The sequence below is a fragment of the Echeneis naucrates genome, chromosome 12 (assembly GCF_900963305.1).
Source record: "Echeneis naucrates chromosome 12, fEcheNa1.1, whole genome shotgun sequence".
Classification (NCBI taxonomy): Eukaryota; Metazoa; Chordata; class Actinopteri; order Carangiformes; family Echeneidae; genus Echeneis; species Echeneis naucrates.
In genome coordinates this window covers 17745523-17880341 of record NC_042522.1, presented here as the reverse complement: position 1 = coordinate 17880341, position 134819 = coordinate 17745523, and the positions used below count along the sequence as shown (strand labels likewise).

Sequence of the window (134819 nt, the reverse complement as noted above, 5' to 3'; positions counted from 1 at the left end):
AAGAGCCGGCCCTTAGTTAATTTGCTTGGAGGTTTGTTTGCCTTACTCATCCGCTTGTGCTTGTGTGTGTGTGAGGCGGCAGCAGAATGTGAACAGTATGTGAATATTGTATGAATCCTCCATTTTTTAATAGCAGCGGGTAAACAAACTGCTATTTCATTACAGAGATATTACATTTGCAGTTTCAAGTCATGAAACAAGGCGTTGGGTGGAGTCAAGTCAACCCTCCACCAATGCTACTCCCTTCTACACGCCTAATTGGTTTAAATAATTTGAACTACACATGATCTCCAAATACTTTAAGTCCAAGTTGGGGCTACAAGACTTAATCCAAGCTTTGAATCCACCCTTGGCTTCCTCCTGATTCGCCATGCAAGATGCACAATATGCAGATTGCACATGAGCTCTTGTGAAAATAAAGGCACTTGTGGTGAAGGGTCTGAAAAGTCTCCTGAAGTGGTAGACTCTGCAGCCTAATTAACATGCCATAGGTGTTAATTGGCAGCTGGCAGCAGTCAAAGCAGTAGCAGGTGAGCACCAGTGCTTGTTGAACCTAGATGCACTGAATAGCATGAGGAGTCACTGAAGGTTTATATGGCAGCGATTTGCAAATCAATGCTCACGGCTGGAGGTTAATTTGGATGTGGAGAAGTCTGACATCATGTTCCCAACCTCATCCACGAGGTTAAAGCACCATTTTCCCTTCTTCTTCTTCTTCTTCTTTTCTTTTTTTTTTTTTTACAGCATTTTAATCCGATCATTTCGCTGCAGTGATGTATTTGACTGTGTAATGATGAAAATCCCTGCAAATTACTCATACAAACTTAATTTCCATCTGTGATGTAATCCACCTGCTGACATTTTAAAGTAATAGCACTTCAATGGAAGGTGTGAAAAGCCCTCGCATTCAGTTCGCTTGTGGGAGCTTTATGAAACTGACCAGTCTGTTAGGAGAGGGAGAACGCACACACCATCAAACACAAACATGGCGTGCAGGCCCGGCCCTGAGCCAGCAAACACACCCACACGTGATTTACATCGGTCATGTCTGGTTTACTGCTCCTGACTCACTCCGGGTTACACTTCACATTATTTATGGCCATTAAAAAACAAAAAATCACATCTTAATTACAGCTGTTCCTTCACATTGATGCTGCGATGACTGTCATTATACTCAGGCGTTTATAGTCACTTCAAAATAACTGGGACTGTAAGAAGTGTTTGTCACAGTCGAGTTTTTTGACTCACTTAATTCGTCACCATGAGCTCAGGCCTGTATACATAAAAAAAAAAAAGAAAGAATAATAATTATTTACACACACAGGTTTTCTCCCTCATTTGAAAAAAAAAAAAGTTTGTGAATATGCAAATGTGTCTCCAAAGTTTGTGCAGCCTCAGTGTGTGTGTGTGTGTGTGTGTTTCTTCTGCAGAGGCTTCAGAGTTCCTCATCACATCAGTGGAAGCTACACACCAGACCACAGCTGGCTCCCAGAACCAGATCTGCCTGGTTCTGGTCCTGGTTCTGGTCCTGGCTGCAGGTTTTCCTTCCAGCAGATGAGTGTGAAAACTGCAAAAACTCTGCACAGCGGATGTCGAACTGGACATAACAGAAGCAAACTCAATCTGCTGCAGGGGACTTTTATTTATTTTCTATTTTTAGGGGGCGTTTTCTTTAATAAAAAAAAAATTAAATTAAGTTTATTAAGTTTTTTAATGGTCTGCCTGTGTCAACTGAATGGATTCTTTTTCTTCACGAAAATCTACTTTTTAATAAATTTATCTGCCAACAGCAGATGACGGCATCAGAAGTTCTTAAAAAAAAAAAAAAAAAAAAAAAAAACAACAACAACAACAAACAAATGATCGAACACATGAAAAAATAAAAACGGTCTGTTTTCTCCACTTCTGGGAAACTTGTTTCTAAACGCTGCGGAAATGAAATCGATCATTTCTGCGGGCTGGAAGCTGCAGACCTGCGGCTCTTTCTGCATGCAAAAAAAAAAAAAAAAATAAATATCAACCAACCAAACAAAAAACAACAACAACAGCAACAAAAGCAAGTGGTGCAGTTTGTTTGGAGGCAACAATGAGAGAGAGAGCAGCTTCCTTGGCTTTGGGGCAAAACTCACTCGTCTCTTTCATCAATTAGCCTCCTACCTCCCACCACGATCAGCCCCACATGGAGATTTTACCCCCCCCCCCCCCATGACTGTAACATATTTAGTTGAGTTCATGGGAAAACAAAACATCCATTTTTAAACAGATTTTTCATCAGCTTGACTGTTCGGCATTAATATTTCACTGGTGATGGTTTAGACCGGTGAGCCTGGATGGAAACAAACCCGTTCAGTCACTGTAGGTGGCGGCTTTCCCCCAATTTATCCACTTCTCAGTGTTTGTCACTGCTCCTGCACGGAAAGCTTTATTTCTGATTATTTATTTATTTATTTATTCTCTAACCCCCCCTCCCCCCTCCCTCCTCCTCCACAGGGCATTGTGAATAATTAGGGGGCAAACACACAATCCTGCTTAACGGAGCCCAGCAAAGACCTGCAGGCTCCAGGAGTCCGGATCTAATGGGCCCAAAACCAGAAACCAGCAGCAGCTGCCAGGGATCAATTATTAATACACACCGGCCACGCGTGCACGGACGGTGGCCGGGAAGGTCCCGGAACGAAATGAGGGAGGGAGCGCGTTTTTAATCACGTGACTTAAATCATTAGGCAGTAATGGAGGAAGAAGTCCACTCAGTTTAAATTGAAAATAAAAAAAAATTACAAAACAAAATCATAATGAACAAACTGTAATAAAAATAGATTAGATGACCTCTCTATGTATTATTAGATTTTTATTTCTCATTTATTAATTTACATGTATTATGATTATTTTCACACAAGCTCATATTCTCCTTCTTCTGTGAAAAAAATCCCAGTGAAGCAAAACAAAGACCATTATTTCTCCCTCACTGAGAAACTGTGCAGAAAGTGGGGAGTGTGCACTTACACAGCTTGTAGCTGACTGTGTCTGTATCTGCTGCAGAAAGTCGTTGATAAATAAAAAAAAATGGGAAATCTACAATGTGTTTGTGTGAGTAAAAATATAACTCATGAAAAAAAAAAGAAAAAGAAAAGAAAAGAAAAGCGAGAAAGAAAGTTCATTAATGTTGAAGTTGTCCTGAAAACTTAGAAAACATTGTTACTTGAACACAACACACCTTTAATTTAAAAAATAAAAAATAAAATCCATATTAACACCTCTAAAGCTCAAAAACAATTTACAATTGTGTGGGAGCGAGTCCAGGAAAAGGCATCAGGACTGGCTTGGCTCTGCTGAACTCCTAATCAGGCCAGTTTTCAGAGTTTGAACTGGAAAGGCTCCAGTCAGCAGGTTTACCTCAGCTGAACTAAAAGAGCTTGTGGCTCCAGTTTACTGTGACTGTTCCACCTCTGGAGACAGTTCAATAAACAACTTAAACAAAGCAACTTGTGCACACATTACGAAAAAGTGACACAGATGAAACTACAGACAAACAATTCAACTTTGAGTTTGTGGCGGCTTTTTTTTTTGTGCAAAATTCAAAAGGCTGATTCTTAATTTTATAAAGATGTGAAATTTGAAACAAAAAAAAAAATCCAATATTAATGTGCAGCTGCAGGAGAATAAAAGCTTATCAATTGGTTTTAAATTAGATTTAAGACTTGAAAGTTTTTTTTTCTTCTTTAATTGCATGCTGGGTAATTTGGTGAAAAAAACAAAACAAGAAAGAAAGAAAGCAACGCAAAGAGCTGAAGTTTTTTAAGTGTTTCCACCAAAGTGTGACCAGGTGTGTCTGTTTTTCAGCGATTTGTCAGACACTTGTTTCCAATTTCTGAAAAACACATAAAATGACATCACATCATCCCAAAAAAAAAAAAAAAAAAAGACTTAAAGAGGTGAATAAGAGGTTAAAATAACTTGTAAAGAACGAGTTTGTGTTTCTGCAGCAGCCTGCACAGAAAAACTGCAGATACACTTCTTTCTTTTCCGTCCTTATTTTTATTTATTTATTTTTTTAAGCTGGATTTTTTTAAAGTTCGTATTCACGGTGACAAAGCATGAAGGAAATTCCTCTCCAACCCCCCCCCTCCTGTGGGAGTCCGCTCACTGCAGCGATCTGCTGCTGCAGCGCGCAACCAGAAAACGTTCCCAAGATGTTTATCGGTGAAATGATCGCGTCCCGGCGCTCAGACCGGCTCTGCAGCCAAACTGCGTCGTTGCCGGCCACTCCACTGCAAAGATAAGGTGCGTTTGGGAAATGTTTGTTTCTGTGTTTAGTCAGATTTAATGACAACATAAACTTATCTTGAAAACCATAATGAATGGCCATTAGGACTACAAAGGTTTCCAAATGGTGCGCGTTCAAGGGAATATTTTAGTGTCATATCAAAATTACAACTCGAGTAAACCAATTTTCTCCACACAGGAATAAACACAGACTCAAGTGAACCGCAGAGATCAAGCTGAAGGGATATCACAAAGTGTTTTCCAAACTGCAGCAGACTTCTTGAGCAATTAAGAGCGTTTGGCTTTGCATGGTGAAGGAAATAGCTTTCCTTGCTGTTAAATGTCACCAGAAACGCGCCTGGGGCATAAAGTGACCACTTTGTTTTTGTTTTCTGCGTTTAAATCCTTCTCAGTGACAGCGGCTGTGAAAGCACAGGTCAAACACAAGCCCAGGCTGAACAGTGGCAAAAAAAAAAGAATAAAAGATCATAATATCTAAATATATTTACCTTACTCTATTCATTTTTCTGTTAATAATTCAATACTATAATTAATAGAATACTTTTACTAATTTTGACAAAAAAAACAACCTGAATAATATTTGAAAATGTTCTATTTTTCACAACAATAATAATAATAATAGTAATAATAAACACAGTGCTGAATGTCTTACCAAATAAAACTTACAATGCAACAGGTTGAGAGCTCAAAGAGGTCAGAGAGCACTCAGGACCTTCATCAGGAAGCTGTGGACATGTAGCTTATCCCCTGCCGGACTGGGATGAGACTGAACCACCTGCATAAATACTGACAGTATTTTTAGATCCTGGTGTTTCGGAGCCCAGGAGTTGAACTTTTGTCCATTTTCCTTTTGCGGCTCAGTGTTTTCAAATGTAGACTTGTTGGATCCAGTAGCAGAAATACTTGGATTTTACTTCAGGTTTTCACAAAGTCCCGGACGTGAGAATGATGTTTTTCAGTTTCATGTTCCCGCCCCACACCGGCATGTTCACACACCTCTTTTATGCCGCTTTTAAGTTGTAACAAACTCAAGTCACGAGTACAAAGAGCGCTGTCTGCAGGAATTCCCTCAGGTCAGAGAGAAAGCTGTGTTTTGAGGACCTTCTTAGCAGCCTTTGCCTCACTGACCTTTGACCCCGGCCGGCCCTCTTTAGTGAAAAAGCATAATCCACCTAACATGGATTTAAACAAACAGTGTAATCCACAACACCCAGCCGTTGCACACCATCTCATTCAGGTTATGAGCCCTGCTGCTGTCATGACTAGCGTCGCTCTGAGTGGTTGATTTGTTTCGCTCACTTTATTGTCCTTTGGCAGCGTGAGCGAGTTCTCGCTGTAATTTAATGTGCAGAAACATCCAATTGGAAACGGGCGAGAGAGTGATCTGCAACCAAGAGGGCGCCATGCTCCCCCCCCCCCCCCCCCACTGCCAAACAATGCCAACCACACACCTGCATTCCAGCTTGGCCGTGGAAATATGACTGACTGTGGATGGCGGTCATTTTGTTTCCCCCCCAGTGCACGGCGCTCAGTACAGCTGTGTTTGTGGCCCTTGCACTTCTTCCCCCCACCCACCATTTCAAGCCTCACTGCTCCTGACCCCCCCCTCCCCCCCCCCGCCCTTCTCTCTCTCCTCCTTCCTTAAAAAAGTTCATCAATATTTTGGTTGACCTTTGACTTGACCCGCACAATTAAACAATGGGATTTTGGGTACACTAAATGGCCTGGCTTTGCTACAGAGGGCAGACTAATGAGAGGATGTCGTCTTTAGTTTATAGTCCAGTCCAGAGAGCAGCGGAGCGGAAAAACAACCCGACGTTCCGTTGAGATGCCTCACGCTAACTTCCAAAGTGGGGGCACTTGGAATCAGACCGGGCTTTCCAATGCCATTTACCTTCACTCATTTAACCCCGCCCATCAACCTTCAACCCCTCTCTTCCACTTGTTTTATACGCAGGAAGAGGAACAAACATTCTGCAGGCTCGCTGCTGCTTTAGTTCGTGTTTGTGTGCGTGTGTTTTTTGTATGTTTAGCTGTGTTATTGATGTACTTTTCCTCTCCGTCCTGCCAGTGTTGCTTTTCCAGACTCTCTCAGCTGGAGTAACAACTGACTGCTGAGCCACTTTTTCATTCAAAAGTCTGACTCTGGCTCGTCTTCAGCGGCTGTCGCAGGTATCCAAATGCCTTCTAAACAACTTTTGGTGATGCCTTAATTGCCATTTAATGCTACTTTCTACTCCTACCTCTAGAAATATTACAGTTTTTACATTTATCTGGTAGCTGTAGTTACTGGTAAACTTTGCAATTGAAGAATTGAAATGAGGTATAAAATATTGTAATAGAATAACAAACCTTTTCGGTTCCTAACAATTTTATTTATTAAAATTTTTGGGGGCCCTGACTCTCATTTGGAAACCAGTGGATTAAATCAACATATAAAAGATTCAGTGATAATAATACACACATCATAATATAGCCATAAATGCTGTTAAGTCGTGTCTTAAAGTTTAAGGTGAGAATCCTTTAGTGTGATTTTTTTTTTTTAAGTTACACAAAAGTTTGCACAAGAAACTTAAAAAAATCCAAATTAGTAAAAATAAGATTTGACTTGAGAAAAAAACAAAACAACGCAAAAACAACCAATAAAAATTAATCAAATAAGAGAACAGCAGCTTCACATCATTTAGACTTTCTTGACGAAATAAAAAAAGGAGGTTTGATGTTATTATTCCTATTTTTAACTACATATCTTTTTTTATGAATATAAATATTTAAATGGGTTATAAAGGAAATGATTGGTGCAGCTCTGGGCTGCTCTGGTGGTTTTCAGGGATGAAGCTGAGCAGACGCAGTTTTGCACTTCAGTGATTTATTAGTGCATCAGCTGTGTGTTTATGTAGTATAATGGCACCAAATCTATCAATGCCGTGGTATTGTCACACTAAGGAAACAGAGAAGCTATTACTGCTGTATATCTGTATGCCAGAAATATTATTACGACAGCCCCCACCCACAAAAACACACACACTTCGCTCACGGACACGCACTTGGCTCCATCTCCGTCCATTGGTTCAATCTTTCGAGGAACCTCCTCCCACAGCGACAGACTCGATATCTTTCGCTCCAATAATCTCTCACAAACGCTGCGTGTGGCTTTGGTGTCCCCGAATGCTCCACGCACGAGATGGCTCACCGTCTGACCACACACACAAAAACACATACTGTACAAACACACAAACACATCCCTTCAGCTGTGTGTGTTCAGCATCTTGGCAGCTCTACGTTTGCTCTGTTGTGCGACTTTCCTCTTATTCTGTATAACATACATTTTCTCAGCTTCCTAATGTGCCTGAAGGGGGCCTGCCCTTGTTTTTTTTTTTCTTTTTATTTCACAATATAAGCTCTGAAATGTCACCGTCACGTGTTGGATGACAGCACAAAACAAAGGACTGAGACATACTGATTTGGGGAGAGGAGGAAGACCCGCTGCCTCAAAAAGCAGAGGGAGGAGCATGAGGGTGTGTTTGAGATGGAAATAGACAAAGAGACACATTAAGGGATTATGGATGTGATTTCGGTGGGCGAGCTGAGGAGGAGGAGGAGGTGGGGTGGCGCTGACTCGTGAGCCCCCCCTCGCTGGGACAATCCTCAACCGGAGCGGTTTGGAGCTCCTGCAACCAACAACAGCTCATTCTGTGAAAAAATATTCAGTATTTCTTTCTCCTGCTTAGACCACACGCTTCTGATTTTGTTATTATTTTTTTTTTTTATTTTTATCTAGAGCCAGAAAAAACTCAGCGTCCTTCCTGCACTTAAAGATTATTTCAGGCACTTCCTATAAATAAGTAGGAAAATCCACTACTTAATGTAATGACTCCAAAATTTAATGGCTGCTGTAGCTAAACTTCGTGTACTGTAAAAATAAATCAATTAAAGTCCAATAACCACACACAGAAACGGTAAACAGCCAAAGTAGCTGAGTGGAAATACAGATTTTCCAGCAATGGCTGGATCTATGAATGAATTAGTTGTGTGTGTCAGTTCACCAACCGTCCAAAAGGTCTTGAACTAGCGATGAAACATTTTGGCTCGTGTGTACTCTGAAAATTCATGCCACTCTCGTGTCAGTACGTCAAACAAGTGAGGTACAAAAACACAAGTTGCCATTTTACAGCTGGTTGTGTAATGGACTAGTTCTTGGCAGGGGCCCAGTTATTTCCTGGAGTCTCCACTAGATGTGTGGCAGCAGCTCAGGCCGAACCATAAAACGTCAAACCGTAATTTTTACACTTTGTTTTTTGTGCTGATCTCAGCGGAGGTTAATTAATGAGCTTTAAAGGTGCTGCTAGGTGGCTTTTTATTAGATTTGGACTGAAGCATACCAGCTGCCTCTTCTTGTTTCCCGTTTTTATTGCCCTAAACTGCCACTCTGTTGGTGGTAACTCCATATTTTGCGAGGTGGCATTAATCCTCCGCCGCCCAACCCTGGCGAGACAGATGTGCATCATGTGGACGGACACGCAAAAACGGGCACGATCCACTTTGCAGGAGCAGAACTGCAGCAAGATCCACCTCTAAATAATCCCTCATAAATGAAAACATGTGCAGCCGGGCCTTTGGAGGGGAAAAATGATTGAGAGCCGCAATTGAAAGAGGAAGTAAAGAAGGTCAAAAAGTGATCTTTATTTTCTTAAGCATCCCTACCTCTGCCATTAGCCAGTGGTAGTTTCTTAACCTTTTTGGTCCTGAATCAAGGGCCTGCTCAGTTGAGTTTCCCCTCCAAATGGAATTAGACTAAAATTACAGCATGAGGTCATGGCTCTCTGGCAATGAACTCAACAACTTAGAGAGAGAGAGAGAGAGAGAGAGAGAGGAAAAAAAAAAAGCAGGGGGTGTTCGCAAAGAGAGATCTCAAACGTTTGAAGAACACAGCTTGGTATAGAAATAATCATAAAAAATAAAGCAAATTATATTTTCTGAAGTATGTGAGAGCACGTCAGAGCCAGAAACCTCAAAGTGGGAGGACTGTAGCAGGAGTTTTATGGAAGTGGCCGGTTTCGGCATTCTTGTGATATTCCCAAGGAACTAAACATAGCAGGGCTGTAAAGTACGCATAAGTGCTTGTGTGCAACAAAAGACATGCACACTTAGAGCCTCACAAGTTAAAGTTTGTTCAGATAGGTACCTAAAATACGAGACGTGTTGCATTGTTTTTACAATCACGGCCGCTCGCCTTCTAATTACGCAACCTTGCCGGATGGTTGCGGTGTTGCATAAAATTGTATATTGCGAGGACGGCAGCAAGTAGAAAACACTAAAGCGGGAGTTTATTAAAAAAAAAGAAAAAGAAAATAAAAAAGCGTCACTCAAACTGGGTTAAGAGGTAAGAAGAAAACCCTGAACCTTACACTGGTTAGGCTGGTGGGAGCTTGTGTATTTTCATCGTGCTGCGTCTGGTTTCTAACATCCTCAAAGTGCAGGTTCCTTTGCTTTGCTTGTGGTTCGTCTTTGTCCACCAGCTTCACTTGTGGGACTTTTAAAACAAACGTCCTCGGGCGTCTTTTCAACCACGGCACCTTCAATCTGGAGGGGACTCTGTCCGATTTTGAGAGCCAGCGATGGCTCTGAGCTGTGTGAGAAGTCGGAGAAGAGAAGCGCTGATGGCTCACATGGTGCGTTCCCCCCCTTCAGCCGCAGAAATACACATGTTCTTCCTCAGCTGTGAGGAAGAGGATGACTCATCGGTTGTGACTGTCACAGCGTTGACCCACCGCTGCGTTTTAGCAGCATGGCAACACACCCACAACAACAACAACAGCAGCAGCAGCATACTAGCTGCACAACTGTATAACTTGTAATAAATATAGCCTACCAATATTTTATGGTGTGCTCAACAAAGCGAGTAAAAACTTTAAGTGATCTGTCTGAAAACAGCTAAGACACTTTTCAGCTGCTGCTGCATCTACTCCTTTCTTCTTTGTATCTTGTTGTTGGTTGAATGCAGGTTATTTTACTTTATTTTACTTGATTTGATTTGAATTTAAACATCCTGCAGCAAATCTTAATATGTACTTACAAACACGATTTGTTCTGACTTCATACAGTGAGATGAATGAACGAACTGCTGTGAGCTCGCTCAACACATTTTTATTTTAGTTTGTGAGGAGGGAATCGTCAGCATATTCCACCCTTCTGTTTTATAATTAGAGAATGTATTCAGGATGGAAACTTGTTTGTTTCTAATGCGTGTTGGACCAAGTTCCGGTTTGTTTCTTCTCGTAATGATGAAAACAATGTGAATTAAATTAAAACCTAGTGTTGCATTCGTTCTCAAACGATTTAACAAAATTGACTTTGTGCTGTTCCTGGTTCAAAAAGGAGCAGCTGCGAGTTCCTCTTTCCTCTGGTGGTTTAACATTCTTGAAAATTATATCAAGACTTTAGGCTAATTATTCTGTGTAAGTTCAATTAACTCAAATTTTTAAGACTTGTGTTTTGAAGTTTGAAACATCTTAAAATGATTAAGAGTGGACGAGTAGAAGAGGACGATAAAGTGCAATAGGCTCAAAAATATTTTCTAAATGATAAAATCGACACATTAAACATGTAGACTATATACAGCTTACGACAAAACGTCTGTGACTTTTTCATTGAGATATGAATTAAAAACATAAATGCATATAATATGAATACAAGCCGTTTCAAAGTTTATGGGCCAAATCTGAGTCTCCTACAAATTGAATTATAGCTGGTGAGACAGGAGATCTTAGTCAGGTGACCACAGACGTAAAGTAGTCTGGGGCTTTGCTGAGTAATAGTGATTAAAACAATAAAAAAATATGATTTTAATGTGAAGGGGGGAGCCAGGAAATGGGGGAATAATGCGAGCAGGATGTTTTGGTGTTTGTTGGAAGTCTTGGGTGCAGGACAAACAACCTCCAACAGAGATGAACCCAGAAAAAACAATTACAACATGTTGCTCTCAGCACAATAAAGCTGACACTGCAACGGACCTGCCTACGACCAATAACTGGCACCGGTTTGCCTGGAAATGACAAAACACTACTTGTTTGATTTGAGCTTTTCGCAGTTTTCCAGCCATTACATCTGAAGTAGATATGCTTTAATTAGTCTGTTTATCCTGTGTGGGCGGCAGAGTTCCTGTCAAACTGAAGCTGCTCCCATCAGGATTTTATTCTAAGTGGCCTTTGTGTTATTTGTAATTATTTCTTTATTTATAAAGATTGGATCAAACATTTTTTTTATTATTATTATTATTTAAAGTAAACTTTAACAGTTGTGGTTTCAGAAAATGATTTGTTAAGCACAGAAACGTCTTGAAGATGAAATACTATTTACTGTAAATTTAACTGAACAACATTTTGTGAGCTCAGAATGTGAAGAAATAAAAAGTAACTTTCCTGAGAGTTTCATAAATTCTATTTATGGTCCGTATTTCTCATCAATAGCCATTTAAAGTGTTCACATGGTTGTGCTTGATTCATGCCAGTGGATCATAAATTAATTTACACAGGAATTCACTCACAGAGCTTTTGCAATACATGCCTCATTCACCCACATACACACACATTCATGCTTGAAACACAACTAGTCAAGATCGCACTCATGTCAATTTTAGAGCCATCAGTGAAGCTAACCGTGCGAGGAAGCCACGCGGAAAAACATGGTTTCGAAAAACCAAAGCGTTCTTGCTGTGAGGAATCAGGCATCAGGTGAAGTCCATTTCATACCGCGTGTCATAAATATGGGTTTCTTTTTTTCAGTGAATTATTAGAACATGCTTTTCAAAAGATATCCTGCAGACTGCAACAAGAATCCATCCCGTCATGGCGACGACCCTGAAGTGTCTATAAAATGGTCAGCAAGAAAGGGAACATGCTAAATTTTGTTTATTCTGAATGAGAAGGTTTAATGAACCCTGAAAAGTGTTTTCAGGTGTCCCACAGATTGACCAAAGATGTCACGTGACTTTACACCTTACTGCTATATATATATATATGTATATATATATGCTATATATATATATATATATCGTCACTCTAAATGAATGCAGTAGTTGTTATACAGGACAATCCAATGCTTCTCAAACAGATCATATTTATTATCCATTGGCTTTCTAGTCAAAACCTAGTGCCTAAAATTACCCACAATGCAACTAGAGTGTCAGTAGTTTGGCTGGAGACTTTGGTGTGTTATACTACGAGTATCTGATGTCAGATGAGGATTTCAAATTTGGAGATTTCAGCTACAACTGATGTTGCCTCATTTTCACAGCACTCCGGAGGCTTTTTTTTTTTTTTTTTCTGAAACTTTCTCTGACCTGTAAACAGACTGATGGGTAAAATTGGTGGAGTTTTCTTGTAAAATAATGCAAGACCAACTTATGGGAAAGCGTAATCAAAGTTCATCCCCTTATTTACAGTAGGACTTTAAAATCCAGTACTAAATGTCTTGCAGTGCTTTACAGCATTATCTGCTCAGGCACCGTAAGCCCAGCGAAAACAAAATCATATATTACAGGATATATCCTCATATAATAAATCCAAACAGAGATTTGTGTAAAGGTGAATTGCTCAGGCTTGAATTCTGCAGCACAAAGACACACACACACACACACACACACAAGATGTGTCTCGATATACAGATGAAGAAGACATACTTTCCTTTAAACTTTGACCCCTTCATTGATTAACGGACAAACATACAAGTAATGGAGCTGGTGCTGCGCCACCTCTTATTAAATCACCTGCACTGCTGTGTATCATCACTGAAATGAGAGACATTCGAGCTGGAAGTGTGGGTGGTCGCAGATCAGCGTACTTCCTTCGAATGGCATAAATGGCGCTACAAAGAAGGAGGAGAGAAAAAAAAAAAAAAGAAAAAAAAAAATCACACATGCTGCGGATTATTCACAACATGATGCAGAGCAGGCCGCTCGCTTGTAGGAGGTGTCGGGAGTTTGGCATAATCTGCTGCCGTAGATGTGGACGTGTCTTAAGACATCATCAGCCTCACTCCGCTCTTTGTCTAGTCCTGCACGTACAACTTTTAATGACCTCAGCTGTGAAAACAAGAGTGTACGCATCTCCTCCTCCGTGCCCTGTCCTACGGCGGGGCCCCCAGAGGCCGGCGTTGGCGAGAAAGGGGGGGGGGGGTGGGTTTGTAGGAGTTGGGTTTTTTGGAGGGATCCAGATGCTTGGTCTGAGGGAAGCTAAATAACTTTAAGGTTCACTTGGTTAAGCGCCGTAAGACATACTTCAACACTTCCTCCGCTCTCTGCCTCTCGCTCTCGGTGGGTGTGCCTCCACTGTATGTTTGTCTAAGGCAGTGTGAGAGAGTGAAAGTTTGTGTTATTCTTCAGTGCATATCAATCCTTCTACATTTATGCAGCCGCACGGTGTCCAGCTGAAACAGAGAATATCAGGAATCAGGTGCATTATAACACCATTTTAGAGCGGGGCAAAGAAAAACAAACAAACAGTGAAGGGGCTGAATAGAAATGTTATTGTGTGTGAGTGTGAGTAGAGTAGTTAAACGCTTCCATTGCCCTCTCGCTCTCTCGCTCTCTCTTTCTCTCCCCCTCAGGCTCCATAAAATGGCAGTGGATAGCAGGCTGTCCCTGTGGAGCATCACTAGGATAAACACACACTCATGAATGGCCTGCATTGAGCCGGAGCTGGAAGGGGATGCAGGGGAATACGCGGGGTCACGCGTGGACCCCTCCTACTGGGAAGAGGTCACCAAACTGACCGCCCTCATAGCAGCTCCACACAGAAAACCAAAAGACAAGGCGGATACATTTTTCGGTAAAAATCCCTTCTTCTCCTCGGCTGCCATCATTACCTCCCTGCTACATCCCTGAAGAGGGAATTGATAGCCCCATGAATCCCCCTGCTCTGCTACCGAGAGACTGATTATTTGTTTAGACTGGGAAAGTCATTAGGTATTAACGAGAGCATATCAATCTGTCCGGCTGTTTAACTGCCGGCTCGGGCTGCTACAAACTGGGACTCAGGATACACTTTTATTGGTATATCCTGCATACAAGAGCAAACTAAAACTTCCAGTCAAACACCAACATGACCGAACTGTGATGGACTGTATTTGACATCTAAAATTTCAGGCTTATTTTGCCGATGTTTACATTGGGGGATGCTTTCTGGCTTCCTGGTTTAACTTGGATGGAAGTGCAGCTAAATCAGTCTGCTGTGATGCCCTTGAAAAATCACACTGACAATGATTTATGGGAAAAGCTTGGCGTTTGTTTTTGTTTTGTTTTGTTTTTTTTTTTTTAAACTAAGATCTAGATGAGAAAGTTTATAACCTCACATGTGTCTGCACACATGTGAGTGCTGGTGAGGTTGTGGAATAGGAGGAAGAACAATTACCCAACAATCTCTAAAAAAGCTGATTCACGAAACCTTCAGAACTTCCGGATGAAGAAATGTTTGAACTTTTGTCGACTATTTCAACCATTTTCTTAAAGATCAAGGAAACAATCAGTCACTTTTGAACAGAAGCTAATTTTTTCTAAAAAAAACAAAAAACAAAAAAACCCCCCCAAAACTTTACTATTGCACAAAAGGCTTTATTTATCAGATTCTCAGATTCAGCCACAAACGGCGGGTAAGCGAAGCTAACTCCCTTCTGACTTCATATTTACGACACACACGAGCGTCTTGACCTTTTGCTCTAAGGCTGATCGTGCCCCCTCGAAGTACTTAAACTATAGATTTAAGTAGTTTTCCGCACAACAACTGTCAATGTGGCCAATAAAACAGATTCTGTTTTATGGCTCTGTGAATGAATTGCAATGTCATTCCCAGAAAATTCTAACTTTTCACAGGAGTATAGATATCTGCATTCAAAAACGTACTGGAGCGTTTTGTTACCTATTGTTTATACTCTTAAGATAATCTCTCCTTTTTTATAAATATTATTTTGAACTGCAGGCTATCAATTTTGTCCGCCTCTGTAAGTTGTCGAACTCCCACCTACAACTGGCCCAGCCTGTTCAACAGTTGCAAAAGCAGGAGGAAGGGAAAGAAGTGCGAGGCATAAATGGGGGAGGAAATGTTCCACAACTAACAAATGACCAGCGCTCAAATGCATAGATTTATGTATTTGCTCTGTGACATCCTAGCACCATCCAACCAGCAGTGCATTTCCATCCCTCTTCCCTCGTCGGCACAGAGTAATCCTATCCCCTCTGGCGAAGGGCAGAGAAATGGAAACTCGCTGATCTGTGTAGCATATGTGCTCGTGCTGGCCCGAGACCACGTCCTGGACCCCCACCACCACCACCTCGTTCCACCTGAGTGCAGAGTGACGGGAGATGATGGAGAGATCAAGAGGAGGAGATCAGCGCGGCCAGTGAATCAATTAAGCTACTGTAAAAACAACAAGCTGTCCAGAGCGGGCAGAGAAATCCCAACTGTCTGCATCCTGCCTGCCTGCACGCACAGTTCCACACAACATCCTTGATTTAGGGTTTGTTGTTGGGATTATTTTTGTAGTTAAAGGTCTCATTCTGGTTCTTAATGAACACATGGTGGGTTTCTTTTATTTTTATGGCTTTCAGGAAATAAAACAAGAGGGTTTTACTCAGCATTTTCCCTATAAGCTGTCTTACATATTGTCAAAATCCCAACTGTTTATCTGGCCCCCAATATCTTTGCTTTCATAACAAGACCTCGCTCTGTAATACATTTTTGTTGAAAGTTTCCAAATGTATTATTCTACCGTGTTTGAGTTGGCTGTATGGGCTGTACATGAATCAGTAAAGAATAAACAGCCACCGAAGGACCGTCCGGGGCATTGTTGAAGAAACTTCCACCGCTAAAGACACAAACGCAGGCTTAGATATTGTTGTCTTAGGCTTCACATGCAGCAGACCATAAGCTCGGTTTCTGTTCATCAAAACCCAACCAAAATATTAGGAGGGAAAGATAAGAACAAGTCACAATGTTTTAGATGCCATTTATAGTTTGGATTCATTTTCTTGTTTTTCCATTTGGCCTATTTTTAGAATGTAGTCGTTTGGTTTTGTTGTTTAATTGAGAAGAATAAAAAAAATACAGTAGAGAGTTGCACACAGGGAACACCTGACTAAACTTATGCTTATAAAAAAAAAAAAAAACGAACTTACCTCAGTCTCTTTAATTTTATATATATATACACACCAGCGGCTTATAATCTGTTAAAAACCAGATAGCAGCAAAAACCAGCAAATCAGTTTTAACAGACTGAAGTCGGGTCGTGGCCAAGTTTTCAGAAATGCTGAGGCCACAGATTCAAATTCTCCTGGTGCCAACCCACTCACAAAGAAACTTTTTTGACTAGCAACCAAAACATTCTCCGATTTTAATAATTCGTTTAATTTGATCCCCATAAGATCTATTTCTGCCAGCACTGCAATCCTGGGGGGGGGCTGAAAAATTATTTAATGTGTGAATATCTTGGATTTTGCAAAATGTGGAGAAATTCACGTCATGTAAGAAATGAATAATAGCCACATGGTTTTTGCATATTCAGATAACAAATGATTTCACAAATGCACGGAATATTCCACATGTCGAAACATAAATTACACACATTCTGTCTTGAAGATATATAGAATTTGAGTCGGATGAGAAACTCCTCCGCAGATTGTTAAAGTCATACATTGTTCAAGGAGTTGATGATAAACTTGCAACAAATGTGAAAAGAAGTCAGAGTTAATGGCACAGATTTGAAGTAATAGATATTTTGCTGTTTGGAGAAGTCCGCTTGTATAATGATGGAACTGAATTACCACTATTGGAAGGTGGTAATTAGTCTTGGTGTTCGCATTTAACAGAATGTGTGTACTGAGGGTATGTGGGTGTGTAAAAGCCACTTTTCCAGCTTTGCAGAGCACAAGAGGGCAAAATGGAAGCGTAAGTGAGGCACTCTAAGCATCGGAGATAAAACATGTGAACCCTCCCGCCCCCCTCCAACCGGAGTCCTAATCCTAGATTCAACTGCAACACTGACGTGAAGCGAGTTCAGATGATGATAATTCAGTAAACTCATAAGATGGACCTCCTTAACGCTTTGGGAACTGTTGCACTTTGTGCAAATTGAGCTTTTAGCTTCCTGATCAGGTATACACTCTTATATTGCATTAAAATTCAGCTAACACAAGAGTTAGGCCCCATTTCAGCGGGTCTGCCGCCCCCCTACTGTGCCGTACGTATCCAGTTACCTGCCAGCGAAGTCGCTTCACAAGTCAACTCAGAAACGGCGGGCTTGACCACCCTTAAGCACGGAGGCCGCTGGACACCCCCTACAGCGAACTTATACTTTGATAGAGGCCACTGAAGATGTTTTGAAGGGGAACAGGAAGTGCCGACTACCTTGGGAGGAAGTATCAAATAAAACAGCATCTTTTTTTTCCCGCTTCCGTGAGATGTCGCCGGTTTGAGGTTTTCTATTCTACATTAGCGAGTTTTCACACACTCCAGACAAAAGGAGGCTTTCAGAAAAGCTCTTGCAAGGATATACAGTGTTTTTACAGTCTTTCCTCCCTGTGAGAGAGAGTGAACACTGTTGTTGCACGTTCAGCGTATGTTTTCCTTCATTATTTCACCAAACCTTCGGATGAAAAAGAAGGGAATGGAGAACAGATTGGGAAAAGGACAACCTCAGCTTCCGTCCATCTCCAGGAAATTCCTCCGTACACATAGATGTACAGTAGATGTCAGGAAGGGGCATTCAAATTATCCCATTTACTGTATTTCCTCTCACAAACTCCGTAATCTATTCCTTTCTTCCAGGCCTCACCGAGTCATGACTCAGAGGGTAGATGACATTTTAAGAACGTGTATTCCTGAGCGATTTACTCACCTCGACAATGTCGTACATAACCATGCAGTGTGTGATCAGGAAATCAAAGCTCAAATCCGTAATATGTTGCAGAGGGTCATGCTTTTGTCTTTTATGTGGCTCACATTTTGGCAAAGGCTATATCCGAGAGTTGGGAAGGCGGGAGGGGTGTGTGTGTGTGTGTGTATCCTACAATCTCTGGATCTAATTGTGGGTCAATCTGTTGCTATGGGAGAAGAACATGTCTGTCAAATGTGAAGACAGAGCTGGGCAAATGTCCAGAAAAGCCTGAGAAGGCACAGCGACGCAGGAAAGAGGTGGGGGTGTCTCGATCTCAACACTTATGCGCCCGGATTTGGCGTCTCCCCGTTCCTTTTCTGAGACCCCAGAGTCATCTGCCACAGACACTTTGTGGTCGAGTCAATGAGGCGGAGAGCTGGAGAGAGAGGAGGATGGAAGGAAAGAAATATACAAACAGAGGGAAATGTCCGGGGGAGGAGAGGGGGAAGGATATTTAGGGAAGGAAAAGTGAGGAGTGAGTGAGCCTACATGGGTGGCTTCCAGTGTTGATGGGGGTTTTTTCTGGTTGTTTTTCTTTCTCTTTTGAGTGACAAGGCTGTCGTCACTGAGAATTCAATGACATAATGCAGAGGATGCAAACTGAAATTTTAAACTTGGAGGCCAGCCCTCCGACTATCACCACACAGAGAAAATACACCAGTTTACGGGTTCGACGACATCCTACTACGTTTTACGGCGTGCAGCGCTCTCTGTTTGCTGTGCGGCGGTCTGTGTTTGGAAGTGGCTCCCACTCAGGAGGGAAGGTTTGGTTCCTGCCTTGTGTCAGCTACAGCCATTGGTGTGGATTACCTGCGGGTGTCACGATGATGAACGGGCTGCTGGGGTTCAACGAAGTGTTTATGACCGAAAGGCGTTGTTGCATGTAACTAATCAGGCCTGAAGCTGGTAGTCACAAGCAGGGCTTCTTTGGCAGAACCCCCTGAAATGTATAACACAATGATGCTTAATGATGTGTAGGAAGCAAACGGTCGGCGGCGGACGGCGCGATGACATCACACAGCTGCTGCAGACAGAAAAGTCTTTGGAGTCACCAGATTTTTAGGGGGACTTTCCGACTGGCTGAGATGCCCTGGCTACGTGCAGCCGATTTCTGTTTCTATTTATTGTTGTAACCTAAGGAGGAGATGTCTAGGTAACCTCTGTACTTTGTTTCAAGTGGACAGAATAATAAATTCGGCTGTAACAAATGGTTTGTTTCAAGCCGCCTGTTATTTTATCATCACATTCTGCACAAGCGTGATGGATAAGCCATGGGCCCCAGTTGTTTGCATGAGCGGATAGCATGCCAAAGCAAACACGTGCGAGGCTAAAAAAGTGAAAAATGCAGTGAGAGGCAGCAACATAATTCTGCAGCAGATCCCAGATCTGTGGGTTCACACTGAGGTGAGACAGGCAAGATGTAGAACAAATAAAAACACCCCTGAAAGACTTCAGCTAAATAAATTATGTGCAAGGATGCGTACGCTTGCACTTCATGAAGTGATGAAAGCTCAGCGTTTCTCCTCGGCCTGTCTGGGGAGCGATGGCCCGGAGCCAGCGTCTTTAATTCCTCTGTCAAACAGCACTCCATGTATCTCTACAGCTGTTACTGTAACTGTAAGTCTCGCCATGTGGACTCGTCGCTTTGGACGCCGTAAACTCCCCCAACACCCCAGTCGCTGCTGCTTTGTGCTGCTTTTTTATTTTTGTGTGTGTGTGTGTGTGTGTGTGTGCGACGAGGCTCTAGAAAGGAAAAAAGATGGAAAGACAGAAAGAAAGACAGAAAGAAAGAAAGAAGTGTAATGAGTGAGGAAAAAAGAAAGAGCAAAGCGATGCCATTACAAAAGGGGGAAAAGCAGCATCTATCCCGGAGCCACTCTTGTGTAGCAGGTCCTTGCAGTTCTGAGCAGCCTCTAATTAGGGTAGTATTCAGGGGTGGCATTAATTCCCAAACTTTTTAATGGGGTGGAAAGCGGAGCTCCTTTTAGAGAGAGGGGATAAGTGTAGTGACTGTTCCATACACTGAATAGCAGATGGAGACATTCTGCACCTCCCTGGGAGGTATTCACTCTTTTTACTCCTTTTTTTTTTTTTATTTCATTTCGTTCCTTTTACTCTCTCCTTTCCCAATTGCTCTCTTTTGCTTCTACTTCTCCTGTTTTACATGTATTTCACCTCCGTCACACAGATTTTCAGCCTTTCAATTTATAGAAATTTCTCAAAAAATGGTTAAACTTTTTGTCTTTTTTGTTCAGCATTTGGGAATTTACAGTACAGCAGATTGACATGTGTTGTCTCTGTAAAAATAAATACAACAAATAAAACACAAAGCACGTAGTTAAAATTAAAACTGAAGCTCAGTTGTTGTTGTTTTTTAATTTGGTAGGATATTTAACATTAAAGATTTCACCCACTGAAAGATTTTTTTTAATGAAGATTATACTAAAATGCCTATTGTTGAATTATATTTACACTTTCCTCTTGCACATCCACATAAAACAAACTATTTCTGATTGGATTATTTTATTTTGGTATGATCATCATCTCTTGATGAATTTACAAAGTTTTAAATTTCTATTCGTATCTATAGTAATAATATTTTCTTTTCAACAATTATGAGCTAAAAACTTTTATTAAAATACCTTCTGTAATTTGTGCCATAAACGATGGTCATATTGGTAATGATTGTTCTTTTCAGTGTTTATTATTGTGTAGAGCAATAAGAAAACAGACATTTTGGCAAATCTGACTGAGGACTTAATGCAGTGCACCTGGGCTTTTAAATAAATTGAGTCCTCATTGAAACATTATTAGGTAAGAAATATAATATTTTTACAGCTTTTTTTTAAAGAAAAAAATTTTACTTTAATAATCTGCATCCGTGATTTAACAATAAGGAACTTAAAAGTACACCACGGTGTGTTGTTTTATTTCGCTCATTATTTTGGAGGAGGAATAAATCTTATCTCTAAATTTTATTATACAGTAGGAGGGCATAAATTTGTGCTCGGACTTTGTTGATGGTATTTGGGACAAAAAAAAACAACAAAACAACCAAACTTTCAAAACAAGCATGCATGGAAGGACATAAAATATTTTTCCCCTTTCAAACTGAACATATTTAAAGACCCCACAACGGTTATCAATCCCATTTTCAATAGATTTAAGACACTGCTGCTGTTGTTGTCAAATATTGTCTAAAGCTTGATGAGGCCATTCTAACACTTCTTCTTCAATGAGAATATATCGGGGATGAAAACAACATTTTCATTTGGCTGCAGCTTAACTTTAAGGTGCCAGAGGTTTCAGACTTTCTTCCACATATAGATCATTCTCACAACCCCCGAATGGCCCCCAACACATTTATCCAGAGGCCAGTGTCTTTTATGGGCTGAGTGTTGTGCTTTATCCCCTCTCCTCATGACCTGTGACCCAGCAGGATAAACTGCTAACTGAGTTTCAGTCATGCTCAAGGAGGCTGCTGCCCACATGATCCGTGACATTTCGTGAAAAGCCTCCTTTTTAACATACATGCTGCTGTTGTTGCTTCCAACACATGACAGAACACGTAACGACATGATGGGAGTTTCCAACAGAGACTATTTTTTAAAAAGCAGGTTCAGAAATTGTACTTTAACATAAAAAAAAACCAAATCTCTTGGCATTTCCTACTTTATTGGAGACATTTGTTTATAAATATAAGCTTAATGATGATTTACTTAAAATATAAGGCACTATTTCAATAAGTCTATTAAATATCTTCCATTTCAGGGTGCTTTGTAAATTTTAAAAAGCAGGAGGTGTGGGATATAGACTAGTAACAATGAGAATTTTATCTGAAACATCTGAAAAGCATTTTCAACTCTGATTATTTTGACAGATTCTTCAACCAACCAACAAACGATAGATAGATAAATAGATAAGTCCGTTCGATTGCACACGGCTGTTTTTCTTTGTTTGTTGTTTCTTTGTGTATTTTTAAACTTTCCTTTAACCACGGGCTCTGTTGAAGCACGTTTTGGTCAAAAATGGCGACGTAAATACGCGCAGTCACAACCCATAATAACACAAATTCACACCGGTCACAAGAAGCATTCAGCACAACGTCTCTGCGAAGTAGAGAAAGTCACAGAGGAGAGAATTTCTCTTTTACCTGTCGCTATTGAAGACGGTATTTTTTATTTATCTCTATCTTTTTAAATTGCTTTGTGCGGTGGCAGTGTGGCTCCAAGCCCAGGGTGTGTATTCTGGATACATCTACATATCAGCATGAAGAACCATTAGCCATTAGTTAGGCTACTAATATTTATCCAATAAGCTATTAGCCGAGCAATTACCCAGAGACAATGGGTGAAAAGGGCTAAAAGCCAAATCAGCCATATACTGAGCAGTGAAAAAGAAAAAGACAGAACACACTGTCATCTGTTATGGAAATATTTCACATGGGCCTACACACACACACACACACACACACACACGTGATGAATAAAGGGGGCTGGGGGGGGGGGTCGGGGGGGTCGCAACACAATGAACACTATAAAATAACACAAAGCGAATGTGTGGAAATTCCACATTATTAATATCAAACTGCAGGAAATGCTCAGATATTCCGCCAGAAAGCATAAAACACAGTCACCACTGAGCAGAAGGCACACAGAGGAAAATCCCCACAACACTCTTATTGTGATCTGCACACGTTGTTACGACGTGAACAACTGCATTTATTAATATATTCTCCATTAAAAACTTTCAGCATTTGTAAACAAGTCCATACAGCACGGCTGACCTCCTTCCCTGCTGCTATCCTCCATGTCTTCAATGAGCCTGCGTGTGTGTCCGTGTGTGTGTGTGTGTCTCTCATTGTGTTACATCATCACGCAATAGCTGTCCTCCCTTGGCCTAGTGAACTGGCCTCGGAGCGCTGCAGCAAATTCAGCTTTCTACTACACACACGTTGCTTTGAATCAGGCAGACACGAGCAGGCTCAGGCGGGTGCACACATCCTGTCACGGAAGCAGCAGCAGCAGCAGTGAAGACTACAGACAGGAGTCATGGAAAAAATAAAAAGAAATCAGCACAGGAGGTCTGACACATCGTGCAGCAGTGCTGCTGCTGCTGCTGCTGCTCCAGCACCTGCTGCCTGCAGAGCTCTGCAGGTGAGTCCCCCCCCCCCCCCCCTTTAAATCATCTCTAAGAAAAAAAAAAAAATACAAATACAAACTGAAATGCAAGCAGTCACAGTCACTGGCTGCTTGCGTGTTACAAAATATCATGCTATTCCTCCATAAAGGTGAAAATAAAAGTTGAGTAAACACGGAAAATGAGTGGATTGGGGTGTTTTTAACCTCCAAGGACACATCACCCCTCGGCCCTGCGTGGCACACCGGGAGGGAGACACTTTTCAGAGACACACATTTCATTTTCTCTGAGGGTTGAAAACAAACAAACACACACACAAAAATAAAATAATATTAAAAAAAAAAAAAAACTGTGTCACATAAGAGCAGATAATGAAACACCGAGCGAGGGGTGATTTTTCCTCAAGAGCCGGCCAGCTGTCGACATCAGCACCGGGATAATCACCGGGCTGGAGCAGGCAAAACACCGCCCGCCTCACCCCGCTGACACCTTCCCATCCGCTCACCGTAATTACCGGGATGAGTGTGAGAGAGGTCAGATGGACACGCAGCTCCGATGTGCGCATGTTCCAAAGCGCGCAGCGCCGGCACACCAGACAGTGTGTAACATCTGAACAAACTCACAGAGTGCACAAATTACACTTTTTGTGCCTCATGACGCGGACACACACACATTCTTTCTGAAACGGAGGACACGCTTGTTTATCCCTCACTTAAAGCCATTAAGTTATTATTAGCTGATTATTACGCACAATTATTTTTCTGAAATTTTAAACCCCGGATTGGCCCATGAAGTTGAAGTTTAGTTAATGTCCCAACAAATTACTTATTATTGTTATCATCTTTCTTTGCAAAACGAAATTTATTCTTGTTGTTTAAAACAAACTGTGTAAAAATATCACACTTCAGTTACACAATACTTGCCAAAAATGTACATTGTTTTATTACTGAAATAAACACACACTGCATATTATTATAAATGTATGACTTTGCTCTCTGTCTTTTTTAATACAAAGTTCAAATCAAAACTTTTAAAAAGTGTTTTGATTTGCCAAACTAATAATAAAAAAACAAAAAAAACAAAACAAAAAAAAAAAAAAAGCCCAAAACAAAACATGGATGTGTTTGACACAAATACATTATTGGCCTATTTTAAACATGTGATCATTCATAACCTGTTTATTAAGTCAGTATCCTGAGACGCCCTAAACAGTGACTGAAACGAATCACTTCATGGAAAATACAAGGAAAAGGGTTGTGTTCCAAAGTCTGATTCACACTGAATTTAAAAAAATTACATAAATATATCTTTTTAAACAGCATGAATATAGGCACAAATAGTGTTTTCATGTCCGTCATTCAGCTGCGTGCTATCAAACAAACATACAAAAATAATCCTACCTTCAAAGAGGGGGGCGTTTTTTGATTTTGTTGCTTTCTTTCTTTCTTTCTTTTTTTTAATATAGTTTCTTGGAAAGTTTGTAGTTAAGACATTTAACAGCTGCTTGTGCCGCTGACCACTCGGCTGGCAAAGTTTTCAGCCGGGTGTAAAACAGCTCCCGGCTGGCCGGCCGCAGCTGCAGGCCCCAAAGAGGACGGTAAGACCGGGAGGAGGACCGGAGAAGTCCTGGAGGGGCTCAGCGACCCTCCTATGATACTCTCTATGGAGAAGGGAGACCGCTGCGCCGGGGAGCCGGACTTCTGCACCGGGGCTGCAGCCTGCACGCTGGCCGAGCCCAGGCTGGAGCTGAGCTGGGGGTAAAACCTACTCCGGGCTAAGTCCGTGCTGGTGGGCATCAAAGAGGGCGCAGGGATAATGGTTCCTGTGTGTGAGTGTGAATGTGAATGCCTGGAGTGCTGCTGCTGCTGCTGCTGCTGCTGAAAGCCAAAGAGCGCAGAGTGCGTGTGGTAGGACTGGAGCTGGATGCCGTATCCTCCGCAGCCGTACGGTCCGTAGCCGTACGCTGCTGCGGCGGCGGCGGCGGCGGCGGCTGCTGCTGCGGCGGCCGCGGGGATAAAAGTGTTGTGTTCCCGCAGCAGGTCCTGCGTCTGCTGCCGCTTGAAGCGTTTCCTCCGCCTCAGAAAGCTCCCGTTGTCAAACATATCTGCCGACTCCGGGTCCAAGGTCCAGTAGTTGCCCTTCCCGGGGTTCCCGGGCTCCCTCGGTATCTTGACGAAGCAGTCGTTGAGGGACAAGTTGTGCCGGATGGAGTTCTGCCAGGCCGGGAACTTCTCCCGGTAGTAAGGGAACCGGTTGCTGATGAAGTCGCAGATCTCGCTGAGGGTGAGCCTCTTCTTGGGGCTCTGCAGGATGGCCATGGTGATCAGGGCGATGTAGGAGTAAGGGGGCTTCACCAGGCTGTTCTTGCCCGTCGGTTTGTAGGTATCCCTTGAGGAGGTGGAGCCGTCCAGGCACGGAGGGGGAGAGCCGGCCAGGAGGATCCCGTCGTGCATCTGCGCCACCTCGTCCACCACGTAGGAGCGCGTCTGGTTGTCCCCGTCCTCCCCTTCTCCAACCACGTCTATGTCGGTCTCTTCCGAGAGGATGGAGGCATCCGACATCTCTGAGCTCAGAGTCATGGCTCCGACGGGCGCCTGTGAGCTGCCGACGCCAGATGAGGAAAGACGATGAGATGCGCAAAGCTGCCCTGCCCTCCCTCTTCAAAAACTCCTATGAGGAGGGGGAGAGGAGAGGAGCACGTGTCGCCGCCGGTGAAAGATGCCCCCCCCGTTTTCTCCCTATTTCCATATGTTTTCAGGTTTGGGGTTTTTGGGGGTTTTTAGTTTTTAGTTTTTTGTTTTTTTTTTGGTCTTTAAATCGCCGACTGACCACCGATACCAGGCAGAGAAACGTTCCGGGAAAACCTGCGAGAGGGCCAAACCTGAATCACGGAGGGGGTGGATCCTCCCTCAGTATTTATACCACTGCCCTGGTCACATGGGGAGGAAACGTCACCGAGACAAACATGAGAGAGAGAGAGAGAGGTGGGGGGGGAGATAAAAAAATAAAAAAAGTCTTTGAAAATTAACTGAGTGTTTATAAAAAAAAAAAAAAAAAAAAAGTTTGGTGTGGCCTACTTCCTTTTTAGTGGTGATTCTTGGTGGTCTGCAGTCCACATATGACTAATCTGAAGCTTTTATTCCACCCCAGTGTTTTGCACAAAATATAGATGAACATAAAAAAAAAAAAATCTATGGAAAAGTCTAATCACTCGGACGGAGGCGGATATACATACATAAATATAGGCATTGATTTCATTTAAATCCTCCTGCTAGCTTTTAAATTTGAACACTTGGTTTAAAAATAAAACTGTAATAATAATAATAATAATAATAATAATAATAAGCTAACACACTGTAGAGGCCACCTGTGATAATTAAAATGAATGCGCTCTGATGCAGTGCCGCGGAGTGTTGCGCCACATCCAGGCAGCTCTGTTTGCGTGATCCGGTAGTTATCTAGATTATCCGCAAGCCATTTGTAATGGAAAAGAGTCAGCTGTTAACTCGAATCAGTCACGGGTCACGCAGAGCATGCAAGCCCCAGATATAAGGCCTGCGTGCCGTGCGTCTGGAGCACGGTGCTGCTGTGTGTGGACACATTTCACGTTTAAATTGGAGTAAATATATTTTCATATCATGTGTTAAATGAGGTAAAATAAATAAACAGAGAAGAAGAAGAAGAGGAAAAAAAAAAAAAACAGGGAGTAAAAATATAAAATTTAAATTGGTTGAAACATCTGTAACCCCCAGTAATACGGTAGCTGCTCTTAAATATCTTACAGAAGATTGTAATTAAATAAGTGAAGTTTGTTTTATTCTCACGTTGATTTTATGAAACTATGTCTACATAAGTCTTTATCAACTTAAATAACAGTGACTGGTATAAACAGAGATAGTTTAAAATGTATCTTCAAATGAGTCTGTTTCACTTTATCTCAGTTTTTTGAGATAACACGATGCTAAATTTCACCTCCCAAAAAATAAATGAAATTAAATTAAAGAAGCATATTTCCCAACATCATTTACTTAAAGTTTAATAAACTTTTCAAACATTTTACTTTATCTAAAAAAATATAGTTTATCTTGAATATAGCTAATGTAAAGGCACATTAAGGCTTAAAATAAAAATATAGTATTTGTCATGACATTATTTCAAACTTTTGTGTGCATTCAGGTATTGTGGAACTTTTCAGATGTTCCCATCAGACCAGCGCCATCTACCGGTGAGCATCCATCACAATTAACAAAACACTTCTGGCTGATTAAAGACACAAGCAGCAAAAGTTTAGAGATAAATCACCTGAAAACTAATATTTTTAGTATAAAGGTCAGTAAAGAGAAACTGTTTCTGTTCAGGTCCGGTCTCAGAACTCCATTTTATACTAAAAATTCATTATATAAACGTCAGTGTGCTGATAGAAAAAATGTATTAGGAATATGCAGAATGTGATAAAATTGATAACAATTAAATCTGATAATTAACCTTCATAATAAACGGACAGACGTTTTTTTGTTTAACCTTGACACTTTTGGCAGACTCTTATGAAAACAAAAATGTATGAAAAAAATAAACATATTGATTATTGGATTTTAATTTGTTAATAAAAAAAAAAGAGAGGTTATATACGTGCCACCCAACAGTTATATATTTTATCGTGAATAAATAGATGCTGATGTTGATTGTAAACATGGAGGAAACCAAAACCTTTTAAAACTTAAATTACATTTTTTTGTCATAATAACACTAAAACAACATAATCATTCCTATGGAGTGTGTAATTATTTGTGTTGCATTTGGTCAGTGATGTACCAAAAAACCAACACAAGCGTCAAATGAAATTCAAGCCTATTTTCCTCACTTAGAGAACGTAATGTGTAAATAGTTACACTCAGTCCTCAGTCAACTTTTTTTTTTTTATATATATGTGGCTCATTTAAAACCACGAATGATGAAAAACTAAATCCAAAAATTTACCATGAGACGCCGAGTTCATCGTTTGAATTTATGCAGCGAGTTGTTCCAAATCTGGCAAAAAAGTAAATAAAATAAAAATAATCAAGCCAAAGAAGTAAAAAAGAAACAACTTCATTCTAATAATTAGGGTGAAAGCTGCGTTAGGATCTTTTTATTCCTGCAGCAGCACTGTACCATGTGTGGTAAACCACTTCTGAAGTGTTTCTGAACCCCCCTCCTGAGTGATCCGGGCTGTTTCCGTGCAATCGCTGCTTTAAACGCAACTCCTGCCCGCCACAGTCAGCCGGAGTCCGGTCTGAGGGGGGCCCAGTCCCGGTCCCAGCCCCGGTCCCAGCCCCGGTCCCAGCCCCGGTCCCAGGCCGCAGGCCACAGGAGAGAGAGAGAGAATAAAGACATATATGTTGGAGTCATTTAAATCTTCACGGTATTATATAGAAAAAGGCCGGATTCTTGCACTTAAATGGCAGAAATTCATAGAAATTAAATATGAAAAGAACCGAGTTTATGTCCCAGTCAACACGTCTCTGAGTCCTTTTAGGCGTTCAGTCCAATTAATAGACTTTTTTTTTTTTAATGGTCGCTTTTACATGAACTCTCCACCCATTTCCAGATCTTTTCCGGGATGTACTGGCTGTAGGAAATTATTTCGGCTATAATAACTGAAATTAAACTGAAAAGCAGTGGTGCGTCGCAATGTGTTAAAAAAGTTTTCACCTCCCATGTGGGCGGACTGACGCTTCATTTTCATACTGAGTAAACAAACCAAACGGTCTGTGAATGCCTCAGGTTTATTTTGTAATCTATATATATTATATTTGTAGACTGCTATTGTGTGGACTATGATGTATGTGTCGCCAAAGGCATATATATATTTTAGATAAGGCTTATTGCCTGTTTTCAATGGGTTTATTATTAAATAGCAAATCTAATATCTTTCAGGAGATTTAGCCAGATTTGCAATACCACAAAAAAAGTAAGTATTTAAACCAGAAATACCAAACTACAAAAGGAAAAAAAGTCACATTATCACTGTCGCAGATCATATGCCTTGCAAGGAGAATAATATATAATGTTATTTATTAATCTGATTAGGAGAGTAACTCCTAATCTGTCTTGTAACTGCAGTTACAAGACAGGTTGAATAAAGGACCTTGATTATATTTCCAATCCATGTACATCTGAATTCAGCCTTTACTGCTCATTTCTATAGCCCACTCTTGATCTCTAACCCGAAAATAGCCCTTTAAATTTGGGCATGCCAAAAAAAGATATAAAGGCACAAGTGCAACACGCAGACTCACATATACACGCAAACCCAACACACACACACACAGAGTAAATGGCAGTCCACCCATTTCATAACTGTATCATTTCAGTGCTTCATCCAATCACAGCAGCAAACAACTCAACTTGAACCAAATGGCAGCAGGAGAGAAGATCAAACACAGATTAACATTTCTGGCAGGAAGAGCAGTCTGCCTGGAAAATATTGAAAAATTGATTTTGTTCACTAATTTCACGATGTATGCTAGAGTCAGTAAAGGCTACCTATCACAGGGCGCAACTACCTAACAGTGTTTTTATGTCAGAATTTAAAAGCACGTTTAAGTAATCTAGATAAAAATGTATGGCACTCTGAGAAACATCTCACCAGCTGAGTTACCCTCAGGAGACAGAGGTCCCATGATGATGTGGGGGGGGTGTCTTATTTCTAAAGAAGAATGAAGGTGCCTGAAGTTGTCCACTTATTGCCGCCCACTTTTAGGCTTCATTTTGAAAAATATTCCAAAGAGGACATGGGTTTTTGTCTTTGTCATTAGCTGACCTCACACATGTCAACACAAGTAAAGATATTCTATACCTACAGTACCACACAGACCTACACTACACAACAGCCAGCGAAACTCATCCTCTCTTTATCTGTTTTTATTACTGGGGAGACGACTGCCTCCATCAGGAGACTGGAACAGACCTCGCTTTTACTTTGAAGGTCTAACACAAAAACCATCATGGCACACTGAAATGGACTGAATGCACCTTCAGCCTGACTAACACCAACCAACAAAGCCACTAACATTATGACCAATTCTGCAGCTATACAAACAGCATCATATTCCCTTATCTTTGTCTATTATAGAAACAACAAACACACTAAAGATAACAACTACTACAGTCTACAGACTACAACATGTCACACTATAAACAAACAAAATAACGAATTCGAAAATAATTTAAGAGGAAGATTGGAACAGTCTATATTTTCTAATTAATCCGGTCAGATCAGATTTATTTTTTCTCCTTACTTTGACATTTGTCCGACAGACGAGGGTTGGAGGTTATGGTCGCTTCTTCTTCTACTTCCGGAAGGTTCATGTCGCCATCTTGGCTCTTCGTTCCAGGATAATCCAATAAAAAAAACATAAATAAATAAAAAATGGACGGGGAGCAGAGCTGTGTGAAGGTCGAAGAACTTCATCGTTATCCAGTTTAGGCTCCCGGTGGCTTAACGTCCACAATCTCCAGACAAACTTTCCTGTGTTAGCTTTCCTGTTAGCTCAGGTGAGGCCTAGCATGAAGCTAACAGCCTCTGACGGTAACCACCTGTCTGCTGCCATTTTCAAACACATCACTTGAGGGCTAAATATAATTAACATAATTAATATGAAGGAGGGGGGAATTACGTACAGGGGGACTTTTATAGGGACCAAGCTGTAACCATGTTTATTTTCTGCAATAAAGTTGGAAATGTGCGTAAAGCAGACTACAGGGAAGAGTGGGAGAAGATTCTTCTTCTTCTTTGAAGGTTTAAAAGCACTACACGCCCATTATGTCGCCTCACTGCCCCCTTCTGGTTTGAGCTCTTCATGACAACCTTGAAACACGAAACAAGTCCTTCATTAAAATTAATTATATTCGAATTATTTAAAAATGCAGATTATTGTGACGTCACAGTCTTTTATTCGTCTTGTATGCACAAAACATAAATGTTCGCTGCCTTCAATGAAAACATTTTTACTTTTTACTAGTTACTAGTCACTTTACTACTAGTTTTACTTCATCACAGTTGTTTTAACCCACCAGTCTTGTGGTGTGCTACTGTGATGAAATTAAACATTATTCTAGATCCCCGAAATTAATGAACAAAAAACAAATGTGGTAACGGTCTCTATGTACAATTAAGGAAATTATCTTGCTTTGTCATTTTTTATAGATATACTGTGTTTTATGTCTATTATATATTGTCAAATGAAATTAAATTTAAATTACATTAACCCAAACCATGACAAAGTTGTTTCAAGTCTTTTACATGCAAAACAACCAACATAAACAGTTACACTTAAAAGTTAAGCTATTTTTTTAGCTCAAATTGCTACAAACACAAACATATTTTTACATAGTAAATGCATATATCCTTAAATATCAATATCAATAAGATATAAAAAGCTATAATAGTGAGCAGTAGTGACTAATTCCAGCAGCAGGCGTTGAGAAGGGACATAAGGACAGTATTCAGATTTTTTTTTAAAACATAATGTCGATAGATAAACTTTTTTTTTAACTAATATACGATTATTTAAAAAAAATGTTTAGCCTGCAACACCAAACTCGGGGCAGAAGAACCCAAACAGCCTGCCCCATTTCCGCTTTACGTCACTTCCTCCCTCCTCTCTCGCTTCCATCTTGCTCCCCGCATGTGTCTGCCGTTAGTTTACAGGTCAGTGAGGAGCTTTAAATATCTTCTCCCGTGCACTCTTTCCCCAGATCCGACGTCAAGAGGTAAACGAAAGCCCTTTTACCCCAGATGGCTGAGTTCTGCCCCGGTTTGAAGCTAATGTGACTTCCGGTCGTGCGTGTGGCCGCCCACCTCACAGCCTGCCTGTTAGCTCGGAGGCTAGCTCAAATTAGCCGACAAATTCTCGCCCCAAAAAGCTAAAACCACACCTTGTGTCGGTGCGGGCGGACGGATTGATCGAAAATTGTTAGTTTAAACTAACCCCGAGTTGCTGCAGGTGCTTTTGTGTTGTTGAGTTTGGTGTTAACGCCGTCATTTTTTGTGTGCTTGTCTTTCCACGCCTGTCCATAACAGACACATTAGTGGACTCATTAGCTTTTAGCTAGTTCAGGTAATACCGCATGTGACTGTCAACCTGACAGCTCATTATTTCATTTTTTCAGTCTTTTTATGAGCACTGAAGCCTCTGCCCTCTCTCCCTTTGTGTGTCTGTGTTTACATGTAGACTTTCCTCATTTCAGCTCATTTGTTGACACTTTCTCGATCAGTTATTGTGAGATTTAAACTACTGATAAGCATGAAGATGAAAAAAAAGGTTATGAAATTGCTTCATCGCTATATATTAATAATTAACTTTTTAATCAGATATTCCAGACTGTATTTATTGGTAATTGTTGACTAAAGTCTGTTGATGGACTGTGAGTGGTATTTGGAAAAGCAGTTTGTGTAAATATTGTCTCCCACAAAGAGAAAATAAATGTTAAAAATTAAGCATAGACACTTTTCAGGAAGGTTGACATAAATGATATGAATAGAAGTTTAAAAATGAAAATTAAATGGATCATTGACTGTCATTACACCAAAACACAAAATCTAATTCACTGTTTATGAATAATAGCAGCTGGCCAAAAATGAAATTTCCATGACTGATCTCTTAAGTTGCTGTCACAGGAAGAATGTGGTAAAGCATACAGGAGCTGAGGAAAGGACAGTACTCTGTTTTAGACCTTCCTTTTTGTTTATAGCTATGCCATTGTCATCAGCATGTCATGTTTTTGCTGCAGCAGGTGTGATTGTGTTGTCTTCATTTGTTTTGTCTGAAAGGCTGAGATCAGACAGGTGACCAGTAGGGTGTGAGACATTTGTCACCAATGCTTTTATTTCAAAATTCTTCATACTTCACATGTGCACTTGGTGTTTGTCTTAAGTAGTTAAATGTTCCATATTTTTGTCTTTGCAAAACTCATGGAGATCAGTCTCCCACCAGCATGTGAACAATTCATGTCACACCAAATGTGCGCCAGTCACTAAATGTACATGACTGAAGTTCATTAGTAAATGCCAGGCTTCATATTCTTCTGAGTTGATCATCTGTACATCATGAACGTCAAAGTGGTTTTATCCATATTAAGATGAACGAAATGAAATAGTGTACAGTGTAATTTATTAACACTGGAAGCATATTACTCTACGTAAATTGGTTTGCATAAGTTAATTTCACAATTATTTGATGTTCGACCTGTTTTTAGTGTTGATAAAGATTTCTAATATTTAATGAACAGCAGTCTGGCCATTTTAGTCTATTTTGTGTGGTATTTTTAACAGCCACAATTACCATAATCATATGTGATGTTTTCTTTTTGCAGATGAAAGAAGCAATTATGAATCAAGAAAAACTTGCTAAACTACAGGCACAAGTCCGCATTGGTGGAAAGGTAAAAAAAAAAAAGAAAACCCATACAAACAAAAAAAATAGCATTGTCAGTCCTTTGCAGAACATTTAATTAACTCTTCTATTTCTTAATACCTTAAAATCCTAAAAGCCAGAACCAGATCATGAGAATATCGATGCTGTGTATGATGAGATATTAATCTAGTGACATAAGACTGAGCTCAGGCAATGATGCTTTGCACACATTAAGCTTTTGGGTAGTTTCTTGCTTGTTTCTATGGCAACCAGCAATTTTATCACAGTTTTGCTTTATAGCAGCAGTCTGGTGTGGGCCAGAGGGTGAACTACTCTTAAGACTCCTACCAGACATAGACAACACACCTTTTGGGCCAGAAATTTACCATCTCCAACACACATTATACTGAATAATGATGATTAAGAGCCGTGGAGTTAAACAGAGACACGTTTGTATGAATGTCCCCACAGGGTAGTGCTCGCAGAAAGAAGAAGGTTGTGCACAGAACAGCAACCGCAGATGACAAAAAGCTCCAGTTCTCCTTAAAGAAACTTGGTGTCAACAACATCTCTGGTATTGAAGAGGTACGCACAAAGCTTTGTGTCAGTGTTGTCTCTCTTGTGATTAAAATGTGTTTGTTTCGGCGGTGTGACATTTTGGTCTCTTAACAGGTTAACATGTTTACAAATCAAGGAACAGTCATCCATTTCAACAATCCCAAAGTGCAGGCCTCCCTTGCAGCCAACACCTTCACCATCACCGGCCACGCCGAGACCAAGCAGCTGACCGAGATGCTGCCAGGCATCCTGAACCAGCTAGGAGCCGACAGCCTGACGAGCCTCAGGAGACTCGCCGAGGCCCTGCCCAAACAGGGTCAGTAACCTGCACTACCACAACTCAATCAACACGTTGACTTAAGTCCAAGCAAGAAGAATCCTAGATTCCCTGATACACACACTCCGGCCTGTTAGTGTGAATTTAAAAATGTGCAGCTTGTGATTGGTTCAGCTGGATTAGATCAGTCTTGCCCTCAGGAGTTTAGCTCTGGTTGTTATTTGAGTTCTTGAACTTCAAGCTTCTCACCGAGCCTTTCTTCTCCTGCAGCTGCAGATGGAAAAGCGCCGATTGCTGCAGTAGAGGAAGAAGACGACGATGTTCCAGGTGAGAGCTCAAATGTCTTATTTTACATTACAGCTGCACATTCTCAGTAGTCTGTTGTGCCACCCTAAATAAAATGTTCCATTAACAAGTAAAAATGTGCATCAAACTATCAAACTGGTCTCCATCAGCCCCCCCCCCACTCATCTTGGTTAAATAGCCGTAGTGAGTTTGCTTTTCTTTTGATTCATGAAAGGGGTCACACTGAGGGGATTCATTTCTACTTCAGACGATGGTGCAGTGCAGCGTTTTGTGTTTGATTCTCATGTTCATTGTTTATAAGATCTTTAGATTCAGTTTGCTTTTCTTTGTCAGGAAAATTAACCAAACACATCAGGTTGCCATTACAATAAATCTCTCACTTTTCCCAGGACTGCTCTGCCTGTAACCAGAGTTCTCACTGATGTAACAAACGATTACACATGTATTCAGCAATAAGAGCTGTTTAGGCCTGATGGCACAGGGGTTAACAGCCATTGCCATCGTTATGCCATCGTTATGGAGTTAAGTTTCCTCTTTGTTCTCCCTCTGAAGGAATGTGTTTACTCAAGACCTTTTGAATCGTTTCCACTTTAACCCTCGAACCTTTGATTTCTCACATTTCATGGAGTAATTGAAGCCAACGCGTTTTTTCTTTTTTGATGCCTTGCGCCATCATTTCGACTGCTGCGCTCAGCCTCATGTGCTGAGCACATTGAAGTCTATATAGGAGTGGTAAAGAAGTGAGGGTTGCATTGCACCTCCTATCACATTTCAGATAAACTCACTTTTCCTGTACCATATTCCGGCAACTCTGAGTCATCTGCACAGACAGGCTCTCTCACCAAATTCAGTCAATTTACCACTGAATCTTTTGTTGTTCCAGATCTGGTGGAGAATTTTGATGAAGCATCAAAGGATGAGGCTAACTAGAGGAAATTGGACTCCTTGAGTGTCAAGACTTGACGGGACCATGTGGGGCACAAGATGTTTCAATGTCTATTTTGAGGGGTGGGAAGTTGATTGTTAAAATACCTGAGAGGATGAATAATCTGTCAACCTTTGGCTGTGAGCGTTCTGTAATATGTGCAACACCTGAACAAAGTACTTGCATACTCTTAAGTGAATTATTTTTGAGTAATTTTCTAGAATAGTACTCCAAAGTATTAAAAAAAAAAAAAAAGGCAGGGGTAGCAGTATTTAGCTGTATGGTATTTTAGAACCATTCCACCTCTTCTTTGCCACCAGACTCCTCCAAATGCTTGTCGTGCTCAGTGGTCCAGTTAGAGTGAGAGATTATGTGTAATATGTGGTGTTTAAGGCTCCTATTGTTTCCTCCATGTTACTGAACTTTAATTCTTTGTGGCCTCACTGAAACCACCATATCTGGAAATAAACCTTTGCTACTGTCAAATGCTGGTTCAGTTTTTTGTTCAGGTGTGAGTTTCATAGCAGAAATATTGCAGCTCTTCATGGGTTGGTCCTCGCACTCAAAGTGTTCAGACTTGTCCTTGTTCAGGTGCTTTCATGACTTGAGTTAGCAAGCTAATCCCATTTTCCTGTCACTTTCTGATATCAAGTTCAGTGTGGTCCAAAACTTAGTGCACCTCCTTCATTAGAAAGTGTTATTTCATCATGTTTTTCTTCATGAAATCATTTGAGGGACACTTTTGAATTATATCTTAGCAGCTTCCCTTTCGTTGTACCATTTGAAGTTTTTGCAGTTGGGTATGAATGACATGGAATGAGCCAAATGTAGGGGTTATTTTGCTACATCATTTTCAGACACACTCCATTTTTCCACTGCTGTTGGAGTCATAAGGTGTGGTGCTCAAAAGTTTGTTTTGTCATCTACCCATGACCGAGTCTGCATTTTAAAAAGATCTTTTAATTAAATAATAGCTTCACTTCAATGAATACAAACAGTGGTTTTGACCATTTTGACTTGAAATCAGATAAATATCTGTACAGAATGATGGCTGATACTTGGGTCAATACACGTTATTTCCTTTTACACCTCCTGCTATGACTGGTATAAAACACAAACAGTCATACAGAGGCTGACAGCACCACAAAAACCTGAAATGAGGTGTTTTGTTATAAAATTAACACCACATCTGGAAATTAGCATCACAATAACATCACAAAACAAAAGAGTTACATCAATAAGAGGACTTTGTCACATTGTTATAGTGTCTAAACAGTTCAAATAAATAAACAGGGCATAAATGACAAGGATTTTCAGTCAGCTAATGGCTTGACAGCATCATGAAAGCATGAGCTTTGTCCCAAGTTTTCAATCCAACAAGTCATCTTCAGTAAAGATGAAATGCAATCAGAAATGAGCTCAGTCTGAGCATCGCCAAATTCAGCGACTTGCAATAATGCACAAATGCAGTTACTTTTAAAAACTGCTTATTACGGTTAATAAGTTAGTCATAAAAACACTTGCACTCATGGGAAAAAGGTGAGTAAGGACAGCATGGAACACAATATCAGATATTATGAGGAAGTTAACACGGTGCGTCAATACAATAAATGCCTGCAGTGTACTGCTCATTTGGCAGCAAACTCCAGGCAGGCTGCAGTGCATGCTGGGTTGTACTGCAGAATTCAAATTTACATCTTTTTAAAAAAAAAAAAAAGTCTGTCAGTGTATCCTGATAAAATTTGCTACTCCACATGGGATGGGAAAACATACCAAGATTAAAGGAGGGGTTGAATTCGAAGTTCACGCAGCACAAATCTTCACACCATCAGAACAGTGTTGACGCCATGCAATGCTGTTGGAACATCAAACAGGGTGTGCTACATGATTGTCCAGAGCCCAGCGATGCCTCAAGTATTTTACAGTTCATTCTCTGATTCCCATCAGCAACTTCAATAAGTGTGCCTCCATCACCTGTTGAACTAAACAGAGAAACACATTATTTTAGCCATTTGTGGATTTGTGGATTCTTATATTTTCTTTCTAAGGTGGATGTCTCTCCCTTGAATTACGACTTTTCTCTTCCATCTAAATGTGGTGAGATTTTGCTTCCAGGGATCATGGGGCAGCCTGGTTGATAAATTTAACCCTCTTCAGATCTAAAATATATAATTATTTTTGACATACCATTCCGATGGCCCATAGCCACAGCCATGTCCATTGCATTGAATCCAGAATCTGACTCTATAGTAGGATCAGCACCACTCTCTGCAAGCCATAATAACAGAAACACAATTACTGCGCATGTTAAAGGTGGATACAATATTTTCTACTGCTATAATGTGAAAGAAAAATAAATAGTGGAATATTTCTGGTGATACATGTTGATCTGTCCTCACCTAACAAGATTTCAACACAGCGGACGTGATTTCCATGGACAGCGTACAGCAGAGGGGCTCCTCCATTCTGGAACCAACACCATCATCACCACATCACAACAAGCCACACAGAGCAGGGCGTCAGTTGACAGCGACATTAAAAGTGATTTCTTCTGTATCATCAAACTCCATTTAAACAGGTTCAGTGGACATAAGGTAAAGGGCTCTTACCCAGTCATATTCATTGACATCAACGCCGCAGTCGATGAGCATCTTCACAATATCAGTGTATCCCTTACTGCATGCCAAGGACAGAGCACTCTCCCTCCCTTTGGCCAGGAGGTTGGGGTCAGCACCCTAAAGTGAGAAACAGCACACGGTTAGTAAACTTGGAGGACGTGTCCGACTGTAACAAAACTGATCTGAGATCTGAATCATAGAGGAAGCTTGTTTTTTCAACATACATTTTGGAGTAGAAACTCAACAACAGCGATTTGTCCGTGTGCAGCTGCCCACATTAGGGGAGTAAAACCTTCCTCATCTTGGAGATTAATCACGGTTTCTATTAGTACGACACACGAAACAACACAGAGATCCATCAATTCATCCATCATCTTTAACTGCCAGCAAGTTATCTGATTAGAATTATTGAATGTCAGTCCCAGCCCTACAAACTGTTCCTTTGAGTGTTGTTTCTGATTATTTTTCCTCTGCATGACAATGGGAATTGTATCCATTTGGGCATGACTGCCTACCTTGTTCAATCCTGCTGGCCAGAAATACCATTTCTCCTTGTGCTGCCAGCTGATGAATGGACAGAGCTGAAAGAGGATAAATTCAGGTTCTGATCAATATATTGGCTGCAAGTACTTCAACAAATAAAGTCACTGCAACTGCGGTACTTACAATGCACCAGAAGAGGTGTGGAAGAAACCTCATTGCCGCGGTGTTTGTTGGTGAGCGTGGTGGATTGTTTGATGGGGGAGAAATGTTTGGTGGTCGACGGGGTGTAAACGTGTCGTACCTGTATGCCCGGGGAGGGTGAGGTCTGGATATTACACTCAGCTGAAACAAATGGAAACTCGTTAATTCACATTTGCAACTCTCGCTGCCTAAACAGAACAAGAACAGTTCACTCCCCTGGCTGCCCTCTGGAAGGCACTACATCCATCAAGCCCAGGACTTGATTCCCACAGTCTTTACACCGCTGGTTGTTGAATGTTCTATGTTAAGCGGTCTTACACTAAAAGGTGAATTTTTACTTTGTCTGCTTCTGGTTCTCATTCTGTTTCTGATTTGTACAGCGCCAAATCACAACAGAGTTACTGCGAGGCACTTTACAACCAGAGCAGGTTAGGACCAAAAACTTTTAGGAATAATTAAGAGACCAAATATGAACATGTGGGATATTTAGTGGGTCACACGACAGGCAGGGCTCCTTACCTTTAAATAAAACCGAGGCCACCTCCAGATCAGAGTTCACCTGGTCCTGGATGTTCTTGCTGTCCTCCTCGTTGAGGGATTTGACAAATCTGGAGCAGACGTTCATGTCGAAGCGGTTGGGCAGGATGAACTTGATGCCCATGGCCACATTTTGGGTGCCGGTGTCGTCCGGACTCGCACCCACCGACTGCTCGGTCTTGATGGCTCCCAGGTCCGGCATCACGCAGATCCCCTCCATGTCCTCGGACCCCAGGGGACACTCTGCTGTCCCGTCCGAGGCCGACACGACGGCGTTGTCCATCGTCCCTGAGCGGTCACACCGAGATTCAACGGAGGCCGTGGCACACCTGAAAAATGGACGGCATGTTTCAAAATCAGAGACACGTCCAAAATGATAACAATAAACAAACAGCACCTTTTGTTTTTAAAACTTCTGGCTACAAATAGAAGTTATTCAGATCACCCGGTTAGATACCCACCGGTCAGTTAGCTATCCGTTAGCATGCTAGCTGATGTTATCGTAGCCTTCCGTTATTGACGTTGGGGCGTTGCTAAGGAAACGCGTCACACGTAAACATCAACAAAGGCTAATTGAAAAATAAAATTAACAAACAGCTCACTCGATAAGTCATCCTTGTTTTCCTTTTTCTTCCGATATCCTCACGCACTCATCTCTCGCCTTCCGGTGTTTTGACAGACGTGCGCATGCGCGACGGATGACAACCACAAAGGAGTACATCCACCATAAATGTCCGGCTTCCTTTAGTTCCGGAGTAATGACGTCATGCCTATATTAGATGTTTTATTTAATCATCGCTGAAAAAATACTTATTTGAAAAAAATTTTCCAACAGAGGAGCTGAGTGAAAGATAGGATACATAGTGATGGAATGAAATGGAGCATAACTTTACACACAAATAAATATAAAATGTTTTCTTTGTTTTAGCTTCTGGGTCAAAATGGAAAACAAAGACAAAGATGTGAAGCTGCAGTGGATTCAGTAGTGCTGATTCAAGAGAATTAAAAATAAAATATTCTCATAGCACCTGAACGAACGTATCCAGAAAATGTTTAAGGCACTCAAGCAGTGAAAACTCAACAAATGACAGACATGAACAGAGTAAATTTAGTGATATTGTGAAGCTGCATTTAAACATGCAGGAAAGTATGCTGCAATTTTTATCACTTTAATTCCCTAAGTTCCACAAAGCGATATATTTTTATACCCTGAAAAAAAAAAACTAACCCCGAGCTTTGTTGATCAGACTAAGATGGTGATACAGCGTTTCAACAGCAGATGGAAGAATTCACATGGTGAGTTTCAGAGTGTAAGAAAGTGCCAATAAACTGAACGCAGCAGGAATGTTGAATTTTTTATGATGTTACACATCATATTCTGCTGTCTAAATATGGGTAGGATATGAGGATTGAATGCTTATTAATTCAAGGCCAGGCTACTACGTGAGTTTACTTCAGAGTTAAACCTCACTATCCACACTGAATCATTCCCTCTATATTACAGATGCTTACCCTGGGTTTTTGTTAGTCTTTCTATATTCCTCTGTCTTTAAACATTCACCAGTTCAGCCTCAATACTGAGGTGACAATCAGAACTCATGATCTACTCCTTCTTCTTGGTTTTCCTTTTCTGCAGATACGACTTTACAGAAAAACTCAAATGCTAAAATTATTATAAAATATCACTGATTACTGCCTGCTTACTTGGGTAAAGGCACAAGTTTATTCAGCAACACACATCCCCAACGGTCTGAGTTATAATTAAAATAAAAAAATGTGATTAACATAATAGCTTACAAAAGTAAAGTTTTATATGTATCCAGCTGAATCAAAGTATTCAAGGATCTCTTGCCACAGATCAGCGCTGATCAAAGATGAGGTGTCTGCTGGGCATCACATTACCTGCACTTCAAATAATTTATTATAAAAAATAACTTATGCGTGCAATATTCACCAGGCACTTTGCCTGTTCTTTAATAAGACTGAAGACAATGAAGGTCACAGTTTCTGACACAGGCCGAGAGTCGATACTTTTCTCAGGCCTGTTTTTCAGAACGAATGACAGGAAACACTAAAAGCAATAACATTTGGCAAAACATTGGACCATTCATCAGTGGCAACACGGGTTTGTGAATCAGGTTGGCCCTGAGTTACAACACTGAGGGTGGGACAGTGAAGATGCATCTTCCTTTTCTTAATTCACAATAATGTTTTACTTTGCACAACCTGATATCTGGCTGGAAGTTTTTCTCCTGGAAGTTTGAGCTAGCACGCGCTTTCATTGGTATCTCTCATTTTTGGTTGTTGTTGTTCTTTTACAAGGGTGGTGCTTTAAAGGGTCCTGGTTTTATGACTTCTCAGCTCACTGAAGCTGGTTAGGCTGCTGCTTTGTTTGAATCCACAGGGTGCTGCTCTCACCATGTGCAGGACATCTGGACCACAGGCACTGAAAACAAGACGACAAGAAAACACACCAGATTCCTCACACCTTCTTCTGTATGGGTGAAAAATTATGATCTGTTTTGCTGAAAAACACACGTAGGCTGAAAGATGAGTGACGTTATGGAGAAACTCCATAAGACTGCAAGTGCACTCACTTTTTTTTTGCTGACGTTTATACTTTTGCCAACAGATGGCACCACAGTCTCATATGTCATAAGTTGCAGACCTGATTTAAGTTTGTGAGGTTTGTTTATTTCCCAAATGCCTATAATAATTTCATTTCACTGATTGAGCAACTGTCAAGCTCAAATTCAAAGTTTTTATCTTTCACATACACAGTCATACACAGTGAAACGTGCAATGAAATGTTCTGTGTCCCAACTCTAATTAAAAAACGATAAACACCAATTAAAAACAAAAAACAGACAGGAATGATTAGGAGCAATAAAAATAAATAAAACAGCCTACAATAAAAAGGGAATAACAAAAAATAGCAATAGGGAGGGTGAAAATGACATAATATAAAAAGAAATGGCAATGGAAACTGAATTAACTCAAATTTATGGCAGTTTCAAAAGCAGGACGGTATAACTGAAGCCTCTCACAGCTGACACCACTTAAGACATTTGATCTGTTGCTTATTATCAGTCAGTGGAATAAGTGTGGGAGCAGGAAGGGTGGGAAAGATGTCCTCTCACTTCCTGTTAATGTCACATGTCTGTGTGCAAGTCAGTGAACTGACTCAGTAATATCAGCTGTGCAGCATCCTCTAACAACATCAACAACATCTCCTGATCAGCAGCAGAAGTCCTGAGTGATGTTTGATTTAATGAATTATTTATGAGACCGAACTACTCCCCCCTCCCGACATTTATCATTATTTAAGCATCTAATGTCTTTCAGATTTATATAATATTTATGTAAAAGTGTTTTTGTGATGCTTGTTTTTACTGTTTTAGTGTAAATGTAGTTGAAAAGATAACACACACAGTGACTCACCGTGACTTCTACTGGGCTGTTTAAACTTTTCTCTCATCCAGTATAACCAAACAGGACATTCGAGGGTGGGCTGGTTGTTGAGCTGCATTGTGGGAAATGTAGTATTCAGCAGTTTTGTGACATCACCTATTCCACTGACATAAGTCAACAAGTCTGTGACCATTAGAAAAGGAAATATAATAAAGAAATAATAGACTTGTATTCGCTTCAATCCTAACAAACGAAATGAAATGTTTTTCTCATTCATCGCGTTATTCTGCTTTCAGGTGTGAAAGCACCTCTTTGCTGCAAAGATTTAGCAAGACGACTCTGTGACGTCACTCCGACCTTATCTCTGATTGGAGGGAATTGAAATTGACCTGCAACCACGGTGTTCGCCAGAGCCCCCCCTCACACCACCCCACCAGTTGTGTTCGGGGGGCAGTTTATCTTTTACAAACGGAGCATTAAACTGTAGGAGTCTTGCGGGGCAGCCTGGTGCGTGCAGGAAGAGGGAGGAGGGAGGGGGGCAGGGGAGGTGCGGGCTGTGCGGGCTGTGCGGGCTGCAGGGAGGAGGAACGAGGCTGCGACACCTGCAAACAGCCGACTCCCTGCAGGACTGAGGGGGCTCGGAGAGGGTTAGGGACACGACACAGCGTTTCCTGGTTGGTGCTGTTTGTCAGGCTGAAAGAAACGGAGCACCAGGAAAAGTTTTTTTTTTAAATTTATTAATTATTATTATTATTTTTGTTGTTTCTCTCCAAGACAGAAAGAAAGTCTCACCACGTCTGAGTTCACGGCCGATCGGAGCGAGTTTGGACAGACAGAGGCGACATCAGGTAATGACAATACGCTGATTATTAGAAAAAATCACCTTTAAGTAAAGATTGGTGAGGACGACAGTTTGTGGTGATCAGGTTTATTTACTTCATTGATTTATAGATGATTAAAAAAAAAAAAAAAACGACGGTGCGTTCACAGGTAAAGCGTAAAAAGCAAAGCGATATTTTGAATTTCTGTTTGATTCAAAACTCTCTCACAATCTGCTGAGCTCAGTTTACAACTTTACTTTTTAAAAATCTCGTTTGTTCTCTTTTCTGATTTGATAGTTGCATGCAGGAATTTCACTTCCCAGTGAAACCCAGCAGAGGTCATTTATTGTTCCTGAAGGAGACGTTTAGGTGCCGACTGTGTGTTAAACTAATGATCCAACGCCTGTTTTCCTATTTGTGTGTGAGCTCATCCAACAATCCCTTCAGTTGTTCACCAATTAGGGAACTTCTGTTATTGAAACAGTTTGGAAAAGGTGACTTTTCTACTGAATAATGACATGGAAAAAGGTTTTTACTCATGAAGGCACAGCAGCACTGTGGAGTGACTGAACTCTGTATTATCATCCGTCTTAGTCACACTGAGCAGCATATTCTCATGTGAAGCACTGACTGACATTTTACCTCCATGTGGAGGCTGCTGAAAGCAGAAAAAGGCACATTTTCACACAGCTTAATAAGTGTTTGCAGCCTGTCATGTGAGAGGAATTAAATCATTCCATCATGCATCAGCTGAATTAAAAAAAAAAAAAAAAACAAAGCAAACAATCACATCCAAGGAGAGCTGGATCAACTTGTTCACCTATGAGAATACTCACACTAGCGGTGCACGAGTCATAAAGCGTTCCCGTCATGTCATCGTACATTCTCTTTGTTACATGCACTCACTTTTCTCACGCTTCGCCGTGGAGTGCGTGGCCACCGGCCAGCTCAGGTTTCTTACTCACACTCAACATGTCAGAGGCTGAAGTCAAGCTGAGGACGATGACTGACATCAATTTCTCGCTGCAAACTAGAAAAACTGGACTCCAAACCGCAGAAGTAAGAGTCATCTTTTTGTTGACCCAATGCGGTGGAGCCTTGACAGTGTTTGTTGTACTGTATGACATTTGGATTTCTCTCCTTCCAAGTTCCAGCCTCACTGATATGAGCTGGATTAACGCAGCTCGACGCCCCGGCCTGTGGCGTTGACTTCTTCTGTATAACATTTCCTTTGGGCTCAATATCATACTGCGTAAGTGTGGTAGTGATATTATTGTCCCATAAACCCTCAGGACAGTATAACGTGACTGAACCACATGTTAAGACAATGAATCCTCTGGGCGTTGTTGTTGCTGTGTCACTTTATAGGCTTATTTTGATTACATGATTCATTATGACCTCAGATTCGACCCAGACAGCTTTAGTCAAACTTTATATTCATATTTATGTAAAGTAAAAGAAGTAAAGAAAAGTAAAGAAGAAAGCACTATAATCCTGGGATGAAAGAAAAAATGGTCGTTTAAGTGATTAGGAAGTAAATATGAACCCATTTCTCCAATTTTCTGCCTCTTATTTGATCGTGGATGCATGAAAACACATTTTCCCTCTCTCTGCTGGCTCCTCATGCAGAGTGTGTACCACGTACGTAAACAAACACATCACAAATTGTTTCGCCATGAGCCTCCAGACAAAGTACAGCCTGCAGAGCTGAGTCCTCCGTGCAGCTTTGAAGTCATGCACTATTCACGTCTGAGGGTGAAGTCGCAGAGGATCAGGTGTGTGCAGATGATGATACGGTTACGCTGTGCTCACTTGTTGTGTTCTGCCTGAACACTTTGCCAGAGCTGCTGGAGCTTCATCCACGCTGGTGGCTGATTTAAGCAAAGAGCGACATGTTTATCTCACATCCTTTCCTGGGAAATAACCCGTGTCAATAAGTGTCAACTATTTTCACATAATTATAATTTATCCCTTCAGCCTCTTACGTCTTTGGCTACAAGATCACCGTGAACCAAAAAGCAGTTTGAGCACATAAAAGTTTTTGTTCATTATAGTAACACGGCTGTTTCCTCTCCAGGCCTCGTTGGATGGGGAGAAAATGGAGGTGAACAGAAGAGAGGTGCCTCTGTATGTAAGTGCTGACAAATTCTGTGATTCTCTGACGTGCTGGGTTCTGTTGGGCTACTTTCAGGAGCGGTCGGGACGAGTAGTTGAACTCTGAATGCTCCTCTGGATTAGTCTGCCACATTTAGACCCGGCCCTGTTTTTGTTCTCACCAGAATTAGAGCGCTCTCGTCTTTCCCTCCAGTCGCCCCTTTTCCTCTCCCTCGGCCCTGAGTCTCTGTGGGTGACTGGTGAGCCTTGTGTCGCAGGTGAAACCGAAGCTGGGAGGGGGGAGTAGTTCGGTCTCTGGGGAGGCCGGGCCTTATATGGCCTGTTGGCCCCCCCCTGAAAGCTCGGTCCCTGGAGTGAACAGAAAAGAATATGCCCGTTTGTGTCTCGGCTTTTTAAAGCGTATACACACCTAATTGTATGAATTGAATAAACACACACTTTTCCTTTTGGATGGCGCGTTCGAGTGCAGGTGTGTTTGAGTGATTGTTTTAAAGTTGTTTCACATAGTGGGACTTTTGTTTCATGCTGCTACCTCCATCTGTCTTCTTTCTTCCCTTCAATCCTCCATATCCCCCATCTCTCTCTCTCTCTCCCCCCCTCCCTCCCTCTCTGTTTTACTCTCTCGCCCCTATTCTCCTGTCTGTGTGGAAGCCTGGGTGGGCCAGTCACTGAAGCGTTGCCAGATTTCTGGTAAGCAGAGTGTCTGCATGTTTTGCTGTGTCACCAGTTTCAGGCAGCGGGTGGGAGGCTCACTCTGAAACCTTTGCGCCTACTGGCTCACGGAGAGCCGCTCTGAAACCCCCTCGCATGTGGATCATTATGTGCTCCACCACTTACACATACGCCTCTCCATTAAGAGGAAGTGGCGTCTCCACCCCTCTAAGGTCACACAGCTCGACGGGAGCAACTCTCACTGCTGAATGAGGTCCAGATTTCAATGCGGGGCCTTGTGCAGGCAAGCCACGGCACACTGCTGTGATATAAAGGCTGTTATTGTAACACGCCCAGTAAAGTTTTATGGTGCACCTCCACACATGCAACAGTGTGCCAGACCCGGAGCAGATACAGTTAGGCCAGATCAATTGCTAAATGGCTGCATTGACTTGCAGGCAGAAAGTGTGGGAGTTCCTGTGTTGTAAGGCGGTATTTTTTTTTATGTAGGTCGGGTGCAGGACTTCATGTTAAAGTGGTTTTGTTGTCCAGGTGTGTGTGTGTGTGTGTGTGTCTTAAAGTCTTCCCCTGCCAAGACTGTGCTGATGATTTAGCTGTTCCCTGACTTTTCTTTGAGCACCACCCTCAGGCTGACATTTCAGTTTTTATTTCATGAAATATGTCAACAACCACTGGATAGGTTGATGAGACAGATTTTCAGTTTATTCATTTCTTACAATTTTCTCCATCAGCAAACTTTCCCTCTTGCACCTCCACCAGGTCAAAGTTTACACCCCTCCCAACTGACGTGTGCACATGAAATTTAGTGCACGTTGCTTTTGTCCCTAGATGAGATATCCTGATGACTTATGTGCTCCTTGTGACTTTCATCATCCACCATGTTCACTTTCTTACTGATGGGAAATGAAAATGAGGATGGCACAACATTCAATTCGGTCCCCTGCTGGAACTGAAGCGTGAATTATCTGGAACAGTATGTGCCTCAGCCGCGCAGCTGGGAGGACGCACAACGTTGTGATTCAGAGTTTAATATCCTGACAACCGCATGTCGTACGAATCAACTGCAGTGACTCTGATGACCTCAATAATGTTAACATTGCCATCAAACAGCAAATGGCATCAAAACTATATTATATTTGCATTTAGTGCTAACGAACAGACTTTGCTCCTGATACGCTCTCACTGAGAGCACGTTGTTGGCATTTCACAAGTTTAGTCTCACGGTTGGAAACATTGCTGTTTTGACTCTTTACGGCAGCTGTTATCTCAGTGCAGCACAATTTCATGTTCACTAATGGAAGGAGATTAGCAGGATCCTTGCTGTAGCATGTTTGTTCAGGTCCAGCTATCCCATTCTCGTCGAGCAAGGAGGCATCTCTGCGGTTTATGATTTGCTTTTTCCACCGTTAAGTGCAGTGCAGAACCAACAGATAACCTCATCCTGCCAGTTATTTACTGATCAGCAAGTCAAACATAATAAGAAGGAAATAATCTTTCTAACTGAAACAAATGAAATGCTCTTGTCTCGATTATGCAGGTCGGACATATCAAGATTAATCTTATCCGTATTTTTACACCCCTTTGCACAAAATCAAGAGATTTCTTGGTATTATTGTGTAACATCGAGTCTGTACTTGGAGCCCACTGTCTTTGAAGTGAGATATTTGTGACAGCGTGGATTTTACAGACAGCCTTTTCTGACATGTGGACTAATTATTAGTATCTCATTTGCACAGCAGATTAAATCAGAGGTATGTGTTTCAGCTGAGTATGAGAACAGGCCTGTTGTAACCCTTAAGACTCTCACTTCACTTCGCTCTGATGTGAATGTGCAGATGTGTCGCTGTGGTATTGTGCCACTTTTAGATAATGTCATACTGGTTTGAATGTTTGTGAAATGGGCTGAGCTGAGCGGACGTCAGTAGAAAGGTCCAAGCATGTGCTTTTTCCTCATCCCTCTCTGATCAAAGCAGAATTCACCGTGTTGTGACTGTAATAGGACTTTTTTGGTTTTTGTATTCTCGGCCTGGCTTCATTGTTCTCCAAACCATCTGAAGTGTGATTTCTGTCGGTTTCTGCTCCGTATCATATTTTTAACATTCATATTAGAAAAGGCTCGCTGACGTCAGGCTGTCTTTTCACTGTCATCCGAGCTGTTTTTGTTGTTGTAGTGGCAGCTATCTTGCTCCCCTGACGTCACCTATGTCCTGCACTCAGGAGATCACGGCACAGAGCAGTAGGAGCTGATGGCTGCTGGTTTCTTGGTGACCACAGACTGCAGATCTGGTGTTGTTTTGTTTTTTTTTTTTTGTTTTTTTTGTATTCCCCATTGATCCGATGAAAACACGCGGAGGTTGCAAAGTCTTTTCATTGGATCTGGGTTTTTGTGAAAACCGGTGTAAAACAGATACCTTCTACTTCTTCTGTCTGTTTACTGTAGTCCTACAGATGTATCAGACTCCTGATCCATATGTGACGCATGTCCTCATGTTTACGTTCCATAATTAACACATCGTGCTTGGCCTGAAAACTGCCCATATGGGAGGCAAGGTGTTGAATATTTCATTGTTACTGGATCAGGCTGTGTCATGATAAGGCGCAGCAGGAAAGGCTGTAGATCACATCAGTCTGACATCTCAGCACCGCCGATCCTTCCTCCTTTCTCTTCCCTAAGGCCCAGGACATACAGTTAGGATCGGACAAAATCATCTCTTATCAAATTTTGCTGGTTTAAAGCAATAAAACCTGAGGCTGTTGGACACGATTGGGGCACTTAAGGAGGAACTGCGGCCTCACTGGAGCAGTGAAAACAGACGAAGTGTGTTCACGTATATTCCTCCTGTCTTTCATTGACATTTAGATATAATAGCTGCGGGACAGCGAAGGAAGAAATTCTGTCACTTATAAAATTATGAGGAGTGATGTCCCGTGTTTACCTGGCCTTGTAAGAAATCAGGCTGGCTGTGCAAACCACAGACCGACATCTTATCTTCATGTTATGTGGAAAAACAATCAGCGATAGCATTAACAGTGGTAAGTGTGCACTAAGTGGCACTTAGCGCAGCCTGAGTCAGATCTCTATTATCAGTCCAACGCAACGGCTTTCTAACACACATAAAGTCAAACCTACCTCTGAACCAACCGATCTGGACTGGCCTCAAGAGTTGTTTAAAGCTTTAGAGACAATGTGAACCAAAACAGGAGACTGATATCAGTTTGAATATTCATTCAAAGTTGTCGTCTTAGAATTTGTGTTATCATAAGCCGGTTAGCTGCGATCGCACAATAAATCCTTACCACGTCACAGCCACAACCAATCTAGCACTAAAGAGAAAATATGAGACATCCTTAAAATTACCAGTGAATCAACCTTGGCTACTTTCCTGTTTACAACTTAACATCCAGTACAGCCTGAGTGAGCCGCTAGCGTGAATATAGACTCTAAATCCTGCTTCAGTATTAATAAGGTCTTTTTTTTTTTAAGCCATTCAAAGCTGAAACTGTAGCTGTCAGTTGTGTTCACGAGGATTAAGTCCCTCCAGTGCAGCCCTGCTAAATGTTACAGGAGTTAACAGAGATTCATGGAGAAGTCACAAATGTTAAGATGATACGGGTCCTAAAAATACGCTTCAACATGATGAATCCGTTTGCCTATACTCTTAACAATAAGGATAAATTAAGGATGACCCATAAATCACAAGATAAAACCCCAAAGGAGCACGAGAAAACAAAAGATAAGATATTGCACAAGCGTGGAACTTGAAGTATGTGAGCCCTCTTGAACTTGAACGATACTCTGCACTAACTCTCTTGTAAAGGTCAGCGCTCCAGGAAAACAATACAGAGGAGGTAAACAAAACCCTGTGGGTTCTATTATTTGGTCAATCTATTTTAACAGTGAGGACAAAAGAAACATCAACTTTTTCCTTTTTTTTTTTCGTCAGTGAATACAAGTAACAAGAGTCGCTCTTTCAGTGCGTTGCATTGGTTACTGGAAAAATAAAAGGTTTGGGTGTGTTAACATGAGCTTCTGCACAATCAAGTTGTTCTGCTTCTCATGAGTTTCATTTGTTTTTTATCATCATAAAAAAAAAAAAAAAAAAATCCAACCAGGCTTATGTGTTTTGTAGAGTTTACAACACATGTAATGATCGAAATGCATCCCAGATTGAAAATAAAGCTGAAGCCGTCGACTAAATGGTGCAATCATGATGAGTGAAACACAAACTCAAACCCTCATAAACAAAATGAGCAACACAACAATGTTAAATGTTACACACAAATAGACGGGTAGTCACGGGGGTCTTTGAGGTAAGAACCAACTGAGTTTGTTTGAGGTGAAGAGAAAAAGGAGGTCAATGACATAACAGAAATAATGAATCTCATCATGAAATAGACGCTCGGCAGGGTGCAGCTCTCCACCATTGTGAGAAAATAGCTGGTGTCTTTCTTCCCCCCCCCCCCGCTGCTCCATTTTGCTTCCTTCCATCCGACACAAAGAGTCCCGAGAATTTAGTCATACTGACTGAAGTATATTTAAGCCGTCAGCCGGCTGATTAAAAAAGATTCCCTGGAAAAGAAAATGCAGAAAATGAGCTTCAGCTTTCTTGTAAATGAATTTCTCTCACCTCAGGGACAAGTGGAGGCCAAATTAAAGTTACAAGGCAGCGCTCCTGAAGACGCAGAGTTTTATGTTGTCGTACGAGGTTCCAGACTTACGCATGTGACCACAGCCAAAAGAGGAGATGATGGATTTACCCTGTGCTTCACAGTTCCTGGTAGGTCTTTGTGTCAGTGTAGGACAACCCAGGTATTTACTGCCTTTAACCATCTATTATGATCCTCTCTGTCTCCCGTAGGGCACGACCTCGTGGAAGTTGTTTATGTCACGTCTTACTTTTATGCAGAGGACCACGTCAAGACATGGGAGGGTGAAGCATCTCTGGAGTACCTCAGGGACGTTGCCCAGGAAGCAGCGGAGTGTCTGAGGGCACACAGGGACCGGCTCGGCCCCGGGAGTTACCTAGAAGTCCTGAAGAGGTTTCCCGCGTGGGCGGAGGCAGCTGATGAGGAGCTCCCTGGTGGAGCCTGCTCAGACCGAGATGAGGAAGATGTGCCGCATGGAGAAATTAGAAGCGACAAAGATGCTCTCAGGCGGCTGGATGAAAAGATCACACAGGCCGTGGCCAACATGGATTATCTTCAGCAGTGGAAAAACACTGACAGTCAGCCAGGGGAAGGTAATGAAATAAGAAGTGAGAGTGTTGGTTTGTAAATGCCGACCGTCCAAAGCCTTTGTGTGCTTATAAATCATCTACAGTTCTCAGAAGAATCAAGGCTGCAGATCCACATCAGGGACTCCTCTCCGCTCTGCCCCAAAGGTTGATATTGTACGTTCTGCTGTTGACAAGGGTTCAGACCCGACATGACCTAACTCCTCCATCACATGATGTGCAGGACCAGCCAGCCAGGCTGAGGCCGGTGTGCTCCAAAGACGGACCAATTACTGCCATTATTCCTCTTCAGTTGGATTACAGTTGTCTCGCAGACACAATTGTGTCTGTTAAATCAACTCCCACAATCCTCCTCTTCACCGCGCTCCTTAGTCCAGTCTGAGGCGTTTGTCATTCATGATGTTTCAAAGCATCATTCTCAAATGTGGCACATTATTAGTGTGCATTGAACCTAGGTGTGTTTGAAATGAGACCCAAAGAGGTTCAAGATGTCACATGTCCACACTCAGTCCAGAGACAACATGGCCCGCTCAGTCCTCTGCAGTGTCTGCATGGCAGTGTGCAAATGTCCATGCAAATCATGGTGTAAATGCAAAGTGTCAAAGTAGTCCTTCAGTGCAATGCTTGTTTACTGGCCTATACAACAAAGGCATGCTTGTTTGCTGAATGTTGCATCAAAGCCAGGTTCAGCTTTCGCTCATCTCACTCACTCCAAACTGGGTCACAATTAGCGGCACCGTTTTGGTTCATCTCGGGGCAGCAGCAGCCGATTACAGCGAGTAGAGGAAATAGGAATTGAACTTTTCTGCACATTGTTTCTGAGTTTAATTATTTTCAACAGCCCTTTATACTGCGCTTCAAGTCATGCGTGACTATCTAAGTAGTAATTAACCACCATCAACATGTCAATCACTTATACCACAATGACGAACCGTGCAGCAAATGTTGCACGGCCGGTGTGGGCTGAGCCAAGCATCCAGTTTTTCCAGGTAGTAATGTACTTGACAAGCTGTGCGACCTGTGTAACGCGGAGCCGTATTTCATCTGCATGACGTGCTGCTGTCATACATTCCACACATAGACGAGAATCGAGCTCGCAGCCAAGGTTCAATAATATTCAGTATGTTCTTTTTGCCGAACTGGTTGCGTGTTTTTAAACTGCTTTGCTTAAAGTGATACTGAGTTTGGGCCATTTCATCGTAACCTGTCTCTCCCTCCAGCTGCTGACCTTCGGCCCAGAGAGCCCCTCCTTCACCTGGCGGTGCGTTTGGGTTTGATCCACCTCTCCCGTTTCTTAATTCGCGAGCTGCGAGGTCAAAGGGCGCTGACCTTGTCCAGTCAGGAGGGAGACAAGCCCGTCCAGCTGGCTCAGAGGGACGGCCAGCATGCCATGTTCAGGGTGCTGGCAGCGTAAGGCGATGATGTCATAATATCTCTTACCTGAAAAAGAAATGTTTTAATATTGAGATTGTATGAAACAGCAGGTTCACTTTCAGTTTCTCAGTCCAACAACTGCAATTGTTTTTAAAGAGAACGCCGTTACATTACGAGTGAAGCTTGTGCTGATTACTTTTGTATTAGATTGAAAAGCCGATGCTGCTGCGAACAACTCATGATCTGTGACCGTGTTAGTCATGACATGGAGATTGTTATCAGCTCACGCCTCCACACCAGGCCACGCCTGCAACATCAAACATAAACCTCCTCCTCACGAGCTGAACAGGGCCACGTTTCAGTGAATTTGCTATTGACCGTATATAAAAACGGGAAAACAATAGTTAAAATGCACTAAGCCAGCAAAGAACACCACTGAACTCGCACCTTAAAGCGTCTGTGCTTGACTGACAAGCACTGACATCTACTAGCAGTGAACGGAATTGCAATGTTTATAGATTGCACAGTAGATTTGCCTAAGATGCGATAAGAGGTCATATTTACTTGACCTTTCCACTGACAGTGATAGAGCTGTACAGATAAAGCCTGAGAGCTTGTCAGTGGCAGCATATAAATGATTTAGCAAAGAGAACATGTGATGACTGATGTAGAATTAACAGGGGAGGCCCCTTCCTGCTCTCCCAACACTGATGTCTGGTCTATCAGAGAAAGGATTGGGTTCTTTCTCCCCCTCAGTCCCCCAGGTCCTGGCCCGGCTGTGTGTAGAGTTTGGTCCGACAGCTCGGGCACGCTGAGGTTTTGTCCCGGGACAAACGCTCTGACTTTGACTGTGCGACAGGATCCCGCCGTCTCCCCTCAGGACACCATCAAGGACCTTCGAGACAGACTGGGGGACCAAAGAATCCTTAAAGCGGTAAGAGGGCTACCACCCGTTGCTGCCTCTCGTATGGAGGCGACTAATACAGATTCCAATGCATCTCTGCACACGATGAAACGCACCGTAAATGTCGAGATAAGTCCATTTACACAAGTTTTCTTTGGACCTGTGTAAACAGCTAAACTTTGACTCTCACACCCTGTAACGTACAGTCTGACATTTTGATAAGAGCTGAGTAAGTAACAGTAAAAAACACACTGCGTCTATTGAGTCTTGTAAATCAAAGGGCAAGATCTAATACTGTGCAAAGGACAGGCAGGTAAAGTTGTAAAAATATTAGTATTTGAGCTCCTGTTGATGAGAGCTCATTTCAGTTCTTGGATTCTTTCATTATAATGTAAAAAACAAAAAAAGGTTCCATCCTTTATTTGCTCTTTGCTTTGCTTTCTTTCATGTACAGTTTTTTGCCTAACTATGTTTCCGTGATGTCTGCTTTGATTGCAGATCAATATGCTCAGCGCTGATAAGGAGGCCAACAAAAAAAGCAAAGAGGAAGTCTCTCATGAAGAAGGTAAGATGAATTAAATGTAATAAAAATTGTCCAGTTTATAGTGATAGTTTATTATTTTCAGATTTTGGTTTGCTCCCCTTTTCACCATAATCGCTGCACGAGAAGGTACGATAGGAAAGACAACAACAGCAATCCTACGTCCAGGGAAGAAACTAAATCCAGTCAATACAGATAGCTGACACCGGACTCTGCAGGTGTATGTACATACGCAGTCTGTTGTTATCACGTGTCCAGTTTACCCACGATGCACCTACACCAGACACACGCCTTACCTTTGTGTGCCGCATGTCACCTGTCAGCTCTGTAACGTGAGCCGAGGAAAAGAAATGCACACAAAGCTGTACACATCTATAGTAACAGTTATTATAAGTGTGGTTGATAGATTCACATACAAATGTCATTAATCTCTATTTTGTTTTTCAGTCACACATGCATCAGCTGGAGCTGGACTGACTTTTTAAAAATATATATTTTAGAGACTGCGATTATTTGATGCATCAAAACTAATAATCAACAGATAACCCGATAATAAAAATAATTATTAGCTGCAGCCTCGAGTGTTGCCATTATACTGGTCTCTGCTTGTACCAACAGCTCATGTATTTACTGTCTGTCTGTGTGTGTGTGTGTGTGGTGGTATGTGAGCGTGGAGAGCAGTGGAAAACGAACCACTAGAGATTGACTTGAGCAAACATTTGTACGGTCAGACATCCATCAGCCTAAAGAGACTAAGAAAACACTCCCAACAGACGCCATAAAAGGCGCACACTTCTCTACACATGTTTGTTCCTCCGCTAAGATGAAAGACAAAACTCAACTTAACTGAGGGGGGGGGGGGTAGCTTTTTGTTTTTCTTTGTTCCTTTTTATTTTTTATTTTTTCCTGGTGCGACATGCTCAGGCTGGCATGAAGTTACACACAAAGGAAAAGATCCCTTCAGATTTTCATTGCCTCCACTAATGCTTTAATTTTTCTGTGTTGTGCGCACACACACACGCACTTAACCTGTGGCTGCTGTTTTTGGTAACCATAGAGATGACAGATCGCAGTATCGACTTATAAAGAGGAGCAGGAAGCGTACCTCAGTATTGACCTTAACCCTGTCCGGACTTCAGCAGCCGTCCATTAATCCTCTCGAAATAACAGCCACACAGCGGGGAGGATGTGCTCTTCCTCTGGACCTGCTGCTTTGGATGAGCAAAACATCTCATTGGCCAGTTTTTTTTTTCCTTTCTTTTTTCCATTCCTGGATAGTAGAATCACATCCAGAGGAGCTGATGATGTGCCATCCACACCGAGGAGGAGGAGTAGGAGGAGTTAGTGTGTAATGCAACAACTTCGAGTTAAATATTTTTGTTTTGCACAGGCATCAGCAAGGAACTCCGAGTGGAAGAGCAAGTGCTGGTGGACAACGTGAGTATCTTTGGAAATATACGGGCTGGTGTGTGAAATAAGAGCGCACGGTACTCTGCAAATGATTATAGATTTGCCTCTTAAAGTTCGTCGCATGCTGTGTTGTTGAATTTTCCAAAGAGCCATGTGTCCTTTGTGTTTTTTTTTTTTTTTTTTCTGGTTTACTAAAGGTTTTTGAAGAACAGCTTGTCCTGTCTTTGGATGACGATGACGAAGAGTACCCATCTGAATTACCTGGTAATTCTTTTCCCTTCTCTCACGTCTATCACTACATCAAACATCAATGTTAGCTCGACATTTCCCTTGACTAACAATGCCAGTACGAAAAATGCTATTTCTGTTTCATTTCCATTCCAATATTTTGGCAATAATACCCAGGCTCTTTGGCTTAAATGCTGAATGAGTAATCCATAAAAAACACAGCAACATATTTGTGGCTGTACTGAACAGCAGGCTGTGGGAACAATGCATAATAAGCTGGTGGAGAAGCCCTGACTGGAATCCTTTTGTGTTGTGGTGCTGGCACAATATCCAGAGCTCTGTTTTGAATCAGATCATAGGAAATCAATGCACTTACTGCTTCGCTGACACACACAGGGATGAACTTTTCTGTGGGGTCAAGGAGCAGTTTGCTTTGATTAAAAGGATGCATTATCCTACAGGAGTCAGTCTTTAGACGGGGGGCACGTTTTCCTGCTCGGCCGCCCCAGTGACTCGGTCTGAGAGCCCAGGAATCTGCCCCGTCACTGGGACAAAGACAGGAATGGGGTCAGGCTCGTCCCACTCCAGCTCTGTCCGAGCAGGGAGATGCCCCGCTCTCAGCCTGTTGCCCCTACCATCCCTGATCCTCACCCTCCGCACTCGAAGCGAGAAGGGGGGAATGTTAACAAGCTCAAATGTCAAAGGTTTACAAAAGTTGACATTTTAGGTGAACTGCACAAATTAACCTTGATTTCTCTTAAAACACACACACACACGGGCGCGCACAAAGGCTGAGCCAGCGCAAACACTCACCGGCTCGTGAAAGCCGCGAGGAGGATGCTCAAAATGTTTCAGGTGTTGCCACGGTTACTGCGAATGCTAATTTCCTCCGTGTTGTTGTGGAAGAATAAAGAGTTTGCCATAAACTCCGTGGTGCTGCTGAAAGGAGCCTGTAAAATCTGACCATAAAAAATGGAGCGTGTGTGCGGGTGCCTGAGTGAAGCACCGATGAGCGACGTCAGGGAACTGTTCCCAGCGTTTCCAGCTTAAGCACACTGCCGCCTTCTTCTGCGTCAAAGTCATCAAGCTAGCAGCGGAGCTGAATGTTTTTGTTGTGATGACGGCGCCTCCAGACTGCTGCAGTGCAAAGTTGTCATCCAGAGTTATTGCTTTTTCCAAATCTGTCAAAACGATCTTTAAGGTTTCTCTTGTTTCACTGACATAACTCAGCTGCGTCAGTTATTGTTGGACTTAGTCAGCTGGACAATTAGTCTACCAGCTGAGGGCTGGTGCTGCTTCAATCTGTCACCGTCCCTCAAATTAAATAGAGCGGAGATTTTTGTGTCTGCTTGTAGAAATGCACTCACACAGTTCGATTTGAGCAAATGAAATGAACTCAGACCGGCAGACGGAGACGAATGCAGTGAGTGCATTTAAGAAGTTTGCCTTTTCACCATATGTTTGAGCTCCATGCCAACGCTCTTTGCCGTGTGAGAGCAGCAGGGAGGAAATGCCTCTGTGATGCCCAGGATTTCCTTTACATTAGTGCAGGCTCGGCTGATCCAGACATCAAAGTCTGGGTGGAAAGTGCATCGAGTGCAGTGAAAATGGCATCTCATCAAGAGGTCATTTTCCCAATTGTTACGGCAGAAATACCCTCCAACACTTTTGTGGACGTGGAGTCGTGACAACATTGGTGTAAAGTCCATACCTACCTTTCCTTAACTGTCGCCAGCCAGCCTGTAACTGAGGCACCTTTGAGGTGATTTGCTTTATAATGCATGTGTTTCTACTTTATCACATGAAAAAAATCAACAAAGTTTTGTCTGTCAGAAAAGTCATTTTTAATACACTTTCATATTAACCACGGTGACATATTGAAATTTCTTGTCTTCTCTGATCAAAATCCAAATGTGATTCACTTCACCAGCATGTGTGATGAATGAATCAAAGGAAATCAGAGTAAATCTTGGACTTTTTTCTTTTTGCTGAAAACAGCTATAAGATGATCAGAATGATGTTTCTGCTGATTGATTAAAACATCAGTGGAAATAATGATAATAATTCAGCTAGTGAAAGAATCTCCCCGCTCAACAAATCATATCCTCCAGAAGTTGTCATTTGGTACAAACCCAAACAGAAATGTCACTAAAAGATATAAAACTTCAGGGAAAGTAAAATGCAGAACAGTCATTCCATCTGAAACGTATCATGCAGCCTTAATATAAATACAAACTGTCTCATCTTAAAAAGTAACTAAGCTAATAGTCCTCTGAGGTCAAACGTGAAGGAAGGAAGGAACAGGAAGCAGAACTCAGTCGCGGCAGTTTCGCAGACGTCTTGAGATTCGTGAAGTTAAGGCACAGATTAAAACGACACGGCCAAAAATAAAGATGATCTGTAAGTGATAATGTACATTAAAGAAACATCACACATGAAAGGCCACGTGATAGACAGCCTGAGGGTAAAGATGATAAATGGAGGATTTTATGAAAACAAACCTTTAAAGGTCAAACAAGGGAGTTGGTATGCACTCATCTCATCTCATCATACTTTCCTTTCTTCGCTCTCAGCTTTGACATTTAGGCAGCGAAAGATCAATGAATCATACGAAAATATGATCCCAAACTACCAGACTAAACCATAACAGAAGGCTCATCAGGGCTGAAAATAATATTTTTCTTTAATGTGTGTTTTTTTTTTTTTTTTGTCTGGTGTCAGACAGTGAAATCTGTTGTTGGGTAAAACTATTTGGTTCTTTATTACTCTGAAAGCTGCTCTCTTCATTCATGCAGACATTCAGGCATCTGGCTGCTACTGGGATGAATTTTAGAGCTCAAAAGTGTCTTTTCTCCGACCTCAGTCGCACTAAATCATCTTTATGATGAGCACAAAATTCTGGTATAGACATCTGCTAAAAGAACAGAGCGGCTGATATTAACTGAGGAAAAGAGAAGTACTGTTTTTATTGTACTGATGTTTTCTAATGTATGTTCATCACAGTCAATGGGCATCCCATGAAGTCCAGTGGAGCCAGGAGACATTTTACCCAGCATGCACCAGACCCCCTGCTCTTCATGATCAGCTGTGACGATCAGACGAAGGTCGGGCATCATCCGCCATCTTCCAAAAAAAACAAAAAAAACAAAAAAAAACAGTCAATGCATTTATTCTACTTTGTGTTTTTTGCCTCAGGCGGACGATGTTGACCTCAAATACGGCGTCAGCGGAGTGACGACGGGCAGCACAGGGACGGACAGCGGGTCGTGGGATGAGGTTGACTCACGAGATCTCCTGCTCGCCACCGACACCCCCCCACCGTATTCAGAAACCCTCTACCCCCACTCTGTCCTCTGCTCTCCCCCTCTCTCACCTCCCAACAAAGCCCTCGCCAGGCTGAACCGTCCCGTGACCTTTGACCCGCCCATGGACACCTGTGACCTCAGGTATTTTTTATGGCGTGGGCTTGTTGAGCTGTGCGTCTCTCTCTCTCTCTGTAACATGTCTCTCTCTCTGGTGTATCACCACAGCCCCAGTCTCGTCGCCCTGGAGATGGACAGCGAAGAGGACAACGTGGAGCCAAAGTCTCCGCGCTGTCCGCTTCCGTTGGACGTTAAGAAGAGCGAAGACAAACGGGAGGCCTTCCGCCCTTCGCCTGACCTCGCCTGCACTCGCAGTCAGTCGGCCTCCTCAGCATTTGAACCCACGGCAAAGGTAAGACGCCCACATCAGATCGTCCCACGTGAAACATTGTTTGAAGTCTTAATTTTTCTTTGGCTTTTTCCTCGCTCAGGATCTGAGTGACCAGGGCATCCGACTGCGATCCTATTCCTACTCCTCCCCCAAAATCAGTCTGCGACCGGCTCGCTTCTCCCGGGAAAATCACAGCTCAGACATCAGCCCCGGTCGGTAACACAGACAATCACAATGTTATAAATACAGTCTGACACTGACACGTAACTAACAATGCTTCCTTAAACTAACTTTGCTTTTATATTCTCTTACCTTAAACTAACTTTTAAATATAACAGCCTCTCTACTAATACAAAAGTACAGTCAACCCCCGATGAACGCACGAGGTCGGAGCAGTAGTTCAACATTTGTGAAAAGGCATCTTCTTTTTTTCTTGCTAAATAAGAAGACCGGCTCCTGCCGTGTTTTTTATTTTTCTGTCTTATGTGAAGGGACAGTACCAGGGCAGTTAGTTTTTCTTAGAATAAAGACTGGAAACAGAAGGAAGCTGCTGAAAAAGAAGTGCAGAGAGCAGATGTTGTGGTTCTGTGGATGCTTGTGTGTTAGACAATTTCTTGGCCAACAGCAGTGATTCCTGGTCCAGGAATAGTCTGGCACAGAACCCCCCCCCCTCCCCTTCAGGTAAACCAGAACTTATTGTCTCGTCTTTTGGATGGATTAAACAAATCATATTTACTGTGTTAGAGCAGGGAGCTTTAATAGTTTCCTCTCTTTATGCTAAGCTACGCTAACTGGCTGTTTCCAGCTTTAATACCCCGTTAGGAAAATAATATCCTGGTCGGTAATTATTGTGTTTTATAAACCATTTTTTGCCAGATGTGAAGGGATTTTGGGGAGTGGCGGGGGGATGGGGGGGGGGTTTACTGTACGTCGTGAAAGTCTGCAGCAGTCTGTCGTTGATGTGTGAGCCGCCCTCTGTCCACTTTGCCCTGTAGATGCCGAGCTCCACAGTGTCAGCCACAGCCGATCTCTCCTTCAGGCCCTCTCTCTGTCTAAATCTCTGTCTCTGCTCCACCCTAGTAGTAAGTACTGGACATCAGCAGCCGCCACGCCACGGCCCCCGTACAGCCTGCATGCCACTGTCAGTGTCGTCGCTTGTGTATGCATGTATGTGTGTTGGCGTGTCGGAGGAGTCGAGGTTGTTACTGGAAACAGACTCAGCTGCTGTGAATGAAAGTTTTAAAACATCTGACCCTCCTTCTTTTTTTGGGTCCACTCATTGTTTCGTTTTTTTTTTTTTTTTTTACCATGTGGGTTCGCTCTCACAGCTCTCATTAGTTTTGTTTGCAGGAAGCAGTTTTTCGCTTAAAGAGCTCAGAAAGAGATCCCAGCTGCCAACTGCACATCCAATTTATTGTAATAACCATAATAGTAATAATGATTATAACTTTATTTACATACCAACTTTAAAAACAACGTTTACAGAGTGCTTTGACTTATGAATCAGGAGCAGGACATAAGCAAACAATCAAACAAATTACTTCAAAATAAATCAGGGAGGAGAATCCATGCATGCACGCACATGTTGGGCATTTAAACACCATTATATGAAAACACAAATGATGTTTCCTTCACATGAAACATCGTCAACACAAAACACATGTGCAGTAAAAAGCTAATACTGAAGCACAGAGCCATGAAAAACAAGTGCATACGAGTCAGGATCAGTGAAATCTAAATTAACACAGTGGAAGTGTAGTGACCTTGTGTGTGTGTGTGTGTGTGTGTCTCGACACACCCGCACTGTGAGGAGACAGCAGCGGTGTGAGAAGGTGCAGAAACGATCGCTGCTTGCTTCGCAGCTTGGGGAGACCGTGTGAGGACGGCGTTACACTGTTGTTGTTGGCGTCTTGTGTGTGTTTGTTGCTGCATTTTTTTTTTTTTTGTATTGACTGTTCACATCGTCCCTGTCACTTTGCGCATCAGTTGTGTTTGCTTTTCCACCTGTTCAGACGGCGAATGGCTTCTGAAGCATATTTGATCGAAGAATCTCTGAAATGGAAAACGAAGCTTCCTAATTTTGTTGTTTTGATGTTTTTCCTTTCAGTTTTGCTCATGTTGTAATAACGTCTTCCCATTATTTTTTTTTTTTTTTTCCTCAGAGCAAAGAGCCTCCAGTATTTCAGAACAGTCACATGAGAAAAGGTATTTACACTCCACACTGGCCTTTTTTCTTCACCTGTCCTTTCGGTGTGCGTTTGTCACAACACCAAATGACTCGTGCTTTAACATTTCCACTCACTCGACCACATATGTGATCCCCAGTGGCGAGGGTGACGTGTGTGTAACCATGACGACCGGGTTGTCTCCTTTGTGATGTGTTTTGATCCCTCCATTAGCAGTGATGTACAGATATCAGTGTGACTGACTCTGGATTTTGTTGTCCTGCACAAAGTCTTTACTCTATTTCTTTTTTTTTTTTTTTTTTTTTGCATTTGTGACTTACTTACAGCGTTATCCTGCCCATGAGTGTGTTATTTCCAGATATGACCGTCATCGTGAGTGCACGCTGCCCTGCGTGACCAAAATGTGCTGTATGAATATGTAAATGATCCTTTTATTGAATGAAAAACTGTGAGGAAACCGTCTGATCTATAATAACTGGTTTTTTAAAAAAAAAAAAGAAACATCCGTTTTCCACATCCTGTTCCACTCGGTCCACTTTCCCATTAGGAATAAAACCAGTGGATAATTTTCAGCTTTATGTATGTTTACACTGCCAAACCTCAGTGGCTCCCCCTTGTGGAGAGAATTGAACTCATCGGCTTCATATATATTTAAAAAGAAAACGCGTATAAAAATCTGTAATTAGTTATCATGATTGCGTTTGCAGTAGAGTTTTAGTTGTACAATCAATCAATCAAAAGAAATCCTCTGATACCGCTGAGCGCCAAACTGCAGTGAGACGTAACACAAGAGTTTTTAGAGTTAGTGTATCGTTTTGTGAGACACATCTGGTCTAACGTTTGACGCCTTCCCAGCTCTTAAATGTCAGAATCTCCTGCTAATATCATGATAGATGGAATATTGGATTGTTGCTACATAAACAAAAGAAGTGATTCTGGTACGTCTCACAGACCTTTGAGGCTTTTCGGTGGCATTAAATCGTCCGTGTGTGTCTTTGTGTGTGTTCTTCACAGGGAGGTTAGGTTCCGTAAGCGAGCCCAGTCTGCTGATGATGAGGGCAGCATGGAGCTGGCCGAGTCCCTCCAACATCTCACACTGTCTGAGTTCCTCAAAGAGTATGTGGTGGTCGGGCTGATCCTCCTTCTGCCTGTTTAATGTAGAACAACTAACATTTAAAATCCCCAACCTCCTCCTCTCCTCTTCACCCAGTGTGCCGGTCTTTCTCATTTTTGCATGCGTCTAACAATCAGTGTACTAATTTGAATTTGCAGCACAGCGACGCAGAGGACGAAAACACATTTTGCCTAACAACGGATTATTTATTTATTTATTTATTTATATATTATTGTGATGCGAATTCCATTCCAGCTGCTTTCCTTTCCCGACATTTATTTTTCCAGAGACGACAAAAAGTAATAACATGTTTGGACGAACTGTTATTTCATGGCAGAAAGGTGCAATCTGAACTAACCACAGTCCCGCAGGTCTTGAACCAGTCGTATGCTTGTGTGCTATTACGCATATGAGAACATTCACTCTCATATGGACTCCTCTTGCCTGCACAACCCGGTCACACTTGCTTCTGTTCCCCAGTAGACTCTTTAACTTCAACGCAAATGTGAGGCGATGAGCTGCACTGACATCCGTTGAACTCTTCTGCAGAATTGAAGAGGAGGAGCTGGATAAGTACAACATCCCGACCAAGGCCGAGTCGGAGAAGTACAAAGTCATTCGCACGTTCAGTTTCCTGAAGAGCAGGATGTCCAGCACACGCAACAAGACCAAGGTAAACCTCAGCCTCACTCAGAACTACACTGGACAGCCCGGCAGATTTATTTGTTTAGATGTTTATTCAACGGTCATATTTGGTGCAAGCGTGCACTAGATGTCGAGGTCAAAGGTCAGGATCTCATGGATGCAATATCTCAGAAGTAACATTCAAGGATGGACTGTAACAGTTGTTAGCCATAACTCAAGATCTAACTGAAGGTTTGTGCCCACAGACAGCTCTGCACAGCCGGACGGCTTAACAAAACATCGAAATCAGAAATACTTTATTCCACAGGGGAAATTTGGGGAAATGAGCTGGTGTTTATTAGTGTTTTGTTGTTTTTTTTGTTTTTTTTTTACAGCTAAGTAAAGACCTGTATCTCAGGTTTAAGCTCAGGTCTGAAATGTGTGACGCCGTCTTTCTGCTCTCTGGGAGACAGAACCAGGAAATGTGTTTGGGACTGACTCAAGGTCGGAGTGACAGACCAAACATGGTGTCCGGCCTCTTTCCTTTTAATGATTAATCCCCTGTTGTTGAGTCAGCACAGAAACTGGAAGCCCCCTCCGACCTGCATCTGTTGTTTATGCCGTGCCTCATTTCCTCGTCGGCCGGCTTTCTTACGGTTTGGAAAAAAGGCGGGCATTCCTTCCACGCTCATTTATCTGCTCATATGTGGGAGAATTTACTCAGCAAATAGAAGCCTGACAGAGATCTGTGCTCCCCGGTGTGTAAGGCCTGCAGTGGCCAGAGTTCGGCGGTGCGGTTGTCAATCACACTGTTTGTTGACACCTATGTCTCTGACGTGGTTTTCAAAGGGGAAGGTGAAGGACAGAGAAGCCAAGGATAGACAGCTGAATGGACACCGGTTCGCCACGGGGGCCTGTCTGGGTCCCACCATGTGTGTGGTATGTGACAAACCAGCATCTGGGAAGGACCTACTGCATTGTCCCAGTGAGTAACACTTTAACTCCAACGAGTTAATGCGTCCTTATTCAAATAAAATCACATCCAAATGGCTCTTTTGTAGGTTGCACTGCCATCGTCCATAAGGGCTGCAAGGAATCCGTTCCTCCGTGTTTGAAGGTGAGGATTTGTCCTGAAATGGTTCGAGCTGGAGCTCGTCTTTGAATCAGTTGTTTACGGGCTCTGAGCGTTCTGTCTCGTTTGCATTGCTTAGAAACTTCAGGATAAATACGCCGTTTCCATGGTGAAGAACAGGACAGCATCCCTCCCACAGAGTGAGTTTACAACACAAGGGTCAGCGGTCACGAACTGTTTTGTTGTCGAGTCTCTTAAACATCTTGCGAATGAAATTTCCTGTTTGTAACATTTCATCGCGGCTGCTCTGGGCATGTTAGCATCAAGTGCGCTCGTGTGGGGGTCACTCAAGGTTAAAACCTTTTCCTGCAGACTTCACAGTCAGAGACAGTCCTCAGTGTGTGGCCCCCATCTCTACCTCTCTGCCAGTCGTGACCCCGAAGGAGAAGAAGGACTCTGGGATCCAGCCCTGCTCCCTCTCTGGAAACAGTGACAGGTCCTTAAGATCCCAGATTTGATCAATTAGCTGTCACCTTGGTTAAATTATTACCGAAATAATTCCACTTCATGTTTTTCTGTGTGTGCAGTCGGCTCAGTGAGAGCTCGGAGACAGAGTCCGACACTGTGAAGGTGACGAGCCCGTCAGAAGAGCTGCTGCCGACTCCAACATCCTCCACCTCCACGGACTTGTACTTCGGAGAAGGTGTGAGATGAACACTTTAGATTTAGAGTTCTGCTTGAATGGATGCAGCTTGGTTTCCAATTTCTACATTAGATTTTATGACCCCATGAATCCAAAAACTACTGTGTGATCAGCAAAACAGAAACTCCTGTAGATATAGGAAGTAGAGAAAACAAGACACAGTCTTGAGCACAACTACTAACAAAACTACATTCGTGTGTTTGGAAACGTTTCTTTTCAAAATCACGCTGTTCCTGTTTTCACACGGTTTTGTTTTTGAACAAAGCAATGTAGGGAGAAACATTTGTCCCATTACTGCTGACAAATGTTAATAACTGTTAATTTAAAAAGACACATTCAAGTGATTCTGAAATTGTTACCATGTTTGGATTTTTAAAATGGCTGAGGAAAAAAAAAAAAATGCTTTACTGGCATACTTGATTAAACATTACCAGTAAGAAACCGCAGCTATTTTTAGAAAAGCACATTTCCTACTTTTAGTCTGACCGCGATTATGATACCTTGATTGTGGTGAAAACAGTGAGTGACCATGTTTTCCTCCAGCACTTAAACACAGCATGTATACCAGGATCTGAGAAAAGAATGAAAAGTTAGTTTTTCAGGGGCGAAGAAGGAAACGTCTGATATTAACATTAGAACTATGTCAGGCCGCATATTACTCACAAATATTTTTACAGAAATAAAGCGTTTGGCAGCAATGCTGAGACAAATTTCCCTCCAGATAATGAACCCTAGAGAGAAAATGAGACGAGGGGAAGTGCTTCATGAAAATGATGAATGATTCACACTTTGTGTCGTCCCTCCTGTGCACCCACAGATTGTGTGGACGCGTATATCCAAAGCGACGTCTCTGCCGACGCTGCGGATTACGAGGCCGAGTCTTGGAGTTTGACAGTAGAGCACAAGTTCTGCAAGAAGCAGGACAAACGAGCCGTCAAGAGGCAGGATGTGATCTACGGTGAGCAGGCGTTTTCCGTCCGTCGCTGTTTCACACGTGCAGGTGATTTGTTGCTCGTCGTGATTTGAGGTCCAACCTCTGCCGCAGAGCTGATGCAGACCGAGCTCCACCACCTCCAGACATTGCACATCATGGCGGAGGTTTTCCGGCGAGGTATGAGGGAGGAAGTGCAGCTGGACACAGAGGCGGTGAAGCGGGTCTTCCCCTGTCTGGACCAGCTGCTCCTCTTCCACCACGCCTTGTTCGCCGCCATGAAGGAGCGGCGGCACGGCTCGGCCCAGCCCCAGGGACACAGGAACTACCTCATCCAGCGGATAGGAGACGTGCTGCTGCAGCAGGTTGGTCTTCTGAGACGTTCCTCTCTCTGAGGTATCACTGTTTGCAGCGGCTGTTGATGCATGCGAGCGACTGTGTTTGTGGATTTTTCTGCAGTTTTCAGATGAAAATGGCGAGAAGATGAAGCAGGTTTACGGAGAATTCTGCAGTCGCCACAACGAAGCGGTCAGCTTTTTCAAAGAGCTCCAGCAGCACAACAAGCGATTTCAGAACTTTATTAAGGTACCTGCCTCTTTTTTTTTATTTTTTAGGGAGGCTCACAGTCAACTTATTCCAAAATAAATAACTCTTTTTACTTCTTTTCAAGCAACAAGGCACGAATTCTCTGGTGCGACGAAGGGAGATCCCAGAATGCATCTTGCTGGTGACCCAAAGGATAACAAAGTACCCAGTGCTGCTGGAAAGGATCCTGCAATACACTCAAGGTAAGTCATCTGCTGCCATCTTCTGGTCAAATTGGGCATACAACAGTGTGTCAGTTGTAAATACAACACAACTGCAGTGTGGTTTGTCCTTAATTTTCCCTCAGAAGACACAGACGAGCATGCCGATCTTGCCAAATCCCTGGCTCAGATCCGGGAGGTGATCGCCGCCGTGGACTTGAGCGTGAGCGAGTACGAGCGGCGTCAGAGGTTACAGGAAGTGTGGAACAGGATGGAGAACCGCAGCTCGGCCAAGCTGAAGAACGGACATACCTTCCGCAAGCAGGACATGATGGGACCAGGACAAACGCTCAAACACCAGGGGCTGCTCCTGTGGAAGACCGCCACTGGTCGACTGAAAGGTCAGGCTGACGTGCAGTTTATTAATGTTGTATTTTTTTTTTCTGTTTTTTGTGTGTGTGGGTGGAAATGAATCACATGACACTGTTTTCCTTCCGTTATGTACTTCCTCAGATGTGATGGCGCTCCTTCTCACGGACACACTCATCTTCCTGCAGGAAAAAGACCAGAAGTACACATTCGCCGCCGTGGTACGCACACGTTCACCACGGCGGGTTGATGTCAGAGAGACAAACACAGAGCTGTAACAGTAGTCAGAGCGTTTCACTCTATTACCTGTGCACATAAAGCCAGGTATTTCATTCCGGGCCCATTATCAGCGTGTGTAACAATAATAGATTTCCTCTGCTTTAATATGCTCCAGGACCAGAAACCTCCAGTCATCGCGCTGCAGAAGTTAATAGTGCGAGAAGTGGCAAATGAAGAGAGAGGGATGTTTTTGATCAGCGCGTCGGCCGCCGGCCCGGAAATGTACGAGGTCCACACGTCGTCCAAAGAGGAGCGAAACACTTGGATGAGGCTCATTAGAGAGGCTGTGGAGAGGTTTGTGTGTGTGTGTGTGTGTGTGTGTGTGTGTGTGTGTGTCTGTGTCTGTGTCTGGATGTTTCTCTGAACTTTGTTTGCTGTTGCCTCTGTTCAGCTGTCCAGAGGAAGAGGAGGAATATATGAGTGAATCTGAGGAGGAGAAGCGAGCGGCCGAGGCCAGAATTCAGAAAATCCATAAGTTACAAGGTAAAAGCTTCCCCCTGTTTATTTATTTATAGTCATCACCCCACAGCGAATAATCCTCTCACTGTGTGAACTTGGAACTTTTGTATCAGAGAGTCTGATGAGCCAGGACCAGCAGATCTGCTCCAGTCTGGAGGAGAAGCTGCAGATTTACACAGAGCTCTTCGCCCTGAACGGGAGGACGGCTGCGTCGGCGGCCGAACCGCGGCTGCTCGTCCAGCTGCAGTCAGAGGAGCTGCCTCAGGCCGCCGTGTTGCTATCAGCGGCTCTGCAGGAGGGTGAGACCTTCGACCACACACTGACAGACAGCAAAGTGCTGTTGTGGTACAAATTATTAATATATTATTAGAAATTGGGATTGGAAACACCACCTGTCTTCCAGAAACTCAATTTAAATTTTTCTTCTTTTTTTTTTAATTTAGTAAAAAATTTTCCTCCTCACATTTAACAATTGCGGTCAGTAAGTCTGAATCCTGCTGAATAAACAGTTTAACACGCTGTGACTTAAGAAACAACGTGCCACAATAATTTGAGCAACAAATCGATTTCTCTGATGTCACTAATGGCACTCACAGCGAGTAGCTGTCGGTGTGAGTGTAGATAAACACATGGCTGCTGCTCACACCCCAAATATTAAAAACATCATCTTACATCACTGTCAAACTGGTGAGAATCATTCCCCCAGACAGATAACACCTGATAACATCATATTGAATGTGGTAGAGGTTTTCTTTCAGCAGCAATAAGTTTTAGTAGATTTTATTAAAATTCTCTTCCAAGTATTTTTTATTATGGCTTATAAATGCCACCCAGCATTTGTTTGGTCTGTGAGCTCCCCTGTCTTTAAATTTAATATTCTTCATGATGTTCTTCATGCAAATTTCAAACCCAGACACATATTTTTTTTTTTTTAAATAAGTCCAGCTGTGCACTTATTCACTCAGCAACTCTTGTGCTGTTTTTGTTTTCCAGCTGAAAACCTCAAAGCGACTCTCTCGGCCCGTCTTCCGTCCAGTCAGAGCCCGGACTCTTACACGGACTCTGTGTTTCCCGTCAGCCCTGTTACTCTCCCGTCAGATCCTTCTGAGCCCTCAGCTGAAAACCCAGAGGTCAGCGAGGGGAGCAGCACCGAGGCCCTCGCTTTTCAGTCCCCAGCTCACTCACACGAGGGTCACATTGACCTGAAGGTGCGGCGCCGAGACTCTGTGTATGAAATGTATTTAGCTTATAGCGCTCCATGCTCGACCTCAAGATGCAAATTGAAATAGAAAATTAGATGGGCTGTTTGAGTTAAATATTGATGCAGTGATGTGATGTAATGTGGTGGTGGAATTACAGTGGTGTTGCAGAGGTTGTTATAGGTCATTACAGCCTCTTCCAGCCTGCACCACGATCGTCATTTATTTCCATTTCCCCACTGATGTGTGGCTTGAGATTGCCAGCAGTTGTTTTAATAATTCAGTGCACTCCATTAGAATTACATTTCGGTCTTAATGCGATGAATCATTGATAAGATCATAATAAAGGAAGAAGTCCATTTAGCTCCCAAAGGTATTGTGCCATTAAAAATGGATATGGAGAATTATTCCAATTACCGTGCCACAGTTGTGCTACCGTTTGCAGCTTTTTGTGAACTGTGAGGTAAATGACTTCAACAAACTGCCGAGTGATAATTCAACCTCAAATCAGCTTGGTAGGAAACCAAGTGGCCTCAAGGGGGTGCAAACGTTACATTGGATGGATGCAGCTCCAAATTTTGGTTTCCAGGAGAGGTGGAGGCTCTGACCTCTCTGTGAAAGACATCACTTGTGATATTTGAGATTTGAAATTCATGCACTCAATAATTTGGATGATATTTGTGTGATTTCTAACCATTAACAGGTTGCTCAAAGTGTCCAAAGCCTGACCCAGCTGCTCTACAGTCTGCAGGTGAGTTGATGGTTCAAAGGTACGTTTCCTTTTCCCTCCTTCGCAGAGCCTCGTCTGCATTAACAAGTCAATAAGGAAACAAAGCCCGACTATGTTTTCACGACCAACAGACACACGCTATCTTAGTGGGTCACTCGGTGGAGATGCAGACATACTGCAGCTTCAGTAAACACAACCAGCATGCATGAGGCAGAGTTCTTTTGTTTCTCTCCAGACACTCCTCTTCAGGAAAAAATGCAAATATGTGTAGACAAATCCTGTGTGTGTGTTTGTGCATCTATTTGCATATGGATGTGTGTGAATGCGTGTGTGTGTGTATGTGTGTTTTGAGCTCACTGCTATTTTCATATTCAAAGTCCTGAACTTGAAAACCACAAGTCTACCACAGGGGATGGCATCATGTCTCTGTGATGTTGTTCCCTCCAGAGCACCCAGAGTCTGATCGTAATGTCCGTCACATTTTTTCATTCAAATCACAGCGTCTTACTGTCTGCGGTGAGGAAGTGGTGGTTGAGCTTGTGCATTCTCATGTGTCCTTCCTCCGTCTGCGCCAGGCTGCCGTGACCATCCAGGACAGCTGCTACGAGGTCCAGAGGCTCCTCCTCCGAGAGACGGGGCGCCCTTCTCCCCGCGCCCAGCGACCTCACCTCCCCAGCATCCGGGGCAGCACCCTGCAGGAGCAGGAGAAGCAGCGTAACCTGGAGAAGCAGAAGGAGGAGGTGGCGGCCACCCAGCGGCTCCAGGACCGCCTGCGCCAGGAGAGGGAGCGCTGGGAGAAGGAGTGCCAGGCCAGGGAGAGCCAGCACGGGGAGCAGCAGAGCCGGCTGGAAGAGAGGGAGAGGCAGTGCCACCTGGAGGTGGAGAGGCTGAGGTGTGAGCGGGAAGAGCTGGACGAGCAGCTGGAGGAGTACCAGCAGAGCCTGGAGCGGCTCAGGGAGGGCCAGAGGAGCGTGGAGAGGGAGCGTGAGCGCCTGCAGAGCCAGCAGAAGCTGTTCGAGTCCTGGAGGCACGGGCGGCAAAGGAACCTGCCCACTGTGGTCCCACACATGGTCATACCTCTAGATGGGCAACAGGTAGGGGGGGGGACAACTGCTTCTGCAATCTGTTGGATCTCAAAATAACAATCAGAAGCAATGACTGAGAGCTCAGTAATGATTCTGACTAAAGCTCTTGACCCCGACGCCGCCCTCATGCTCAGATATACTGTGTTTGTGGAGTATTTCTTGGCTCAATTCATTAATGAGCTTTTCTTAGACAGCTATCATCCTGACTTACCGACAGTTCACTCATTTACACACAGCAGCTCAATCCCATCCTGATATACGACCTGCGGTAATGAGAGCAATTTCAGCATCATTTGTCTTGGAGCTGCAGCAGCTCCACTCACCAATAAACATCCTAGTGATTGATGATAATTAAACCCTTGCAAATAAAAGCTCGGACGAAATAATTAAAATCAGAGGCACGCAGCCCAAGAAGCCAATCAATCGTGTCCAAAAGGACTTAAATCATCGGCACTTTGTTTGAAAAGCACTACAGTGAAATGTCCCCCGCAGCTGGAAGGCATGGAGCATAAAGGGTGCGCTGTTCTCTGTGCCCTTTAGGTCTCCGTGCACTTGAAATGGAAAAGCAGCGGTGGCGAAATGAATACAGCACGTTTAGCCTCCGCTGGGTGCAGATTTTGGTTGCTCAGTTCAGCAGGTGTGAGGTTTGAAAAGACCCACACAGAGCACTCGAACAGACAGACAAATGAGCAGACTTGTGTTACAATACCAACCCCCCACCACACACACACACACACACCACCCTCCTTCATTAGTTTAGACACCACCCGGGACTCCACAGGCGGGACACGATGAAGCTCTCCTGCTTTATTTATTTGGATTCGTCTGTTTCTGGACGGTGCACAGTGGCAGTCGGGGTCCTAATGTTCCCTTACTAATGTTTTAGCCAGAGGCAACAGTTCACAGGGTCAGCAACAGCTCAAATGATGTGCACACACACACACACACACGCATGGCAGCTCTCAGGTCCTTTCTAATTAGCTGTGCTCCCTCGGTTCAGAAGTGGAAAGGCCATCTAGATGTGAAAATGGGAGAGAGGGGAACGTAAGCACAAAGGATACCTTTAGCCAGGAATTAAAGGGGCCGTTCAACCAAATAAATGAGCATTTACCTCACCGTGCACCTTTAGTTTTATTTCCCGAAGGCATGGGATGTCCCTGTCTTAACCGACGATCTGGATAGAAATGGAAAGAAAAGGATTGTTGACAGTGACTAAATGGGGAAAAGGGATTTTATAAAATGGCTTTGACGATATTTGAATTATCGATTTATAGAAATTTGTGTAAAGGTCTATAAATACAGTTTTTGGTTGTTGCATCAATTTCCTTGTCTTTTATGCAAATGCCAAGCGTGTGCTGCTGAGAGGTTTTCACCGTTTTCACTCGTTTTAGAAGCACACATCTGTGAAAAATGATTTCATGTCCCCCGCTGCGTGCGGTTTTCGATGAATGTGACCGTGACATTTGTCCGCTCCCTCCCTCAGGCCCCGGCTGGGAACGGTTCCCTGTTTGTGAACGAGGCTGCGTTCGCCGGCTCCAGCATCAACAACCGCCACGTCCACCACAAGAGGAACGACCCCAGCGCGCACAACTGCCTCAACACCCTGCTGGCCAGGTCCAACAGCCGACAGCCCCCCATGACCAAGGCGAACCACGGTCCGCGGCCTGACCCCCAGGGATGGGTGGTGGGGACGGGGTACCTCTACAGCCCTGCAGGTAGGCTGGAACTCACTCTGTCAAAAGAATTTGGCTTGTATTGAAGTCTATAGGAAAATGGTCCTACTTCTCCACTTAATTTGGAACCTCGTCATTGTTTTCTTGGTCTCTAGTGTCAAGTCTTCTTCATTAATTTTTTTTTTTTAAAAACAACATTCCCATTGAGTCTGCTTGGCTCCTGTAGTTTCTGTGACGCAGCATCACAAAGTGCAACTAAGTTTTATTTCCAAGACTTGAAAAGATTTCAGATTAGAAGAAAACTACAGGACACTGTGTTTAGCGTCCTGAGCTCTAAGAGCAGCTCTCATTCTGGACAGCGATGTTCTGTTATCACACCGTCTCCTCGGTGCAGCACGATTGAGAAATCTGCTACCTGTGAGAATGTAAACAGACCTTGTGCCTGCACTTCTTTTCATTCATGGATGTGAAATGCACAGACAAACACACTGCTGTCAAGGCTGTATGGCTGGTGTGGCCTTGTCCGTCCTTCCTCTTAGTTAATCAGTGGCTGCTGGCAGTAGAAACCCCCCCCCCCCACCACCACCCGCTCCTGATCCTCCACCTTCCCACACCACCTCCACCTGCACCACCGGCGTCCCCTTTGCCTGCCAAAGGAAAATCAATGGTTTCTCTATCTATCGACCGGCAGGGCAGACACCAGCACGTGAATCACAGTTCACAGGCGGCGGCTGACTGATTGGGACATCGATCTGAAGAAAATCTTTATAAAACTCATTACAGGATGACTTGTCATCGTGCCGCGAGAATGGCGGGGCGGAGGCGGCGCGGTGGTGGTGAAAGGAGAGGAATGAAAGATGTAGATGAGTACTAATCTGTGTTTTTGCTCGAGAGGTGTCAGCCACATTCTCAGGTTTGCACGTCCTCATTCCTAATGCACGCTCAATTTGATGCGTGTAAAATTAAAGGTTATGTCTTACTTGTCACCCAGCCAAACGGTGGGGGGGCGGGGAGGTCAATTGTAACTGCACCTGATGTGTACTTGTGGTATTGTTTACCGGCTGATAAGAGCGCACACAATCTCCTCCTCACTGATCAGCTTATTAACCTTTCCTCATTATTGAGCGCACACAAGCCCCGGTGAAACCCGAGTCACTTGTTAACAAGCCTGGGGTGTATACTCCATTAGAGCCTACAGGCTCTGGCTGACATCTACCCACAATCCTCCTCTCAGTGGATCCCACGGTGGAATAATCACACGCACGGTGACTCAAATTCCCAATCTTTACATAGTTTCCTGTTAGATTTAAACCTCAGAGGAGTCGTCTTAGTGCAATCCGGATTTTAAAAGCTCCTCTGCGACCACATCGTGGCTCACGTGCTGTCTGGTATGTGGAGGAACCTGATGTCTCTTTGTTCCTGTTAAAAGAAAAGGAAATTCTTTCCAGTGCATTGATCCATTCATTGTGCTTCCAGATCAAAATATGATCTTACTCTTCATCCTCACCTGAGCATGTGAAGATTTTTTTATGCCATGCGCGCACACACACACACACACACACACTCCTACACACCCTTCTTTCACTGAATAGATTTCCATAATTCGTTCCTGCTAAGTGTAATCTCGAGGAACCAGTTTGGTGGAATTTGCACAAATGACGACTCATCGGATGAGTCGTATCGGGTTTTTGTTGCTCGCCTGTTCTGTACAAAGGATGAGAGCGCGGTGGATGTGCTGAGAGATGAAACCCGCACTGCTTACGGTATGTAGATGAACTCACACCTTGTATAATGTATCGTGTGATGATATGACAAAAGCATGTGGCTGAACATTTTCCCATTAATGACTAAATGATACTAATGAAACTGAGACACGAGGTGGAGCGAAGTGACATCAATCTTTTTTTGAATAAAATAATTGACACTCATGAATTTAGCATTAGAAATACAACACTACACGTTCAAACAAAGTTGTTTTTGTTTGTCTCAGTCAGGTTAGAAAAGATATGATTGGGCTGCTCACATACACCAGCGTTTCCAGAAAAACACAGATCTATCACGTCAAGTTCTGCTTCCAGGTTTTGGATGAAGTTGAATGAAGTCTTTTGCGGCTCCTGGCGATGCTGATAAATGTGCATCAGGTCATGTCATTTAAGTAGGTTGGATCTGAAAACTAAAAATAGTAATAAAAAAAAAAAAAAACAAGCACAGTGTGTGTAGTTAGAAAGCAAAAAGATTAACACACTTCTGTTATCTGCTTCAGGCAGCTACAGCTACATCAGCCGGCTTTACACACACACAAACATCCAAACGACCGGTGGTTGAGTGGATTGTGGATAATTGAGGCGCTGGGCTTCGAAAGGGAAAACTGATCGTTTCTTTTTTTTTTTTTTTTTTTAATTTAAATGTCTCATCACTTGTGCTGCAATTCGCTGCTTCTAATTTAACAACGTTGGATATCGGCGTCGCAGCTGAATTGACCACATTCCAGCACAAGTTGAAAGCACTTTATTGTTGTTCCTACCTTAAGCATTTCATTGTTATTGTCGGGAAAACCTGAATTTTCTGCGTACGAATGCTAGATAGACAGAAGGACACCTTCACTAGCAGCCATCTTGGAGTTTGAGATCAAGGGTGGTGAAATCCTTCAGACTTCTCTGAGTTGGTGTTGGAATTAATATGTCCCAAAATAAAACTACACCATTATTACACGCGCAGTATAGAGAGGAGGTGTCATCATTGTTCTGCAGCACTAACTGTTTGATTATCCTATTTCACTTTCTTTAATAGCATCCATTTGCTGTCTGTGTTGGAACAAAATGATGATGCCAAAATCTTACTTTATGGTTTTTATCATCTGGCTGAGCGCTGATGTCTCATCCATCAGAGGCCGGGCCTGTATGGTGGCGAACAGAGCTACTCTAACAGAGTCTTATATAATTAATCAAACACAGACACTTTCCCACAGGGACACAATGAGGCAATTTATAGTTCACGCCATCTGTTACCATGACAGCACACCTGCCCTAATGCTAGACAGCACCCAGCGCGCACACAAATGCGAGAAAAAGCAAGCAAGCAAGCAAGCACGCACGCCCGTGGACACATTATCAACCAAATACCACCCACGACAACCATTGTTTTGTAGATCTCAGTGGATTGACCCCTCGGAGGGAACTCCTGAGGCTGAAGATGTAGAAACATGCAACCCTCTTTGATTTCCAATCTCTGGTCCCTCCCCGTCCCTTCTCGTCTCGTCAGCCGCACAGAGCCCATCGAATCCCGGCCACGACGATTGATTGGGCTGACAGAGATAATGATGAAACCGTCACCTCTGCAGAATGATGGGTGTCCTGAAAATCCTGTTGTTTTCCCATTCACTCATCCGCTCCAGTGCCAGAGCGGGCAGCAGCTGGGGCTGATCTATATGCTGTTGGTGATTAGAGGAGTGAGCTAAACAATTAGACTGAGCTCATTAAACACTGGCTACATGTCCCATCCTGGTGATTATATGTCAGTGGTTAGAAAATGATGAAGTCTCTCCAGGTTTAATTTGGTCCATGCATTATCAGCGGCATTACTGCTGCGGCTCTCCTGCGTAGACTGTAACAACGCGTCTTGCTGTGTGCCCACTCAGATCATAACAGTCGTGGCTACATCGGCGAGACCTGGTCCTCGACAGCGAGCGGTGCTGATCCGTATCCGCAGCGCCCGCATCCCGCCGAACCTCAGCTAGACCTCAGTGCTCTGGTTTCCTTGGAGACTGACAGCGGAGGGGAGGAGGGCCGGGAGGAAACCATTGTGTACCTCTGAATATTGATAAATACCAGACACTAAAAGGCCAACACAGCACTTGAAGGAAGAAGACACGAAGCGTCAGAACCAGAACTGGATCGGAGGGGAACGGCTTTGTTAAAATATATTTTTATGTACAGTTGTAAAATTGTTATGTGGTCTTTTTTTTGTGCAGCGGTGAGTTACTGGAAACATCGAGAGAGAGTTGTAGAAACTTGGGTTGTTTCAGACTCAATCTCACACGTGTCATGCACCATAGTGGGAGGTTTGTGTATTCAGTGTCTCTATTTGGTTTTCTGTTTTATTTTGGGTTTGTTTTGTTTTTTTTTTTCCTTCATCTGTATGTGTGTGGTCTTTATTTTCTGGCTGGGCCCCTGAAGCCACACCTTTTCCCCTCGTCTTTTCTTCCTACTGTCTCTCTCCCCTGCTGCCTTTCTTCCTCAGGTCCCACATATCTCATCTCTCCAGCTCCATATTTATTAAATTTACCAGCGAGCGAGACAAAGTGTACATCCAATATCAGCCAAACATCAGGCTGCAATCTCTCTAGCGGGTGATTGTCTTGCCGTGGAGAAAACTGCCCCTTTTTCATTTATCAGACAGGCTGTGTTTACGCACAAGCCGAGCATAACGCCAGGCACAAAACATTAAGATTGAAAGATGAGGTGCGACAGCGTCGGTCCGAGGTTTCTCCAACTTGCTGCTCGTCACCGTTGTTTATTTCTTTTTATCTCAGACGTGTATTTCTTCTTGGGAGGAAAAAAAAAAAAAAGTACAAATGCTGGCTAGAAAAAAAGATCTTGCAGTTGTGCTGTAATGTCCCTTTTATCAGAGCGTAGCGGTTCCACCTCCAAAGTCAAAGGAAGCTAATTCAGACTATTATGTTCCAACCATTCTCATCACAAGTCTCTGATGACTCTTCCTCTTTCACCTCTGATTCGCTTTAACAACGCTACTGTAGCACCGTTAATCTTGTAATTAACATTCATAGTCCCCAGAGGATAAACCGTTATTACTGTTTCACTGATTAATCTGGCTCCACCATTCTCATTCACCAATTCTTCTCTTTGCACCACATCAAACTTTACATTTTTCCAAAAATAATACCCATGCTCATTAGCGCTAATTCTCTAGTGTTAGCATGCTAACACAATCATCACCGGCATCAGTATATTAGCACGTTGGCATTAGCATTTAGCCCGAGGTGCAGCTGTGCCTTAGTAACGAGAGCTGCTGGCGTCATCCATCCCATAAAATCCCATCTTTGCTCCATGCCTACAATTTCTAAAGGGCGAATCAAGAACAGTATCATTGTTGCCTTATTCCAGATGCTGTTCTGCTCAAATGAACTTGATTCATTCCTTCCTGTAGAATATTTAGTTATCACCGTTCACGGGCATTTTTGTGTAACCACGTCCCTGTGCCAACGCTACAGGTGTCTCCTGGTGTATTTACAGACTCGCTGTTGTAGTCTCCTGATGGGGCAATAAGGCGGTGGCAGTATTCTGAAGTGATTTTAGTACCGTGTATATATGTCTCGGCTTTTATTTATTTATTACCGTACAAAAGAGTTTTAATGTTCCACAATGCTTTGTGAAGGGTTGTGTTGTAAATAGAAATGTACCTGTGTAACCTGATGAGCAGGTGTTTTCCTTTTTTCTTGTTGTGTACTCATGTGTCATGTATTCATTCACAGCTGTATTGATAAAAAAAAAAAAAAAAAAAAAAAAAAGGTTTTATTGAAGTTGAAATTGTGCTTCTTCTTTTTTTTTTTTTTTTTTTTTTTTTTAATCTGGATGCCATCTCATGGTGGTTTGTAAATAAAGGCGGTAACCGGAAACACAGTTTTCAGCTTTTGTATGCCTGGTCTGAATGTGAAGCAGCCTCCACAGATGTGTGTGCGAGCTGCACGTTCGGCTGCCAGCAGTGACAGGTGGAGAACCAGGTGCGTGAATGTCAGTGATTTCCTGTCTGGCTCCATTTCAGACGTACAATTACTAAAACTGCATCAGTATTGAACGAAAGCGATTCGGTGCGCAGCAACAAAAGCCAATCTAATTTTTCTGGTGATAAAGGATTCCTAACAATCAAGTCCGAAGTCTTGATTCAAAGCTCAAAAAAGAAAAGAGAGAAAGAAAGAAAACAGCTCCTCATGTGGAGCTCTCAGACTTCTTCGGTTGAACTAACGTTTTTCAGATGCTCCACCTGTGCTGTGTGTGCTGCTCCTTCCCTTTTAGACTGAAGAACAGATGCTTGACATCTACACGGTCCAAGTTCAACACACAACATGTGTTTTATTATCTCACTGATGTGGAACACACAAAGACTCACTCCCTTTCTTGTAAACTACAGGCCACAGTCTTTTTGCAGTTTATTAATATAGCTGTGTTAAATGTAATTTATAGAGAAATCCACAGTGATCCATGCTTCCACATTTTCTTGAATCACCCGTTTTAATCTTAATTAAAAAAGTGCCAACTTGATTTGATTACCTTCTATATTTTTTGTTAATTCTGTCCATTTATTCTTATATATTAAATTGATATATTGACAAGGATAAAGGTAACTATGCCCTCCACATTTGCTGAAGAACTTACTTTAACCTGCATGACCATATCTTATTTATAAGACAGATCTTTTTTAGAAACAAACAAAGAAATATATCTGTGAATGAAGAAAAGAGGATAAATGTGGATTAATTTATGGTGGTTTGCTGCAATCTGAGTAAACAAGCTGACCTTCAAGTGTTTCTCAAATGTCATCCATAATTTATGAGTGCGGAATGATTGATTTTATTACACTTATGTATATTTAGAAAGTCTTTTAAGTCGAAGCAGTTTGTATGCTGTTGCAGATCGTCCAGGCCTCTCTGGTCATCAGGAGCTGCTTTAATTAACAAATGGTTTATTAAAGCATCCGAGGCCTGATCACAGCGTGACCTCTTCTAAATCGATGTTTTCTGTTTACCTCTGCTTCACTGAACTTGGGGCTTTTTTTGTAATGAAAAAAATTCATGAATTGGCGATATTCTGCTTTTATTTTTATACGTGGTCAAGCTTGGGCTCATTTTAGTTCGATTTCTGTCATCTTAGAAATGTTTTAATGCATCGCCTGTTCCTTTTTACTGTCACCTTTTCCATTGAAGAGCGTCTTGAGATGTGGTCAGACTGCTGATTGATCCTCTTCCTACCTTCAAGGAGCCCATTTTACTTGTCACGTTTGCTGTTGCACTCCTCTCCAGCCCGTCGTGGAAAAACCTAACCTAATCACCTCTGACAGACTCCACGCTTCTGTGAGCACTTAGTTTTGCCGATCCTTTAATCGCCGGCCACGTGCTTTGGTATAATGTTCCCGAGTTTCATGTGCTTGGGCAGCCTTTTGAGTTCTGGTTGAAGGAAGCTTGTCAAAGGAAGCGAACAGCTGTTGGAGGAGGGAATGTTTGTGTTTGTGTGTGACAAAAGAGAGGGGAGGAACACATTTTCCTGTAACACAAGCTTTTTGTATGCGCTCCATGGAGATGTGCCTGCGCCTTTTGTGCACGGCAGATGTTATTGCATATGCAGCCGCGCGTTCTCCGATGTAAATGCTTGTCAGATATCTATTTCCAGTCGAGCTGCCAAGTCTTTGATTTCATTTCCTGATAACATCACAAGGGCTTTTCATTTCCTGGGAACTTTCCTGAGTTGCTGATTTACACGTTTATGTGATATCTTTGTCGCAGCAAAAAGTGTTCACGTCATTAAGTATTTATTTTATTATTATTTTATTTTTTTATAACTTTCTTGACCTTATTTGCCGAAACAATGCATGCTCGAGTCTCCTTCAGCTTTAGCCGGGCAGATCCAATAATCAGAGGTTGCTCCTTTCTCATTACACAGTAAAGAAAGCCCAGCGCTGTATGAGGTCCCTGTCTGTCTCTCCTAGTTGTTTTTAATGACCCCTGTGGAAGGTAACCAATAACAGCAAAGGAAAAACCGATAAAAGGGGGGGAACATATTATCGCTGAGTCATCTGCCGGGGTGAAACACGCGTAGCTGCGGCCTCTCCCAAGGGGAAGTGTAATGATTTCTGTAGGCGTAGAGAATAAACCTGCCCGGCCCAAATATAAATAATGGCCGTTAAAGCTTATCCTGGAGAGAAATGCTTTCATGAGAATCCTGAACAATATACAGCATATATACAGGTTATTAGATTTCTCTTGGGAAGAAATATAGTGACAGGCCAGACTCAATACATACAGAGTCCTGCAGGAGAAGATCTACAATGACTGTAACAACTTAGTCTGGATTTGTTTGACTTTCAATACCTTTCTCAGCCCCCCCCGCTCCTCCATTAGTTGTGTTTACAACATTTCAGCGTAAATGTCTTTGCTGCCTTTGGGCTTTTTGTGAAGAATGTGGCCTTGTCAGTCACACATCTTTCGCTCTTTGCTTTTGACCCCTCTTTTTTTAATTGGTCTCACTCTTCACATCCCACTAAAGCCATGGCCACCTCCTGCAGCTCTGTCAAGACCAAGTGCAAGGCTGCTTAGCCCAGAATAAATGCTAATTACAGCACATAGGCAGCAGACAGCCACAAACCTGAGCTTCAAAGCGACGGCACGCAGGTCGAACAGGACCGTGTTTTACAACGCCGCCGTTGGTGGGTGTCGGAAATAGTTAACACCGGCTCTAAACATGCTTCATTATTCTTTGCTCTTTAGTCTTTGCATTTTCCAGTCGGCTCTAAAATGGTTATAACAAGCGGGGCTCTGTATTGGAATAACAACAGTTTGGCTGCTTTTCCTTTTGCATGAACATCAAGAGACACGTAAATTTAAATTAGCTCCGAAAAAGAAACCGATATTTAACCAAGCAATGGGCCACAGTAGGCTAGTCAGAACTGACTCTGTGGAAGCAAAGAATAATGCATGAGATGAAAATAGATTTAAATAAAGATTTATATCCCCTTTAATGGTCTGTGTGTTTATTTGCTTTTCAGATATTTCCATATTAAACAAAGCCAAAGTTGGATGTATGAGAGCTCGGGGAAAATACATCCATCAGTTGGTCAGCGTTATAACATGGATGCTGGTTTTATAAGTTGGAAAATGGCAAATATGTTCCTTCCTGTGACGTTAATGCAGCATTAACTAGCTTGCCAGCACTGTTCTATGAGACTGTTTTGTACATTGTCACAGTAAAGTCTCCTCCATTATCTGACAGTGTTCCAGCTGCATAGTTTATGCTAATCATTCAATCTAAATGTTAAGTATTAATTATCTGAAAGATGAGCGCAAACACTGGCAAAGCATTCATTTGTCACATCTGAGTGGAGCTTTACAACAGCAGCTAAACTCCACGTAAACACATTTATACATTTCCAGTGTACGGCCATCCAATACGTTACTGACAGAAATGATGTGATAAGAGACTTCTGAGTCTGGAAGCGTCACTGCAGATGAAGCTCAAAGAAGACGATAGGACACACGGTTTGGGTTATGAGAGAGGCTGAACACATATCTTCCTTACCTGTAAAACACAACATTCATCCTCTTTTCTCTTGAATAAGAAACACAGTACAATAACATTATTCATCAGGATGTATTAGAGAGTTAAATCAGTAGAAAAAAGGAATTCAGGTCCATCTGTAAAATCTCTTTTCTAGATTATCATGTTTACCACTTTAAATGGTGGGGTCAATTTATTCTACTTTAAATTGTGAGAATAAGAAGAAATTCGTTTGAAGATGTTCCACAAACTAAATACATCCACCTGTTTGGGGCCTTTCTTTGTATATCATTTTTCATCGTGTGTTGTGTCTGCAGAAGTGTGTTCACCGCCTGTCGTGCTGTCGGCACCGCTCCCATCTTTCTGTCATCGGTGCTATCAGTTTTTTCCTGTGATGTTGTTGGCACAACAGGATCACAGGAGAGAAGTCTATTTAATCATGTGTGTGTGTGCGGTTTGGCCTCAGACCATCAGCTGCCTGTGGCCCACAAACTTTTCAATAAAGGGAGGGAGAGAGAATGTTTTTGCTGGTTGTGGCTTCACAGATGGCGGCCATGTTTAAATGCCTCCTTTAATTGCTTGTCTTGATGGGATTTGCCCCCGGGGCAGGGCTGAGAAGTCTTCCAAGAGGAGCTGATGCAGACCAAAGGTCCACGCCTTTCTGCACATGGGTGTGATTGGTGTTCGTGAGAGCGAAGGGATGAGCCTGTGACGTTGGGCTAATCCTCCACAATGGGCCCACCCATTAGTTCGACTCCCCCATCTGCTCCTGAATAGGACCCTCACTTCTCTCCTTTGTCCTCCTAATTACAGTGGACCGTCAGGCGTCTGCGGGTTGTGCGTGTAAAAGGTATTGTGTCATGGATAATGGATAGGTGGGATGTTGTGTGCAAGTCATAGGATGAGTTAATGTGAGTTAATGTTGCCTGCTCGCTGAGTTAAAGACATACTGTCATCTCAGGCTGCTTCCTGCAGTAAAACCTGAGTCACGTGCTGAAAACTGGACGTTGAAGAACGATCAGAAGTTTAATCGGCAGATCAACAATGAGCTGCAAAGTTTCACTTTGGAGGTAATGGAGTTTAACTTCCACCAGCTTCTCTGTCTCAGCTCACCCTTTATGTAACAAGTACAAGACCAAACTTTAGCCTTGTTACCTTTTGTCTACCTTTGTTTCCGAGGTTTGACAACACAACTACACCGAAACATGAAAGTTCAATTGATGAGAAAGTTTTAATAGTTAATTCAAACCACAATCACGCCGTTTAGAGGTCGAACATTGAGTGGGAATAAATGTAATTCACATCATTATGCCTCTTTGCATAGGTTTATACGTGCACATACAACTATGATAATGTGAATGGGTGGTAAAGGTGGGCAAGTTGATGTTAATGATTTGTGAGTGCTCATGTCATCCAGAGAGCTATAGTGTCCATTAAAATTCTGCGAACTAGCAGTATAATGCTGCATCTAATGTATTTGGCTATAATTAGATTTAATGACAGTATCTAGTTGATGTGAAAGTGTCCTCTTTCAGTTTTTAAGCACTTCCAGACTATTAAATCTCAGTCTTAGTTACAACTTGGGAGATACCGTGAACTCAAGTTAAAATAAAGGTAAAATAACCGGCTCTTCTGAATGCATTTGCAATTTCTTCTGTCTCTCACTCAGAATCCTTTTCCTGCTCGATGGACGGTGAGCTCTTTAAAGTCAGTTTACTTTAATGTCACCCTGCTTCCCTTTGATAATGTCCTTCCCGTCATCCGAGATGGCGTCAGGTCAGAGACGCATAACACGCCGGGCCTCCCAGATGAACACACCGCCATTAAAACAGGTGAAAACAAGGTCAGTCCACACCTCCATCCGCCCGTGCTCAAAGTGGAGCCAAAAATTACGGCTCTCAGGGCTCGTTTGCTGTTACTCACCCGCTCAGTGGCTTTGTGATCAGCGGAGAAGGCTGGCATTAGTGATGCTTTGTACACCGGCCATTTAGGCCATAACAGATTAAACTGATTTAGGCTTAAATGGGTCATAATGTTTATACCCATTAGTGAAAAGGAGAGCTTCAGTCTTAGCTTGACACAGCTGCGAGATTTGTTGTTCATCCTATAGCTTTCTCACATTTTACACCATTTGTTTGCATGATGTGGGAGCTAACACTTATGTTCTCAAATCAAACTTCAACATGGCTGCGCCCTTTTATTCGCTGATTTGGAAAAATAAATAAAAATAAAAAAGAGATTAAGATGCGACGCCATTTCCGCTGCCCAGATAATCAAGGCTTTCTGCTGCTTTCTGCTGAGCAAGCAAAAATCACAAATTTTCATTTTGATTTACAACATTATACTGTCACCTAAGGTCAGGAAGCCAGAGTGCTTACATGTTGTTTGCATTGCAAATGAAGCGGGGGTGATGTAATGCTCGATGCTTACACAAACAGCTCTCTCCTGTGAAAAAAGGATGCAGGATCTCATCTGTTGTGGGTCAGGTGGCTTTGAAAACTGAAGTCGCCGCTAATCTTGTGTGAAAAAGCTTTTGTCGGACATGAGTCCAAACGTGCTGCAGCCCTGCAGAGCAGCACAGAGGTGCTTTGTGTGAAATGCTAACGTCAGCATGCTAATATGACGTGTTTGGATAACCAAAAGAAAAGAAAACTTTCTGAGGATCACCTCAGTAAATAAAAAAAAAAAAAAGTATTATGTCAATGAATGTTCGTCTTTATGTCCCAAACCTTCTCTCACTGTTGCTACAGCATAAAAGTCCCAAGAATAGATCCACGTTATGAGTTTTTCTATGCGACTATGGGGGCAGAATAAATGTCCATTTCTGCTTTTGAGAATGATTCAGATGTGGAGTGGAGGTCTCCGAGGAAACGTTTCACGTCTCTGCAGAAAAATCCACTTTGCTGCACCTGAAGTGCGGAAAAGTTCAAGCATTCCCTCGACCTTACATAAAAAAAATGAAAAAATTAATAATTTGACATCTTCCTCAGAATATTAATTAATTTTGAAGGTCGCTCTCGGTTTACTATTGCTGTAAAAGGAAATGGCTTGTTATTAATTACACATCATATCTGAATTTAAAACTCATTCAGATTTTATATCCAGGGTCCCACTGTGGGCACAGTTTTATATTCCAGTCTCGGGGAATTGGTCAGTCTGGCAGGTGCAATATATTGGACCCTAAGATTTCTTCCTTTTGGCGGCTCAGCTGTGGTTCAGTGTTAATAATCTGTCAGGCAGTATATTTTGGTTACAGCTGCGGTTTTACAGAGCAGTTGGTTTTGTGAGATGATATTCATTCAGCCTGATATTAGTGCTTTTGATGTGATTTCTCCTCCTGAGGAAAGTAGTGATCATCCCTTTCCAGAGTGAGAAACCTGCTCACAGTTTATTTGTTCGCACACAAACAAACGCACACAAACAGTTATATCCATAACTCTGACAGCGAGGGCAAAAGTCAAAAGGATTTGGTCTCATTAAAAGATTCTGGAGGATAGAGAGGAAGAGGGATCAGACTTTATTTGATAGCTTTGGGCTGAGAAGCGGACGACTTCAATCACAGAACAATTGCTTTAAAATAACCCCCTCTCGCTCTACGTATTAGCTTTCCCGTCCTCAGCTCGACTGCTGAGGCGCCATGTTTGTTTGCTCCCCCATGCTGCTTTTCTATAATTGATGCAGCAGAGTCGCACTGAGGCAGCTGTAATCAAAGTTATTTCTCCAGAATAAAAAAGACATTTCAAAGTTTCACAGCAACCTGAAGTGGCATTTTAAATGCATTCAGTGGAGAGCAACAGTTGGTCAGGTGGATTCTTGACTGACAACATATTGATGTTTTTGTTTTTTACCCTTTATATTATTGATTGGAATTCATTTTGCTATTCGCTTTGCTTCTCATTTGCTTCCGTGCTCTCATGGACATACCGCTGAACCCTGAGCGGCGTATGAATTTTAATTACGGAGGGCTAAAGCAGTGAAGTGCAAATTCTGTCACAATGCCCCAATTACCAAGCTGGTAGCAGTTTCAGCGGCCCAATTAGTTGCAGAGAGCGCAGCCGAGGCGAATCCTGTTTGGTTTCCTTCTTGGTAACAAGACGCTGTGTCAAAAAGGTGAAGGCGCTCACAACAGACTCTGTATTAGCATAATTAATCAGATTTAAACTCTGCAATAAAGAAACATGTTTTCCTTCACCAGCATCTGTACCTTACATTTATCTTATAAAAGTACAAGTCGGGAGGTTTAATGAACCTTAATGGTTGTGAGCTAAGACTCTTAATATGTGTGTTTACCACACGATGGAGACCCTCCCAGCGTTGACTCACATGTACGCTTAATTTGGTGACCTTTAACGAGGAAAGACTTTAACAGTCACCGCAGCCCTTTAAAATACTACAAAAGAAACTTTGATCTGCCGGTCTTTTCCTATATTAGGATGTGTTAATAATAGCACAAGACTTAATAGCAAATGGAGTTATACCTGGTCAGGGGTGGCTACTTTTTAAAGGGCCCCTTCATCCAAAAGAAAGAAGACGTGGTCAAAAACAGCTTCATTGCTGGACAGTGAGATTATCATGTGAAATGGAGAAACAAGGGGAAACAACTAAAGGCTGCTAGAAAAGCTGAGCGATGCTAGATGCTACATTATACACCAGTTAGCACTTTCATGACATCATGGCGTCATTTTTAAAATCCTCCCTAACGTCAGCTGGTCTCTGAACTCACATATAGATGCCAAATTCATAATGAAGTTCATTCTTATGTCCGTGTTTTTGCTGTTTCTGTTTGAAATGGTGATTGATGCCTACCTGTCAACCAACTTGTCATTTTCAAGGTGCTGCTCTGTTGCTGAAATGCTGATTTTTATAATGGTAGCATTAAATAAAGATAAAGACACGAAATGGCCACACATAAGTTTATGTCTGCTCTGTGATTTCTGTTATATTTACTTGTAAAACCAATCTCTGAAAGAGAAAGCCAGAAGTGACTGAATAAATAGGTGCTTTATTCAGGGTCTGAAAAAGAAATTGAAAACAGTTGTAGGGCTGCTTTCGACGTCCCCCGATGACACAATAGAAACCGTTTGCACCAATTCATTCTGAATAAACAACAGCCAAAGGGAACAACCCGTGAACGGTGTAAATCACTCACTCGCTTATAGACCGTGGCCAAAAAAATCCCTCAACACAAATAGTGGAATGGAACGGAAAAAATGTCTTGTTGTGATATGGCCAAAGAGGCCGTTTTAATGGAAAAGAATAAAGGTGAAAATGTCCCCTTTCTGAGCCATGAAATGTGTCATCATGAGTCACACGTTGGTTACAATCAGCGTGAAATGTAGTCCCTCGACGCCTTCGACATGGAGCGCGCTGTGATCCAGGGAGCCGTGCTGTACAGCATCTGCATTTCATTGTGTGAAACAGGAGGTATGGAAATCCAACAGCAGTTGTGCCTCTGAGGATGTGTGCAGTGAGCACCTGGCACACATTAAATGTTTCTGCTGTTTGTGGTTGTTTAAAAAAAAAAAAAAGAAAAAGAAAGTGTGTGCTCTGCGTCCCTGTTAATGACTGATTTTTTTATTATTTTCTGCTTTTCTTTTTCTAACGTGGGAGTATGCAGCCTGTCGGGGCTCTGAAACCAAATTTATTCATGAAGAACATAATAGTCAGACAGTAGAAACGAGCTGGGAAATGGGGAAGTGTTTCTGAATTGAGATGGGCTGCAGCCGTGTCCTTGGGGCCGCCGCGGCTCGGCAGAGGAGACGCAGATGGATGTGCTCACTATGAACCGGCTGACTGACAGCTCCCGTCTCCGGCTGCGTTTAATTCGGCTGTCTCGCACTGATAACTCAGAGTGATATCGCCGCCTTGCTGGTGGCAGAAGTAAACGCCGGGCAGCGTTTAATTGTGATTCATCCGGCGGTCGCTCATCAGTCGAAGCTTCCTACGAGAGGCGAGCTGTGAGAGAACAAGGCAGGCCGGGTGCTGATGATGGATCATGGGTAATGAGAGTCCAAGGAGTTCATGTGTCATACAAGTCATCAGGGCCTGCTTCCTCCCTTTAGTTAGTGAATCACCTCCTCTTGTGTCAAGGGAGAAAGAGAAGCGGCAGAAGAAAGGCACTCCGGTTTAATTTGTGTGAGGGAGTGCTGTCTGTGAGCCATCAGCTGCTGGAAATGTCTTTCAAGAGAGGAATCAGATCATCAGATGACTCACTGAGATACGCCATCACGTCCGAGAATGTCGTCCTCTAAGATACTTACAGGAACCTTTTTTTCCTTTTGAATTAAAAAATTAGGTGGGCCTAAAACGTTTCCCCTCAGCTCGCAGCTCCTCCACACCGGATTCTGACCTACATAGCATTCACGGACAAATTGGCGAAGGTGTCAGGATTATGGAGCCGCGGAGATGGAGGGAAACTGGGGAGGGTAAATGATGAATCAAGTCCAGAGCACACGAGGATGTGAGAGAGCGCTGCCATCGATCACTTCTGCTGTGTCACTGCGGCATATTTAATGAGGAAATCTGGACAGACAAGGGGGCTGGGACAGCAGTCCATCACCGCCGGTGGCTGTCAATCAATTTCAAATTCACGCCTTGAGAAGACGACCTTATCCAGAGCAATTTGGTGCGACACAAGCAAAAATCAAATCATCTTCCTAAAATCCTTCTTCCTGTAAAAATTACCTAAGGACCTGAGGACACAAGGAGACAGTAGACATCAGACTAGACAGCAGAAGACGCACTTTATTGCTCTCCTTATTTCCTTTGGATGCGATAACATTGTACTGATCAGTATAAACTGATGAGATCGGGGAATATGGCAGCATCACACATTATTTAGAGAGCCATGAAACAGTCATTACAATGAAATGAACCACAGCGTGGATGTTCACACAGGGCAGCACTTGTGATGGTCTCTGGACAGCTGAGCTCTATCAAACAGATGAATCTGGGTTTGGATATGCAGACGTTTGGTCTGGGTTGGTTTTGGTTCGGTTCTTTTTGGGATTTGTTGACAACCTGACAAGAAGTCGGAGGCTATTCAGCGTGTGTCACGGCGAAGTGTGCAGAGGTTTGCGTTTCTTTGCATTTAAAAGCCGTTTGATGGCCTATTTGAGCCGACATGCTGTCTGTCTCTCTGAAGATGTGAGGTGGGGACTGTGGTTTGGCCAGTTCAGACCTGTGGACAAGTGCACTGCTCTGTGGCGGTACGTTCAGGACGCCAGAAAGGGGAACTGCTCACAACAGGGCGTTTTTTTTAACAATCTTATGTGCTTCGGTTTGGTAGCGAGATCAAACACAGCAACGAAAATGAGTTTTGGGGTGAGTCATAACAAGAACAGCTCTGTTTTTACCTTCATGCATGACAGTAGATGACATACGAAAAGGGAGCGGTAAGCACACCCCCCCCCCCCCACTTCAGTTCATATTACAGGAGAAATATGAGAGTGTTGCTTGTGTGAAGGGCCGTCCGTGGCAGCTCTGACAGCCAATTTAGTCCTGCAGAAACAGGCCTGTCTCCGCAGCGGTGGGGGCCTCGAGCTGGTGTACAAACCCTTCACCCATCCTTTTCTCTCCACTGCTATCTTGTCTTGATTAGACACGAGTCAGATTCCTGCAAATAGTCACTTCATGACTAAACCTGTTGCAAACTTTATTGTAAAAAAAACCAACAACAACAAACTCTTTTATTATTGATTTATGACGAGGTAAAAGAAAAACCTCTGGATGAAACAGCAGACAGTGATAAATGGCTTCATACCTGTGTGCTCCTGCTTTTTGGGGCAGTGTGGTCTTTTTGAAAAGCAGATTCGACTCGACAGTTGGTACCACATGGGAAAACTTTTCTAGTTAAAGCACAGTTTGGCCATGTGACGATATATATATATATATATATATATATATATATATATATATATATATATATATATATATATATATATATATGTTGAAACAAAATAATCAGCGACTTGGCAGCCTCGTGAAAACTGATTCATACATTTTGGCAGATAACTCTGACACAAACTATTTTGATAAGCACGGCTCTCTCACCGCTTTCCATTCTTTTACATTTTCTAGTGGAAGGGCCAACACAAAGACATCCTCATATAAGTGTGGACGTGCTTTCAGCCGCAGTTTTTTCCTTTTCTTTTTCCCTTCTTTTGGGGAAAACCATGTTGCACCACACATTCATCAAATGACGTCAACTGTAACGTTAGTTGAGAGGAAAAAGGCCATTTTTTTTCATCAGTGGCTATTAGCATTTCTAAGATGACCTTGTACTTCTTTGTTTAGCAAGGTTGTGTATACATTAAACAATGACACATCGGATTAATTAGTGAGTTTCTAATTAATCAAAACACTCAGCAAGAACACAAAGCGGGTGCAGCGTTTTCTCCTTTAGCGTTGCCCTTCTGAAGAGGCTGCATAAGCGTATGAGGGATGAGACGGAGATACTTTGGCTTAGCCGGATACAATGACGCATTAGACGTATATGTCACTGATTTAGAGATAAATCCATTTCATTTGCTGAGCCTTGGCGACGGGATGAGATACGGTCATAAGTTTATCGCACGGCTCCGTGGAGGAGTGTTTGTGCCCACTTCAGCTGCTGTAAATCAGCAAGGAGGTTAGAGAAATCACAGCACAGCATCAGATAGCTTCCAAGTCCTTGGCTAACCTTCACTCTGTGTGTGTGTGTGTGTGTGTGTGTGTGTGTGTGTGTGTGTCTTTAGCCTCCACTCAATGTAAAACAAACAAACAAACACAAAAAAAACCACTCTGAAAATTAGTTTTTCTCTTTGGAGACATTTCACTGTCATGCTCATTCTGACCTCCAGCAAACAAGTGAATGAGGATCTGCTCGATTATTTAGCCGTTTCAAAGCCCGAACACGTGACTGCAGCTGCATACTTTTATGCAAATCACCACACACACATACACACAAGCCAGGGTTAGGCTTATCTTTCAAAAGGATGCCTTTTTTTTGTTTGTTTGTTTGAAATGAAAGATAATTCCATGCTGCACATCAGCCACAACAGCTTCAAAGCCAGCTACGATCTGAACAAACAGTCAGCGAACTTCTGGGGGATGTATTCTAATTCAAGCGTTGATTCAAGTGTAATTAAGGAGGTCAGGAGCCAGCGTACCGGAAACCCGATTTGGTTGGTTTAAGCTTTGCAGATCTGCATCTGATCGTGTAAACCCGACGCTTAAGAGGAGAGCACAGTTGTTGGGGCATCAAGCAGCAGAGCAGCTCTCAGTTTGACTTTGAGTTTGAAACAATATACCCGCCTATTGAAAAGGGCTTTCCCATCAGGCCTGCAGACAGAAGGCAGAAACTACACCGTGCCCGGTAATGTCTACCTCCTGGAGGGCTGAACGGAAAGTCAAACCAGTTGGGCCGGCACTCAGACGGTGATCCAGCCCAGGACTCTCTGCCCCGGGAAGGAATACACTTAAAATGTGTATATATATATTTATATCATGGATCTGCTGGTATTTGTTGATATCCAGCACCTGTTAGGAGCTTTAAGGAAAGCTTTTCTTGACTCTCTGCGTGTGAAAAACATGAAACCTGAAACTACTTTTCAGTAAATGCTCTGACTAATAAACTCATCACTGACTGCATATTCTCTATTTAAAAAGCTGGCAAAGACTGCGATGGCAGGTAATGTGAAGTAAAAAAGACACAGCTGAACCCAAAAGCTAGAAGTCGTTTGGTACAGGTTGGTGTTCGAGCAGCATTTTAAACAGAGGCAGCGATTCAGAAGGTTTGATCTGGGAATTCAAACGGCAAATGCCACCTTTGGCTTTTAGGCAAGACCAAAGTCTCCTGGAAACTTCCCTCTTGGTGAAATAGATTCTTTGGAAGTCAACTACTAAACAGTTTATGTTGCAAGTGAGCCAGTGCCAAACCTCCATCTGAAGCAGCAATAAAATCACATTCATTTCCATGTTTGTTCAAAATCATACACAGAACAACGCAATAAGCTTTTACTTCCATATGACAGACAGTCATCGAAATAATGAACAACTCAACAACCCTAAAAATACTAATTCAGCAGCACAGTGTGCTTTTGGTGTTGTGCTCTTGTTTTGGGGGCAACAGCCTCAGCTTTGGTCTGCCTACATGAGTAAATGAGCTAAAGCACATTAACTTGTTTATAAATTTATCATGCTGTTGTCAGTGAGTGTTGGTCCTTGTAAGGTCGCTGAAGTCCGCCTGGTGAGCTTGGACTCTCTCATTTACGAGTAAAACAAGGGAGGAAACGTTTTGAGATGCACGGCACATCTCAAGTGAAGTTTAAATGTTACATTGACATAAACTGTTCACTTCTCCCCATTAACAATATTCTCAGGTTTTCATTATCCACAGTCGAACATTGTGGAGGTTTTTACGGTTCGACACACAGTCGCTACAGCAACAGGCAGAGAGAATGTGCCTTCCTTTCCCATGTTTCAATTTACTGCAACATTTTGCCTCATAAAACTATTTGTGACTTGGAATTGAAACAGGTTCTCGTCTACCTGGGCGGGATCGAGTCTCAGCAGGAAGTGGAGCACACAATAAAAGCAGCGCCGCGCAGCACAATCAGGTCACTGTATTGTTCATCAGTTTGCATAAACAAGAATAAAGCTGTTAAAGTCCTGACTAATCAGAGAAGCACAATGGGACGCAGTGTTACGCCCTGTAATGTACAGAGAGTCTGCAGCCTCTCAGCTGCTGTACAAGGGAAGGCTGAGCAGGCCGTTAATAAGCATTCAGGCAGCGGCAGGAACAGGTTCTGTTGAATGTTCATTATCCGCTGTGAAACAAAATCAAAACAGGCTGCCGTCAGTTTGATTGCACAAAGTCATTCTGGCTCAGATGCGAGCAAATACTCCGGTTATTGTTTGGACAAATCGCAGGAATCCAAAAGCAACAAACAGCAGACGCATATTTGATTTAGCTCCTTTTGTACAACAGTAACCGACCACACGTAAGCCAAGCGAGCAGAAGACAAAAAGTTGTGAAATTGTTTTTTTTTTTTTTTTTTTGTTTGTTCTGCATTCAGGAGCTTTTCTTTAAAATAATATAAAATAATGCATTCATAAATGTTGCAGCGGTTTCCAAGAAAACCTCACAGCTGTAGCTGTTTGGGAGACAACAATCACGGCGGTGGGTCAGGCTTCTTATTGACCTCCACAGCAGAGCTCGGAGCATCTCATACGATCAGTGATGGCAGAGACGATAGATTTATCTGTTTAATTCTGCTTCTGTATTAGCTCCTGGCAACTCTATTCTGCCTTGTGGCCGGAGGTCTCAGAAAGCACATGATCCCCTTATTTTCTCCTCAAGGTTGTTCCACATGTTCCACCGGGCCTCGGAGTGGGTTCTTTTATTTATCATGGTTGTCACAGTGGTTTGCTAATAAAACAGCAGTGTGTGTGTGCAGTTCAGAGGGAGCGAACTTCAAAATGAGTGCTATGAAACTGCCTGAATTAAGCTATGTTGGAATAACGTATATAAATTCTCCCCACCGCTGCTTTTACAGCTTAAGAGACAGAAAAAAAAAAAAAAAAAAAAAAATCTGGCTTTCACGCTTTGGGTTCTTATAAGAAATTCAGTTTGCAATTACATTAAACTTTATTAGAAGTTAAACTTGGATGCGAGGTGTTGGGGCTCTCGTGTTTGCTGTATACGCCAGAAGCTGGTCGAACACGTTCATACTAAAAGTGTGTATAATATGAACCATAAGCCCCTTAATTTATGATGTAATGTTTTTTTAATGCTCTCTCAAACTGATCTAAGCTATGACTTCATTATCAGATGCTGCAGTGAGGTAATTTCCTGCAACGTGGCTTTTATTTGCTGCTGGATGATTAAAAATGTAAGTCGACAGTTTTCCAGTGAAACAGTCACACGAGTACAAGAGAGTGAAACAAATACTGCCGAGTTTGAAACGACGGGTCAGCTCCTGATGTCACCGGATCCATCCGCTCTCACGGGGTGACTCACTTAAGGCTGCCGGCAAACGAAGATACATCAGCGAGTGAATCACGCTCTGAGCCTATTCCCCGCTCTGACTTCACAAGAAGTCTCATGAAATATGGATTGATGTCGGTACTTTTCCACATCGGTGGCCACCGCCTTCAGTGGTGTCGGGGGAACTTGTAAAATCCGGGGTCAGAGGTGGAGCTGGTTATGATACGACCGCACAGAGCAGCGTAATAGACTGTCATCCAAAGGAGGCACGAGAGGAGGAGGTAGGGGTCGGCCCTCCAGGTGACCTTTCCCGGATTGGAACTCCTAAAGGGGGCGAAGGAGCCATCTGAGTCTGAGTGACCTTCAGAGCCGAGCTCCGCTTCATTCATCCGTCTTTATCTCTTTCTTTGTCTGCGGACTGCGGCTCCAGTCGGTCCAGTCAGACGAGCTGGCTGCGTCGCCGTCTTTGTTTGACGGGTGACAGCACACACAAAGATTGGGAAAATAAAGAGGTGTATGTACTTTAGTAATTTTTTTTTAATGATCTGTCAATGAAACAAAAGATTTTGGTTGCTTGAATCCTTTTGTGTTTCAGACAAAAGTAAAATTTTAAGTCATTGCTTCACCCCAGGACACTCAGTGTGTGAGTGTGTGTCACTTATTCCCGAGGCGCTGAGTTAAATGCGTCTCCACATTCATAAATCAGAAGGAAAGCTGTTTTGCTGTATTAACATGTATATATTCTGTGTCCGCGGCTACTCTTAACTAGCCGTGTGCTCCGCAGCTTTAGCTTGAAATACTCTTTAGCTTCTTGGAGCTTTCAGAGAAATCAGTTTCCAGGGGGCTTGTGATTTAAGTACCTAATCTATATTCCCATTTCAATCAGCCCTCAGTATCCATCTCCTTCCAACTGGAAGCCCACTGCGGCGTTACATTTCCAAATACAGTTGGTGTTAAATGGGGTCTCAGCCTCGTGACCTCCCGGGTCACCGCGAAGTGGTCGTACGTGCAACAGCTATTTATCGGCCTCCCCTCTCACCCCTGTTACTGTGGCTGTTTCCACCCTGCATGCTGAGACTTTGTTTATCAGGAAATGTAATTCATTTCAGGAGGCAGATGGTAGCACACAGTGTGTGTGTCAGGAGGACAGGCGGTGGGGGGCAACATATTGGGCCTGATGGATGAAGAGACACAGTGATGCTGACACGTCGGCAGACTAGTTATGTACAGTACGCAGAAGAGCAGACCAACCGCACTCTGAATATTAAGAGTTATTTCTGTGGTTATTATTATTATTTTTTTTTTATTTAGCCATTTGAGACATTTTAACCTTTGAAAAAGTTTTTAATATCAATGCTATGGAATTTTTAAAGCTCTGCTGCACAACCTGCACGCATCTAACTGGTTCGAGGAGAAATGCGATGTGATGAATGAGCTCAGGGAAAAAAAAAAAAAAAAAAAGCATCTTTTCACTAAATAAAAGAGACAAAGAACAGCGAGCACACGCTGCTCTGGGTAGCGCTGCACAAAATCCCGTCTACTCTCATCCAAAGCAGGAAGAAGCTTCTTAATAATGATAAATGTTTGTCGGGTTATCGTGCAAACTTTAAAAGGACGACACAAACCGTCCGTGCTATGAACTCACAACGTTTCTTCCGTTCCTCCTTCACATCTGCTGTGATTACCTGGCCCATTTCGACTGAGTATTTCCTGGAATTGAGCGGCTCCCGGATGTACATATGTGATATATCAGGAATTGACGCTTTGCTGTTTGTGTTTGGGTTCCTGGAACAGCTGGTGCGAAAGCGAAAAAGAACAAGTATACTCTAAAAGGCCAGAACATGGAGGATCAACAAATTGGGATTTGTGCGACGGGCTCTGCTTGTGTGATTGTTGTTCATAACAATTTAACATTTGTTCCTAGAAGTTGCATATTCTGATCATTAAACCTGAAAAGTTTTGCTTTGCCCGCGTGTGATGGCTGACCTTTAAGTCTTATTCCCTTTTCTTCTTTAATTCCTTCGGTATCTGCTCGTGTGAAATTAAAAATTGCAACTTGTCGGAGAGGTGCCGCGGTACTTTTGGCATTTCAAACCAAACCATGCGGCTCCCCCGTTAAGGGGACAGACTGAGGTTGCCTTTCAAGTCGGGATAATTACATTTTTCCCTTCACAAACGCACCAACCTCTCACGAAGCGTAAGCGATGGAAGAAGTCCCTGATGTGTCTGTTGATTGGGTTCAAATCAAACGGCCTTTCATGATGCCTCGAGCTGCATTCGGGTCGACTGCTCCTGTGTGTGCGCAATAAAAAAAAAATAAAATAAAAAAAAACCTCTACTTTGTTGACTCGAGCGAAGCGACTTTCTGTATGAATGTTTACTTTGAAGAGTCTGCTAACTTCTTATTAGGATAACTGCCTCTCTTGCTCCGTCACGCTCTGCCTGCGTACGTGCGTATAAAAGCTATATGACGTGGGCTTTGTGAATGCCTCTCTGTAATCCTCATGTCAAGAACAAGCAGAACGCATGAAAGAAAGAGAAATCTGTGCCTCCTGCCAGTGACATTAATTTGTACATGTCAAGTGTAACCTCGCTCCCAGTGATTCTTACACTAACCTTTTCCTCCTTAAACTCAGTATCCTATCCTGAAAAGTCAAACAAATAATTAGAATATTATTGGCTTTGTGTTAGAGAGTTTATATACAAACACAATTTGTATATAAGGATGGAAGCGTAGGTGTTTCTGAAGTCTAATCTAAAAATGATTTGTTTAAGAGGCCAGTTTGTGGCATATGTTATGCAGATCTATTTTCTGTGCAGGATTGTGAGATAATCCCAGCTGACGCAGGACGAGGCCACCAGACTGTCAGAGAGGCAAACAATCATTCCCAGTTAAAAGGCACCAGTTGGCCGAAGAGACATGTCACTGTGAGATAAAGTTGGCTGATCATCAGTTTTAAAATGTAGTTTGTTTACGAGATATAATGTGTTTGTTTGTGTTGTTTATCCGCTGAAAAGCAAAATCTCAAAATATCCCACCTTTGTTCTGACTCTGACAGATGCTGACTTTGGATCCGATCCAGGTTTTCACAGTCGTCACCGTATCGACACGCCGCCGTTTGGTGCTACAATACTTGTTCCGGTGTCGTCATACGTCTCGGCTGCGCGTGTGCGACCCCCCCGCGTGCCTGTAAACAGCCTCGCATCCCCTATAACACTGTATCGTAACCTTGCAGTCTCTTGGCAGCAGGTTGAGTAAGTGCTTCATTACGGGACCAGCAGCAGCCAGTCTCTCAGTGTTACACACACTGTCCACCCAGGAGTCTAAATTACCTTGGCGTATAGGAAAAGCATTTAAGTCGTCTTTAATAATGATTAATACACCTCCACCACCATACAAAATAGGCCTCCCACCACCATCATCCATCACCTATATGAAGCCCCATCCTCTATAACACTTAAATTACTTCCATTAGAGGAGCCCGTGGCACTGCGGCTGCTTGGGCGTTAGTCTGGGCCATGGTAATTGTTCTTATATCAATCAGTTGTGTGATTGGAAAATAAAACCGGAATAAACGAGGAGAAATGAGAGCGGGAGTCGGCTGCACTACAAATCCAGTAAACAATCTTAGCAGACTCTAATATCCTCCGTGTGCTGAACGGAAAGCCGATCCAACGTGGATCTGAACATCTGAAGACTGTTAATGCCGTGGACCTTTTATCACTGACAACAGAGCCGCATTACAGTTTCATGCTGATACTCTGTGCGCTTTCATTAACCCCGTTTAGGGCCTGGTGTAAAAATCTGTCTCTCATTAGAAATGTACACGCACACACACTCACCCTTATTCATCAATGATCACCAACGGATAAAAACTTTTCATTTATTTTCCTGCGAATTAGAAACTTCAAGCGGTGTTTATATGAATAAAAGGGTGAGTGGAGGAATATAACCATTTGCAGCTAATCTCACACACACACACATAAAAAGACAGATGGTTGAACAACCTCTCACTCGTCTGAGTTTTATTCAAGGCTCAGTTTGAGGCCATGATTTGCAACACCTGGTGTAAGTGTGGCTTTGTCCCTGAAAGCAGAACCTGTTTTGATGTGTTTGCGGTCAATGCTGCTAAATATTCAGCGGAAACGACCTTGAAGGCATCAAACCTTGAAATACTGTTCTGTGCTGCTGATGGGAAAGAAGCAGAATCTGATAGTTGGAGTTGGAGGAGCAGCTGCCTGATTTAGGAAAAACAAAAATGATGGCACTAAAGCTCAGAGCTTAATTTCTAACAAATGCATGTGTAAGTAAATACAAAATGGTGTAAGTAAAAAAAAAAAAGAAAAAGCTGTTGGACGCATGTCAATTTGTTTTTTATCCGTGCTTCCAGGCTTCACTCAAACATGACATCCTGTCTCTAAACTTGAAGAAGAGAGTGAAAATGATTTGTCTTAGAGTTTAACTGCGTATTTATCCAGGTTTTTTGTGAGTGAATGAAAAATTTCCAGCCCTGTTCAATCAAAGACGTCCTCTCATAAAAGCTGCTGAGGGAACCACTTTGTGCTGGTTTTACAGAGCCTGACTAAATATCACACCCAGGCTCCGAATTCCTCGACTTCATCCTGAAACGAGTTGGAGGAGGTCGATAATGATCCAGAGCGAACCCAGAACTGGAGTTTTTTTTTTTCCCCTTCTTCTTCTTCTTCTTGAGAAAAATTATGTGAAAGCCAGAAATGACTTTGATGGTGTTGTTGTTCTCCTGCTCCTCTCGTCGCTCACTCTGAGAATTCAACTGAAACACCCGAGGTGTTTGGGCGGGTTGCCACAGCCATGGGTGGTTCAACACCTCCATCAAACCACACAAACAACGGCCCCCTCCATCACCACGCTCACTTTCTTCCCATCACACCCCACACACAGTCAAACACGCAAACACAACCCAGGATGCCACAGCGCCGGGCGTAAACCAGAAAGTGTTCACTCCAGCTGACGAACAATCGGGCACAGTTGTAAAAACATGTGGACAAACGCTCCGCCGCACAAAGACACACTCTCTCACAGCTCGGTCCTCGGGAATTCCTCGGACTTGTGGGGTTTGACACCTCTTCCCTAGTTTTGCATCATTTGCTTCCTGTCCATTTGTCCAGTCCTCCCCCACGTACGCTTTTATTGATCCATTGATCTCCTTTGAATTATTGGACGTGTCCGTTTTGACCTGTGGATTTTATTTAGTTTTTTTTTTTTTTTTCATTTTGCTGTCAGTTCATTTCCAAATCACAGAAAGACAGAGACGATGCGGTCGGCCAAACTAGCCAGGCGTTTGTGCCAGGAAAGCGTTAAAAAAGGATTTTCATGTATCATTTAATGCAGCTCCCTGTAGCAGGCCTTCTGCTGCGGCCCGTGAAGGCAGCGTAGCGGTTTCCCTCTCATTACCGCGGATGTGCTGCGTGACGTCTCCCTGATGTAAACATGGGAGTGTCTTACGCTGGCGTGATGAAAACGCCAACATCTGACCACCGAAAAAGGAGTTGGTGTTTGATTTGCTGTTGCTGTGGGGACAAACATTTTTTCCGTTAGCAGCCGTGTGGTTTTTGTTTCCTCCACTCACTGTGGAAAGAAACAAAGCAAACAAACAAAAATAAAAGATTTAAGTAAATATTATCATCCAAACAAAACAACACAACATGGCCTTGTACAGATTCATGCACAGCTATGAATCTGTCATGATATTTATTATCATTTGCTGCTGCTTCTCCAGCATCTGATCCTCTGATGAGTCAGCAAAAAAACGCTGCTGAAAGGATATATTGATTTGGAAGTAAAAGAGGGGAAGCATCATTGTGTTTGAATTGCAAATGCCTGGCAACATTTTATGCCTCGATAGCCAACATATGAACAAGAGTCACAATCTACGTGCTCTCTGCTGCTGTGCATCTTGTACCTCAGTGCACATACTGAGAATTAGCTGGAGGGCAGATGTGGTTTCTAATGAGACAGTAAATTATAGGGGAACTGGTAATAAGGAAGGAGCTGACTGCACAAGCACGCATTCAGCCTCAACTCCAGCAACTCGTCTGATAATCTGCGTTGACCTATCTGCTCCGTCTGTGCTCCTTTTTTTTGTTTCAAATCTCAGTACATATCCTAAAGTAAAGTTTAAATCCCAAACTGGCGCGCTCGCTCTGATACGATCATCATCTGTGCTTCCCGTGTTTTTATACTTCCGTGCCAATCCTTGTGCCCACCTCCACAGTGAAGCAGACATATTTGAAAACACATGCCCTTTTCTTTCCATTTCCTGGAAACTGAGACATTTTCCGTCCCTGGAAAAAAAAACAAAAGCTTTTTGAAAACAGGTCAATTTGAAAACTGGTCTCACAGTTTCACACTTTGAAAACAATGACATCACGATTGCCAATTTTCTCGTACACCGTCTGATAGGTCCACCACACAGGCAACATTTAAAAGCCAATCTTCTGCCATATCTTCATGTCCGCGCTATCAGAGCACTGCGTGTTTATCGACTGAGTGTCTCAGTGCAGCGGTTCAGTCAGCAGAACAATCCTCAATCTCATTATTTAAAGCAGAGATGGCTCAAAACACAAAATAAATGACGAGGAGCTGAATTCATCACCACCGTCCTGTGCAAAGTGCTGAAGTCGTATCCTACTTCCTGTTGTGAACATTCATGTTTATGCACAGATGTATGAAAGCATAGAATGATTTATCAAATAATTTGCATTTCAAAATAAAACTCCGTAGCTCAAAATTATAATTTATACTATTTCAAGGCACTTTGTCATAAAGTTCTGTCTTGGCCTTACAAAGTAAAGTATAACAGCTCCCACAGAGAGCAGCTTTGGAGACTGAGAGCGTGCGGTCCTCTGCCTGGACCAGCTGTGTGTAATACTGATTCTTAATTGTAACAGAACTCTTGGAGACTCCGTAGGAGCCGTCAGTATGCATTTCAAGAGCATGAGTGCACTTTTTATGGATTACACGGAATACAAATTCTAAATTATGCTGGTGCCTGGCTATTAATGGCTTCGGAGGTGAGGAGGAGGATTTTAAGCTCTGTTCTGGATCTTATACTGAGCCAGTGCAGAGAAGCCAAGAAATCAGAGATGTGATCCCCCCCGTAGTTCCTGTCAGCACTCACGGTGCAGTATTTCTTTGGATCACTGAGTTATAAGGACGTAATAAAGAGTTACAGCAGTATTACTGGTGCAGAGGTAACAAATGCATGCAATTGTTTTTCAGCATTCCCTCAAGACAGCACATTTCTAATTTTCACAAGTAGAGCTGTCTTTAAAAACAAACACAAAAGAAAATGATGGGCACTCAGCATTTCATTATTTTACCGTTGTTTGTTTTTATTCGTGTGTCCTGAACTGCCATTCTATAATTTGGCTGCTGCTGTTTTGGTTTAAATATTTATTCAGCTAATAAATCAAGTCAGCAGTGGAGTCTGTTTCTCCATTTACTTCAATGCAATCTGACTTTTACAACTTGTAGACTCAATGCAGGTTTTACGGCACTGATCAGCCCTCAGAACTGAATCCATTTTCAGTTTAGCTTAATGGGAATCCAAATGAATGAACACAAATAAATATCTAAATGTTGTTTGGCAAAGAAGAATAGGGTGTTTAAGTATTTGTCTTCTGATATTTCGATATGGATGTTGAACTTTTTAAAAATGTCTCAGATTTCTCCACATTAGCGTGGACACAGCTTATGGGCTGCTGCTCTTTACAGTAAGAAAAACAACATCCACTGAGCGAGATAATCCAACACAATAAACAAAAAGCCATAACTGGACTTTCTATTTCTGTTTGCTTGCCATTTCGCTGTACCTGAACTGTTTTCATGTCACTGCACGCAAATGCGTTACGCTCTGTTTACTGTCAATCACCTGACGCCCAAAGCAAGGAACGGAATGTAATCCCTCCCAACATCTGACAAATAAACACAAGTAACGCAAAAACATATCATTAAAAAAATTGACTTATTATGAATGTCAGTTTATCATCATCATCATCATCATTATTATTTTTATTAACGTACTTTCTTTCCCGCCGTATTAGCTGCAGGGGGGAAGATGGGGAGGTCCCATGGTTGCTCTTCGCTGGGCGGGAATTCGAAATGGGAAAGACAGCAGACTGAAGGATCCGTCTCTGACCTCCCAGGCGGTGCAGGTTTATTGATGTGGGATTACTGGGGGAGAAACTCGAGGCCGTTTTTCCTCGACGTAATTTCGAGGCATCACGAACATCCCATATGGAACCAGTGTGTGCTAAGACAAACAAACCTCGGCTTTGTCTTTATCCCTCGGTATCCATGCACACTAATTCTGTCCAGAAACAAAACATTTTTTTTTCTCTCCACATGAATTAGATTTCAGAAACCTTTATCTGGCCTCAGATTGCGTGGACCTGGGAAAGTAACCTGCGTGTGTCTGCGTTAGCTGCTGTTTCACTGTTGATTGACACTTTTCATATTACTTCAGCACCAAACCTGCCTGAACTCCTCTGAGCTGAAAGTCTGTAAGTCAGAGCTCAGTCTCTGTAAGTGCTTTCAAAGGATCAGTTGGAAAATCTGTTCAGTCTCAGCTCATAATCTTGCCGAAAGCTCCATGGAAATGAGTTGAGGTCTTGTTGTTTCCTACTTTCATGTTTCTATAAATGTGGTGTGACAGAGAACAAATAAATCATCTCCCAGTACACGGACGTCCAGCTACTTCAACATTTTCTCAGAGGAACCACCTGAGCTCATTAAAAAGGGAAATAAGAATGAGATTTGAAGACTGAAACATAAACATTTACATTGTCCGGCAGCAAATAAATGCTAGACATTTAATAATGTTCGGAAGCAAAACTCCATCAGCACAAATTATACTTTATTAAAACAAAGAGCTTTCCCTCCCTCGGGCCAATTACTTCCAGAGCTGGCGAGGAGTTTCCGAGTGTTTAATCGCTGCATTTGGTGCAATTTATTTTCAGCTGATACTGATCATAACTCATGTTCCACATAGCGTTTAAGTAAAATGTTATTTACACAGCAAATAACTCCAGCGGCTTCGGGGCATTTATTTCTTAAAATGTGTATGTTGCAGATCTCCACATATTCTCTTTATGGTGGTGCAGCTCGATGGGAGCTTATAGGTAAATAAAATGAATGCAAGGATAACAATCACTGTGGTGTTAATATGGACGGACTGTGAAACACAAAGTAGATCATGTGAATTGTTTTAAAAGTGACCATCAATCAAAACCACAGAAGCATGCTGGAACCTCTAGTCCAATTCAAATACACCTAAAACTGTTTGCACACATCACATTAGTGATTTCCATTACAGCAGTCCAAAATCCAGCTCTCCTCAGGAGCTGACCTGACCTCACAGCCACGCCCACCTCACCTGGACTCCTCCCCTCACCTGCTGCACACAGCTGATCCTGATCACCAATCAGGTCAGTATATAAGCCTCTCCTGTGCCCCTCACCAGTTCTTTGCCAGATTGTCCTGAGTCCTCATGTGAGGCTTTCCAGCACTGATTCCCCCGCCGACCTCTGACCTGGAAAACCAGCATACTGATCCTGACCTCGCCTGTTCTCTGCTCCCAGTCAGCGCCTGCTCCAGGTCTGGCACTTTTTATTGTTCCATTTGTTGTGATTAAGTCTTCCTGACATGCTCAAGTGTACCTGTCCCTGAGGCATGAAGGTGAGCTTTCCTTCTGGTGGCTGAATAAAACATATTAGGAAGCGATCAATATCCCAAAACATGGCCCCTGGGTTTTACTGGGGTCTCTTGTTTGGCTCTCTTGCGAGCACTCAGGACTGGATTGGGCAGTTTGCCGTTGTTTACTGTTGTACCACGTGACCCTGGTTCAGATTTGTGTGCTGTTGGTGGATCGAGGCGCTCCTCCTCTGCAAGTGCGAGTGGACAGAGGTTCAATTTCATGCTGGTGAAAATTAAATCTTCGGAGCAGAACGGCTCCCAACCACAGAGAGATGAGCTGAGGCAGGAAAGGCCGCAGTGCCAGCTGCAATAAAATCCGCACCCCACAAAAAAGCACTCAGTGTGATATAAGGAGCTGCTCACCAGTGTGACCGCTTCATTTTCCATAATTAACTACACGGGAGCCATCTGTGTATTGAATTTTATACAGCACTTGTAAATTTTAGAGTCTGTTTAGTGCTTAAAGTGCAGATTTTCTTTTTTTTTTTTCCAACTGGCTGGCTATCTTTGCTCGTTCCGACTATTTTAAGATGGCGGGGTCCTTTTACTCACACAGTCAAATTTAGAGGGTGCTCAGTACAATAATGAGCTCATCAGCGCGCACAGAGACAAGCGGTTATTGGCGAGGGTGAGGAAAGTGTATCTCGTTCACAGGCGGTCTGGGGAACACACTAATAACCAGAGCGTGTAGTCTCCAGGCTCCAGCCACCATTTTATTTACAACAACAATTTCTACTCCCCTGCGAGAGCAGTTTTACTGAGAGCACCAAAGCACTATTTCATTTTTAATGGATACCTTTGGGGTCAGGAGTGAGTAGTCTTCACATAATCTTTCTTTGGCATGCTTGTATTGTTTATAGATTTTTCTTCCCCTCTTCCTGTTCTGAGGCAGTGATGGAGATCATCTTCATATATATACACACACAGCATCTGGTTAGTGCCTTCCAACTATTGATGGAGCGAGAGCATAATGGCTGAATCACTGAATCAATGCTGACTCCGAAAGTGTGCAAATGAGGCGCTGAGATGGTTAAAGAAAAAATAATAAAACATAAAATACACAAACCATTAAACAGCTGGTCCAAAAGATGGAGTGCATGATCAGTTTTTGTTGGCTGCAGCTTTTCATTTCCAAAGGCAGGAAGTAGATCCTTAATAGAGTAAAAATCAAATTGCCTGTGTTTGCACGAGCTCAAAACAGCAGGTCTGCAACTGAAAACAGGCGCCATATTTACCTCCAGGCCCACCAGCGGTGTAATGTATTGTAAAATATGGCCACATGAAAAATTTATCTGCAGCTGATTTCCAAATACTCACTTATCTTTGCTTCCATGAGCGCCGTATCCAGCATGAACACACGACCAGTGGCTTCTTCAGAACTCATGGTAGGATTAAAAATAAATCGATTACAGTATAGTAAAACTGTAAATCCACAAATGCATTAGTAAGCAAAAAATAAATAAATAAAAAGGAAATAACTCTTGCACAAACCTGGCCTGGTCAGAGGGTTCAGTTGAGCAGCTATGTTGCCATCATGCCTCTGTGTTTGCATTTCAGTCTGTGTTTGAAGTCAGTAATGTGCTTTTGGTGGAGGCCCAAAGTCTTGATGGTAATTACCTTGCTCTCTCTGACTCTCATAATTTCATCCCTCCGGGGGGCCATTAGAGAAGCCTCTACATCTAATTCTGCTGAATTAAAGAAAGTATATTAAAAAAAGGGGGGAAAAAAAGAGAAAGGTTGGGGAAATATGCTGGAAGCTCATACTTAATGTCAAGAGAGGAAAGAAATGAAATATTTGCTTTTGATTGTTCCAGAGGAAGACAAAGTATGGGTGCACATTTTAATGTATTTGCTAATTTCAGTTTTATACTAAAAGTGGGGAAAATGCCTTTAAATTAGATATTTGTGCCTTTTTAGTGCTAACCCTACTGCCAGAAATTGGTTAGCATAGCATTGCTCGGTGTGAAGTCACCTTTAAGAACAGTTGTGCAACACTGATTGCAAAAGTTTTTCTAAAGGTATTTTTAACTATTGTCATGTGTTGTTGTTGTCTGTATGCATCAACAGAGCTGTGTGGCATCATACAACGACAATAAAGCCTGAAAGACTTTGTGAATTAGTGAGGGTTGGAGGTGTTTGGCGGGTTGTTTCTTTTGTTTTTCAGGCAGTGAAGCATGCGGCGGCTGGTTTGGTGACGTTTTATGTTTGAATGGACTGAGTGCAGTGTTTAAGGTGTGCACATCAGCTTGTCTGGGTGTAGAATTTCTCCTGCATCAGCTTCATGCTAGTTACACTTTCAACAGCTAAGAAAGCTTTAAATGCATCGGCGGCAGTGCAACAAATCACTCATTATGTACAGTCATCAAAAATGTCGTCATGTACCAGTAAAATAATTTAACCCTCCTCCTTCTTAGAGGAGGGTTTCCTTAGAGGTAAGATATTTAAGTGGCCAATTTATCAAAATAAGCCTTTCAAATAGGAACTTGATCAGTTGGCTGTGATCAGGGTGGGGACGCGTTACCTCACAGGTTCGCTTTGAAGTCGCTGCATCAAACAGCAGCGACTTCAGTCTGAGAAAAAAGGAGGTAGATTTCAATTAAGGAGTGAAATGTGAAGATGCTCTGGAGGCTTTGAAGACATTTAAAGTTTTCAGTATGTGTCAAAACAAAACACACATAACTTCCTCTTGTTGGCAGACAGTAACTGCTGTTGATGCGTTAAAACTGAGCTGTTTCTCAGCGTTTGCAGTAAACTACCACAAAGTGATAGTGAAGTGTGCGTGCTGCACAGAGGGAAGAGGGACAGAAATGGATGAGAACGCTCACTCTCCATTTCGGCAGCACCGAGAGTCAGCGGGAAAGTTTGCTGTCTAAACGCAGAGCCATTTGATATATCTGCATGGAGCATTCATCACCCCAGACAGAGTTATTATCCATGGCAGAGCAGAAGGCAGAAAAAAATGCAAATACATAACTATATTACAATGTGTCCAAAACTTTCCTCTTCTGACGCTGTGTGAGTCATCAGCAGAGAAAGCTCCCTGAGTCTGCTGAATATTATTTCAATTCAGTCTGACTGCTCCCAGGTCAGCTCGGACCCGTGCTAAGCGGTGATATAACCCGGGCTGTGTGAAATATCACAGCTCGTGTTGAGACTCGACATCTCGACGACGTTCTTGGCTCATGACACGGGGGGAAATTTTGACACCGTCAACATGAAGAACAATTCTGACGCTCGGTCAGAACGCTCGGAGGTGTCTGTGTTGGTGCGTCTAATTCTCTCTTCAGCTTGGCTGCATGGTGTTTGGATGGTGATCTGAACCATCCTGCTATCACTGCCAGCGCTGCACCTGAACGTCTGCCCTCAGAGAAACACTTTCTTTAAAAAGTCAGCTTTGTATGTACTGACATGGGATTTAAAATATTCACTATGCAAATTCATAGAGCCAGCAATGATGGGCCCTTTTAATCAAGGTTGCTACCAAATGTTGATAATTTCTCAGACTAAGCAGCAAATCTCCATATGAATCTCTCCTTTAGCTCTTTCTAAACATTTCACTGTGAGTGTTTTTGCATGTGTGTTCACAGTTTCATTCCCTGCTGATTTTAAGTCGACACCCTGGCATGACAGACATCCTCCAGCTTGTGTTACCTGCAGCCAAGATAACCAAATCTACAGAGCAGCTTGTAGGACTTTGGCACTTCCCTTCCACGAAATTATGGATTTATGGATTCATTCTCAGCATTATATCTCAAGCTAGCAGTCATTCCGGTTGCACAGCCGAGCTAAAGCACCAAAGTGCAATACCTCTCAATCCTAGTCTCTGAGGAAGACTGTATCTCCTTCAAAATGGTTTCTACATTTTTTAAAATGAAATGTTCCTGAAATCCATGCACGTATTGTCCACAGGTTTCTGAGGAGAGGTTTTGAAGCTCGGAGGGGGCTGCTATTTTTGTCTGAGCCTGTCTCCACCAAACTCTGTCCAAAAAACAAACAAAGAAAAAAGAAAAACCAACAACAGGAGGGTTGCACGTCAGTTTGCACAACTTTACAAACTACATAAGGAAATGAGCTATTGAGAGCAGGCTATAAATGTTAATTTTTGCTGTAAAGTTGAACATTTTAAACATGGAGTCTACAGGCACTGACTCTTTTTGAGCCAGACTCAAGCAGCCATTTGCAGAACTGCAGTTCTTGGCACTTCCGCGTTGGCTTCATTTTTTTTTGGCCTCGGAGGTTGCGGCTTGCTGAAAACATGATCTCCTGCAGTTTAAATGTTGCCACGGCAACCCCCATCCCAAATTATGGATGCGGGTACTGCTATTGAGATGCTGTAACAGTTCTTATCGACACATTTTTACAAACGATTCCATCGACTCAGCCGCTGTATCTATGCACCGATTTATATAATCACACGCAGATTAACTCAGTCTATGATGATGAACCGTTTCTGCGTTTCACGGTGGATTCAAGTATATGAAGATCTGTTTATGGTCATTTTCAGACAGTAGCTGTGCACAAAGCAAACCACATTGCAAAAAGCACATGATTATGATGCCATGTGTGGTGTAAGTGGTTCATCACGATGCAGCGAAGTCTAACGCTGAACCGTTTGTTCCCACAAATTCACTGATCCCATAAAAGATAATCATATTTAAAAAATGAAAGAGCTTGTTCTTCTGTGCGAGAAACAAAATCTCCCTACGTTGATGATAGGAAAGTTGACATTACATTCACTTAAAAAAAAAAAAAAAAAAAAAAAAGAGGATGTCTCAGTGCAAATGAGGCTTTATGAACTTTCAGGGTGCTAATACACATGAAATGAAGAACAGCGATTTGAGCGTTGTGCCTGTGAGCTTGGGAATAGCTGCAGGGGCTCATTTAGTCTGAAATGAACAACCCCTACAGGGATTGTCTACTGGACATCAATGGAGGCTCTAATGGGCTCTCCGGGTTGCTCTTCAGTGACAGCTCTGACTGGTCTGACAGCAGTATTCTCAGACGACCTAATTAGTCTGACCATTAAGCCCAACGGATGATTGAGGGAGGGGAAAAAAAAAAAACTGCACCGCAACAAATACTTTGCGTGCAACAGAGTGAGGAAAGCTTGCTTGACTGTTCTTACAGGATCAAGATATTTGGATTTTATTCAGTTTTAATGAATTATCTATTCCTTGTTTTGTCACAGTGCCGGCATTTTTTTTTTTATTTTTTTTTTTTTTGTTATGCATGAAATTCTTCAAATAACCTTTCATAATCCTTGCCTTTGGGTGGAAGTAACAAGTAAATGTGTGTGTTGGGAGGCAGGGGTTGGTGAATTCCTTTGAGGCGAGCGAGGAGGGGAGTTCAGGAAAAGGAAAAGAAAAGATGTAATCCCTGAAACACGCGAGTGCATGACATAAACAAACACAGAGGGAGGATTTCAAAGGGGACGGCTGCTCGCCGGGAACCCTCTCATGTGCCAATGGGAGATAAAGAAGCAAATGCGGTGCAGGGAGGTATGAAGACATACCCTCTGCCCACACACACACACACACACACAGCCAATGCAAAGAGCCTTTCTCTTTCTTGTTATCAGGCAAAGATTCTGTTGTTTGTTTACCAGCGTTTCCCCCGTCACCAACACCACAGACGATATCTTCACTGATGCCAGGCCAGGAATGAAGTCATGTAACGGGGGAATTTCCCCCACACTTTGCTGATAAGCTCGACGGAGCTTGTCTTGTCTTGCGTTTGGAGAACATCTGGTGAATTCTTAGAACATAATGCAAGCTGTGAGCGAACAGGGCCGCCAGTGTGTGCCGCACATACCTGTGTACATGTAAGCACCAAAATACAGGTGTTGGACCTCATGTCATCATGGGGGCGCCGTGATGTTATGAATTATGCAATCGCATACTTTCTTTGTGACCGTAGCAAGGGAAAAGTCAATAAGCAGCATATGACCTGGAGTGATCAAAGACTGGATATCGAAAGCTTCTCAGAGGAAGGTTCGGATTATTTGCTCAAGATTGTGTTTGCCATCAAAAATTGCACACAATCATCAACATCTGTTAATCTAACGCCTGCATGGTGTGCAATTTAAAGAAAAACGCCACACATATTTAGATCAGGGTGGAGGTTCCTGAAGTAAAACTAACCCCCCCGCCTCCCTTTTTTTTTTTTTTTTTAAAAGGTCAAATCCGTCAAGACAGAAGAAGAAAATCTTTAAATCACCACCTTAACAACCTCAATTATGCAGTCGAAACTAGTGACGATTCAAGGTTGCTGTTGTCGTAGTAACACAACACACAAACACACACGCACATAAATTTTCCAAATGTGCAGCAGCCAGAAACGGTGACTCTGAGATTTCTGAAAGATGGGAAATTAGACATTTCCATGAAAAACTGACTCCTGTCTGTGATTGTTAATAGAAGAAGTGAAAGTGAACAAAGTTTAAATTCAGTAGCCGTGTACATCTCCCCAAAGTGCATCACATCCTGTGCAGAAGAGCTGCTGCTCACTGTCGTCTTTGATATATTGAAACCTTGTGTATTTTAAATTTGGATAGAGGACAGATTTTTGTCAGTACAGTCTCATCTCCCTGTGGACTGCTGCTACTTTAATTTTGTTCCATATGCATGTTGATGTGATGGAAAACCTTTCTTTGTGTGTGTGTGTGTGTGTGGGGGGGGGGACGCCGACGCTTGTCCCGAGACAGTCGACTGGGGGGGAAAAATCCAGTGTTTGTACAGTGGAGTGATGAGCGATTCAGTTCATGGAGGGAAAACTTCGACTGCTGTTGTTGTCACGACTTTTTATGTATCTGTAAAGCAGACTCAGTGCAGCGGTGCTGTCTGATTTCATCCCGAGACCTCCTGCTGTTGATTTCCAGACCCTTTCCAGCTCTCCATTATTTACCACGTTGCTGCTCATTGGAGAGAAAGTGAAAGCTGAAGAATTAAACTACTGCCAGTTTGGTCGAGCTTTGAGAACTTTTCGGGTTTTATCTTGTTGCTGCAGTATTCCTGCACCCAAAATGGAGACTTCCCAAACCCTGTTTGACTCGTTTCAGCTGGAAAACTCAGTTTATTTTATAGTCAATATTTTAAATGTGACACTCCAACTTCCTTTTGCTGTTACACATTTTTTGGTGTTTTCTGCAGCCAACCAACGTCGCAGAAGACGATCTGCTTTCAGTTTACGCTGGCAGGAGTGTGCTCAGTGTTTTTCATGATGTGATTGTTTGGCCTTTAATTACAACATGTACCATTGGTTATTAGAACATTAATCTGTTCTTTCCTCCTCAACAAGGACTTTGGAAAAAGACTTTACTTGCGTGACCACAAACTGTAGCTACTCACTGGGAAAAGGAGCTTTTGAAAAGCCTTGAGTGTAATTTCTAGGTGCGGTGCTGTAAGATGCTGCAGTAAACATCTTTAAGTCTGCAGGGATCGCAATAAAACCAGCAGATAAGCTCCCTGTCAGAGTATAAAATACAAATAGAGCAAATGTGAAATAACTATTATATGCTGTTTCCTTTTTAAATCATCTTGGTATTTTAAAAATATCTTTCCAATTTTGTGTGTCACCCTCATAAATGAAGAGCACAAGTGAAAACTTGTGAGATCAAACGCATCAAGTGGGGAGAGATTAAAAGGCGCCAAGGTTTTAGGTTTTGCAGTAATCTTTTTCCAGGATGGTTCAAAGAGAGAAAAGCAAATGTAATAATCATGTTCACGAAGAGGAAACTTCTCACGTTGCCAACCAATTACTACCCAAACATGGTGGACAAAAGAGAAGCTGACACTTGCTTTTGTGCGCAAATTAAAGGTGTGATGCCGCTGACGTTAAGTCCTTCTAATCCTTATTTTGTCGGTTTTGCCAGTTTTCAGATCGTTTGTCTCCTTCCACCGGTTGGTCCTGCGGTCTTGGGTTGGGTTGGGTTGGGTTGAGGTTGGGGGGGGGGGTGCAGGCACCGATGGTAGACTTCACTTCAAGCTTTCTTTCTCCTTTGTGGTGATTTCAGCTTTGAGAAGAATCTCATTCTGTCTTCCAAAAACAAAAACAGTCATTTATCTTTCTCCTCTGTCAGCTCATTCTCTTCTGCAGTCGCCTGACCTCTTTTTCCTCCACTTCCTCCACTCATCAAACCTAGACACTATTTATTATTACGCGATCAATTCTAATCTATTTACTTAACTATCTTATTCTCCAGGAGGATCTGCAGGAAAAACCAAGTAAAAGAAAGCCTATAAAAAAAGCACACAAAGAAACACCACCCAGGATCAGTCCATCCGACAAATCGATGTTTATTTCGTGAAGATACGTGGAGCTAATTTATTTTAGAAATGCACATCACATTTTTTTTTTTGGGGGGGGGGGGGGGGTGTAGTTGCCCAAAGCTATTTAGTCAAGTGTTAACCACGGAGGGAAAAAAAAGACAAAATAGAAGAGCTGGCTAATAAGAATAACCGAAAGAATCACTACACAATTATCATCAGATCATTAATCTTCATATCTGCAGTTTTGTGGGAGGGCTGATGATATAATTGATATTACGGAGAAGCAGGCGCTGCAGAATGGCCTAGGCCTCTTCTGGAAACCGCAAGATAAAGATTGAATTATCATGTCACTTTAATTGAAGTAGAAGGAAACTAATGTGGCAAATGGATATTGTGGCAAGAAGCCTGTCGTCTTGCAAACGGTAATTATCAAAAGACTAATAGAAGGTGAGTGTGTGTGTGTTCGGGAAGATTTACATTTACAAGCTTCTCTGTGATTTCATTTTAGCCTGACCAGCATTCGTGAAGGTTGTATTTTGTGTTACGTAGTGACACAACAGACTCTAAAGGCCGAGTGAGGAAGTGACCAACAAGCACAGAGCGAATGTATCAGTGAAACTAAATACCCCGGGGCAGAGGAGACAATGAGCCACAGGTGCAACACGTTACAGCGGGGTCGGGTGATCGGGGAGACAAAAGGCGAGTACCAAAATAAAGCAGGAAACACAAGGGAGGAAGACAAAGGGACTAATCTGATGAGATGTGGTTGTCTGAAAGGAAATATTTGCATATATCTGGAGCGTGTCACGGATGTCCGAGAGGAGCTGGATCCTATCATGAGTTCATTATGTAAATAAACCAGCCACCTTGTATCAACTATGACTGGAAATGTAGAATATAGTGGTTGTGAGCATGGTGGGTTGACCTTTGTTTTCAAAAAACGTTCATTATACAACAATATAATTCTTTTATTCGCATTTAATGTGATTTCATATAAACTAACTTTTTCCTTGAGACCAAGCCTGATTTCAAAGCCTTTTGGGCATGCTCTCCTTTTTTCCGTCCATCTATCACGTCTCTCTTTCCAGAAACAGAACTGCTCTTTGGATATTTTTAGGCCCCAAGTGGGTGACATACAGTTTGTTGCTGCTTCTCGTTTCTTATGTTTCTTTTTGGATTCTGTTCTTTTGTGATTACTTTTTCAGGGGCAAAGAAAAACCATCAGTATCAAGTGAAATCTGACTTTTTTTCTTTTTTTTTTTTTTTTTTTGGGCTTTTATTCTGCTGTGCACGTTAGCTCCCGCATCGCAATCCATATCTTCTCTGAAAAATGGTATGCTGGTGACACTCGGCTCTCCCCCCACCCCGCTTTTCCTTTTCAAAACCTCCCTTATGATGGACGTGTCGTGCTCCGCCGGTCTGCATCTCCAGCTCGATGTCTGCCCTCCAACTCCAGCTCCGTCTTGTCAAGACAGAGCAGCGATTCCTCTGCAGACACCCGAGCCCTCTGCTCTTCATCACCTCTCACATCACCACAATGCCTCCTGTCAAAACTAACCAGTGTCGGGCCTTGACAACTGTCGTGGAGAAATAAGTTACACTCGCCCAGATTCTGGCAGCATAAACGAAATATAAAAAAATCAATAAAAAGAGGCAGGATTGAATTTTTCCAAGTCGTCAGAGTGAAGACTTTCAAAGCTATTTTGAAAGCTGTATGAAGCTGTTTTCATTCAATTTTACTGAAAAAGATAAATAGATCTGTAAAATATTCACAAAAAGCACTGCAAAGAAAGTAAAAGATGTTCGTCATCAGAAGTTTTACAGGTGAGACATAGACAGACCTTTCATGGTGCTATTAAATGAAGTTATTGGTTTATGTGAACTGATTTAATCGTTCATTTCTGACACGGATCTTGCAGACTCTATACTGAGCTCATCAGTAAAATTGAAAAACACTTTTGGACATTTTCTCTGTATTGCTTGGTGATGCATTGTGGGATACTGTGAGTCGGACGTCACGATTCTCATTGTACCTTTTTAAAACGGCACATCCAAACAAGGTTGACTAATATTGAAATACCAGACGCATTTTCCTTCACACAGACATTTCTTTGCTTTTTTTCTATAGTCTTTTGTTTCCAGAGAGTCTGGCAGGCATTGTTTGTCTCATTTCAAGGATGTTTGCATCAGCTGTTGATGTGGTAATCGGCTCAGCTGTTTGAGATTCGCCTCAGGTGTTGGGACTCGGTTCTGCCGTCTGATTGGTCGTCGCAGCGTGCAGCTTTAGTTTAAAGATGTGTTGATTCGCAGTCGCAGGCCTGATGCCTGATCAAAGTGCACGACCTGAACGCTGTAGCTTTAATAAGGACAGCGTTGACAGCGTGCTGCATATATTCATACACATAAAGGCAGAGGTGCGAGTTTCAGCAGCTGTGAGTTATGAGGATGTTTGGTTATACTGCTTTGCTTGCTAAAAGGCTCCTGTCTAAATATGATTTGTGGTCCAGTTTTTATAAGACGTGATATCCTTGAAGATCAGGATGTGTTACTAAAATTTCAGTCGTTTCATATCATATAAATCATGCAGGTATCTCCTTAATATCCGGCCATATTGAGGTGTGTTAAATGTAACGACAGTTCCTGGGCCCTCGCTCGAAGTCTGTGCGGCTGTGTGTCCTCGCATGTTGTCAAGAACACACTTTTCTATATATCCATGTTCCATCAGTCCTTGAACACTGACCCAATGTCCTGCATGTGAATTGCCGTTTCTCTGGGCTCTGACAGCTGAAGCAGGGAGGGGGGGGAGAGGGGCAGGACCTCGCTTCCCACCCGCCTGCTCGGGCGGACAGCTGCTTCTTACCCTCTCGTCCTGCTTTCCAACAGTGGAGCCTTGTGACCTCTTCTCCTGGAAGTTGACACACGTGTAAGCGCCTTATCGCCCAGGTCTGCGGGCCCCCCCCCCCCCTCCACTGTCTGCCCCCTCCACCACCACCACCACCTTCATTCACTCCATCTCCAGGAGGATCAGGCTGTTTGGCTGTCGCTCATTTGCACCTCTCTTTTGTTTATGTTTCCCATCGTCTCCACTTTCTGCAGGAATGGTGGCCGCTCATAAACTTCCCCGCTGCGGAGTGAGAACTTTGCCGTATAGTAAATATCTCGCCACATTCCCACGTTCACAGATGTGAGTCATCTTTCACCGCTTTTATATCAAATCCTAAAATTTCCCTCTTATAAAAAAAAAAAGACCACGGCTCATAAACTGTGACTGCTGATCTGTCGCACTTTCTCTCCTTTAAAATGAATGAAGAAACAGCTTGTGGCTGCCGTCATTTAGACATCAGTGAGTGCAGTCTTCAAAGATCCTGTGAGAGCTCTTTTGTTTTGGGTGGCTGTGATGTTCTAACCTCATATTTAGGAATGCAGTCTGTGTATTTTTGTTGTGAAGGGAAATTATTTCGTGGGTGTAAATAAGCACCTTGGACATGGTTGAACTTGCACTCAGAGGCATGACTCCACGTCAAGTCCAGTTGAGGAATGTGGAGGAATGCTAACACGGCAGCCACTTCAACCGAGCCGGGCTTCCCACATCAAGACATGAAGAATGGGCCGATCCTGACAGCTTGTCATTGGAGGAGGAGGCTGCAGGAGGATCCGTCTCACTGCTCGCAATGTGACTGATCTTGGAGGTCAGGGGTCAGCGACGTAAAGGCAATGAGAGGAATAAAAGATGCATCAAAGCAGCAGCTGTGGGGGAGTGTGGTGATTCATCATTGGGCATAAACACACCGCTGAGAGAGGATCAGGGTGAAGGAGAAGGGAAATATCAATCAGGCATAATAGACAGAAATGAATCCCGTCACACTCAAGGTGTTTTTTCAATTATGGCAAATGATCAGTTGGTCTGCATTGAGGTCACCTTCATTCATATGTAATCGTAGTTATTAATGGCAACCACCAGCACAAAAATGAAAGGATGCATACAGTCTTCGTGCAAATTAGTTTGTGGGATGTTGCAACCATGGATGCCAAATATATTTTCTATGCATGAGGATGTTGGTTCAGACTGAAATATCTCAGTAACTGCTGGATGGATTGCAGGTTTAGTGTGCCGTAGTTATTTTTCTTTCTTATTTTAAGAACTTGCAGTGGAAATGTGCTTCCACTATATATTGTCTATATATTGGTCAATTTACTACTTTGTTTGTTTGGTTAGATTTCTGTTGCAACATGAATATCCCCATCTGAAGGGCCAATAAAGGATTATCTTATCTGATATGATCACTCAACTTTTCATCGAGCACCAGAAACAGAGATCACTCTCCCAGCTGCCTCGGTTAATAACCACACGCTACCGGTCACCTCACATTATCTGTCCTGCAGTGCTACTTATCAAATATCAACATTTTCATTGTGGTGCATATTATCAGGCTGAATTGAGAAGTAAAGCCACCAGATCAACATCAAGCCCAGAAAGCAGACTTTTGGTTTTGATTTTGAAAACCTTTAGGTTGCGTTCTCTTTGGAAACAATGAGTCACATGTGGTCCCTCCCTAATCGGGTCTTATCAGGCTCAGTTACAAGTGTGAAAAGCAGCGTGACTAACAAATTGCTGACTTTCTCATCTTTGTCAGCTGCGGTTTTGCTGTAAAAGTCTGCGTGTTAGCGATACAAGCGTACTTGCCTTCCTTTTGTGTTCAGCAGCTAATCAGCCGAGCACGACTGAGTGCAGACGACTTGACACCGTGAGTGTATGACGCTGGTTGTGTGTCAGTCTGGATGCAATATGTTTTTGATACGGAGCTGAAATGGTTGTTTGGATGCAGATTGTTAGACATGCAGAGGATGGCACGGCTGCTAATCTAACCTGAAAATACACACGCAGCTCTTCAGTTGGTTTTGCTGCTCCTGAAAAACAGTTGTTGAACGATTACATCACAAAATATTGTAGCGATTGCAGAGTTTAGTTTTTTGTTTTGTCTCTGGCCTTGTTTTCCACTTCAACAGGATCAAAAACCTGTAATCCTGCTCCTCTCTCGCTTTACAAAGACACAACATACAGCATCATTTCCTTTCCCTTTGCCCACACATACAGCGGAGTGTGAAGGAAATGATTTGAATCAGCACTCGGAGCACAGAAGCGCTTGTACGGCTTTAAAACCATGATCTCCTTCTATGTAAAATACAAATCCCTCCCCAGAGGTCATGTGTCTGTCACGGGTGTGAGAGCATGTCACTTTGAATGCTTTAAAATGAAGATCCCTCATGTATTTGTGTGTAAATGGCTGCTGCTGCTGCGTGTGTGTGAGCATTTGGTGATTTGGCTGGTGCCAAAACCAACTGGTTGATCCGGCTTTTTCAGATCTCTTTCAGAGGAAGAATCTTCTTTGTGAATGCTGGTTTCATCATTTCCCACACTTTGTTTTGCTCAGTGTTTTTCTTTGGTAAGATGCAAATATTCTTTCTCACCAAAGAGTGACGATGCTGTCTTTGGTGCTCAAAATTTCTGCATCACTTCTGCATCAAAAAAAAGAAAGAACGAACTGTGCGTGTGATTTTCAGGATGATTTATTGTGGTGTTATTTTTGCTGCATGCCCGCTCCTCCATTTGTCGTTTTCACCCTTCCACCTTCTGTCTCTCTTACCCTGGATGACCTTACCTGTAAACGCTTACCCCCGAGGGTCAAACCGAAAAGGTCACCTATTTCCTTGCAATACTCAAAATGCAAATTTCAAGGCAAGTATCCGGATCTTGCAGTCTGCAGGCATACTATTAAATAACCCTTTTTTTTTTTCCCAGTAGGAGTGTTGCTGGGGAAAAGATGATAATTGCTTTAATTTCCAAGAGAAGAGCTTCTCGCATACCAAAGCTAAGAGTTAATGAAGCAGATAATGTTCACACAACTGTTTTATTAAAAAAAAAAAAAAAAAAAACGGGGGTGGGGGGGAAGATAGTTTTTGTCTATTTAATTCAAGTAGAGCAGAATGTCTTTCCTTTCACTCACGTTCACGTCCTGGTTTTACTTGAGCTTGGATTTCAGGTGTGAAGTATGTAGTTGTGTGTTTATGGAGCTTCCTGTAGAGCAGATTGGGGGTAATTACACATCTAAAGCCCGTCATAACAACATGCTCTTTGTCCCACTGACAGGGTGCCTAAGAAAAGGGAGGGAGGGAGGGGGGGGGGGTCAGGGAGTGCATTTGGGTGACCACAGTCCAAAGATCAGCTTTAGATTATTGCCGCTGCCTTCAGGAAATGCGTGCATACAAAGAATGCAGATGATGCACAGATGTGACACATGTGGGAGTGCGTCATGTTCACACACCACACGATGGTGACATTAATTTGTTTTTTTTTTCATTAAAATGGCCTTCCATTGGGAAATAAACAAAGTAGAACCAACTTGGCTGAATTCACAGAACTTCTCAATAATTCATTCGGGCCCAGAGGTCGTCAGCAGTGGGCGTTCATAAAAGCAAATGTCAGATGAGGGTGTGTAATCAAAACAGGAAAGTGAAAACCAGGAGATGTTTGCCGTCAGAATGAGTGAAGGTCAGACTGATAGTTTAGAAGGCCACGTTACCACACTGCACTTCAGTGTCTTGTTTTCTTTTTCCTCTGAGCCAAACAAAATGTGGCGCAGTCAAACCGCAGCCTGCGTCCTGACCTCAAGCGGGCGCCACTTACTCGTGGCAGGACACGCCTCCAAGGAATCATGGCATTTGTTAAATATCCCATGATGCTCATCAGGGGGTTCAACCCATATGAACCAGGACAGGGAAGTTCAGCACTCCAAATTAAAACGAGTTTATTTGTGTTATCTGTTTGGTCACTGTTACTGTGACAGTGATGATACTGTCAACAGTGGAAACTCTTCGTCGCCGAGTCTGCGTCAGGAGTAATGAAGCTTCTCACCTTGTTTCCGGCCGTCTCCAGCATGTTTTCCAGCGTGTTTTCGTGCTCCGGCCTAATCCACCTCGGGCCGAGTTCCAGATCTCCAGTGTTTCCCTTCTCGCATCAACAAGACCACCACCGGAGTCTGGACCCCCGCTGCTCACCTGCACAGCCTCGCCCCCCCCCCCACAGATGATAATCTCACATAGGCTTTAAGTAGAAATGGTTTGAAACCAAAGCCACTATAAAAGAGCCGGGTGTGGGTGGGGGGTGACTCCACTGGTTGTAAAAAGAATTCAGATTGTACTGAAGTCTATTGGAAAATGTTCCAACTTCTCACATGATATATTACCTCAGGAAAGGTTTTCCTAACTTTACGAGCTTGGGCTCTAGTTTAAAGTCGTTTTCAATAAAACATGATAGTTTATTTTTAAAATTGATGGTCCCATTTAGAGTAAGATGAACCCTCAATCCCCCTCAGCTGTTTTTAATGGTTTCAAGAAAACCACAAAGACAACAGCTAAAAACAACCCCGGCTCTCTCATTCATCACTTTTTCTGTCTCGCTTTGCATCAGACAACAAAAGATTATTCATTCGTCATTACTTGGCATCATATGATGGAAAAGTAAATGTAGATGATTCCACAACAGAAGATGTTGTGTAGCAGGTAATCAGCATCTGATCCTGATCGGTGACATCAGACAGGAGGGCAGAGATCTGCTGCTCTTTGTGACGAGTCTGACATTTTAAAAGCTGACTTGATCTGAACCTCCTAAACGGTAAACCGACGTAGCTCCGGAGCACCACCAGCCTCCACATCGTCTCCCAGCAGCGAGGGAAGCTTTTTCCCCTCGTGTCCTCGCAGGCTTTAACCTCCGACACCGAGCACGATGTATGAGCAAGCTCTCCTGGTCGGCGTGTTTTTCATCCCTCGGCTTTAGATTCATCTGCACACCAACACGTTTCTTTCATTTATCTCCGCCTGGGAAATGCACATCACATAAATATGAGTGGCCCCGCAGAAGGCAGTCTAGAGAAAGTGTGGAGGCAAAGATGACAGAGATTATGTTAAAAAAAAACAACAACAGAAAAAAAACTAACCACACTCTCCGAGGAAAGTATTTAGTTTGCAGATTAAGACCGTGAGAGTGCAGAGAGTCTTCTTTGGGTTACTTTACATGTTTTCACTTCAATTGAAGAATTGCATGCTCCTCTGTGGCTTGAGAAACCTCCACCGCATGTGGCCTTGTGAAACGCTTTGAAATCCCACTGGATGAAATGAAAAATGTGCTCGGCAGTCATGTTTAAAACAAGACATCTTTTTCTAACTTCTTAAAAGATCAACTTTTGGATGGTTTTCACTCAACGGTGGTGATGTCCGCTGTTCCATGCTCTTTGAAAGTGGATGGCTGAAGGACATGTGTATAGAATAAATGTGTTTAATGTCGGTCCGTCTGATTGTAACTGTCAGAATGTATTTGGAGAAAAGGGACATGAGTTGTAGTTCAAATAGAAAAAGAAATCTTAAGAAACTTGATCTGTGAGGTGTGCGTGGCCGGGGGTGGGGCGGGGTGGGGGGGGGCATAAAGTTGAGCACAGTTTGTTTAATGATTGCAGGCATCCAGTTTCACCAGCCAACCAGCTGGCCGCGCCGGGCGCAGGTTGTTATGACAAGAAACAGTGCAGTGTTACGTCAGCTATCCCAACTCCGTACCACGCCGGCGCCTCTAATGGAAACAAAACGATGCCATTATGAGCCGCTGCCAACAAACAGTTTTGCGAGGCGTCAGGGTTTTGGGGTCAGTGGGTGAACAGGCGTCAGAGGAGAGAGAGAGAGAGAATGATGGTCATTACCTCTTTCCCACCAGCACTTCTGGGCAGGTGGCTGTCACAATAAGATCTGCTGAGTGAAGTGCTTGTGTGAGATTAATAGTTGCGATAAGGCTGTAATGAGAGACGGAGGAGAAAGAGTAGAGCTGGGAGAGAAGAGATGCTCTGTGAGAGAAGAGGGAAGACTTTGAGAGGGGAAACCCACCTGGCCGCCTGCCAGCGGGATGTCAGCGGTCTCTAGATGAGCAGCTATACGTTACCTCAGCCTATTAAAATATTACGCTCACTGACTGATGCTGACAGCCTGACCAGAGCGTGGCGACTGTGTGGGCAAACGTGTCTGTCTTCATTTAGTCCCCCCTATCGTCCTTCGAGAGAGGCAATTGTGGGATTTCTCGAGATGGATGCGCGTGAGTAACACTCTTAAGATCAGAAGAACTAACACAAAGGCACAAGGAGCGTGTTTGTGGCAATCAATTTTCCCGGCCTGTCATCCTACTTAATCACCGCGGTTCCTATTGCTGCTGGGAGCCGAAGTCACAATGAACTCCAATGACACATGACCGTCCTCTCCTATAATGAACCCAAGGGAAGCCCTCCCATACACCTCCACCATCGCCGCCCCCGCCTACACTTACACTCCCCCCCCCGCTGCTCTCATGCCACCCATTTGAACTTGAAAGCTCCATCGGCCAGATCAGTGAATAATTACAGTCAGCCAAGCAGGCAGCGGGGTAATTGAATGTTCAGCAAGTGGAGATACGGTGATGGACAGATTCCCATTAACCAAATCCACCTCATTGCAGTTCTCCTGGGGGCAAGTTGTGTTCAAACAGATTCTAATCCACCTACAGAGCCGTCTGACTAAAGTAAACCAACGGACAGACGGTGTCATTCAGGAGTAACTTTACACAGAGAGCCGCCCGAAGGTGTGCACGATCCATCAGCCTTCGTTCTTTTGTGCCTCATCGTTGACCTTGGCGAGGTGCAGGCAGGTGTCAGGAGCTGGTGAATCTCCGCTGCGGCAGCGTTTGTGCTTGCGTGTGCGTTCCTGTACAGGGAGATGCAAAGGCAGGCAGCTCCCTCCATTAAACACAAACGCCGTCCTGAAAGCTTTGAAAGTGCGGCTGCATGACGAGTTCCACTTGTTTGAACTCCTGACCTTGTCCCCAGCGTACCCATTCCAGCTGAGTGACCCCGCTCAAGGCTCAGTGCTTCAAGGGAAACGCACGCAGCATAGATGGTCCTGTCATATCAGCTGTGAAGGGCATCTCAATTACGAGATTAAATTCTGGGGCTTGTCATGTACAATGGCTGTATTATATAAGCCAGACAGAAAGTTGATTAATTTGAGATGTGACCAACGGAGAAGAAAAAGCCAGACTTCATTAAAGGGCAAGTGAGGTGGACTAATTCATGTAAACTCATGAAACCTTAAAAATAAAAGACAAAATAAATTAAAAGTGATGCAGAAGTTGGGTGCACGCCAAATGGCAAGACGGATCAGCATCCTGTATGCCTCGTGTGCCAATTTGAGCGTCTGCTTGGCGCTTTCTTAAAGCGTGCAGACGGCCCGCAGAGCTCGTCTGAAACTGCATTCTGTTGTGCGACAGTAAGTTGATATAGTCTCTCCTGTTTCCCTTTGGGACCCACGAGGTGCGACAGCATTAATTTCTCAAGGTGACACAACAGAAAAAGAAGTTGATTAGATTAGATGTGCATGCGTCACTCCTTCAACACTCATCCAATGCTGGAAAGGAGCTGAAACACAAATTTTACAACACAACTTACCGAGGTGGGTTACTTTTATTGTAAGAGATCGGTGGGAAGGTTTATGCCTCCGTCTGCTTCTCGTATCCTTTGGGAGTCCCTAATGTTTATTTCATCATCTCTTGTATTACAGAAGTATCAGCTCGCCTGCGCTTAGAGACTCACTTTGCAACACGTTTCGTTGAGTGAACGGTGAATTTATTATACTCAAATGTATACAGACATATGAGTCATGCAGCACATCAGTGCGGCCTCAAAATGTTCAGCTCAGGTGTTCAGAAATTCACGTCGACGTGTCTAAAATGAGAAAAATTCGATTTTTATGTTTTAGTTTTATTTTAACAAAACTAGTCTTTCTTTTAAATCAACCCAACTAGATTTCTGCCATTGTTGGTGTGAAATGTGAAAGCATGCGGTGGAGTCCATAAGAATAAGCACGGCTAAATGCAAGACATTATTTTTGGCACAAGTGGTGGAAAAACGCCTGCAGCGACTCTTTGATCAGTGGCCTTGGCTGAATGGCGAGATGCTTTTTTTTTTTTTTTTTTTTTTTCATGGTAATTCAAGCTGTGAATCAGGTGGATCAGAGTGAGAAAGGGCTCCACACCAAAGACACAAATGAAACCTAAATTCCACACATAGTTTAGTCATGTGAGCATGACTCACCACACCGGGTGCGCACGTTTTAAAGGCTGCAGTTAAATCCCTGAGCGCTGGTCCAAGTGTTTGAAAAGCTTGCATGACTTGTAGACAAAAAAAAAGAGGGAATACCAGAAAAGTGTCTTTAATTCAGGATTATGTGCATCACACCAGCTTAAATCGTAAGGTGGCGGTCCAAAGAACAACCATGACGGACTTGCAGCACATTAAATTCTTTGCTTCTCTGCACGGATATTGTGACAAAGCCCACTCTGTTCTAGCTCTACTCGTGTAAATGTTTGGCACGGCTCAGATCAAACTCTCAAAAACAAATACAGAAACACCACCATTGTGTATACTTAGATTCCTGTGAACACAAATACCCAAACCAATAGTATCAGAATATACACAGAAACAACTTGGAGTGTCATTTTCTTGGGAAAGCCGAGGAAGGTGTTTGCACTTCATGTGCTCTGTTGGCTGGAAGGGTCTGGTGTGGACTAGTCTGGTCTGTCAGGGGTCCGGTCTGGTCTCTGGGGGGTTTGTTCTCTGGAAGGGTCCCGTCACCGGTCTAGGAGCTGGGGGGCAGTCGCCGTTCCTTGCTATAGTCCAGTCCATTACTCGTCACCAATTAACTTATTCCCACACCGGGAATCGAACTGTACCCTTCTTATTGGGGGGCGACATTGCTAACCACTGTGTCACCGTGCCGCTCAAGGCAACACAGCACAAAACTGGTAGATCAGCCACCTCCATCTTTCAATGACTGAGACTTTGAATATTATGTGAAAATACACAGTAAGACTTACTCTTTCCACACAGTTTGTTTATTACATGAATAGCATATATAATAATACAATACAATAATTCTGACCTTACAGTTAACCTAATAAATATTATTACACCACAAAATCTTTTTTTTTTTTTTTTTTCAGTGTGCTCTCCTACTATTGCTGCCAACATTTCTTTTCTCTGAATTGAACTGTGAGTTCAACTTAAAAATGTTTTTAACAGAAAGTGATGTCGCTTTAAAAGTTTAGCCATCAGCAGGAACACCATTCTTATTCCTCATTCCAAATCCTGAACTTGAGTATCAGCTAATTCGAAAACTACTGACCAGATAACTTCCATCTAAAATACATTTCTTGTAACTGCTGTATCCAACTGGTCTGATGGCACTGCTGCATTTCATTTCATCTTTTGGATATAAGTATAATAAGTCCAAGTGCTGGAATCCTGATTTCTTAGTGAAAAGTGAATTATTATATCAGAAGTTCGACTTTAAGATGACCTTCTCAAATTTTCATTACCTTTTTCATTCATCCATGAACTATTTTTCTGCAGCCTGCTTTACAAATCTCAGCTGTCACGGTGTCCTTGGTTTTTTTTTTTTTTTTTTTTTTTCCTCCTCTGTTTTGCAGTAACTGAATCAAAAGGTTAAAGGGGAATGCTCTGGTTGTTGACTTGCGTCATTTCCAGGTACAGATTTGGAATTCACTAAAGTTTTAGTCCATTCATCCTTAAAATCTTCGGGAAACAATTCAGTGTCAGTTCCTGTAACATCTTGTTAGCTCTCTGTATGTCTCCATAAACTCATCTGCCTGGATTTACTTCAATTGTATTTCATGTTTCCGCTTCTGTGAGGCCGATGCGCCTCTGCGCCGTCTGTGTTTACCCAGACAGAAAGAAGAGGGGTACGGTCAAACATCTGGAGACATCTGCACTCTGGACCACAGATAGCAGATCAACCTCTGCACTGCTCTGTACCTGAGGGACAGATGGGCGGAGTTCAGACGACTAATTATAGATTTTATCAGTGAGAGGAATGTGGATTAACTAACCATTAAGCGTGCTGCTGCGTAGTTTTGGTGACCGAAAAAAAGGAAAATGAGTGAGAGGGACAATTAAGGAGAAGGAGAGACGGGGAGTCAGGAAATGAAAGAGAGACTGTACTTGACAAAGATGAATGTGGGGAGTCTCTATTTAGCTCCCACCGCTTCGCTTGAACGCAGTGATGAGATAGAAGCAGAGGAATGTGAAAATGGAGACTAAAGAAAGAATAACACAACACTTAGAGCTTTTGTTTTTATTATATCTGTAGTCTCCAAAGGATTATGTTTAAGTCCAGAAAAAATAAAAGAATATGATGGTTTGTTTAGCTAAAAAGTGCAATCATTTTAAACATCCTCTTTAAAAAAAAAAAATCCCTGCATGCTTTAGGTAAGCTGTGTGTCTCTGACATCTCCACAATGTTTGTTTTATTCACATCCGTCTCAGCATAATGTGAAATCATCCGTCCTGTGCATGTGGGCCATGAAGTGTTTCCTTGTGTCACAAAGTTTAATAAAAGGAGCTGCAAAAAAGCAGGAAGTCTCATTTGGACAGAAAACCACTAAGTTTAGTGGAAGCTAATCTACATAATGCTTAAATAGTTTCCATCAGCCAAATAAAGTGGGTGTATTTGTCTGTTTATGTTGAGTTCCAGCATTAATCCCGAAGGCAACTGCAAGGGAGGATTAATCAGAAAGCAAACACTGTAAACAAACTTCATGCTCAGACTGCAGGGTGAAAGATTTCTGTGGGCAGTTTTTTTTTTTTTTTTTTTTAACTTATTCGTTCTATAGAAGTGGTGACATTTGTTGGACTTTGCTGTGAGAAAATAAGATGCTTGCTTGTATATTAAGCAGGGGAGCTGCAGTGGAAAGTCTCTTTTTGCTCCGTTTTTGGTCTTCACCGCCTCCTGAGACGTGGATGCCGGTTTCTGAGGAGCGCTTTGCTCACAGCTAATCGCGCTCGTGTTCGACTCCACCGTACTCCTCCAGACTGCGCTCAGTCACCTTTCAGTCAAATACACGCACTAATTTTAAGCGTTTAAAAATTCGCCCCTTGGACGGAACCAGGCTGCTGTGAGGTTTGATATTTAACTTTCTAACTTTTAAAGCCAGACTCTAGTCTGGAGGAAGTGGGGAAGTGCCCTCGGTCTCTAACAGCAGCTGTCTGCTGTTTTAAAAAAAAAAAAAATCGCCATGGCTCGCCGCGCCTTCCACGTTTTCATCTACTGGAGAAGAAATGAATGGAAATGACTTTGACTTTGAATTTTGAACAAGCTGGCATCAAAAGTGAACTTTGGTTGGGCTCAGTTTCTTCAGATGTGAGTCTCCTGAAAGCGGCTGCTGCCAGCATGAACAAACTACAGTAAAAGCCTGTAGCATTTTGATTTTGCTTTCTTTTGTGTAGCCTCCAACACCTACGCACAAACATCACCTCTACTGTATGAGCTCAGCTTGTGTATTCATAGTTCAGATGTTAAAAGAATGTCATTGTGTCTCCTTTATACTACCTCTGTGCTTTATTAATATTCAGCTAACATCTCTCTCTCTGGGAAGACCAAAGTGAAAGGATTTAGTTTGAGCTTGTTAGGTGGAATCAGACTTAGCAGGTTATATTTTGACATCATCTTTGAAGACGCAAAGCATCCTGAAATATTCCACCTGCGCAGATGCGGCAAGTTTTTACCTTTTTTTTTAAACTTTAAGTAACCTTTGGTAGCTTATCTCCTTCAGAAACCTACTTTTTTTTTTTTTTAATACCTCCTTCTAACATCTCAGCCCGTGCTCACTGACCTCACTCTACATTTCACGCGCTCTTCAAACGTCGCTCCCACCTACTGCTTTCAGCCAAACCGACTTCCCATCAATAAGAAAGCATTTTCGGTGTGTTTCTCCTCTCTCTGCAGCTTCGTGGGCGGATGAATCTCTAGTGACGATGGTTTATAGGGCGGCTCTCCTCTCCAGTGTGATATGAGGGCCGCCTTCTACGGGAGAGGCAGATAAGAGCTTAATGCATTACCCTGCAGAGTAGCGTCCAGCACTGGAGTCATAAATCACATCGTGGTTGTACTTGGATGAGCGGTGGCGGTGGTCGGGGGATGGAGCTTTGGTGCGATCACAGCACACATGCCTTCGTATGCGTGATGATATATCACAAATATACGTGATCCTGTTTGTTGATATTCAATTGATTTCTTTATCTTGTCTTATATTCCCGTGTACAAAAACACTCTGAAACACGCTGTCAGCAAGCAGATGAAGAATTGAAATGAAGCAAACCCCCGAACATTTATTAATGACGACTCCAAACGTCGCGCCAGCCATCATCAGTTCCCGCTGAGAGAAACATTAATGTGCCAAACTTGTGACAGAATAACGTAGAGAAAGAAGCAAACCTTGTGGACAGGCTTGGAAGGTTGGATGGAGATGAGCTGGCGGATGCTGCGGGACGAACATCATTTCTGCCTCTGCCTGAAGATTTGTGAATCAAAACGTCCCCAGTGTAAAAAAAACAACAAAAAAACAAAAACAAAAACAAAACAAAACACCTTTTATTCATGTGAATTTGGGGACATCAGGGTTGAAACTCGTTCAACTTTTGCTGAACCTCATAACTGTGATCTTGTCTGACAAGATGTTAGATGTGAAACACAACCCTGGTAAATGCATTCCTATTATCTACCCGGCCACAGTTTACACAAAAGATGTGTTTGGGATTTTTCAGGATAATACTTTCCATTCTAGATAGCAGTTTAGTGTTTGGATCTTATAAGCCTTTAATTATACACATCTATTATTGACTATCATATGTTACTCATCAGAAATGTGTTGCATTCTTGATTATAATGGCCAAATAACTCGGTTCACACTGTGTTCCATTACTCCCTGTTTAGCTGGTCGATCTGCTCTGGCTTTGTCTTTTCAGCTGTTTGCTGGGGTAACTCCTCCCATGGACTCTTTGACCTTCCTCCTTCCATCTGGAAAAACACTTCAGATCATCAACACATTTATTACTTTATTACTGTCGTCTTGATGTGTTATTGTGGAGTTAATGAGTCTGTAGGTCATTAAACAGCCGTTTTTAGATACTACTTACACTTTTACACTCCAGTTGCATATTCTTCTCGGCCATCTTGTCCTTTTTCTAATTAATGCCTCGTTACCTTTTGGGCCTGCTTTGCTTACTTTCCCTAATTATTTTGCTCCTGTGTAGTGCAACTGTCTCAAGATCCCTTGTGAAGTCTGGTCTGTAATTAACCTTAAAACCCTGAATACCTTTTTAGATTTCTGGATAAAAAAAAAAAAAAGCACGCAATCAGCTAGAACATACAACTTAAACGGTATAAATGTGAAACATACAGTAAGATGGAGGAGAGAGTGACTCAATCCATTTTATCTTTTTTATTTTTTTAGCGTTTCCTTTTGAAGGGCAAGCCAAGGAGTCCCAGATACACCATACTCCCGTCTTGTCCCATAAGTCCCTGCGAACCTGATCCATTGAGGCAGACATCATTGTTCATTATTGCTTTAGTTTCGTCATCTCTGTCGCACCACCCAGAGCTGGAGTCCAGCATGACTGGATAGCTTCACCACTTCATCATGTTGGATTAAGTCAAGTGTCTCCGCCCTGGCTGAATGCCAGGAGAGGTCGGTCTGGGCTGCGTGCCTATAAAAACAAAACACAGCCTCTCCTCATCTCCCCAGTTACTCTAACAAGGACGAGCACTGCGGGGAGAGGAGGAGAGTGTGTTTAACTAGCATGTAGAGTTTTCAGAGATAAGTATCTCTGGAAGAGGCCCGATTCAATTCAAGTAGGATCGGCTAACCGCTTCCATGACTTTTCTTTCTTTTTTTTTTTTTTTGGGTGGGGGGGTGAGCGCGTTTGAGTTTCCAGCATATTTCTTGCTTGTACGGTTCCATATGCTCGTGCGTGTAAGTGTATGAATTATGACATACCAGAGTCTGTCTGCACAGTTCTAACGCCATCAGTCTGGGTTAAATCCATGTACAATCCCTAGCACCAGCTCCACCCTGTCTTTTAAGGAGTGAGCTCACCTTCCAGACGTCTCATTGTTCTCAAGGTTGCTCGGGCTCAGTCCAGCTCCCCGGCCGGCACGCTGAGTTTTAACTGGATTTGGTGTATTAATTCACACAGGAATAACCTGATTGCTGTATGACTCTTGTTATATCAGGATGGAGATAATATCCTGTAATCTTATCAATTTACCTGCTTTAGCGACTCTCCTTTCTGACGCTGTGGTATCCACTGTGGCCTGTAGAAGTAGCGCTGCTGTAAGTTCTTGTAGTGCAAACACCATGATGGTTGAAGCTCTTTGCAAGACTGCTAAATAAACTGTTATTAATGCTGATGTTTTGCTGTGCTGCAATCTCGAACTACGCCTCCCAGTCAATGCTCTGCTTTTTGATTATGTGCATGCACCAGAGAGAAGCTAGATGAAAACTTTCCATCCAGATACTACATTAATGAATGCTTTTTTTTTTTTTTTTTTTAAGCCAAAAACAACACAAAAAACATCTGTCCTCATTCATAAACAGATTAAACGCTCTGATAATTCACCGGAAAAATGGTTAAATCCTTCCTGTTACTTCTCGCATTCAAAGATTCTCAGATAAGAATAAAATGGGGCGTTATTGTTCATTGTCAAACCAGGAACTGACTCTCACGTTATCTCTAAGCTTCATGACATAGTTAAAGATGAGGTGTAAATCAGCCAAAAAGGTAAGATCATGACAAATGATCAGGTGTCTGTCATCTGCCATTGTCTCACTTCCTGTTTTAATTGTGTTCATGCCACCGCAGCTCTGCGCCAACCTGTGTGTGAGGAGCTTCCTTCATACAACAATCATCCTATTCAAACTCAAAAGTATAATGTAAACACAGCTTGCAATCTGCAACCAAAGATCAGTGTTTCCGCAGTGGGAAACATGATGAGCACACAGTTACCTGGAAGCCGTGTGATAAGGCATGTGTGTGTGAAACAATCTTATCTGTCCACATTTCCATTACAGGCAGGTGAACACCTTTGGGTTATTTGTGCAGAAAGTTAACTTTAAACAAGGTTAGCAGTTGCTGTTAATGTGTGAGAAAGTCGGACAAACTAAAATAATCTGCCTTCCACAAAAGAGAGTCGACGCCTCCTGGCGACGCACGCACAAGGAGCAGTGTCTATTATCTCCTGACTGCCTCCATTAAGCGATTTAAGTCCCACACTTGTCACTCGGTCAATTTCTAATGAATTCTCTGTGTGAGAAATGGAGGTAATAAAGGGGAAGGAGATGAGAAGAGGACACTGCTGTGTGCAGCCTGAGTCGTAATGAAATCCAGGATATGTATAATGTATATTCCCCTGGCTGTGGCCGAAGTCCCTACAGTGTATCATTTTTATGGCACGATCTTTCTTGGATGCGTCTGCTTGGCCGAAGGAGAATTCAAGTCAGCAGGGCCTGAGCTGAGGGATTGCACAGGTTCACGTTCTCTCTTCCTCATTTCAGATTTCTATCTCTCCTTCCCGCACCCCTCGCCATCCCTCCCCTCTCTCACCTTGCCGTCTTCCTCTCTTTTTCTTTCCGCTGCTCTGTCTCTACTTTGATTCGTATCTTGTAATCCATTCATCCTTTTCCTCCGCTCCCTCGCAGGGCTCGAGCCGAAAGGGCACTGACGGCGTGGTAGGAATACACAAACGTCGTGTTCGTTTCGGGTCCTCAGGAAGCAACGTGAAGTTCAAACCATCTTCGTTTCTGTGTCTCTGATTTAGATTCCTCTGGTTGATTTATTGTGTAACCAACAACAGTCGGGTCCATTATTTTAGACAAAAATGAACAAAGGCTGGTTTCCAAGTTCAAGTTCATTTTGCCTGCTAACCGCAGCAGGAAGAGTTTCATAGCAGGAGTTACCTATTTAAGCTGACCAGGCCAGTCGTTTTGAACCAGTTACAGTTATGCAGTCGGGTACAAAAATGAAAAATTCAAGCTTAACTTGGTGCCGAGCCCTGGCTGACAAAGCTGTGAGGCAGCAGGAGGACCAGTGGAGTCTCAGGTTTGAACTTGGTAAGGGCTGCTTACCTTCAAAAACTGCCTCAAAACTTTAACTTTAAACCTCAAATCCAGTCAAGAGCATCAGATTTCATGGAAAACTGGACAGCATCAATTCAGCAACTTAGAAATGAAAAGTCTTGGCTGATAAAAGAAAGCACAATGCTGAATACGTTATAATCCAAGAGTTCTTTTACTTTGACAACGATGTGAACATTGTGTTCATTATCTCTCCTTTTGTCATCTTTTCCCCTCCGACAACTTTTTCCAGCATTAAATTCACGTCAGCGAATGGCTTTTAGAGCATTGTGACAGGAGCAGTCATGTATTCCTGCTTGGTTTGTGAATCACGTCCACCCCTCCCCCCTCCTTCTTTATTCACAATCTTAGAATGTGTTAACACTGTGAGATAACACCTTCAGTGTGAGCCAAGAGCTAGTCTGACCTGCAGTAATATCTCTGAAAATGGACAACTCGCATCTCATAATAGCTGTTACATTTGCAGTGTTGTGTAAAGCCTTCCGCTGATATTTAAATTTTAGGTCTGTCTGTAATGGCTTTGGATACGGATAAAGCCTGAAAAACATGAAATGAGAACACAATGGATGATTCATATTTTTGATATGTATGTATCTGCAGTAAAGTATCGATCGTCGAGCTTTGTCCAGTCTCTGCCTCCAGTCCACAAGCCTCTGTGGTTTTCTGTCAGGAGGATATGGTTGATATATGAAGTGCCATCAGTAGGCCTCGGCCCTTCCAATCAATTTCCCAAAGCCCCGAGCACAGTGGAGGGCTACTAAATCACCACGCCCCCCCCCCCCCCCTCCAATGTCGGCCAACAAAAGAGTCGAGTCGATCACTGCCTCCTCCTGTACACACGATTAAATAACCTGATGAAGTTCACCGAGATAATAAAAGCCAGTCATAATGTTTAAGGATCCAACTTCACAAGCTTGTTGCTGCAGCGGCAGGAAACGTAACGAAGAGAGAGCTGCCCCCCCCCCCCCGACCCTCCTCCTCGGGTGAGTAGCAGGGGTTGAGACTTGGAAAGGGCTGCTCATTATTTCAAACTATAGCAGCAGCAGCAGAACTGCTACAGTCGCTCTCGGGCCAAATCCAGAAAAGAGCTGATCCACATATCCTTGAAAGTCAGATGAAGCCAGGAGGTTTATCAAACGCTGAAGCATCTGGATGCCTCGTCCCTGAGAGTGGGAGGCTTTTAAACATTTAAACCAAGCACATAGAGCTCGATAGCACAGCCACAGCGTAGCCCACTTAACAACTGTAAGACCTGTATTTATGTTGGCCTAAGCGGAGAGGCGATACTTTCCATTTTCATGTGATTGACTTCATCTGCGCTCCCCGATCGAGTTTGTATTTTCTTTATGCAGGGCCAGTAACCTATCATTCTTCATTCAGCAGCAGAAGGGTCAAGGCTGCTGACAGAACATTTGAAAAGTTCTTTGAAAAATAACAGATAGAATTGAGACCAAGCAGCACGGCAGAAAAACAGATATTTTTTACAAAGATCATATTCTTGGTGCCTTTTATTCTGCACTCATTATTTACATGTGTTTACATCTCCAGCCTCTCCCCTACAAATTACACGCAAATGCTACAAATTTGTCTCAGCAGAAATGTAATCATGATCTGTGGCACCATTTTTCGTAACGAGGACAGCCATAGTGGGGGGGATACAGCGCCGTACTTGACTCAAATGCTGAGCCTCTCGTATGGTGAAGATTAAACGACAAAAGCAGCGTGGTTAAGATGAACCTAAACCGAGCGCAGTGAGAGTCTAAACATAATCATAAAAACACTAATCACGCTTTAGTTGCTTTGAGCAGGAGCACACATTGCAGGGAAAACAAATGAACAAAGTCAGTGAATGTTTTGCAGAAACATTCACGGCTTTGTGACAGATGTGTTCATTAAAAACGTTTCCTCATTACGCCGATGAGACTGAATTCAGACTTTTCCAGGGAAAGGCATTCGCCCTTTGGGTTCGCCGTCTTCTGCTGTGACGCAAATGTCGCCCACTTTTTCATACCTTGTAATTGGCATGTTGGCCCAGCTTGTGCATTTCTTTGGACAGGCAGTCGTCCACAGATGAGTCTGTTTTGTTGTATAAAGTTTCTTCTTGTCTTAAAGGATGAATTAGTAATATTCCATTAGTGCGTGTTATCTCACCAAATGAGCGTAAACACAAGTTAAATCTTAATGGAGACTCAAATATTCTCTCTTCCAATCTCGTTTAAACAACACAGACACACGCTGCTCAGGGTCATCATTTCTTAATTTGCCCATATTGTCACAGTTTTCTCCGCCTGAGACATTTTTAAAGTCTTCCTGTTTGTACATGCCTTGCAGTTGTGAGTCAGTGACAAAACTGCCAGATGAAATATGAAAGTGGGAAGTGAGTTGAGATGCTTTTGTTGACGACATTCCTCCGCTTCTGCTAATCCTGACGAGGACACAACAGCAGAAAGAGAAAACGGCTAAGGGAGTTTTTACGACGATGGTAAAAGTGGAATTTCACTTTCGTGCCACGTGTCCGAAGCTCTCGGTGTGTTTTCTACAAACAAGTGCTCCTTCTGTTTTTGCTGCCGACAGCCAGATATGAAAAAAAAAAACAGAGAGATTCACTGACAAAAGCAACCAAAACCACTTTAGTTCTACTAGAAACATTTTCACCTTTACGTAGCTGGAGTGTCCTTTAACAATCTCTGTGCTGTCTAGGCTGATGATGACAGTAAAAAACGTTTTATTCTGAAAAACTCCCTCTCATTTGCAGTGATGGTCTGTCTGGCTGAGACAGCAGTGAGCCTGATCAGGCTGTTTTTATATAAAGATTATAATAATAACAAATTGAAGAGGTTTGGACTTCAGGCAACAGGCAGTATAAACCTGCAGTTAATCAGACAGAGCTCTGAATTTAGAGTTTAGGATCAATGTTGAACTTTTGTATTTGTGTTTGCCTCGGTTGAGTTTTCCCATTTTTGGCTGTAATCCTGTTGTTGTTTTCTTCTTCGCCCTGAACTCTGAGGAGACTCAACAAACGCAGAAGAAGCATGTCAGTTAAATGTGTTCCCATTATTTAGGAGAAAAAAAGGTTTTAGTCTTCGTCTCATTTTTCGCTTGAGAAGAAAATTCTCTCTCAGTTTTTAATCTTGTCTGTCTCACATTGTGAGGATGTTTTTTTTTTTTTCTGCCTTTTTTGTGTCCTCAATGCTGGCTGAATAAAAAAAGCTCCTTCTCATTTCGGAGATAAAGACACTTTAGTGACTTTATGGTAGTATTTCTTTTTTTACTCTCCTCTGGATGT

General features: G+C 42.8%; 4 protein-coding genes across 10 annotated transcripts; 2 read left to right on the top strand and 2 right to left on the bottom strand.

Annotated features, from left to right (window-relative positions):
• Positions 1-24455: 24455 nt before the first annotated feature.
• On the bottom strand, positions 24456-26218 carry foxd1 (forkhead box D1). The gene has a single exon (XM_029516049.1). The coding sequence runs from the start codon at positions 25926-25928 to the stop codon at positions 24843-24845; it is 1086 nt and encodes a 361-aa protein (XP_029371909.1). The 5' UTR covers positions 25929-26218; the 3' UTR covers positions 24456-24842.
• Positions 26219-31971: 5753 nt separating this feature from the next.
• On the top strand, positions 31972-36087 carry btf3 (basic transcription factor 3). 2 transcript variants are annotated; one of them, XM_029515784.1, is made up of 6 exons: positions 31972-32041; positions 33706-33774; positions 34218-34331; positions 34419-34620; positions 34852-34908; positions 35771-36087. In XM_029515784.1, the coding sequence occupies exons 2-6, from the start codon at positions 33706-33708 to the stop codon at positions 35815-35817; spliced, it is 489 nt and encodes a 162-aa protein (XP_029371644.1). In that variant the 5' UTR covers positions 31972-32041; the 3' UTR covers positions 35818-36087. The 2 variants fall into 2 exon arrangements, with proteins under 2 accessions (XP_029371644.1, XP_029371645.1); XM_029515785.1 differs by having other exon boundaries at positions 32025-32103.
• Positions 36088-36751: 664 nt separating this feature from the next.
• Positions 36752-40328, bottom strand: ankra2 (ankyrin repeat, family A (RFXANK-like), 2). 2 transcript variants are annotated; one of them, XM_029515782.1, is made up of 9 exons: positions 40254-40328; positions 39634-39980; positions 39097-39255; positions 38946-39011; positions 38655-38752; positions 38422-38547; positions 38212-38278; positions 38000-38080; positions 36752-37794 (listed from the first exon to the last, which is right to left on the bottom strand). In XM_029515782.1, the coding sequence occupies exons 2-9, from the start codon at positions 39932-39934 to the stop codon at positions 37739-37741; spliced, it is 954 nt and encodes a 317-aa protein (XP_029371642.1). In that variant the 5' UTR covers positions 39935-39980; positions 40254-40328; the 3' UTR covers positions 36752-37738. The 2 variants fall into 2 exon arrangements, with proteins under 2 accessions (XP_029371642.1, XP_029371643.1); XM_029515783.1 differs by having other exon boundaries at positions 40113-40312.
• A 3271-nt stretch (positions 40329-43599) lies between these two features.
• Positions 43600-77829, top strand: arhgef28a (Rho guanine nucleotide exchange factor (GEF) 28a). 5 transcript variants are annotated; one of them, XM_029515422.1, is made up of 37 exons: positions 43600-43736; positions 43837-43910; positions 45961-46014; positions 51304-51448; positions 51530-51910; positions 53125-53314; positions 54035-54212; positions 54681-54747; positions 56114-56160; positions 56331-56397; positions 59365-59465; positions 59557-59807; positions 59892-60075; positions 60155-60266; positions 61050-61136; positions 62217-62259; positions 63255-63356; positions 63904-64027; positions 64828-64963; positions 65040-65095; positions 65190-65250; positions 65423-65546; positions 65638-65753; positions 66571-66711; positions 66799-67049; positions 67144-67269; positions 67355-67472; positions 67577-67831; positions 67944-68020; positions 68194-68372; positions 68470-68561; positions 68651-68836; positions 69531-69745; positions 70440-70487; positions 71042-71560; positions 73035-73266; positions 76862-77829. In XM_029515422.1, exons 3-37 carry the CDS (start codon positions 45982-45984, stop codon positions 77035-77037), a joined length of 5220 nt encoding a protein of 1739 aa, XP_029371282.1. In that variant the 5' UTR covers positions 43600-43736; positions 43837-43910; positions 45961-45981; the 3' UTR covers positions 77038-77829. The 5 variants fall into 5 exon arrangements, with proteins under 5 accessions (XP_029371282.1, XP_029371284.1, XP_029371285.1 ...); XM_029515423.1 differs by having other exon boundaries at positions 43700-43736; positions 43841-43910; XM_029515424.1 differs by lacking the exon at positions 61050-61136.
• Positions 77830-134819: the final 56990 nt, after the last annotated feature.

Bases quoted from the DNA above. Each gene is read 5' to 3' on its own strand.
- btf3 (XM_029515784.1), top strand. From the start codon at position 33,706: ATGAAAGAAGCAATTATGAATCAAGAAAAACTTGCTAAACTACAGGCA. The intron at 33,775-34,217 runs GTAAAAAAAAAA...ATGTCCCCACAG, and splicing joins AAGTCCGCATTGGTGGAAAG to GGTAGTGCTCGCAGAAAGAA. The intron at 34,332-34,418 runs GTACGCACAAAG...GTCTCTTAACAG, and splicing joins ACATCTCTGGTATTGAAGAG to GTTAACATGTTTACAAATCA.
- foxd1 (XM_029516049.1), bottom strand. From the start codon at position 25,928: ATGACTCTGAGCTCAGAGATGTCGGATGCCTCCATCCTCTCGGAAGAG.
- arhgef28a (XM_029515422.1), top strand. From the start codon at position 45,982: ATGGAGGTGAACAGAAGAGAGGTGCCTCTGTAT. The intron at 68,021-68,193 runs GTACGCACACGT...AATATGCTCCAG, and splicing joins AGTACACATTCGCCGCCGTG to GACCAGAAACCTCCAGTCAT. The intron at 69,746-70,439 runs GTGCGGCGCCGA...AACCATTAACAG, and splicing joins AGGGTCACATTGACCTGAAG to GTTGCTCAAAGTGTCCAAAG.
- ankra2 (XM_029515782.1), bottom strand. From the start codon at position 39,934: ATGGACAACGCCGTCGTGTCGGCCTCGGACGGGACAGCAGAGTGTCCC. The intron at 39,256-39,633 runs GTAAGGAGCCCT...CATTTGTTTCAG, and splicing joins GGCCTCGGTTTTATTTAAAG to CTGAGTGTAATATCCAGACC. The intron at 37,795-37,999 runs GTATGTCAAAAA...TTCTCTGTTTAG, and splicing joins GGCTATGGGCCATCGGAATG to TTCAACAGGTGATGGAGGCA.